The 107,120-nt window shown below is 48.2% G+C and overlaps 1 protein-coding gene across 2 annotated transcripts; it reads left to right on the top strand.

Annotated features, from left to right (window-relative positions):
• The first annotated feature begins 28,138 nt into the window (after window positions 1-28,138).
• On the top strand, window positions 28,139-95,938 carry RPS6KA1 (ribosomal protein S6 kinase A1). Of its 2 annotated transcripts, XM_020983203.1 has the most exons (23): window positions 28,139-28,295; window positions 35,710-35,754; window positions 55,319-55,372; window positions 59,847-59,963; window positions 60,306-60,387; window positions 62,795-62,875; window positions 63,490-63,569; window positions 63,989-64,095; window positions 66,529-66,566; window positions 66,683-66,825; window positions 68,433-68,503; window positions 69,900-69,988; window positions 71,923-71,987; window positions 72,985-73,087; window positions 74,541-74,671; window positions 75,753-75,878; window positions 76,141-76,230; window positions 78,817-78,975; window positions 85,193-85,354; window positions 86,462-86,538; window positions 92,350-92,467; window positions 93,029-93,166; window positions 94,860-95,938. In XM_020983203.1, exons 1-23 carry the CDS (start codon window positions 28,233-28,235, stop codon window positions 94,980-94,982), a joined length of 2,262 nt encoding a protein of 753 aa, XP_020838862.1. In that variant the 5' UTR covers window positions 28,139-28,232; the 3' UTR covers window positions 94,983-95,938. The 2 variants fall into 2 exon arrangements, with proteins under 2 accessions (XP_020838862.1, XP_020838863.1); XM_020983204.2 differs by lacking the exons at window positions 28,139-28,295; window positions 35,710-35,754; window positions 55,319-55,372 and adding an exon at window positions 57,321-57,635.
• Window positions 95,939-107,120: the final 11,182 nt, after the last annotated feature.

Raw genomic sequence — 107,120 nt, 5'->3', positions numbered from 1 at the left:
GGGGAAAGGCACATGGGGAAAGTAGAGTCTGGGAATCTTCCGTTCCATTGTTGCTGAATTCATCTTGGATGGCCTGAGTTATGTGCATGTCATTTGCAGATGTCATTGCATGCCATTATGTCATAAGTTCTTTGAGGGCAGGGACTGCGTTTGTCCTTCTTTGTCATCCCAGATTTTGACAGGATGCCTGGCACCAGGTAAATCCTTCTGAAATGACTGATAGGAAGAAGGTCAGGAAAGGGAAGTATAGCAGTAGGGCCACGAGTCAGAAAGAGGACTAAGGGGACACAACGAGGAAATAACTGAGCCTTGGCCACCCCTCACTAGTTATCTGCCCCCCAGCGAGCCGGCGATGCCCACGGCCTTCTTTCTGTTCCTACCTAGGCTGGGCCCCATCTTAGAACTCTCTCCATTATTGTTTCACCTCCTGGCTTTCCCTGGTTCCCTACAAGGCTCAGTTCAAAGCCCACCTTCTGTAGAAAACTTTCTGGTCCCCCCACTGCTAGAGCCTTCCCTCTGAAATGACCTTTCATAGACTCTGTATGAACTTGTATTTCCTTTGTTATTTGAATGTTTTCTTCCCCATTAGAATGTAAGCTTCTTGAGGGCAGAGAGCATGTTTTTGCCCCTCTGGTGTTTTTTTTTTAATTTGGTTAGGCAGTGGGGTTCAGCAACTTGCCCAGGGGTCACACCGATAGTAAGTGTTATGTGTCTGAGGTTGGATTTGAACTCAGGTTCTCCTGACTCCGGGGCCGGTGCTCTATCCACTGTGCCACCCAGCTGCCCTTTTGCCTCTCTTTGGATTCCTAGCACTTAGCACAGTGCCTGGCACATAGTGACCCCTTAATAAATGCTTGCTATTATTATCATTGCTGTTATTATTACTTGTATTATTAATAGCCAGCATTGGTATGTGTCTGCTATGTGCCAGGCGCTATGTTAAGCCCTTTACAATTATTCTCATGAGGTGATCCTCACAGCAACCTTGCAAGTTAGGTGCTATTATTATCTCCATTTTACAGTTGAGGAAACAGGGGCAAACTGAGGTCAACTGACTTGCCCAGGGTCACAAAGCTAAGGCAGAATTTGAACTCAAGCCTTCCTGATAACAGATTCAGCTCTCTAGTTATTGCGTGTAATTAACCAACACCCTCAGCTGGCCAAAGCTAACCCTTCCATCTGTGTCTTCCTATCTCCTCTGTGACCAATCATCTCTCTTACCTTCAACTTCTCCTTATCTACCAGCTCCCTACCATCAACCTACAAATTAGCTCTGAGCCCCCTGTCCTAAGGAGCCTTCTCTTTACTCTGAGATTCCCTCAGGTTATGGACCCATTTCTCTGCTCCCCTTTACAGCTAAACTTCTGGGAAGAACACCATCTATCTTGGCTCCCTCCACTTCCCCACCACCAATTCTCACTCCCGCTCATTCCTCCATTCTCTGCAATCCCACCCTTCTACCACTGTCTCCCGGGTAACTAGTGACTTGTTTTCCCAGGACCCCTTCTCTAGACTTCCTTGTCTAGTTAGATGCCGTGGGCTACTCCCAGGATCTTAATACTCTTTGTTTCCACAGTGATCATTAACATAATAGCTAGCGCTTTTATAGCATTTTAAAGTTTGCAAAGCCCTTTATAAATATATTATTCGATTCTCACAACAATCCTTGGAGGGTGGTGCTATATTGTTTCCCCATGCATAAAATAGGTTTGATAATATTGGTTGGAAATTACCAAGTTGCATGATATGATGATGATGATGATCTATTTCTCCTCTTGGTCAATGGAGTTAGATAGAAATGGTCCCAGGTAAGATGAGGAAACTGAGGCAGATACAGGTTAAGAGACTTGCCCAGGGACACACAGCTACTGAGTGATAAGACAGGATTTGAACTCAGATCTAAAAGGAAATGATAGTGAAGATTTCCGCAGCAGGATTATAGCTCTCCAGGTCTAACACTCTATACCTAGCTGCCAAGATAACTGTTCTATCATTTTCCAAGGCCCAATTCAGATCCCACTTCCTCCAAGAAGCCTTCCCTCATCTACCTCCCACCCAGCCAGTCCACTGTGAATGCTCTGACCTCTGAACTCTTGTAGCACTTCTATTCTGTGCCCCTGGCTGGGGAGTGAGCACCCATACCCTGGTATCGCCAGTTTAAAGAATCCTGGAATCTAAATCAGAAAGGACCGTAGAAGTCATGGGACAATTCTATCTCTACCTATCAGTTCTTTTGCCCTGACTCACCAGATCATAGGATAAATTATATGGACATAGATTTGGAACTGTGAAAGGGCCCTTAGACAGAAGTCACTGAGTCCAATGTCCTCATTTTACAGATGAGGAAACTGAGGCTCAGAGAAGGTTAGGGGACTTGCCCTAGGTCACAGAATTAGTAAGTATCTGAAGAGGAATTTGAACCTATGTTCAAATCCTGGTTCCTGGTTCCAACCCCAGCACTCTATATGCCCTGGCTGCCTCTACTCAATTGAGTTTCTCACTTAAGCAGTGCAAGATTTCTCCTACTGGGGTCTCCCCTAGCCCCTGATCCAAGGTGTCATTCCAATCTTGGCCACGAGGTGGGGACCCAAAGCCACACTACCCTGCCAGAGAAGGAAAGAGGTGAGGGCTGGTGATGTATCCAGAACCCAAGTGCCTATGTGTGGTTTCCATACAGCCCTTCAGGTACTAAAAACAGGACAGAGTTGAGTATACCCACCAACACCCAGTCTCACCCTTTCCCAAGAAGGCCCATTTCTAATATCTTCCTGGTTGTCTTTACTCCTCCTATTGTTTATGGGCTAGAAGGCAAAGGATTGGGGTCCAGTTTGATTTCTGCCACTATCTCACTTAGGGACTGTGGACAAGACATAACCTCTCTCTGGATTTCAGTTTCCCCATATGTAAAATGATCTCCAAGCTTCCTCCCATCCCTGACATCCTGTGTTCTAAGGTCCCTCCAAGCTCTGACATCCTGTGTTCTAAGGTCCCTCCCAACTCTGACATTCTGTGTTCTAAGGTCCCTCCCAGCTCTGACATCCTGTGTTCTAAGGTCCCTCCCAGCTCTGACATCCTATGTTCTAAGGTCCCTCCCAGCCCTGACATCCTGTGTTCTAAGGTTCCTTCCAGCTCTGACATTCTCTGTTCTAAGGTCCCTCCCAGCTCTGACATTTCACATTCTACAATCCTTTCCAATTCTTAACAATCCCCATTCTAACAAACCCTCGTTCTAAGGCCCCTGGGGCTCTGACATTGAATGAACCTTGTTTCTTTTCCCTGGGACTCTGGCCCTTCCCCCAGTGGCTGCCTTAGCCAGCCTCCTCCCAGGGCGAGGAGTCCTCACTGCCCTTCCCCCACCACGTGACTCACACCCCCAAGGGCTCAGACTGGCCAGAAGCCCCACCTATTGCCTTGCCAGTTTGGTCCTGACTGTACACCTGGAGCTCTGAGCCCAGCCTCGCCCAGGCCCCACCCCTGTTCTTATGTAACTCTTCCTGCACCCCAAGGCCTTTCCCTCAGAACTCTGAAGCACAGATACGCTAAAGGTCAGAGCAGGACTGGCACCTTAGAGCATCTCAGAAGGCACCTTAGAAACCATTTCTTCCAACCCCTTCATTTGCTAGAGATAGAAACAGACCCAGAGAGGGGAAGTGACTTACCCCACGCGGAGCAGCAAATTAGCGAGAGAGCCGGCCTGGACTCCAGGTCTTCTGATTCTCAGTCCGATTTCCCCAAGGGCATTTACACAGAAGACTATTTTTTCATTCTGAAGGCCAGAGCTGTGACCTCACCGCTGCCCTCTCTCCCACCCTGTGAAGATTGGGATGGGAGCTGCTCACTTCTCAGATACAGGAAGAGAGGGATAATTGGGAGCCATCTGCAGAAGAGGCAGAAACCCGTGAACAGCCAGGAGGCGATGATGGGATGCCTTTGCAAAAAGTGAGCTCTCTGTCACTGTAGGTCTGCAAGCACCGGCTGATTGACCATCAAAGCTGTTGAAGGATGTCAATTCAATTCAACAAACATGGCATTCAGTGCATACCGTGTGCAAGACCCTGTTTAGAGGATGTCTGAGGCACTATCTGTAGTGAAATTAATTTTCACTACCTCAGTAAGATAGTAGGAATAAATTCATCAGTTTAGTATAGCTGATCATTTATTGAGAATAAGTTATGTTACCATAATAAGATGGTTTATCAGCTTAGCAGAGGGCAGCTAGGTGTCAAAGCAGAGCAAGGGGCCTGGAGTCAGGAAGACTTGAGTTCAAATCCAGCCTCAGACATTTACTAACCGTGTGATCCAGGGCAAGTCACTTAACCATATTTGCCTCAGTTTCCTTGTCTGTAAAAATATAGAGTAGTATCCGTGCCAAGAAAACCGCAAATGGGGTCACAAAGAGTAGGACATGACTGAACAACAAATCAACTCAGTATCATAAATAACTCCATTTTTTAAGCCTGAACTGATTGTTTTTCAGTAGTAAAATAGGTACTTGCAGGGTATGACATCACAGCCACATGTGTGTATTCATAAACAACTATAAGTATATGTGAACTCTGGGATAAAACAGACTACCAATGGAAAAAAAATCACAAAACATCTTCATCAGTAAATTTGAAGCAAGTTGTCATTGACGTCACGTTCAACTCTTTGTGACCTCATTTGGGGTTTTCTTGGCAAAGATACCGGAGTAGTTTGCCATTTCCTTCTCCAGCTCATTTTACAGATGAGGAAACTGAGGCAAACAGGGTTAAGGGACTTGCCCTGATCACAGAGCCTGGAAGAATCTGAGGGCAGATTTGAACTCAGGTCCTCCAGATTCATTGTTCTATCCACTGCACCACCTCCCTGCCCAATTTTGGAGCAAACTCCTGATTAAATTAGGTAGTAAACAACTTATAGCTAAAAGCATAAAAAACCCCAGCAGAGACCCAGACCTCCCCTGTGGCTGGCTCTTGCATTTCCTCCCCACACATTTGTTGGCTCAAGGGCTGTGCTGATTGGTTGATAGAGATGGCGAAGACTTGCCAGGTGACCACTCCTGTCTGACTGAGCAGGGAGGGAACCTTGTTGAATCAGGTACAAATGGAACCTATTGGAACGTCAAGATGGTTTGTCTTCGAGGGCATTCTTTGTATACCTCAATTAATAAAGTTTTCTTGGCATTAAGTAGTGGAGTAGCGTTAAGTAGTGTTAACATCACACTAGTTGGCATATGTGAGAGCAAACTGGCAATTTACTACATACTGTACAATACGCTGCCCAGTTCAGACATTCTCAATGTACCTTCTTTCCTCTATAGGAAAATCTCCTCCCATCCCTTCACCACTGAGGTTTCAATGATGATGATGATGATTGTGATAAGCATTTATATGGCATTTTAAGGTTTACCAAGCACTTTACAAATACTGCCTCATTTTATCCTCACAATACCTCTGGAAGGTAATGGCTACTTTTACCCCCATTTTACAGATGAAAAAACTGAGGCAAGCAGAGATTAAACGACCGGCACAGGGTCACACAGCTAGTAAATTTCTGGTGCCAGATTTGAACTCAGGTCTTCCTGACTTCAGACCTAGAGTTCTATACACTATACCACCTACTTGCTTCCCATTGGCCTTCTGGAAGATGGGATGGAACAGGAGCCCCCAAATACTAGCTCTAGGTAAGGGACCCAAGTTTTCTCACTAAGCTACCCTCTCCCAACCTCATTCTTATTTCCCTAAGCTAGGGCTGTAACCAGGCATGGACCTTCTTTCAGGAACTGAAAAAGGAACTTCTTCTCTAAGACTTCAATACATCTGGGGCTGAGCTAGCAGCTTCTTGCCTCTCCTAAGGGTTTCTGCCTCTGGCAACCCTGGGGCAGTCTAACCCCAGAGAGAAGAGTGAGGTTCTTTTCATACCCTCCAGCTCACCATGAATTGTGCAGTCAAAGCCTATGATACAGCTTTCAGTTTGGCTCATGCCTAGAATCTCCCCCAAAAGGATTCATCGGCCCTTCTGGAAAGGTAATCAATGTACAGACTAGATCAGGCTTAGGTAGGTACATCTCAGGGCTGTTACAAGGCTCAAAGGAGATAGTGTTCATAAAGTGCTTCATGTAGTGCCTGGCTACTATAGGTAGGTACTATATTATGTGTTATTATTAGGTGAGATTTGAACCCAGGCCCTCCATCCCACAAGGCTGCATTGTGCTATTTCTCAGGGATAGATCCCCTCACCCTTGATCTTATTCACCCTAGTTATCTTCCCCACAACCTCCTTGGGCTTTTCTCTATTCCCCCATTCCCATCTTCAAGTCTGGGTGACTTCTTCAAGGCTCTGGGGGTACAGCCCCTTGGGACTGGGCTAGAAGCGGGTGCAGGAGGAGAGAGTAGCCCCAGTCTAGGAGTGAACTGATTTCAGCAGGGAGAATTCCTGTAAGAAATCTGATGGGCCCTGGGTGTGCTGGGGGGATGGGGAGCCGTGCTCAGGACCTAGCTGTCAGGGGGCTGAGTTCTGCCTTGGGTAGGGGTGGGAGTCCATCAGTGCTGGGAAGCGGCAAGGGCCAGATCAGGGTTAAGGGAGGTTCTGAGACACGCAGGAAAATGGCAGGTCACAACTTCAAGCAGGAAAAACAGCTAGCCCTGACCCTGATTTCACAGAAGCGGAAACTGAATCCCAGGTTCAGTGACAAGGTCATGCAGCTAGTTAAGTGGCAGTCAGGATTCAGCACCAAGTCTCCTGATTCCAAATCCAGTGACTTTTCTCCACTGCCCCACAAGGCAGGCCATGTTGTTTCCCCTCCCTCCACTCCTGTGAGGCCTCAGGTGGGCACAGGTACCTGAGGCACCCCCAGCCACAGGGTCCAGGAGACTCTGGGGCCAAAAGGGTCAAGAAGTCAGAAGCTAGGGGAAGAAGGACCTGCATACTGTGGGATCTGCACCTTCTTCCTCCCAGACCTGTTCCTCACACGCCCTGGGGGGGGGGGGTGTTCCTGGAAACAGCCAGGAAACCGCGTAGTGATCTAGGGGTAGATTGGAAGGGGAAAGAGGGTGATGGTTTCTATAGCAACCAGCTGATGGGGGGCCCTGTATGCCATACCCCACAGGCGGGGGACTAACTGCCTTCCTCTCTTCTCCCCTTGCTCCACCTCCACCAACATTCCAGAGACTGCCCAGGCCTGCCCAGGATGGAAGAACCATGGGACACTCAGCTCTGCACCCTTCCTTTGCGCCCCATAAGGCACAGGAAGGAAAAGAGGTAGGCCAAAAGAAACAGAGCAGTCACCATCCCCAACCCTCTGACCTGGGCCCTGCCCCTCCTGCCCTCTTTCCTTCAGGTAAGGTGAGGTCCAAGGGAAGGCTGAGGTTCTCCCAGGGAGCTCTATGCTGGGCCAGGACAGATAAACCTGGGCAAACCCCAAAGCCTAAGGACCTTCTCCTTTCTGGCTGCTGCTACAGGGAAACTTCATTTTCTCTTCCACCCCTCCCACCTCACCTGCCTTTGTAACCTTGTTATCAACTAGGAAGGCCTGGCTGAGGCTGGTAACCCTGGAGACACTGGTTCCTGTTCTCTGCTGGGCCCTGCCCTGACAAAGGAAGGGCCTATGGGGGAGGGGGAAGAAGGGGCCCAACCCAGCCGGCTTTCTCCCCTAACTGTCCTGGGCCTTGATTAAGAAGGTAAATGTGGGTGGGAGAGAGGGAGGGGAAGTTTGTAGTACGTGTGGCAGGTGGGGGGAGAGCAGACAGTTTTCAATCTAAGGCAGAAACCTATTGGTTAACTCCTTGCAATCCAAGAATTTAAGTCAATTTTTCTTTATATATCACTGCTTCTCAAAATTTTCTGAGGGGGATTTTGGGGATTTTTCTCATCCTCTCCCATCTCCCTCTCCCCTTATTTATTAAGTTAAGGAACAACTTAGAGAATCAAAATAAAAGTACATAGCACATCAGAGCTGGGAGGGCCCTTAGAACCCAGGGTGTCAGAGCTGGGAGGGCCCTTAGAACCCAGGGTGTCAGAGCTGGGAGGGCCCTTAGAACCCAGGGTGTCAGATCTGTGAGGGACCTTAGAACCCAGGGTGTCAGAGCTGGGAGGGCCCTTAGAACCCAGGGTGTCAGAGCTGGGAGGGTCCTTAGAACCCAGGGTGTCAGATCTGGGAGGGCCCTTAGAACACAGAATGTCAGAGCTGGGAGGGGCCTTAGAACCCAGGATGTCAGATCTGGGAGGGGCCTTAGAACCCAGGGTGTCAGAGCTGGGAGGGCCCTTAGAACCCAGGGTGTCAGAGCTGGGAGGGCCCTTAGAACCCAGGATGTCAGATCTGGGAGGGGCCTTAGAACCCAGGGTGTCAGAGCTGGGAGGGCCCTTAGAACCCAGGGTGTCAGAGCTGGGAGGGCCCTTAGAACCCAGGGTGTCAGATCTGGGAGGGGCCTTAGAACACAGAGTGTCAGAGCTTCATTTGGAGACCTCTCTACAAGATCCTCATCCATGTCTTGGGCCAATAACTGCCCAGCAGCACCTCATTGAGAGGACGCCTCTTTTGGGAGCTGCTCCTCTCCGGATCCCTAAAAGCAAGCTCACTAGCGTGCTCGCTGTCTTCGGGACTCACCCACCTTTTGCTTCAGCCTTTTTGCTGGAGGTATAGCAGAGTAGGACAGGGAATTCTTCTCTTCCCATCCCGCCTTTCCACTGCCCCCCTCCTCCAGTAGTGGCTGCCTTCGGTCTGGACCGCGGGCCAGTCCAATGCACAAGCCAGAGAGGGGACATCCCCATTCCGAGGGATGGCTGGAGTCAGAATACTTATTGATCAAGTTTCTGCAAAAGTACAGGCCAGAGGTACTCGGGCTTACTACGGTCTGAGAGAGGAAGTCCTGACGGGGCAACTTCTAGCTCAAAAGACGGTAGCAGCCAGAGCAGTGCAAGATTTCCTACTGAGGAATACTGCATCTAGCAGGAATGGAAACATGCAGGCCTGCTCAGCCCTAGACAAGAAGGCAACAGTCTTGGGAGCTGCCGTGTGCATAACCCGAAGCCCAGGAGCTCCTAAGTTTGAGTGTTTAGGTCCCAACCTTCTAGGGAGGGAAGACACCCAAAGCAGCATGCTTCCTGAGAAGAAAGAGGATCGCCAGTGTGGCCTCTAATGTTGAAGAGCCAAAGCCACAACATGGCTGTGGGGGCAATGTCTGAACCTTGTCACCATTACCCCCACAACTGAAAAAAAAAAGTCTGGACATGTTTTGTTTTTATATCACCTTCATTTATAGATATAATCCCCCCAACCACCTCAGAAAACGTGTAGTCCAACACACACCCATTTTACATATAGAGCAACTGAGACTGCAGGGGGTTATGTGACTTTCCTTGGGGTCAAAAGCAGGATCTGAACCCAGTTCCTCTGACTCCAAAAGACACAATCTTTCCACTATATCACACTGCCTTCACACAGATATCCTTCATACAAAGAATAAAAGAGCAAAACTAATCAACATATCAACCAGTCTGACAGTATACGCCGTCCCCATACCCATGGTACCCAACCTTTGCAAGGAAGTAGAGGTATTTGAATTCTCTCACTTCTCTGGTTGACCCATTGCTCAGTTTCCCTTTTTTGTTGTTCTTTCCCTTTCTATTGTTGTGAGCATCATGTCTATTGCTTTCTTGGTCCTACTTCCTTCATTTTCCATGAGTCCTTGTGTCTTCCATGGTTCTCTGTACTCATGTTCATAGCGTGTTACGATACAATTGATAATTCTTTGCATTCTCATACCATACAGTTGGGGCTGTGCCTCAGCTGGTCTACTTTTCTTCCAATTTTTTGCTGGACTTCTTTGCAGGATGAAAAATGCCTCTGTGAATTTTTTGGTGTATGTGGGATTTTCTTTTCGTCTTTGCCTTCCCTGGTTCTCTGGGTCAAAGTCACCCCACGCTACTCCTATGAGCTAATCAGTCAATGTGGGTCTGATGAGAAGGAGACCATTCAGCTATACACAAAGTATGCTTGCCTTCCAGGTCAACTCTAACCCACAGGGTGGTAGCATGTATTTTGGGGGGCAGGATTAAGTAGGACTCACTGGAGTACCAGAGGGTTGCCTCCCTTCTGGGGGGAGCTGATGGGTTATCTGAGAGCTCTAGGTGTTTCTACAGCTGTTCATGGGTTCTCATGAGTCTTTTTGTCTTTTTGCATTTTCTGTAGGATAAAAGTTGTCCTATGCCTAGTCTATGTGTATTACCTTTAATACTTATACAGGATCTGGGAACCCCCTTTACTCAACTTTGGTGAAACTGTTCATGAGCAGTATTTTGGAGATTCCTTGAAGTAACTCCTTGGGCAATGACCCAAAAAGGAATGATCTCTTGGGATAAATCCCCAAGAATGGATTCAGTTTATGTGAGTTCAGAGTTTTGGGCATTCCTGGGCCATGGATTCCAATAGAAAGTGAGAACATAAAATGTAGAGCCAGACCATGGCCATGCAGCAAAGAGCCAGGTGGACCCAAACCCCAGGTGTCTTGATCCTAAGCGCACTTTTCTACTCTCTGTAATTCTAGGGCATCACTTCCCCCCCCCCACTCAGGTGAATCTTCATAGGCTAATCACACATAGAGCACAGGGAGAGGTGACTGGGATTTGGCACACCATGGGATATCTGTTAACTGGTAGACCCAGGGACAGTGAACCCAATCCCCAAACCCAGGCCTTAGAGGTCCCCTTGTCTGAAATGTCTTTAAGGGAAAAGATACAACCTATTAGCCCAGGGCTAGAGTGTAGTTATAATGACCTCTGTAGAGCCCTGGTCACCTAGAGGCCCCTACATAGATGCAGGATGGACAATGTGAACACTCAGAATAAATCCTTCCTTGGGGGTACGTCCGCTTACTAGGCTGACAGGCTCCAGGCAAGAAGAGACCCAATCATTCCTGCCCTAGTTCTCTCTCACACTGACGTGATTATCACAGCTGAATATAGTGCCTTCCCCTAGGAGGTGTGCAATGCAGGGTAGGGTGAGGTGAGGTTGGCCCTAGCAGAAGGTGACTGAGGCTAAAGCAAAGCTCAGCAGGGAAAGCCGGTCTCCTCTACCATGAATAATAATAATTCAACTCAATAAATGTGTACTAGATGTCTGCTCTTCCAAAAGTATTGTAGTAGGTGCCTAGGTCCAGAGGAATCAGGAAAGGCTTCTGTTGGGAGGTGGGCACCTGACCAGAGCCTTGGATGAAGATAAGGATTCTAAGAGGCAGAGGTGAAAGGGAAGTGTACTCCAGGCAGGGATTACAGCCTATGCAAAGGTTTAGAGGCAGGAGATACCATGTCAAGTTAAGAACAACAATTTGTCTAAGATCAGAGCTTCTTAAATGTTTTCCACTCTTGACCCTTCAGTGCTTAAACTGTGGGCTGAAACCCCAACCCACAGTTTAAGAAGTGCTGGTCCAGGTGGCTAGAACTAGCAGATGTGAAGGAAGGTAATGGGAAATAATTCTGGAAAGATATATGAGAGACAGATTGTGGAGGGAGAGCTACGTGCCAGAATGAGATAGTGATGTTTTACCCTAGAAGAAGGGGGAGCCACTGAAGATTGTTAAGCAGGGGAGTGGCACATGTGTGCCTTAGTAATGGTCACCTGGCAGCTAGGTGGAGGATGGATTGAAGAGGGGAGAGACTCAAATCAGGCAAGCCTATGAGGAGGTTATTGAAGGGTCTGATATTGTGAACTGATTAGATATGGGGGAGAAGAGAAAAAAGTCAAAACTGACTCTGGGTGATTTGGCAGATGATAACGTCTTCAAGCAAAAATAGACAAGTTTGGAGGAGGGAGGCAATGATAGGTTCAGTTTGGGACATGTTTAGATACTAATAGGACAATGAGATAGAGGTGATATGCTACTGGAATTCAAGGGAGGAATGAGGGAGGGATGAATAGATAGGTAGATAGATAAATGTAGTAGTGGTAGTAGAGTAGTAACAATAACTAGCATTTATATATTACTTTAAGGTTTGCAAAGAACTTTACAAATATTGTCTCATTTTATCCTCACAACAACCCTAAGCTGTGGGTACTATTACTATCCCCATTTTACAGATAAGTAAACCGAGGCTGACAGAGGTTAAGTGATTTGCCCAGGGTCATAAATCTAGTGAATCTCTGAGACTGCAGTTGAACTTCGTCTTTCTTCTTCTGAGGCCAGCTGTTTATCTGCTACCTGGCTGCCTGAATATATAGACTTGGAAATTGTCCCTGAGAGGTGACAATTGAGCCCCTTGCAGCTGACGAGATCACTGAGAGAGAATGTAAAGAAAAAGGAGAAGAGGGTCCAGAAGGGACTTGGAGGATGACTGCCCTTGGTAACCAGGAGATGGCCAATGAGTGGTCAGGCTGATCAGAGGAGAACCAAGGGAGAGTTTAGTCATAGAAACCGAGGGAGGAGAGGCTATCCAGGAAGAGGGCTGGGCAAAGGTACCAGAAGCTGCAGAGAGGTCAGATGGGATGTGGCCTGAGAAGAAACTATTGCATTTACCAGTTAGGTGATGGTTTGTACCTTGGGGAGAACAGTTCCAGTTAGTGGTGGGGCTCAAAGTCGAAGAGTGGGAGGTGATGAAATGCAGGTGAGGAGCCCAATCTTTTTTTTCTTAGGAGGTTGGCTTTGAATGAGAAAACAGATTTAGGATGATATTTGGAGGAGATTTCAAGATCAAACGGTCACTTTTTAAAAACAGGAGAGACCTGAGCACATTTGGAGGAACCAGTAAATGAAGAAAGATTGAAGATATAAGTGAGAAAGAATGATTGCAAGGGAAGATTCCCACAAGGTTCAGGAGAGGATGAGATCAAAATCACAAAGACTTGGTTTTAGCAAGAAGAAGGGTCATTTCCTCATAAGGAACTGGAGCAAAGGAAGAAAGAATAGGCAAGGTCTAGAGATATGGAGAAGATAAGGGAGGGGACTCATGGCAGAGCTATCTGTTTTTCAATAAAATAGAAAGTGAGGTCTTCTGTGGAGAAGGAATGAATGGTGGAGGAGGACCATGAGGAGAGTAGAGAAGGCTGGGAGTAACTGTTACGGCAGGTGTGAGAGAGAGCCAATCAAAGACCAAAACAATGGCCGTACAGCAGTGAGGGCCCAGCTGAAGTAAGCAAATATAGATTTGTGACAAACTCATGGTTGTATGGTTTTCTTGAGAAGTATTCAACAACATTCCAATGGAAAAAGGAAAAAGGGTGCTGGGGGCACACCAAGGTTGGACTCTGGCAAGGTGTGAACTGTAATAGGACAAAAGAGGAAGAGGAAAGAGTATAGTTGAACTGGTCAACCATGAAGTGAGGCCAGAGCATGGGATGATGAATTAGAGTACAAGAAGAGATAAAGGGTCTGAAGGTTCTGGCAGAGGGAAATATGGAAGGACAGGAGGTTACCATCAGGATGAAGAATTTAAACATTAGAGATCATGGTGGAAACACAATTATGGGTGATATTGAAATCTAAGATCTATCTGAAGTGGATAAAGAACTAGGCCTGGAAATCCTCCTCAGACACTTACTAGCTATGTGACCCTGAGCAAGTCACTTAACTTGTTTGCCTCAGTTTCCTCATCTGTAAAATGAGTTGGAGAAGGAAATGGCAAGCCACTCCAGTATTTCTGCCAAGAAAACCCCAAATGGGGCCATGAAGAGTCAGACACAACTGAACAACCGTTCCCTCCCACCTCAGTCTCATGTTAATAAAAGTGTGAGCTATTCTTCTCCCATGAATAGTGTACACTTTCAGATCCAAAGGAATAAAGCTCTAAAGGTGGGATGTCAGGAATGGAATCTTTTCTAATCCAATAAGCATTTATTAAGCAACTGCTGTATTCCAGGCACTATGCTAGACACTGGATCTTCAAAGACAACATGAAATACTATCCTTGCCCTCAAAGAGCTTACATTCTACTTGCAGGGATGTAACATAGGTCAGTCACAGGTCATAGATTTAGAGCAGGAAGGGACCTTGGAGATCACTGAATCCAGCCCCCTCATTTTACAGATGAGGAAATTGAGGCAGACAGGGGTTAAGTGACTTGCCCAGGGTCATACAGCTAGTAAGAGTCTGAGGCTGGATTTGAACTCTGGTCTTCTAGACTCCAAGTCCAGAGTTCCAGTCATTCTGTCATAAATATATACATTCTAATTTGAAGAGAGAGTACAGAAGATTCTGCTGTAAGGCAACATACGTGTTTACCAGAAATCACCAAGTTATGCAAAATTGCATAACAAAAACCACAGGCCTCTCAAGGGGAATATGGGATTAAGGGTACAACATTCAGAACCTTCATTAATGATACATTTAAAAAAAAAAGATAGGAACCTAATAAAAAAGGGTAGCACAGCTTTTTGCACGTTAAATGGTAAAGAAATACATAAATCCTATACTAACCAGTGGCCCCATGGGCAGCCTTGGCGGCTGCTGCTTCAGCACCCTGGGCTCCATGAGCACCTGGAGCAGGCTTGGGAGAAGAGGGTGGGGTCGGGGTGGGGATGGTGCAGACTGGTCCTTCTCTGCTCACAGCTCCAACTGCGCCTGAAGATATACAATTCAGGTGGCATTCTATCTTGACAAAGAGCCAAAGTTTACTTGTAGAAGTGGCTGTGGGAATGTTTGCAGCTTATGATTTACTGCAAAGCGGTACTATTTTCTGCATTCTCGATGTTTCTGCAAGAAGAAATGAAGTTCTGGAACAAATTGGAGCTTTTGAAATGCCTTATAATGGAACTGACTACCAACGACCTTAAGAGGAAGGTAGCCCAGGAGCTGACCGTTGGAAGCCAGGGATCCCAAGAGGTAACACTGAGGAAGAAGTGACCCCCAGGCACGGGCAAGGGCAAGGAGGGAGAAGATGAACTGTCCAAAGCCAGGAACAACTAGCAGGATCATTTAGCCAGAGAAGCCTGGAAAGGGAGGTGGGAGCCCAATTCTGAGGGGCATTGAAAGCCAGGTCGAGGAGGAGGTTGCATTCTATCCTAGAGGGCAGATTCTTGAGCAAAGGAGTGATGTGATCAGGACTTTGCGTTAGGAAAGATTTAGATTTCAGGAGAGAGGATTCTGGGAAGATGGCAGAGTAGGTCAGAAAACTTTCTGCTCTCCAAATTTCCTACACACACACACACACACACACACACACACACACACACAGAGAACATTGCCTCAGAGCAGCAGAAACAAACATAGGATAAAGCAGCTGTCCTCCTAAGACAATTTGAGAAGATCCCAGGAAAGACCCGATCTCCGGGGCAGAGGTCGGCCCGAGAGAAGTGCAAACACCTCCAGGCTGACTGCAGAATCAACAAACAGAGGCAGCCTCAGCCTTAGAAACTTTCATTTTGCAGACCATGTGTGTTTGGGCGGGGGGAGGGGCTGGGGGGGACGTGGGGGAGGGGTGTCTACCGCTGAGTAGGAGAAGGACCTTCCACCGTCCAGGGATGCCAGCACAGCTGTATGGGCTAGGCGCTTCCAGGGCTGTGGCTGCAACAAGGAGCGAGCGCACACCTGGCACGTGCAGTATGGAGGGGGACCCTGCTGGCTGTGGGCACTCGCAGCAGAGCCGAGTCCCTGCTTTCAGTTCCAGGGCACAGAAGACAGCTGTAGTTTGCAGCCACTAGATGGACCACATGGAGCAAGACCATTTGTGGGACAGTGTGGCTGGGGCCCTAGCCATGGCTTAGGAGTGGGAAAGAGAGCCCAAGGTTGGGCCTCGAGACAGACCTCAGAGAATAACAGTAAGAAGGACCAGAGACTTGGGGGCATCATTCCACATACCTCGGGACTACATCTCAATTATACTAGTAGCTGCAAATAAATAAATAGATAGATAGATAAATGAATGAATGAATGAAAAAACAAGCAAATAAATAAAACAAAAGACAAATAAATAAATAAATAAATAAATAAATAAACATTAGTAAGCAAAGGAGAAAGAACCAACCATAGATAGTTACTACGGGGATAGAAAAGGTCTGGGTTCACATTCAGAGGAAGATAATGGAACTAAAAAAAGCCATTCCTTTTTCAATGAGAAACGTCAAATGGGCCCAAGCACAAAAAGAATTCTTGGAAGAACTTAAAAAGGACTTTAAAAATCAAATGAGAGTGAGTGAAGTAAAATTAGGAAAACAGACGAGAACCATCCAAGAAAATCAAGAAAATTATGAAAACTTGAAATAGAGAATCAAAAACTTAAGGAAGAAAATGATTCCTTGAAAACTAGAATTGGGCAAAGGGGAGGTAATGACATTCTAAGACACCAAGAAAACATAAAACAAAATCAAAAGAATGAAAAAATAGAAAGTGAAACCTCTCATCAGAAAAACAACCGATCTGGAGAACAGACCAATGAGAAGTAATGTAAGAATAGTAAGACTACCTGAAAATTACAATGAAAAAAAAAGAATCTTGATACAATATTACAAGAAATTATCAAGGAAAATTGCCCTGAAGTTCTGGAGCAAGAAGGCAAAGCAGAAATAGGAAAAGAAAAACCTACTGATCACCACCGGAAAGAGATCCCAGGAGGGAAACTTAGAGGAATGTCATAGCCAAGTTTCAAAGTTCCCAGGTTAAGGAGAAAATAAACAAGAAAAAAAAAGAAACAATTTAAATATCATGGAGCTATAATAAGGATTACACAAGACCTAGCAGTTACTATGTTGAAAGACTGTAGTAAAGTTTTAGAATACTATATTCCCTAGAGCAAAAGAGCTGGGGTTACAACCAAGAGTAATTTACCCAGCAAAGTTAATCCTGAATAAGAAAAAAAAAAGGACATTTAATAAACTGAAAAACTTTCCGTTTTTATGACAAAACTCCCAGAACTTAAGGGAAAAAATCAACTTAGAATATCTAGGAGAAATGTAAGATAAATATTAAAGACCAATTATAAGGCACCCAATTAGGCCAAACTGTGTACTTCATATATGTGAAAAAAAAAAGAGTATTATCAGTACTCTTACGATTGTCATCATTATTTAGTTAGTTTGAAAGAACATCTTGAGCTGAACTGAGTATGATGGCGTGATTCTAAAAGAAAAATAAAAAATCTGTATAGAGAGATATAAAAAGGAGTAATTATACAAATGAGGCATAAAAGGAAAAACTGATACAGAAGAAGCTAGACGAGGGAAGATCAGGTAGTGCTGGAACCCTATTCTCATTAGGAATGAGTTAAAGAGGAAACAATATATTTATTTGTAGAAGGGTATAAAATCTTCTAAATCCAAAAAGAAATGAGGGCAAGGGGATAGGGTAGGGGGAGAGGATAAGAGAGGGACTCTTAGAGGGGTAGGTAAGTTAAGGAATAGGAGGGCAAGGTAGTGGGTAGAAGTAAAGCAGAGGAGTGAAGAGAGATAGGGTAAATAGGATGAGAAGGATAGTGAGGAAAAATAGGAAGGAGGAAAACACATGGGTAATTGTAGCTCAGAGTGTGACTGGGATGACTTTACCCATAAAAGGGAAATGGATTGCAGGTTAAAAATTTGAATTCAAGAAACATTATAAAAAATGAGAGATATACACAAAGGTAAAATAAAGAGCAGGAGTAGAATTTATTATGTAAAAAAAAGCAGGTATAGTAATCATGATCTCAGACAAAGTTAAAATAGATTTAATCAAAAGTGAAAAATAGAGAAACTACATTATGTGTCAGCAATATTATTCAATATTGTCTTACACCATTTAAAATACCTAGACAGTATAAAATACCTAAACATATACCTGCCAAAAGAGACACAGGAGCTATATGAACATAAACATAAAATACTTTTTATACAAATAAACTCAGATCTAAATAATTGAGGTAATATTTATTGTTTACAGGTAGGTAAAGCCAATATAATTTTTAAAATGAGAATTTTACCTAAGCCATTTATTCAGTGTCATCCCAATTAAATTACTAAAAAATTATTTTACTGAGTTATAAAATGTAGTAACAAAGTTCATTTGGAAGAGCAAAAGGTCAGGAACTTCAAAGTAACCAGGAATAAAAGATGTAAAGGAAGTAGATTCAGTAGTATCAGACCTTAAACTATATTATAAGGGAGAGCATTGTTAGAGTGTGAAAAGGATAATTTCAATTATTTTAAATTAAAATTTTCTTGTATAAATAAAACCTATGTAGCCAAGGGTAGAAGGGATGCAGAAAACTGGAAAAAAAGTCTCTTAGACAATCTCTCAGATATGATGCGATTGGGTTTGAATACTGCTGTGGGGTAGTTAATGATGACCTGATTGACTTAGAACAACATCAAAAGACTTGGACCTACAAAAGAAGATGCTGCTACCTTCAGAAAAAACAGATGACAGGTGGAAATAAGCATATGTCTTACACATATAGGTAGGAGTGCATATGTGTATGTTTATAGAAATCTATGGATATGCATATATATATATATCCATGCTAATTGTAGCCTTCTTTAGGGTGGGGGTGGGAGTGGGGAGGGAGGGTAAAAATAAAGCAAAAAGTACCCAGCAGAGAACAAAAGAAAACCAATAAGGAAGCAAAGAAAAGCTGGGCATCTTTGAAAACAATGTGTAGTATTTATTACATAGGTTTTCTTGAAATGGGAATTTATTCTTTTACATTGAATCCTCTTTTATGGTCTGTGTACATGGCAATGTGGTTTTTTTTTTCTTTTCTCATTTTGTATTTAAGTTTAAAACAAAAACTTTTTTTTTTAAAAAAAAGGAAGATTATTTCAGCACCTGTGTAGACAGGAAGGGAGACAGAGTCCAGAGTCCAATCAGGAGGGTTATTGCAAGAGTTCAAGCAAGAGGTGGTGATAAACACCTGCACTGTCATGATGGCTAGGTTAGTGGAGAGAGAAGGGCACAGATGCAGGAGCTGCTGTGGAGGAAGAATTAACAAGACTCTGAGACGGATGGGGGAGGGAGAATGAGGGCGAGGCGAGGATCGAAGATGACGTCCAAGTTTCAAACCTGGGTGACTATAATAATAACTAGCATTTACCTTGCACTTTAAGGTTTGCGATGTTTTTTTGTTTGTTTGTTTACAAATATTAACTCATTTATTCTCACGACAACGCTGGCAAGTAGATATGATTATTATCCCCTTTTTTACAGATGAGGAAACTGAGGCAGACAGAAGTTAAGTGATCTTCCTAGGGTCACACAGTCAGTAAGTGTCTGAGGCTGGATTTGAACTCCTGACTCCAGGCCCAGCACTCTATTCACTGTGCCATGGTGTCCTTAATAGAAACAGGTAAGTTTGGAGAAGGTATGGGACTTGCGGGAGAAAATGAGGTATGATGTAGAGGGATTTTAAGGGGCAGAACTAACAATAGGGGGCCTGTATTTTCTTGGTAAAGTAGTAGGCAAAGTCCTCTGCTGAGAGGAAGGGGAGAAGGGGTGCTGGAATTGGCTTGAGGTGAGAAGAGAAGGCTTAGAACAGCCATTGTGGGGAGAACAAGAGGATTGCCATACAGGAGTGAGGGCCCAACTGAGGTGAGGTAATATAAACTACAGACTGTGAAGTGGTACCATTTTCTGCATTCTCGATGTTTCTGGAGGAAAAAAGCAAACTCATAATTGGAATCCCACTCAAAAGTGATCCTTAATGTATCAGTCACATGGGAACAAATTCGAGTTTTCAAAATGCATTATAATGGAACTAAGCACTCGGCCTGGAGTCAGGAAGACTCATCCTCCTGAGTTCAGATCCGGCCTCAGACACTTACTAACTGTGTGACCCTGGGCAAGTCACTTCACCCTGTTTGCCTCTGTTTCCTCATCTATAAAATGAGCTGGAGAAGGAAATGGCCAACCCCTCTAGTATCTCTGCCAAGAAAACCCCCAATGGGGTCACGAAGAGTCAGACGTGCCTGACAATGACTAAACAACAGCAAAAATCCCAGATCATATGTCGATGTTATTTATCTCTTAGAGAAGAGAACGTGAAATTGAAGCAAAGGTGTGGGTGGACTGGGGAAACAGGGAAGGACAGAGTGACTGGGCATCTCACTGAATGAGAAGAATAGATTTAGAAGGAGTGAAGCCTCAGGGAAAATGGAAGGATATGGGATTGTGAGAAGAGGAATTTGAGAGTTCCTGATCATAGAGGTAGAGCACTTGGGGTGAGACCAGGGCTAATAAGAGTAATATATAACATTTTATGGCACTTTAAGGTTTCCAAAGCACTTTGCAAATACTATTTGATCCTCTCAACAACCCTAGAGGGTAACTGCTCTTCTTATCCTTGTTTTACAGGTGTGGAAACTGAGGCAAACAAGTGACTTGCCCAGGGTCACACAGCTGGTGTCTGAAGTAGGATTTGAACTCAGGTCTTCCTGACTCCAAGCCCAGCATTGTATCCAGCTAGCTGCCTATGATATTATCTCCTTTGAGCCTGCAACAACCCTGGCAAATAGAGGCTATTATTGTCCCCATTTTACAAATGAGGCTGAAAGAAAAGCGTTAAGGGAGTTGGCTGCAATTACACAGCTGGTAAATGTCTGAGTCAGAATTTGAACTCAGGTCCTCCAAATTCCCACTCCAGCCTTCTATCCATTATCCCAACCAGCTGCTTCTAGGGCAGGGGTTCTTAACTTGTTTAAGCGTACTGGACCCCTCTGGCAGCAGTCCTGTGAAGCTTATGGACCCCTTCTCAGAATCATGTTTCTAAACACACAAAACAAAAACATTCCAAAGCAAATCAATTACATTGAAATACAGTTATCAAAATATTAAAAACAAAACAAGTTCATGGACTTTGGGTTAAGAACTGCTACTCTACCATATGAGGCTAAGGCAGAGTCAAAGTGAAAGCCATGGGAGCTGAGGAGGTTGATTAATTTCAACAGAGATTTTGAGGGGCCAGCAATTTGTCTATTGAAGTCTCAGGTATAAAAGTTGGGCTTGAAGTGGCAAGAAGACTGTGTGTCCTTGAGAACAAAGGAGAATGATCTAGGGGCCAGGATCTGGATGGGGTGATCCAGTTGGATGGAATCTATTTCAAAGAAGGAGTCTGGATGTTGAATGTGGAAGCTGAGGGAGGGGCTGGAGGAGGTGATGAGGGGCAAGGAATAGGCCTACTTCTCCCCCTAGCTTGGTGCACTGGGAGGCACAAACCCACTTTCCCAAACCCTAGAGGGAGAGGGTGCCATTTTGAGGCTGGGCCACATGTCATTCGGACCCTGCCATGTAGCTGGAGTCAGTCTCCCGATATATCCAATGTAGCTGAAGTCCTTCTCCTGGTATATCCAACCACCTGTCCTCTGCTAAGTTTCTCATTGTCATCTCCATCTTCTTCCTTCATAGGCTTATAGCATTCTTGGGGCAAAGGACCAGTTCTTGGCCTGTGAACAGAGATTTAGCACAATAGTATTCCATTACATTCATATACCACAACTTGTTCAGCCATTCCCCCCAAATTGAAGGGTATCCCTTCGATTTCCAGTTCTTTGCCACCACAAAAAGAGCTGCTGTGAATACTTTTGCATATGTAGGTCCTTTTCCCTTTTTTAAGGATCTCTTTGGGATACAGACCTAGTAGTAGTGTTGCTGGATCAAAGGGTATGCAGTTTGATTACCCTTTGGGCATAGCTCCAAATTGTTCTGCAGAAGGGTTGAATCAGTTAATAAGGAGGATGATTCAGAAATCACTTCATCCAATACCCTTCATTCTACAGAGGAAAGTGAATTGACTTGCCCGAGTAACTGAACAATTTGTTAAGCACCTACAATGTGCTAGGCCTGTGCTGAGGGCTGGGGATACAAAGACAAACTTCAAATAGTTCCTGACCTCAAAGAGCTTACACTCTATTGGGAGAAACAGTAAGTACATAAACCCAATCAATCAGCAAGCCTTTGTTACTTATCTACTATGTGCCTGGCACTGTGCTCAGCCCTTTGGATACAAATAATTAATCAATATGCAATTATTAAACACCTGAGTGACAGGCACTGTGCTAAATGCTGAGAGCACACATGGGGGGAAGGGGACACGAGGCTGGGGTTTGCTAAGGCATGAGTAGCATTAGGGGGCAAAGGGGACAAAAGGATTCAAGAGTAACAGACTGTGTAGTTGAACAAATTTTGTTGTTGCTCAGTCATTTCAGTTATGGTCCCATCTGGAGTTTTCTTGGCAAAGATAGTGGAGTAGTTTGCCTTCCTTCTCCTTATTTTACAGATGAGGAAACTGAGGCAAACAGGGTTAAGTGACTTGCCCAGGGTCACACAGCTAGTGTCTCAGGCCACATTTGAACTTGGGTCTTCCTGACCCCAGGGCCAGCACTCTATCTACTACACCACTTACCTGCCCCAGTTGAACAAATACAATGAATGAAATAATCCCTACTCCCAAGGACCTTACATTCGAACAAGGGAGACAACTGAAAACATAAAAAATGTGTGTTTGTGTACATATAGAATAATTAAGAAAAAAATTGTTATCCCTTCCGCATCATGGGAGTCAGAGACATGGTGTCCCCAAGATCTGGAAAATCTGAGTAAGATTTTTTTTATCTTCCCTACATACCAGAGAAGAAGTCTGAATTTTTTCTTTTATGGAGTGTTTACAGTACCTTATTGTAAAATTTGGGTAAAGTATTTGGTCATAGGCTCTGTGTCATCTACTGGCCTTCACAGGTCGTCTGTGGCTTCTGCAAAACTCCTCAAAAATTCCCATTTAATTTCTTACGCTGTCCCTCAATATATGGAAACCAGGATGGGGAAAGTGGAGATGTGGATGGGATAACTGTAAATACAAACTAGTTGAATACAAGGTGGTTTGGGAGGGTAGGCTCTAGTAAATAGTTAAGGGGATTAGGGAAGGCTTCAGGCAGAAGGTCAAAGCTGTATCTTGAAGGAAGATAGAGAGCAAGTCTATGAGGTCAAGGTGAGGATTGCGTTTCCAGGCATGGAGGACAGTCAGTGCCAAGGTGCAGAGCCTGGAGATGGGATGTCCTGGAAGAGAATCAGAGAAAAGGCCAGTCTGGCTAGCTTGCAGAGTGCTAGAGGGGGAAATCATGTTCATTAAGGTTGGAAAGATAGGTTGTGGCCAGACTGTGAAGGACTTTAAAAGCTAAACTGAAGAGCTTGCCAATCATTTTGGCAACAGCATGGATGATGGATGGGAGAGGGGAGAGGACTTCTGGCATCCATTGCAATAATCCAGGAATTCCTTCTACCCACGCAGGTTGGCCCTTCAGTGCAATATATAGTCTTCTCGCCTCTGATCCTGCCACCCCGATGGGGCAGGTCCTTATCACCCCATACCTGGACTATTGCAATAGTAATATTGAGGTCTGCCAGCCTCAGGTCTCCCCACTCCAATCCCGTCCTCCATTCAGCAACTAAAGTGATTTTCCTAAAGCTCTGTTCTGACCATGTCACACACATCCTCAGCCCCCTTCTCAATAAACTCCAGTGACTCCCTATCACCTGTAGGATCAAATACAAATCCTCTATCCAGAGATGTCTAGAATCCTTTCATAACCTCCTCCCACCTTCCTTTCCAAACTTCTCTAACACCTTATTTCCTGTCATGTACTTTTCAATCCAGTGACACTGGTCTCTGCTGTTCTATGAACAAGACACTCCATCTCTCGGCTCTGGACATGTTTTCTGACTGGCCCCCATTCCTGGAATGCTCTCCACCCTCAACTCTGCCTGTTGGTTTCACTGGCTTCCTTTAAATCTCAACTAAAATCTCTTTTTTTACCGGAAGCCTTTCCCAGCCCCTCTCAATTCTAGTGCCTTCTCTTTGTTAATTATTTCTTATCTATCCAGGGGCCCTCTTTAGTCATCCTGATCTATACCTGGCCACTGCACCCAGGTGGCTGTGGAGGAGAAAGTGAGGCGGGTGACTTGGCACAGCCCTCCCTCCCTCAAATCCGATTCACTTGCAAGTCACTGGCATCACCTTCCTGAAGTCAGGATCCTCTTTAAGAACAAAGGGGACAAACAATACCAATCTTATCTATTCTGTATACAGCTTGTCTTCCTCATTAGATTGTGGCCTACTGTCTTTCGCCTTTCTTTGTATCCCTAGCACTTAGCATACTGTCTGGCGCATAGTAGGTCCTTAAATGCTTATTGACTGACTTGCCCGGGATCACACAGGTGATATGTGTCAGAGACAGAATTTGAACCCAGGTCCTCCTGACTCTGAGGTCAGCTCTCTATCCACTATACCATGCTGCCTCTATACAAAACATTTGTGAGATAACTAAGGTGGGGGTGGGGTGGGGTGGGGAGTGAAGAGAGTAGAATGTTAGTACTTACTGCAGAGCAGAGCTAGTATTTTGAACCCACTTTGCTTCCAAGCCTAATGCTCCATCCACTACACTGTAGGATTCTGGTAACCTTTGGGCCAGATGGAGGGAAAAAAAATGGCAGCTTCTTCACCCCCTTTGTGGGATAGGAGTCCACTCATGTTCATCTGCCTCCCTGTCTGTTCATTTGTACTTTATATTCCAAAGACTGGCATTTGTCAGTTTCATCCATCAGCCTCTCCAGCAGCTTCTTCCATCAAAGATCTGCTCTTCAACAGGCAGCTAGGTGGTGCAGTGGATACAGCGCTGGCACTGAAGTCAAGAGGACCTGAGTTCAACTCTGCCCTCAGACCAAACACTTAACACTTACTAGACACTTACTAGCTGTGTGACACTGGGCAAGTCACTTAACCCCAATTATCTTAAAAAAAAAAAGATCTGCTCTTCTTTCTCCCTTTGAGGGGGTTGCTTAAATTCATATAGCTAGTAAGTAGCAAAGTCATAATTTGAATTCGTATCCTCTGATTCCAAACCCAGTGTTCCTTCTCCTGACTTGAGGAGAATGTATGTATGACAGGTTTGCAGGTAAATCTCTCCTCCTTTCCAATTCATTCATAGGGGATTCCCAGGAGCTGGTGCCAGATATAAAAGAGGGAATATGTGAGCCCTGCAGAAGGGAGCTAGAGATACTAGGGTTGCACGAAGGCCTGTAGAGAAGCCTGCACATCCAGGTGTCTCCTACAGACAGGCATGTGCCTTGAGGAGCCAGCATGAGACTGAGACCCTGATAGAGTCACATGGGAAGAGTGAGTGCATCTCTCAGACCCTGGAGAGATAGACCTTTGATGAAAGCAGCAGGGCAGGGAATCAGAGCAGAAAGAGTGGCACGGCCAAGAAATACATGTACTTGGGGAGCAATCCAGATCTATCCCAATAATCTGAACTATATAGATTTGGGGGTGGGTGGGAAGGAAGACTCCCCAGCATCCTCAAATTCTTTCCACTTGGGAAAGATGAGAACATTTTCTTGCTTATTTATGAGGGCAGGTATTAGCCATTTCTGTACTTTTATGTGAAAATAAAATCTTTCCAGTATTTGATGTCCTGTTAGCCTGAGTGCTTGCAGAGGAGCTGAGGGCCTTTACATGGGGGGGGGAGGCTGTGGAATCAAAATGAGCCAGAGACTGACTTTCAGGGTTTCTCTGAAGGGGGCACAAGCCAGAGAAATTGCATTTGGAAAACCCTTGGAAATAGTACTCATATCCTTAATCAGGGGAACTGCCTTGACACTAAGATTACATATGTCTGGTCCTGATTAGGGGATAAGTGACTGCTTCAAGACCACTTTAGGAGAAAGCCAGTACAGTCCCACAAAGAAGTTCCATCCTTCCTCTTTTCCTTGCCCCCAGCAACATGGCCTCTTCACTTAAAGTCAAGCCAAGAAAAATCTAATTAGGGACTTCCCAAAATGACTTGGTGTGCCATGGGCAGGAGCAATCATAATTCCAGATGCTTGGCAGAGACCAGCTAGCACAGAGATATTGCATGGGGAGCTGGCTGAAAGCACTGAAAGTCTCTCTTCTCCTCTTATCTCATGAACAAGGAAGAGGAGGAGGAGGAAGAGGAGGATGAAGAGGAGAATTCTAGAATGTCATACCTGACAGGGACTTTAGAACACAGGCTATGAGACCTGGAAGGGACCTTAGAACATAGAGTAATAAATTAGAAGCAATCATAGAACATGATAATAATAGCTGATATTTATATAGGGCTTTTAAAGCTTGCAGAATGCTTTGCAGACATTATCTGATCTGATCCTCAGATGAGGAAACTGACCTTTCCCAGGGTTGCCCAGTATCTGAGACAGGATTTGGATCCAGGGCTTCCAAAGTCCAGCACTCTAGTCATTATGCCTTAATGATTCTAGAATTAGAGGGGCCCTTAGAACAGAATGTCAACCCTGGAATGGATCTCAGAATATAGTATATCCAAGTTCACAGGGAATTTTGAACATAGACAGGAGAACATAGAATGTTAGTGCAGGGAAAGACCTTAGAACAGAATATCAGAACTAAAAGGAACCTTAGAGCATAGAATGTTAGAATATCAAAGCTAGAAGGGGCTTTAGAACCTAGAATGTCAGAGCTGAGAGAGGCTTTAGAAGAGAAAGTGTCAGAACTGGAGGGACACTTAGAACACAGAATGTCAGAATTGGAAAATGCTGTCAATTTGTTGCCAACCTAAGACCAGATTCCTCACTCTCCCCTGCTCAACCTTATCTTCTAAGTCACAAAGAGAAATCACAGCTTCCTGTAGCTTGAAAAAAAAAATGCATCTTAGGCAATCACTGTGAGAAGACAACACACCGTTTTGGGGAGGGGAGGAGGCTCCTGGGAAGATGACTGAGATCTAGCTTTTCTCTCTGGCTTTTGGAGCTGAGTGTGAAGTGATGTAGTGAGTGGTGAGGGCATTGGACAGGGAATCCAGAGATCTGGATTCCAGTCCCACCCTTTTCCTTGCCTTGCTATATGACCTTGATCAAATTCATTCCACTTTCTGGGCTTCAGTTTCTTCATCTTCAAGATGAGAGGGTTGAATCAGCTGGTTTCAAAGGCCTCTTCTGGCCCTGACATTCCAGATTTTAAGGTCTCTTTAATTCAGCTAGACGTTTACCAGTGGTGTTCTATGTGCAATATACAGGGCTAGAGGATAGCTTAGTGCTAATGCTGTCCTTTCTGACCTCTGTGGACATGCTAGAGTTCTAATTCTTGCTCTAACATTCCAGAGGGGAATAGGGTTGAGCTGGAAGGGGACACAAAGAGGGTCTGGTTCAACCCCCTTCATTTTGCAGATGAGGAAACTAAACTCCAAATGACTTGTCCAAAGTAGAGTTGCAGTTTGAACTTCATGCCTCTGACTTCAAATCCAGTACTCTGTCCACTTTAACTTTCAATTAAGGTCTCTTCCAGTTCAAACATTCTTTGTGCTAATTAATGACCCTTCCTGCTGTACTCTTCTGTGTTCTAAGGTTCTTTCCTGCTGGAATTTTCGGTATTCTAAGGTTCCTGACAGCTTGGATATTCTTTGTTCTAAGATCCCAGCCAGCTCTAACGAGCTATGTTTTAATGGTGGATGTTTTAAGACTTGGAATAAGGGACTACCTCTCTCCCACTCTCCACCTCCCCCAGTCTTGAGGAAAGATACAGGTCTTGCTAATTTTTTACCAGAGGAATGGGAAGAGGGTTGTCCCCCAGGAGAGGTTATATACCAGGACTAGAACTCAATGGGAAGTAGGGATGGTTGGGGCCAGGGGTGAGCCCTGGGCCCCTACTGCTCCTCTGCCACAGACTTCTATGAACAGGACAACTTGTGGACACCTCTCGGAGGAAAGGAGCCATTTCAGGGATAGGGATGAAGGGAAGGATGACACCTAAGATCCCAGTCTCAGACTCTCATCTGGGTCTCCCAACCCCACTCTTGGCCTGAGAGCCTCTTGATGGCTGTCACTTGGAGAAAAGCATCAATTCAACATCTGGAGCAGAAGCTCCCCAGATGCGCTGAGTGGGGGAGGGGAGAGAATGGCCCCAGAGGCAGGGCAGTGCAAGGGTTAATGGGGCTGCCGGGTGGGGGGTGGGGCGACTCGGGGACCCTCAAGGGAGCAGCGGCTAGGGCCCAGAAGGAACGGGAATGTGCATGGGGGTGGGGGGCAGGGGTGGGAGGGGAAGATTACTCCGGGAATTCGGCGCCCGGGTGGGGATGGGGGAAAGCAGCGGAGCGGGGAGGGGCGGGGGCGTGGCCCAACCTCCCCGCGGGCCGCAGGTAGCCAATGGAGCGGCGGGTCCGCCGGCGGCGGCGGCAGCGGCGGCGGGGCCCCACCCCCTGGGGCAGCGCGGACGGAGAGAGTAAGAAGTGCAGGAGCGGTGCGTGGGGTACTGGGCTCCGGGCGCGGGGCGCGGGAGCCGGAGCCTGAGCTGCGCCAGCCCCAGGGGCCGCCGGCACGATGCCGCTCGCCCAGCTCGGGGAGCCCTGGCCACTCACCGAGCTGCTGCCACTGGATCCCGAGGTGAGTGGGGCTGGGTGTCCAGGGCTATCGGGTCCCGGGGCTGCGGCGGGCGGGACCTCCTGGGATCCGGCCTGGGCTGGGCCCGGTACAATGGGAGCCCCCAGCCCGGGGGAGACAAAGACGGCGCTGCAGCTGGCGGCAGGGGGAGGAACAGCTGGATCTCCCGCTGACCCCCTCCCCAGTCAAGCAGCATCGCTCTTCCCTCCGCGCCTCACCCGCCACCACCCCCACCCCCGCCCCCGGGCTGCCCTCGGCTAGGAGAAACCCAGGGCTAGAGGGGAAAATCTGCCCCTAAGACACGCCCCTCCATCCCGTGTGGCTCCCGGGACAGAGCGTCCAAGGGAGAGTCGGTCCGGGCGGCTCCCTAGGGCCAGGTGAGGAAGGATAGGAGAAGGGGGAGCCCAGAGCCAGAGTTTTCTTTCCAGATGAGCCTTCTGTGTGTGTGAAGTGGGGAGGGCTGTGAGAGTGTTCCCCCTCCCTATACACACTTGTCCCGGGAGACCAGCCGCCCCACCCCTCATACTCACACACCTTGACTGGGGGCGGGGGGGGGGACGTCGCTCAGGCAGGAGCTCTCCTGAACTCCCCAGTACGACCAGGTAGGAGTAGGAATGCCCGGATGCCAGAGTGCTGGCATGAGCTATGGAACCGTCTGTCCAGTAGTTTTCCCCTTCTGGATTTAGCCTGTTCCCAAACAGGTCTCTATTCTTGCAGTCCCCGGTTGCGGCTGGCTGCCCGCGGGCTTGATCTTTCCCCATCCTGGAGAGGTGGCTGCTTTCTGCCATATCAGGCTACTGTGCTTGGCAAGGCTGGGCCAACTAAGTCCCCCCCACCAAAGGGGATGTCCTTATGGGTCCCAGGAACGATGCCAGTGCCTGTTTCCTGCCAATGGTTCCTATGATCCTCCCTGCAGGGGCTCGATTCAGAGACCTGTCGCCCCAGGGAGGAGGACACCTTGTTTCTGAGTTTTACCTCCAAATTACAGTATCTTCAGAAGTAGGGGAGATGAGGTCCCTGGGCCCCTTCAGGGTGATTTTTGAGAGCTCAATTTGGACAAGATCCTCTAGGGCTGGGGGGAGTGAGGGATGAGAATGCCCAGAGCTAGTAAAACATAAGAACATAGGTCTAGAGCTGGGAGTATAGCCTTTCCACCAACAGCACCACCACCCCTACCTGAGGGCACAGTATTGGCTCCTACCCCTTCCTCCTGTTTCTGGAAAAAAGGCAGTCTCTCCTGGGGTATCTCCACTTCCCTTTCCCAGCTTAAGAGGCAGCTTCTGTCCCAGTCCTTTTGCTAGATGTTAGCCCAACTTGGAGAGGGCTTGGGCACCAAAGCCTAAGTCCCCAGGTGCTGTTGCCTAGCTGGGCGCAGGCTAAGAACTGGATCACCACCAAGCTTGATGCTCTGGGGAAGCTGAGTGAGCCAGGCCCTGGGCCCTCATTTCCATCAGAGAGGAGCAGGAGATCTCCTTCTGGCTGCTGCCCTGGCACGCAGGGCCCCGGGGCCCAGATCACCTGCCCATCCCTGCATGTGCTTCCATGGGCACTTTAGTAGGCATGATCCCTAGTTCTTGGAGCTCAGGTCTAGGCCTAAGGGAGGTACTAAGGGGGACCTGCTCCTTGGGTCATGCAGAGGGGCCTCTCAGCCCCCAGTGTGGCTGGCTGCTGCTGGGCCTTTAAAGGGGGTGGCAGGAGATTTGGGGGTGGGCCCTGTGGGGGGATTAGGTAACAGCCCTGAAGGAGCAATTTGAAGTAAATTGTCCTGGGATTCTTGCCATGAAGTTTTACAGGCCCAGTATCACCATCCCGCTGACTCACCGGCTCCCTAGCTCACTCACTCACCCGAGGAGAGGTGAGGAGCTGAGGCTGGCCTTGTTTCTGCTCCTTTTCCCTCACCATGCTGGGGTGGGGGTGGGGGAGTAGGTCCTGGGGAGCAGAGGTGCCAGGGTGGGGCAGGCCAGGCCAAGGGAGATGGATAAGGCTTCTGCCTCTGATTGATCTTTGTACTTCTCCTAAGGGACCCAGGAGTCCTGGTGTCCTGGCTATAGGGAAGCCCTTTACATTCACTTTTAGGGAAAGGGGAGGGACAAGGACAGGCTAAGAGGGGGAGAGGACAGAGTGTCTAGCCCTGAGGTCATGCTGGCAGGGAAGGGTTCCTGGTCTCAGCAGGAGGCTCAGGCTTTCCATCCCCATCCCCTACTCTGACTCCTTTAAGGAATCTCGCTTAGAGATTCCAGGTTAGGATCCCAGCTTGGAGATGGCTTGGTCTGAAAGTGGAGGTATGGGCAAATGGGTAGAATGATAGCAGAGTTGGCCATCCCTTTGGGTGCAAGGACCTCCTTCCTGCATCCCCATACATTGAGTGGCGGTCATGTGGAATTGGGGTGGGGGAGACTTGGGTTCTAATGCCATCTCTGCCAATAGGTAGATTACCTTGCTGTTGAGAGGCAGTGGATGTAACACAGGACCTGGATTCAAATCCTACTTCCTTATCTATAAAATGAGGGCACTGGGCTAGGTGACTTCCAGGGCCTCTTGCAGCTCTCAGTCTATGATCCCACAGCCCCGTCATTTTTCTGGGCCTCAGTTTCCCCCAGTGTAGAATCAAGGGGTTGGGCCCTGCCAGTTTTCTTACAGCAGTTGTACAACTCAGGTTCTGTTTCTCACTTTCTCTTAAATGCACAAGGTAATCCCAAACCAGTCACTCTGCTTCTGTTTCTGTTTCTTTTGAGAGGACTGGGGCCTTATTGCCCAAGGCCAGGACCCCCCTTCTCTTCACCTCCTCTCAAGAGCTACAGAGATGGACATCCTAGTCAGCCGCCCCCCCCCCGATATGGGGCCAGCCTTGGGACAAAGGTACCCATCCTGGCCCTCCTTCCCCTAGCTCCCAGAGCCCCAGCCCACTGACTCCATAGAAGGTGCCAGAAGACTGAGTGCATGTTATTGTTTGGGTAACAGGAGCTGTGGGGCCGGGCGGGTGGCTGAAGCCAGCCCCAGAGGGCTGGGCTGTTCTCACAAGAGAACAGGGGCCTTGCTGTTCTCCCCGGAACACCGTGTCTGCTTTCAGCCCCCAGTGACATGTAACCGATAGTCAGCCTGACCTCCAGGTATAGGTGCTACTGCCACCAAGGCTCCTGGGCTGAATCAGCCTGGGTATTGTGGGGGAGGAGCACAGTGGGGCCACAGGGAGTTGGGCCTCCTGGAGCCCAGCAGAGCTGCTCCCCTTCACCCTACGCCTTCCTGCCTAAGATGGGCAAAGCCATGGCTGTTAGAGGGACATAGCAGGAGGCTTGGGCTGCTCCCAGCTGTGCTGCTGACTTGCTATGTATCTTAGGCAAGTCACGGCTCTCTTGACCTCAGTTTCCTCCTCTGTAAAATGGGGCAGATTATTTTCATAGGACTGTTGTGAAGAAAGTAAACCTCAAGGTGTCTGAGAAATGTGAGTTACTGCTTAGGGCCAGGGGCAGGTGGGGAGTGCAGCCAAGCCATAATCAGGCAGGGCTCTGTAAATCTTGGGTTCTACAAGGGAGAGGCTGGGGACCTGAGTTAGCTCTGCCAGACCCAGCTCTGTCCCTTACTAGCTCAGGGACCTTAATCAACTCATTTCCATCTAAGCCTCAGTTTCCTTGGCTGTAAGATAAGGAGGTTAGACCAGATAACCTCTAAGGTCCCTAAATCTATGATTCTCAGTGTCTCCTATATACCAGGGATACAAAGAAACAGTCCCTGTCTTCACACAACTTATATTCTACTTGGAAACCACATGTATACACATAAACAAGATAGATACAAAGTAATTTCTGGGAGGGTGGGCGCTGTCAACAAGGAGATCCAGTAGGCCTTGCTTAGGAAGTCGTGCTTGAGTCAATTGCGAAGAGAGCACTCCAGGTGTATGGACCTGCCTGTGCAAAGTCCCAGAGGTGGGAGATGGAAACAGATGGACCTTAAGGCAAACAGAAAGCAGTCCAGTTTGGCCCAACTGTAGCCCCCCATGAGGAAGAGTAATGTGCAGTGAACCTGGAAAGGTAGTGGGGAGGCACTGTGTGGAGGGCTTTCAATACCAAATAGAGGAGTCCCCAAGAAGGGAGTGTTCTGAACCAGGCAACAGTCCATGTCCGCACCTTCTTCCCCTCTTCCTGTGCCTAGGCCTCAGCCAAGGGGTAGGCATACTGATCAGCCCTGGCACGCAGCCCCAGGGTGACCAACAGGGATGATGCCAAGGCTGGCATCTGAACCTGGTGCCCGAGGCTGGCCGCTTCCTGTCTCTGTGGTAGCCAGTGTTTTCTTCCTCCATCTGCTCCTCAGTTTCACGGGAAGTCAAACCCTTGCCCCTCCCCCCTCCCCCAAACCAGTTCTTTTGCTTTGGTGGGGGAAGGAAGGGGTGGGACTGAGACACCCATCAGAAACCACTATGGAGTCCACCAAGCAGGCTGGGGCTCGCTCTGCCTACCCTGGGGGGGCTGCAGGACCTACTCCCCATCTTGCTCATCTTCACCAGACCCCTTTCCTTATTCTGTTCTCGGGGCTCCCTTTGGGCCAAGCCTGCTTCTGGGAGGAACTGAGAGGGTCACCAGTCCAGAATTCTGGGAGACCTCAGTCCAACCTCCTTATGTCACAGATGAGGGAACTGAGACTTAAAGAGCTTCAGTGACTTTTCCCAAAGTCACACGGGATATAAATATCGAAGGCAGGATTGAGACCCAAGTGGCCAGATTCTACATGTACCATGGCATCTCCTTAAGTCAGAGGAGACATGATTCACTTTGCTAGAAAAAGCTCCGGCTCAGACACAGACTGAGGGTCTCTTCCTCAGACAGCATGAGTGCCAGCAGGCAGGGATGCTGCCTGAGATATAAGGAGTCCGAGCTGGTCAGAGAGGCATCGTGGGCCCTTACGGAGAGGGAGGCAGGCGGAGTTTGACCCTGGGCTAATTAGATTGGACACAGGTGGAGTAAGGTTAGTTAAAAGATTTGCTAATTTCAATTCAGCCAGTTTATTTCAGGGGAATAGTTTTTGGATTATCCAAGTGGACATCTTTCTCGTGCCCCTCCTACCCCTTCCCTACATCCCTGGGCGAGCAAGTCACCTTAACCTTTGTTGCCTTTAGCTTGCTCATCTGTAGAATGGGGATAATAATGGCACCAACCTCACAGGGTTGCTGTGAGCATCAGATGAGATCATACTTGTTAACAGTTTGCAAACCTTAAAGCGTTATTATTATCATGTTATTATTATCATGTGCATGTCAGCCTGTCCTTTTTCCTACTGTGCAGTGCTCCAGAAGGAGAAGGCAGGCACGGGGAGGGGATATGGCCTGTGGCATGCTGGTTTCCAGCCTGGACAAGCTCTCTACTGGGCTTCAGCATAGGGTGTGAGGACTTGGACCAAGCCAGGGATTCAGAGGGGGAGGGGCTGGACAGTTGAACTCTGTTCTGGGGAGATTAAGGGGAATTAAAAGCTTGGAAGGAGGGATGTCCCAGGGGAAGAGAGGAAGGGAGGGGTTATGTAACAGGGCATGGCTCTGCTGGCTGCTGCCCGGATCTGGGGAGGAGGGCTGGTGGAGGAAGATACAGGCAAGGCCATTGAAGTGCCATGAACCCTGGTCTCTGCCTTACCCAGTCTTACCCCGCTTCCTGAGGCGGGGAACTTGGGCCCAAAGTTGGGGAAATCAGATCCCCTAAGTCACATAGTGGGTAGGTGAGACTGCGTTTGTTGTTCAGCCATGTCCAACTCTCTGTGACCACAGTGGGGGTTTTCTTGGCAAAGATACTGGAGTAGTTTGCCATTTCCTTCTCCAGCTCATTTTACGGATGAGGAAACTGAGGCAAAAGTGATGAAGTGACTTGCCCAGGGTCACACAGCTAGTAAGTACCTGAGGTCAGATTTGAACTCAGGAAGATGAGTCTTCCTGATTCCAGGCCCAGCACTCTATCCACTGTGCCACCTGTCTGCGTCTGAGTCTAAGTTTGGGGAATACTCTTTGAATCTAGGGAGAATATTGAGGACTCCCTGGCTTTTCCTCCTGAGAATGGCCCAGAGTCCTTGGGCTGAAAACAAAGCGGGGATGGATGAATTGGTACCCTTGGGTGAGGCTGGGCTGGGTGCTTTCCCTTGGGCTACTTACCTATCTATCTTTGGCTCAGTGTCAGTGATAGCTTGAGGCCTTCTGGAAAGGGCAGGGGGAGGGGGACAGATGCCTGAATTCTGGGGCTAAAGGAGGAACTGAAGTGACTGAGTCACGTTTCCCTCATGGCTCGGAATTGGCAGGGACCTTACAACAGAGAATGTCAGAGCCAGGAAAGGCCTTAGAACATGGAATGCTAGAGCTTGAAGGGCCCTTAGAACACAAAGTATTGGAATTGGAAGGAGATTTAGGGGCACAGAATGTTGGCACTGGAAGGGCCCTTAGAACATGGAATGTTGGAACCAGGAGGTGCCTCAGAACAGAAATTGTCAGAGCTGGGAGACCCTTAGAAACCATTTAGTCTAACCTCCCATCCCCAGCACACACCACCACCACGAAACAGAGAAGGCTATGGAAAGGCCCTGGCTCTGGGGTCAGAGGATCTGGGTTCAAATTCTGACTCTGATGCTTATGTGCTATGTGGTCGTAGGTAAATCACTTCAGTCTGAATGGCCTGTGAGGTTCCTTCCAGCTCTAGTTCTGTGACCCAAGGGAAAGAAAGTGATTTGTCTAGTACCTTATAGCTGCTCCACGGCATTGGCCAGACTAGAACCCACGTATGTGGCTTCCCAGGCAGGGTTCTTAGAAAGGATAACAGTTCTCATAATTGTTCATTTGTTTCCATAAGGCGTGAAAAGTACCTTCATTCCTGACAACAATCATGGGAGGTAGGCAGTGTTAGTACTATGCCCATTATATAGATAAGGAGACTGAGACTCAGAGTTAGATACTTGCCCATGGTCACTAGGACATGTTGGTGCTGGTATATGACCCAAGGTCTTCTGACTCTCATGGTCTTCTGCTTACTGGATCAATCAGCAGTATCATGGTGGATCCCTGGGTCAGGCCTGCCTCATCTTTCCCATATGGGTCAACCTAGAAGAAGATACGAGAGGCTCCTGCTCCCAAAACTCTCCGTCTTCTCCTGGACAGGCATGGCCTCTGCCACTCATTGACAGTGACCTGGGGAAAATTCCTTCCCTTCAGGGAGCCTCAGTTTCCTTGTTTGTCAAATGAAGGCAGCAGGTTAGATCAAAAAGCTGGGATTCCCCCTGCCATGGTGCCGATTCTCATCCTTGGTGTTCGGGGTCCCAGGGGGCCCACTTTGACGTCTCAGAAGAGACAGATTAACTCCCCAGGTTCCCCCTGTTCTGTCCTGGCATGCCTTTGTCATTAAGCTATACATCCCAGTCAGATCTGACAGGTCCTCCTCCATCTCTTTTTTTCTAGAATGGGCAAATTCCCGGAGAAGACCCCGGAAGACTTTCCTCCAAGGTGAGAATCAAGGGGACTGGTTTGGAGTGGTGGAGTAGGGGGGAGGGAAGACTTTAGGCTCAAGTGAGGAGGAGGAGGAGGGGCTCAAGCCTCCCAGGCAGAATCTGAGGCTGTGCTCATACCTCTCCCCCACCCTGAAAGTAGGATCTCTCCTAGAGAAGGAAGGAAGGAAGGAAAACAAAGAAGGAAGGAAAACAAAAGGAAGAGAAGGAAAGAAAGAAGGAAGGAAAACAGAGAAGGAAGGAAGAAGACAAGGAAAGAAGGAATGAAGGAAGCATTTATTAAGTGCCAGGGACTAATGCTTCACAAGTATTATCTCATTTGACCACAATCCTAGGAGTTAAGTACTATCATTATTCCTGTTTTACAGTGTGAGGGAAACTGAGGCAAACAGATTAAGTGACTTGGCCAGGGTCTAGTGAGTGTCTGAGTCTGGATTTGAACTTGGGTCTTCCTGAGTCCTGGTCCAGCAGTATGCCACCTAGCCACTTAGATGGGTGAGGTGAGTGGGGCAATAGACCATACAAGATCAGAACCGGGAGGTGTGTTAGGATACAGAATGTCAGCATTGGCAATGACCTTAGAACAGAGTGTGAGGTCTGGGCAAGCCCTTCATTTTACAGATCCAGCAGGAGAGAGGAAGTGGCCTATTTAAAGTCCTGTGCCTCATCAGTCAGGGTAGAGCCACTTTAGGAAACAGGCGCTCTGACAACTCCTCTCTGCCCCCAACCCCACCAGTCCAAGGTTCTTGTCCTTCTGTACTCCTCAGAGGGTTTGGATGTCCAGCTTTCCAGTCTGGATGGGGGCCTGTAGTCATTCTCCATGAGGGCATAGGGATAGGAGACTGTGCTCATTAGACAGATAGGGAAACTGAGGCCCAGAGAGGTGGAGGATGGGCTTCTGATCAGTCAGCGAGGCTGCTCTGAGGGCAGAGGATCAGGGCCTCTTCTGGGGTTTACTGAGCTCAGTGTTGTGGGCTCATGGAGACAGTATCCTTGCGGCAGGCTTGGACCTGATCTCACCAGGTTTTACAGCCTATTGTTCACTTGGGCACCCCGCTCATTTTACTCCCCTCAGAAAAACTGAGGCCCAGAGGAAGGGAAATGATTTGACCAAGGTCACGCGACTAGGTAGCATCATAGTCAGGACTCGAACCCAGGTGTTCCGCCTTTGAATCCATCTCTCTTCTGAGCCTCCAGAGCTGCACCTTCATGCCTCGCCCTCCCCTCCCCTCTGGGATTTGGGGGCCTGAGGTGACCCACTACCCCTCCTTCTTCTGTCCCCACAGGCTGGATCAGAATGGAAATCTTTGGGACCCAGGGTCTGGCCCCAGTCCCCCTGCTGTGATAACAGGTTGGGGCGGGATGATAGGGAGAGTTCCCTGGGAAAGGAGAGAGGCTCATTAGTGGTAATCACTGTGCGAGATGCGATGCTGTCCTAGGATGAGAATGGAGACCCCTGGGTCAGTGGCAGGCCCAACTCTTTCCAGAGGGACTGGTGGCTGCTGTATTAACTCCATGGTAGTAATTGAGGCCTGGAATGGGAATAGGGGGCAGCTGGGGAATACCAAACTGGGGCAGGAAACAGGAGAGGAAGGGGGCAAAGGAAATGATGCCTCTGCCCCCAGGGGAGGGGGGCATCCATGTCTCCTACTGGGCCCAGCTTTGGATGGGGGTGGGGTGACCCCAGTAGCCAGTGAACTGCCCACCACCATCTGGCTGGCAACTGAGAAACTGGAGGTGCTGGGCCAGGGTGAGGGAGATGGGGTCTGGACCCCAGGGCAGGTGGGGGACATAGCCTAGCACTGAATGCTTCCCCATCCCGGCAGAATGCCCTGTACAGAGCCAGCCTCATCCTGGGGAAACCAAGGCCCCTGAGCGATGAAGCATTGAGGTCCGCTGTGGACAGTTGTGAGGCCGGAGGCCCCTTGGCCCCAGCCTTTCACCCCTGATAGAGTGCCAGGCCTGCTCTGGCTGTGTATTCAGCACTCTGTCCAAGTCGTCCCCCACCTCCCTGCTATGGAGGATGGAGGTGGGGAGGGAGAGATGTGTCCTGATTTGGTCTCTGCTTACTCAGAGTTTAGCTTCCTTTTAGGGATCCTTTGTTTGCACTGTGGTTAGAGATCTTCCCATGTTTCCCAGAATTCCTCATATTTGTCTGTTTTTAACAGCACATCGATACCTCACCACACGCACGTCTCAGTCTCACCACTTGACCCACCATCCCTCCCATCGAAGGGCACCCACTTTGAGTGCAGTTCTTGGCTGCCATAGAATCCTGCCCCCATTTTACAGATGAGGAAACTGCCCTTGGTACAGTGGAAAGAGTCCTGGCTCTGAAGGCAGCGGCCCTGGGTTCAGATCCCACTCACGTTTATTACCTGTGGGACTCTGGGCACAATGCTTAATCTCCCTGTGCCTCAGTTTCCTTATTTCTAACATGAGGGGGTTGGACCGGATGGCTTCCCTTTTTTAATTTAAATTTTTTAAAGAGATAGTAGCTAACCTTAGTAAGCTTGTACTCTAATTGGGGAAGAGAACATATCCAGGAGAGCAGAAACTAGGGTAAGCCTTTTTGGTCTAGGAAGTCGCAGGGGTGGGGAATGAAACAATTTTTGCTGTTGAGTTGTTTCAGTCGTGTCTGACTCTCTGTGATCCCATGTGGGGTTTTCTTGGCAGAGATCCTGAAGTGGTTTGCCATTTCCTTCGCCAGCTCGTTTTACAGATGAGGAAACTGAGGCAAACAGGGTGAAGTGACTTGCCCAGATTTCTAGATTTAGGATACTGTGATGCTCACAATGGTGGAACCAATTCAGAGTCAGACTTCCTTTTTCTCAGAACTGGGAGGAACAGGTCCCCTTCTACAGGGAGGAAAGATTGGGACTGAAGACACCAAGTATTCTTCTACCTCGGTGCCCGCACCGCTAGGAGCAGGCCGGCCTCCTGCCTCCTCAGGAATGGTATATTCAGATTTCTCCTAGAGGGAAGATGACGAATTGCGGGGGCCAAACCTGGGAGAAATCTCCTAGGACCTAGCACAGCTAAGCACCCCTGGGCCGGGGTTGAGTCCCTTCCTTGGTTCTGAGCCTCGGTTTTCCTACCTGTAGAATGGGGATAATGATACTTCTAGGGATATGGAGAGGGAGGTGCTTTGTGAGTAGGTTCGTACTATGAAAACGTCACCTTTACTTTGGGTGGAGCCATACCCTTTAATCAGGAAGTCCAAGATGTCAGTTAGCACCTGTCTATACCCTCCTACCTGTCCCTGTGCCCAGCTGTCTGCTCTTGCCCAGCTCAGGGTTTTCACCCCAGTTCCGAGGATGGAGCTGCCCAGCTGTGTATGAGCAATTTCAGATGGACTTTGCTTCTCCTGTTACCCAGATGGGAGGCGAGGCCTGGGAGTGGCAGAAGGGCCCACAGAACTGTTTCTTGTCAGGCCTCTCCTGCTCAAGGTGTTTGGAGAGGGTGGAGGCACCCCTCGGTCTAGTCCGAGAAACATTTATCAAGTCCCTCCCATTGTGTGTGCAAGGCACCAGGGTACAGAGCTGCTCTCAAGGTGTCCCCAGTGTCTTGGGGAGCCACCAGACACCTGATTATTTGAGTAGGGAGAGAAAGCATTAGCAGCCACTTCCCACTCAGAGCAGAGAGGCTGTCTGGATTCAAAGTCAAAAGTCCTGGGTTCAAGTCGTGACTGATGCTGCCCAGCTGGGCCTTCTGGGCTTTCTCCTGGGCTGCTGAAGAGGACAGCATAACTGCTTGCTGAGAGCAGAATTTGTATATTCTCCTTTCCCTTGTAAATAAGTAAATGTCCATTTGATCTGTGATTTCACAGGATTTGGTACTCAGGGCTGGAAGGGCCCTCAGAGACCATGCAGGCCCAACCACCTCATTTTCCTCCGGGTGAGGGGACTGAGGCCTGGGAAATGAAATCATTTGTCCAAGGTGGTGGCTGAACCCAGGTCCTCCAACAATCAAATCCAAAGCTCTCTCCACCGTGCTGTGCTTCTGTAACACAGACATTCTATTGCTGAGGTAGCCAGTGACTCGAAGTATAGAATATTGGGCCTGGAGTCAGGAAGACCTGAGTTCAAATCTGGCCTGAGACATTTGCTAGCTGTGCGACCCTAGACAAATCACTTTACTTGTTTGCCTCTTTTCCTCATCTGTAAAATGGGCATCATAATAGCCCAGGGTCATTGTGAGGATCAAAGGAGATAATAATTGTTATGTGCTTAGCACAATGCCTGGCACATAGTAAGTGCTATATAAATGTCATTATCATTATTATTATTATTATTATTGTTACCATTATTATTATTATCATTATTATTTCCAATGATACAGATCCCCACCTATCCATGCCTGCCCATCCTATGTGATTTAAAGGCATCAATAAAATAAAATAAAACAATCAAGTGTAGTCCATGGGAGAGAAGTATAAAAAAGGCTACCCCCTCCCAGCTAGTCCCTGTAACTCTTTTTTTTTTTTTTGCTTAGTCAGTCAGGCTTAAGTGACTTGCCCAGGGTCACACAGCTAGTAAGTGTCAAGTGCCTGAGGTCAGATTTGAACTCAGGTCCTCCTGGCTCCAAGGCCGAAGCGCTATCTGCTGCGCCACCTAGCTGCCCCTATTTGGCTCTTTCCAGGCCTGATTTGGTCCATAATTCTCTTTGGGCTAGGTTATAGAGCTGGAGTTGGAAAATCTGAGTTTGAATCTTGCCTTAGATGCTTACAAGCTGTGTGACTCAGGGCAAGTCACTTAACCTCTGTCTGCCTCAGTTTCCTCATCTGTACAAAGGGGATAATAATAGCACCTGCCTCCCATGGAGGTTTCGAGGCTCAAATGAAATATGTTTGCAAAGCTCTTAGCATAGTGCTTGGCACGTAGTAAGCACTAAATAAATGTTAGCTCTTATTATTGTTGTTCATAAAGAGGCTTGTCAGCCCTAAAGTACTGTATAAAGCCTAGCTCACTGTCATCGTCGTTGTTGTTATTCTTTTACTGCCTTCCCATATCAGGATGGCATCTTTGTCCTTGAATACACCTGTCCGACCTCTCCCACCCAGCTCCAGTCAGCCTCTCAGGACGCTTCTGCCTGAGTTCATGGGTACATTCTAGAATCCTGGACTTTACTGGGCAGCTTCCTGAATGCAGGGTGGGATCGGGGGTGTTCTGCCCCTCCCAGAGTGGATCGGCGACCTTCTGGATGCAGGAACTCCCTGCAGAGGGTCCCAGGTCCCAGCCGCTCTCAGCCATTGCGACTCTAGTCTCTCTCCTCCCGTCACCTTCCCTCGGGATTAGACTACAGATCACACACCATAATGTCTGCCTTTTGGACTTGGAAGCAGGAAGACCCAGCTGCCAGGCCCCACCCAGATGCTTACGGGCTGGGTGACCAGCCAGCCTCTTGGCACCTGAAGTTTCCTTATCTCTGATATAGGACTAACAGTAGAATCTGCTCCTAGGACTACTGTAAGTTCAAATGAGATAACGTTTGTAACACTTAGCAAACTTTTGTTATTTCATCATTTTTCAGTTGTGTCTGACTCTTGGTGACCCCTTTTGGGGTTCTTGTGGCATAGATACTGCAGTGGTTTGCCATTTCCTTCTCCAGCTCATTTTACAGGTGAGGAAACTGAGGCAAAGAGGGTTAAGTGACTTGCCCAGGGTCGCACTGCTATTAAGTGTCTTTAACTCAGGAAAGATGAGTCTTCCAGACTGCAGGCCCAGTACTCTGTCCACTGTGCCAGACCTATATTAGGGGTTCTTGACTTGGGGTCCATTGATCCCTAAGACATCCTTGGATGGATTTCAGAGGACTCTATGAATTTTTTTCTTTTTAATATTTGGATAACTATGCTCCAACATAATTGATTTTCTTTGTAATCCTATATACAGGGCATCCCAAAAGTCTCAGTATAGTTTTAAGTTAGCTCAAAATTTATCTAAGACTTTTGGAACACTGTATTTTCTCTTTTAAAAAACGTAATTCTGAGAAGAGGTCCATAAGCTTCACCAGACTGCCCAAGGGGTCCACAAAACAAAAAAGTTAAGAACTCCTGATCTGTATGAATGTCAGTTATTATCCTCGTATGGATGTCTGTGTGGTATGCTGGAGGCCTTTGTTTGGCAGATGTATACATCCTGGGTTTATGCTTTCCTTTGTTTTGTGCCACCCTCGCTAGGGCACAGTGATAGAGCATTGGGCTTGGAATCAGGAGGCCTGTGTTCAAATCCAGCCTCAGATAGTTCCTAACTGTGTGACCTTGGCCAAGTCACTTAACCTCTATCTGCCCTAGTTTTCTCAATGGTAAAATGGGGATTATAATAGCACCCATCTCCCAAGATGGTTGTGAGGATCAAATGAGATAATATTTATAAGGTGCTTAGCACAGTGCCTAGCACACAGTAAGTGCTTAATAAATGCTTTTTTCCCCCTTCCTTATCATCAGTCACACAGTACCAAGAAACTTGGGCTGTTCATGAGTTGACCTTTGCTTGCGAATCTTGCCTAGCCTGCCACCTCTTCCAGTGCTCTATCTCCTAGATAATATTGTTGATGTCACTTCTTATAAATAAGTCATTGCTGGTGCCCTCTTACACGTCATTTTTTTCCCTTGGTGTCCTACAGCTTCGACTCTTCAGAAATGATGGAAGTGCCATGATTTGTAGCATCACCAGCAGAATGCTGAGATTACAAATACTGGGTTTTTTGTCTTGTTTTCAGGGAGCAGCTTGGGCTCACTGGAAGTGCTGGGCTTTTCCCCAAGTTGTATTTAGCTCCCTCTCCTCCTCCTGTTCATTTCTGTCTAAGAGGTGCTCCCAGTTGAGCCAGCCCAATGGACCATCGTCCATCCAGAGACATCATGCACTTGGTCGTTCCGTGGGGGGAATGTTGGACCACCCTCTTGCCCAAGTGGATGGTCATAGATCCCTCTGCAGGACTTCTATAGAAATGTCCTCCACAGATAGGAACACCTAGATGAGACCCCCCCATCTCCAGGGAATCTGTCTCTCATTCCCATCGCTTGCCAAACATTTCCCACATCGGGGCAGGCACCTTTGGCAGACGTAGACCTCCTTATTTCACGCTTCACTCAATATTATCAATCATTGAACAGTTATTTCTTCGGTGGCATCTCCCTCAGAGTCTCACACAATCTCAACATGTGCCTGGGGGCCACCCTGTTGGCAGAGAGCCTTTATGGCTGCATTTGCTATGACAGGTCAAATGTCTTTTTCATAACAAACAAACAGTAGTCAAAATAGATCTAATATTCTCTGCCGCCTTCAGACAGTTGTGACCATAAAGATGAGGCCTACCACAGAGTAGTGTTGGTGAAGGCCTGCTTGTTCCTGTCTCCTCTTTTTACCCCGGACATCTTTGCTCTACGGGTAGGTCTTTCTCATGAAGATTGCCTTGTGATAAGAGAGTGTTGTGTGAGTCAGAAGTTCCTGATGTCTTTTTCAAAAATTAGATTTTTTTTTCAATGAATTAAAAAGTTTTCTTTGGCTAGAGCACCTGCCCTGGAGTCAGGAGGACCTCAATTCAAATCCAGTTTCAGACACTTAACACTTACTAGCTGTGTGACCTTGGGCAAGTGACTTAACCCCATTGCCTAGCAAAAAAAAAGAAAGAAAAAGAGACAGCTTGGTGGTGCAATGATAGAGCTCTGGCCTTGGAGTCAAGAGGACCTGAGTTTAAATCCAGCTTCAGACACTTGACACATACTAGCTGTGTGACCCTGGGCAAATCACTTAACCCTGGTTGCCTCACCAAAAAGGAAAAAGGAAAAAAAAAAAGAAACAAACAGAAAAACAGTTTTCTTTCCCTCACACCTAAAGTTTCCTCATCTCTTAATTGGGAGTAATGGTAGCACCTATGTCCAAGGGCTATTGGAAGACTTAAATGAGATATCATTTGGTAGAATATTTTGCAGACTTTAATGCTCTGTGTTGGGGCTTCTTAAGAGGCCATTTTCTTTGGCTGTCCCCCAGGCCTGGAATTCTCTCCCTCTTCATCTTCACCTCTTGGCTTTGTTCAAGTCCCAGCTCAAATCTCACTTTCTGCCAGATCCCTCTTAATGCTAATCCTTCCCTCTGAGATTCTCCTCCACCTTTCTTGCATATATCTGGTTTGTACACAGTTGTTTGAATGTTGTTACTCATTAGGTTGTGAGCTCCTTAAGGGAGAGGACTATTTTTCCCTGGCATATAGTAGGTGCTTAATAAATGCTTGCTGACTTGTGACGTAATAGAGGATTTGAGGATCCCCCAGGGATATGTGGATAGATCTAAGGGGGTCCCCTGCCCATGAAGGGGGAAGAATCCTTGTAACAAACATGTTTTACCTAACAAATCAAATTCCCACATTGGCCAGGTCCAAAAATGTGTGTCTCGTCCTGCACCTTAAGTCCGCCACCTCTCTGTCAGGAGGTGGATAGTGTGCTCCATTGTTGGTTCTGTCATTGCATTGATCCGAGTTCTTGCGTCTTCTGAAGTTGTTTCTGTGATCAGGGTTGTTGTAGAAATTGTTCTTCTGGTGCTGTTCCCACATCACTCCGCGGTTAGGGATGTCTTCCTGAACATGCCTTTTGGGTAGTAATACCATCTGTGATTTTTTTCCCCCCAGTTGTTTCAGATATCTTGAGCCAGATGCTTTGATACCCTCAAATCTGTTGTTTCCAGCACAGATATTTGTCCTATCTCCACTTGATCTTATCTTCCGGTCTCCGTCTTCCTCGGTGCCGTTTTTTTAAATGTGTTTTCTCTCTCTGGGGATTCATCCCGTAAGGGTGTGTGCCTGACATTGTGCTAGGCATAGGAGATACGAGGACAAGACCACACCAGCCCCTGGCCATACGGAGCTTACCTTCTGGATATACATGCATAAATGCAGAGCAAATAGATACAAGGAAATCTGGGAAGGAATATGGGGGAAAGGGTGGTGTGGGGGTCAGAAAAGACCTCGTGTGAAAGGGGCTTGAGCTAAGCCTTCAAGGAAACTAGGAATTCTGCAAGGCAGAGGTGAAGAGGGGGGGCTTTCCAGGTGCAGGGGACAGCTGGTGCAAAGGCATGGAGGTGGGAGATAAAGTGTTATCTATGAGGAACAATTAACTGCTTGGCTACAGTGTAGTGTGTATGAAGGGGAGTAGCAGTGGTAACAGTAACAGTAGCAGTAGTAGAAGTAGTAGTAGAGGCAGCTAGGTGGCGCAGTGGAGAGAACACCGGCCCTGGATTCAGGAGGACCTGAGTTTAGATCCAGCCTCAGACACAAAACACTCACTAGCTGTGTGACCCTGGGCAAGTCACTCAACCCCATTGCCTAGACAAAAAAAAAGTAGTGGTAATTATTATAACCCATGTGCCAGGCAGGCAGCTGAGTGGTACAGTCAGAAAGACCTGAGTTCAAATTCAGCCTCAGATACTAACTGTGTGACCCTGGGCTTACTTCTGTTTGCCTTAATACGTTGGAGAAGGATATGGCAAGCCACTCCCATATCTTTGGCAAGAAAACCCTATTTGGGGTCATGAAGGTCAGACTGAATGACTGAATGACAACAATGTATGAGGTACTGTCCTAAGTGCTTTACAATTATCTCATTTGCTCTTCACCACAACCTCGCTAAGTAGGTTCTATTATTATCCCCATTTGACAGATGAGGAAACTGAGGCTAACAGGTGAAGTGACTTGCCCAGGGTCACACAGCTAGTAAGTATCTGAGGACAAATCTGAATTCAGGTCTTCCTGACTCCAGGCTCTGCGCTCTATCCGTAGCACCGCTTAGTGAATAATAAGTTTGGAAGGGTTGGTTGGGGGCAGGTAATGGAAGGTTTTTGTTATTTTGCCATTCTATAGGTAATGTGGAGACACTGAAATTTATTGGGTAGGGAGTGACGTAATCAAACCTGTGCTTTAGGAAAACACCCGAGCAGCTCAATGGGGATGGATTGGAGTTGAGAGAGGCTTGTGGCGGGGGCAGATTAGGAGTCCATTGCCGTGGTCCAGTGAGAGGGAATGGGGCCCTTCCCTGGGTGGTGGCCGTGGAGCTGCTGTAGGTGGAGACAGGAGTGACAGATGCATTAGAGTAGAGCACGCATTTAAACCCCTGGGAGAGGGAACGTGGAGCAGAGCAGAAGGCCACATGCTAGAGCTTTAGGGACCCTCACAGTGAGTGGGTGAGATGTGGAGATGAGGATGTGAGATGAGGAGGAGCAGTCAGATGGGAAGGAGAACCGAGAGGGAGCAGGGTCAGGAGAACCCTGGGAAGAGAGAATATTTAGGAGGAGAAGCCAGTCAGTGGTGTCAGATGCCAGAGGAGTCAAGAAGGAGGACTGAGAAAAGACCGCCCCAACATGGCGGCTCAGAGATCCCCAGTGCCTTTGGAGAAAACAGCTTCAAATGAGTGATGAGGTCAGAAAGAGAGCTGTGGGACTTTCAGGGAGAATGAGAAGAGGGAAGGGGAGGCACTGAGCAAGAAAAGTTGGAGAAACACCTTAGCCCAGGGTCTGCCATGTATTATTTCAGCTGTGTCCGACTCTCCATGACCTCATCTGGAGTTTTCTTGGCAGAGATACTGGAGTGGTTTGCCATTTCCTTCTCCAGGTCATTTTACAGATGTGGAAACTGAGGCGAACAGGTGAAGTGACTTGCCTAGGGTCACCCAGCCAGTAAGTGTCTGAGGCTGGATTTGAACTCAGGAAGATGAGTCTTCCTGACTCCAAGCCCAGTGCTCTGTGCACTGCCCCCCCAGCTGTCAGGTTTTGATGTACAGTAAGTGCTTAAAAAATGCTTGTCTGGCCGATTATTTATCTGTTGGTGAGAAAACTGAGGACTAGAAGAGAGAAGTAATTTGTCCAGGGGGGATATTGATTTTTTTTTTTGGTGAAGCAATTGGGGTTAATTACTTGCCCAGGGTCACACAGCTAGTAAGTGTCAAGTGTCTAAGGCTGGATTTGAACTCAGGTCTTCCTGACTGCAGGGCCAGTATTCCATCCACTGTGCCACCTCACTACCCTTGGGGATATTGATTGACTGGCAGAAGTAGGCCCCATTGCTTCTCTGTGGGCCTCAATCTCCTCATTTTACCAATGAAAGGATTGGAGCAGATGTTCTCCGAGAACCATTGGACCTCTAGCATTCTGGGTTGTAAGGCTCCCTCCAGCAGGAATGGTTTGTGTTCTGAGATGACAGTGAGCCCAGCCTGGAGACTGAATGGGCCTGCTTTGCAGGGGGTGGGGAGTGGAGAGGGCAGGGAAGAGAGCATTCTGGTTAGAGTGTATTTATTCCTCCTGGAGGAATAATGGGAAATAAGGTGGGGAGCTCTCCTGGGATCACATTGTAGGCAGGCCTTGAATGCCAGCCTAAAGAATATGATAGCCAGGAGCCTGGTTCCCCTGGGGATTTATTATTTTGAGAATGTTCTTAACTTATTTCCTGTGTGATTTTCCTCAGTTTAACAAGGGGTTTCCAAATGTGGGGGAGTACATCTCCTCCAAGTGGCCGAGAAGGTAGTATAATAGAATGGAAAGGACCTGGGTTCAAATGCTAGCTCTCCTGCTGAATAGCTATGTGACCTTAACTTACTTTACCCCAAAGCCTCACTTTCCTCATTTGTAAAATGGGGGGATTAGACCAGATCTATTTGTGTTCATTAGGCCTTCCCTGCGGAAAGGAAGCACCTGGTGAGGAACTCTCCTGTCAAGGCAAATTTGTACCTCATCTACAACGTGGGCTTAGAGAATTGCTTGGGGTGAGAGAAGGGGAGCCCAGGATCACACACACGGCCAATTAGTGTCAAAGGCAGGATTTGAACCTGGATCTTCCCATGTCCAAGGTCAGCTCTCTGTCCACTACATCACAGCATTCCAAATTATTTTCTACCTCTAACGTTTTGTTCTCATTGTGTCCATTTCAGCTTCAATGTTCTGTGTTCTAAGGCCTCTCTCTTCTGACGTTCTATGTTCTAAGGCCCTCCCACCTCTGACTTCCTGTGTTCTAAGGCACTCCCAACTCTGACATTCCTTTTTCTAATGCTATAGAAAGTGACTGGAAAGAGCCTAAACTCTAGAGTCCTGGAATAACAAATCTAGAACTGAAGGTAGTCCTAGAATAACAAATCTAGAATGGAAGGCAGTCCTGGAATAACAAATCTAGAACTGAAGGCAGAGGTGTCAAATTCATGGCCTGCAAAACTGTTGAGAAGGCCAGAACCAGCTTAAAATATAATTGGGAAATAATTAACAAAATAAATAAAGATCCAGTAGGATGTAGATAATTCTAATATGTGGTTTTCTAAGTCACTACATGACGGGCAGGGGTCTTTATGTTCAGGTTAGGCTCCATTTCTATTTGAGTTTGATGCAAGTGTTCTAAGAGACCTCAGAAGCAAGAATCTAGTCACAGGACACACATTCAAATCCCTCCTTACTCCATCAACTGATGAAACTTTGAGAAACTCCCTTTGCCTCTTCTGGCCTCAGTTTCCTACTCTGTAAAATTCCAGGGGGTAAAAGAGGTAGGGCTGGATTCAATATCACCTTGCTGGTCCCTTTGCCCCTTCTTCCCCATTGGTTAGTTCTGTACCCACTAGGGGGCATTCCCTTCCCATCTGGGGAAGGTGGGTGGGGGAGGACAGCTGTGAGGGGACCATGGGGGTGGCTCAGGAAGTCACAGTTCAGGTGGGCCTCATGTGGGCACTGGGATTCTCAGAAGGGGAACACCAGATGTTGGAGCTGCCTGCCCTTTGCCTCCCCTACCCCACCTCCTTCCTGCAGGGGTCTTCCCTAATCCCAGAGTCCGCATATTTCACTGTAATGTGGCTTCCTCTCTGCCAAGTTTTTCTTCCTCTTCTCTCGAGGGGGTGGTCAAGATGTGAGTAAAGATCTGAAACACAGGAACACTCATTCAGGCTACAGTCACTTCTGGAGCATCCCCTCTCCAGTGCTAGCTGAGATGCAGGAGGCCACCCTGGTCCCTGCCCTGCTAGGCTTAGAGGCTCCTGGGGGAGGGAATAGATGGGCAGAGAAAAGAAGGAATGAGTGCAAATCACTATCCAGGTAAAGTAGGATCAGACAAAGCCCCTATGAGGTGGAAAAGAAAGTAGTGAAGGCGATATACCATTGTACCCATTTTACAGATGAGGAAACAGGCTTTAAGAAGAAAATTGCCATGTTGTGTCCTACCAAACTGCCCCCTTATAGAGGAACAAATTCCTCCCCTTCGTCTCTCCTATACCTCCTCCCCACTTCTTTCTTTCTCCTTCTTCCCTTTTCCATTCTCTCCCTCCCCCCTCCCTTCCTCCATGTAACCCCTCTGGGAACACTTTGGTCCAGCCCAGCTAACCTGTGGCTCCTCATTCTTCCACTGACTGTCCTCCATGCCCAGAATGGACTCCCTCATTACCTCTTAGAATCCCTATTTTCCCTCAAAAGTCAACTCAAATGCCGCCCTCTCCAAGGCCCTTCCTGCTCATGCCCCTTCCCCACCCACCCTGAATGACCTTGCAGATCCTCATATACAGGACCCATACATCACAAGCTGTTGTCTTCCTCGTTAGAATGTCAGCTTCCTGAGGGCAGGCATCGGTTCCCTGGGGCTTGGCACATAGCAAATGTTTTTTATTAAATACTGATTGATTCACTCATAAGAGTCCAAGCAGGGGTTGGGTAAGTTCTTTGGGATCAGAGATGGAGAGCTGAAAGTGGCCTCAGAGGCCATCCAATCTGACTCCACTCATTTTACAGAAGAGACACTGAATTGTCTACCATCACACGAGCGTGACAGAGATAGGATCTGAACTCAGGTCTTGGGACTTTAAATCCAATCTTCTTTCCAATGCTGGAGTTCAGAGAAAGTTGTTCAGTCGTTTTCAGTCATCCCACTCCTTGTAAACCCATTTGGGATTTTCTTGGCAAAGGTACTGGAGTGGTTTGTTATTTCCTTTTCCAGCTCATTTTACAGATGAGGAAACTGAGGCAAGCAGGGTGAAGTGACTCGCCCAGGGTCACACAGCTAATAAGCATTTTGAGGGCAAATTTGAATTCAGGTCTTCTGGACTCCAGGGCTGGTGGCTCTGTGCACTATGGCGCCACCTAGTGCCCTCAGAGGGAGTAGAGATCCTTATTTTTGCCCAGGGTTCTGCTCAGGGGCCATTTCAATAAAGCCTTCTTAGATTTTGTTCTCCCATGACTCAAGTAGTTAGCGGTCTGTCCTTCTGTACATTGTCCTATATTTGCATGTATGTGTTCTCCCCCCAACCCCGACCACAGAAGGTAACCTCCCCGAGGTCAGGGGCTGTTGTTTTTGTCTTTGTATCTTCACTGCCCAGCACAGTGCCTGGCACCCAGGCCCTTGACCAATGTTCCAGGCTGATTGGTTACGGAAGGCATTAGCAAGAAGGCGGTATTGGAGCTGTGTATTGGAGGATGGATGGGGCTTTGATTGGCAGAGACAGGGAAAAGACCTTCTGGGCACAAAAAGGTGGGTCAGAAACCAAAGCTCCTTAGGTGACATTGACCACAGGAATTGGGGCAGGGGCTCCTTGCACACCTCTGGCCCTCCCTTAAAGCGAGACTGCCTTGGATGCAGCTGCATGTGAGCAGGAGGTATCAGGCCCCCTGGGTCAGGGGCCTGGAATGCCCTAGTCTCCTCTGGGATAGAGACATCTAACCCCAGGCAGGGGCCAACACATGGTTCCCTCCATCCCCTGACCTGATCCCTCTTTGAAGCCGGCTGCAGCTGTCTATTTTCAGACTCATTCTCTTCCCCCAACCCCCCACTCTTACTCTTCCTGTTTATGAAACCCTGATCCCTCCTATTCCCACTCTCAGCAGAATGTGACAGCAGGCGTCTCCTCTCAGGTGCTGGAGGGGCCCAGGGAGCTGGCCCGGTTGGCCCCATCCCTCCGAGCTGGGTCCTGGCAGAGTATCTGGGGTCTGCAGCTGTTCCCTCCCCTCCTCCGCCCTCCTCCCCTTCCTTGGGAAGGGCCAATGGGACTGGCTCTCCATAGGCACACATCCAGTCCCAGTGCCCTTGAGGAGGCCCCTCCTGCTGGCTGGCATCTCCAAGCCTCTTTCTGGGCTTGACATCGTAGGGGGAAGGAGGGCAGAGGTGGGAGCCTCCAGCGTCCCGCTGCTGGCTAGTGACATTCAGTGTATAGTGCAGGAGAGGGTAGTTATACTGAGGAGGCGGCTGACCCAATGTCCTGCATCAGAGGAGGCAAAAAATATGCCACTACTAAACTGAGGTCTCCTTTCCTCCAAACTGGATTAAGTCAGGGGAGCCATGTTCTAGTCTAGACTCTGCCACTAGCTTACTATGAATGATGTCGTGAATAAACCTCTGGACTGGGTTCAGATCCTGTTTCAGGCACTTACAAGCTGGCACTTACCATCAGACCTCTCCAAGCCTCAGTTTCCTCATCTGTAAAATGGGGAAAATAAAACCACCTCTCATGTGGAGTGGTTATGAGGATTGAATGAGAGATCTTGTAAAGCATTTTGCAAACCTTATATAGGAACAGCACAGGGACTGGGTCTGTGATTTCCTTGGTATAGGGAACATTCATGTAAGGAAACCCCCCTTGACCAATGTAGGTTAGCACTTTGCCTACAACTTGTATAGTCTTAGAGCACTGAGAGGTTAGGAGTTTTGCCAAGGTCATGTCACCTCAGAAGTGGGACTTGAACCCAGAGATTTGTGGTTTTGAGGCCTCTAACTCTCCTCCAACAGCCTCAGAGCCTTATAGGAATGTCAGCTGTGTTGTGGGCTGTGGAGTCAGTCACTTCATCTCTCTGGGCCTCGGTTTCCTTATTTGTAAAATGAGAACATTGCACCAAATGGTCCGCTAAGGCCAGGCACCGTGCCAGGCACTAGAGATACAGAGACCTGCCCTCCAGGAGATTACATGTTGTAGAAGTCGGGAGAGATGGGAAACAGCCTAGAAATTAAAGCATAAATACATATATATATGTATGTATGTATGTATGTATGTATAAAATTTCCAAGAGGAGGGCACCAGAGCTGAGGTTTGAAGGAAACCAGGGATTCAGTCAGTGAATCGGTTAACAAGCACTTAACACGTACCCACTGTGTGCCAGGCACCTGGGATACGAAAACAAAAGTGAGGCAATGCCTCCCCTCCAGGAACTTACATCTTATGAAGTGAAGATGAAGAGGGAGAGCACTCCAGGCATGGGAACAGCCTGTGCAAAGACTCGGAGATGAGAGATGACTTCTTGTGTGTGGGTGGATTTGGCTGGGACATAGTGTTGGGCCTGAGCCTGAGGCTGGAGCCAGACTGGGAAGGGCCTTCAGAGCCCAGCAAAGGACTTTGTGTTTTAGCCCCAGGGTAAGAGGGCAGCCCTGGAGGTTCTGGAGCTGGCCAGTGACTTGGTTGCACAGGAATCCTTCAGGGATTGATCTCTCCTACCCTCAGTTCTGGGTCTTGTGAAGGCCCCTGGGGTTCATCCTCTGGGCAGTGTGATAAAGTGAAGAGGGTGCTGAGCTTGGATCCAGGAAAATCAGGGTATCAGTCCTGCCTCAGACACTTACTGGCTGTGTGACCCTAGGCAAGTCATTTCAACTCTCTGGGCCTCAGTTTCTCCATCTGTTAGACTTAGTGGTTAGACCCAGTGATCTCTAAAATCCTTTCAAACTCTCTGACTGTGATTCAGTGGTCCAGGCAGAAGATGGCTCCAGCTAGGATGGCTCTTCTGGCTATGGTGGGATTGGGGAAGATCCAGGGACAATCTGTCCGATGGGGAAGAGCTGTTACCTCCCCCAGGATTGGGGTGGGGGTCTGGTGACAGCAGGTTGAAGTGGTTGGTACTTCTCCCAGGGTCCTGCCTTCCTCCCTCTGGTCAGTGGTTCAATCGAGGCACCTGTGGGCATCCCTCTGTCTAGCCTCAGCTCCTGCTGAAGCCCGTTAGAGTTGGGTTGGTGTGGGGAGGGATTGGGGTGTGGATATGTCTCCAGTTTTCAGAATTCCTTAGGCCAAGACTTGTTGACCAGCAGAGCTTTCAAGGCATGTGGCACATAGGTCTCGTCAAGATTCAGCCCCAAAGCCAGTGGTTGCTGACTTACACATGAACATCCAGCCAGGTCCTTTCCACCCCAGGCCCTGACCAGGTCCCTTCTGGCTCAGTCCTTTGATTGTAACAATGTCTCACTTTACCTTGCCTGTATTTACTTTGCATATCTTTCAGGTATATTTAATGATGTACGTGTTGTTTCCGTAGATGGAATGTAAGCTCTTTGAGGGCAGGGGATTCTTTTCTCTTTTCCTTGGTACCCCACCCCCACCCCCAGCGCAGTGCTCAACACACAGTAGGAGCCTAATAAAGGCTCTTTGGTTTACTGATAAACAATGTTTCCCTCATGGTATCCCTGAGAGGTAGTGTACTGCCATATTATCCTCATTTTACAGAAGATAAACCTGAGGTTCAGAGAAGTTTAAAGTGACGTCATCATCAACAAGCATTTAAGTGCCTGCTGTGTGCTAAGCACTGGGGAAAAGGCAGAAACACAGTTGCTGCCCTCAAGTTGCTTCTAATATAATAGGAGAGAGAACACCTAGACAACTCTGTACATACAAGAGAGATTCAGTGTAGATGGGAGGTAATCTCAGAGGGAACTGGGAAAATTTGCTCAGCATCACAGCTAATAAGTGTCAGAGTTCAGACTGGTTGTATTTTTTACTGTGTCACCTGTGGGTCTCTGGTGCCCAGCGATGGCTGAAGCTAGATGGCAGTGAGGGGGTAGGGAAGCTCATTCCTCCCCTTTGGAATTCCTTGGGCCTAGTAAGGTGGACAAGCAGAGGCTTTTCTCCAGGGCCCAGAGTTCCTCCAAGCTCCCCTTCTCTCTCCCCTGGCCTCTTACTTAGTGAATAGAGATCGGTTCATTTTTGTTGTATCCCCAACACTCAGCATAGTGCCTCGTACATAGTAGGTGCTTAATCAATGCTTATTGATTGACTGATCCTTGCCAAAAGGCCCACTAGGGCCTGCAGCCACTACACCACCTCTCTTGGAAGCTCGGGCCCCAGAGTTATACTTTTGGTGTATCTGGGTGGGTTTTCTAATTGGGTCTCACCAACCAAGTGAACTTGGGTCCAGAGCTGCCCCTTTTCCTGGGCTACCCTTCTGTGGGGAAAAGAGCAGCTGAACCCCTAGGCCCAGTCGCGTGCCCCATGCCCAGACCCTCACCTGATGTTTGGCTGGGTCATCCTCATGAGGAGGCAGCAGAGTGTGGTAGATGGAGGGCTGGATTTAAAGACAGGAACACCTAGGTTCAAATCCCACTTCTGTTGCCTAATAGTTGTGGGACCTTGGACAACACACTTAACCTGCCAGTCCTCTCGTCTGTAAAATGAGGTAATTAGCCTAGATAGGCAACCTCTTGAGGCCCTTCCAGATTCAGGTGGACCATCCCTGCCCAGCCCCTTCCCCCTGCCCCCATAGGCGGGAGGGTGTCATAAGAAGCTGTGCTTCTCGTTGCTTCCAGGACGGGGTGCTGCTAGCTCTCCTGGGACTGCTTTCCTAGTGCATGATAAGAGTGCTCTAGGCTTTGGGGAAGTATGTAGATCAGCAAGATTCTGGTGTTCGCTCTCCTGAAAAGCTTTGTATGACCTTAGACTAGTCAGTCTATTCTATGCTCCTATTTCTAAGGCACAGAGAAGGGGCCATAAGTGAGAACGTTCACTCTTTCTTCTCCTGTTGCATGGACCAGACAGTATGGGGCCATTTTTCTCTCCTTTTCCCAGCCTTGGCCTTTGGGAAACAGAATATGTTCAGAGGATCATAGGATGTTAGATCTAGAAGGGCCTTAGAACACAGAATGTTAGAACTATAAGGGACTTTAGAATATCTAATGCTAGAGCTGAGAGGACCCTTAGGACACAGAATATCAGAGCTAGGAGGGCCCTTAGAACTCAGAATGTCAGAGCTGGGAGGGCCCTTAGGACACAGAATGTCAGAGCTAGGAGGGCCCTTAGAACACAGGATGTCAGAGCTGGGAGGGTCCTTAGGACACAGAGTCTCAGAGCTGGGAGGGCCCTTAGAACATAGGATATCAGGACTGTAAGGGACCTTAGAATATCTAATGCCAGAACTGGGAGGGCCCTTAGAACACAGAATCTCAGAGCTGGGAGGAGCCTTGGAACACAGAAGGTCAGAGCTGGGAGGGCCCTCAGGACACAGAATGTCAGAGCTAGGAGGGCCCTTAGAACTCAGAATGTCAGAGCTGGGAGGGACCCTGAAACAGAATGTTGGGGCTGGAAGATCTTAGGCCTTAGAGATCATCATCCCAACCCTCTCACTTTACAAGAAGAGAAAGCAGACTTAGAGAGGTTAATGACTTATCCAAAGTCACACAGCTAGATATAGTCCCAGGATTCTACTCCCTTTCCCTTCTCCCTCCCAAAGGGGGAAGTGCGAAAGGTGGGGAGGGACCCAAGACCCCATGCTACACCCCCCCTTCCTTCCTCAAGCTGAGGAGTCTGAAAAAGCAGAAGTAAGTGGGGCCCTCCAACTCCCTCTGCACTGACACACTCCTCCACTATGCAGGCCTCCACAGATGTCCCCTGGACAGAGAGAGACTTGGTGTCCTGCACCCAAAAGGTAAGAGCCCAGCAGGGGAGTGGCTGGTATTTCGGCAGGGAGGCTGGTGTCCCCTGGGAGAGCTGGGGGCTGGGCCATCTCCCTCATCTGCATCCTGGCGGTGGATCCCCAGGGGAACAGGGTAAGTGGCATTGGCAGCAGGCATTTCCTCAAGTCACTGCTTGCTATGAACCCCACTGCCTGTCCTAAGCTGAGCACTGGGGGCTGAGGGTCGCCTTTGCCCCGTGCTTGACAGGGGAGGAGCTGGGCTACCAGAGTGGGAAGCCCCTAACCCTGCCCCGGGGGAGAGAGGCAGTGCCATGAGCTGGACGGGAGGTGGCTCCCAGCATCAGCCTCTAATCTTTCCCCCACCTGCTTCCCCCAGAGCCCACAGCCCAGGCTCTGTCTTCCTGGCACCTGGAGCCCTGTTTCCCTGCCCCCAAGCCAGCCTCGACGTTGGCCCCCAGAAGCCTGGGTCATGACTGGTTGTTTGCCCCTGGCCTCAGACCAAGATTGTCCCCACCCCCCGCCCCAGATCCCAGTCTCACCCTAAGCAAACCATTCCACCAGTCAGCAGTGAGGAAGAGAAAAGAACAGGCTTGGAGACCCTGGAAGCTAAGTTTGGAAAGCCGAGCTGGGTGAGAGAATTGTGCTGCTGAGCATCTCGGGGGCTGAGCTGAAAGGGCCCTTAGAGGTCATCAGGTCCAGCCCCTTCATTGTACACAGAAGGAAACTGAGGCCCCCGAGGTTAAGTGACTTGCTTAAGGTCACACAGGCAGTAAGCTGTGGAGTTGAGATTTGAACCCAGGTCCTCTGATTCCAGGTGTACTCTGCTTGACCCCATCTATTCTGATAGTAGCGGGTCCCTGCCCATGGGAGCCCACATTTCTCACCATTGAGGCAGCTATGTAGCCAGCCAGGCTGGGCATCCCCAGGGCTGTGGAGGCATCAGAAGGAAAGCAGAGACCCAGGCTGGAGGCAGACACAGGAGAGGCCTGCATCACTGTGAAGAGCTCATCTTGTTCCCAAGGGAAGGAATCAGTGGCTGGCCCAGCTCCAGGGAGAAGCCCAGTATGAGGCACTGTCTGGGCATCAGCCTCAACAGACACGCTGGAACTGGCTCAGAACCCCCCAGACTCTTCAATTCCCTTCCATCCTCACTCTTCCCTTATGTTCTGACCAATTTCACATCAGGGTAATAGATAGGGGCGTCAGAGGCCATCCAGTCCAACCTTCTCATGTTCTGAAGAAGGAAACTGAGGCTGAAAAATGGAGAAGATAAGAAACTCCCCAAGGGCACACAGGTAGTGATTAAGTAGCCAGAATTTGTGGGCAGGTACCTTTTTCTCCTTGTGGTCTACTTGAGTTACCTATGGAGACGATAATAGCTAATATTAATAGTCATCATTTACATAATGCTTTATTTAAGGTTTGTAAAGCCCTTTACAAATATTATCCCTTTTGATTCTTTTAACAACCCTGGGAAGTATGTGCTGTTATTGTCCCCAATGTAGAGATGAGAAAACTGAGGCTGAGTGAGGTTAACTGATTTGCTCAAGGTCACACCTCTAGTAAGTCTCTGAGGTAGAATATGAACTCAGATCTTCCTGACTCCATGTCCAGCACTCTCCAGCACTGTCCACAGTAGGACACTCAGACAGCCAGAGGTACAGGAACTTGCAGTAAGGGGATATGAACCCAGCTCCTTGGGCTCCCAACCCCATGGATTTGGAGCAGCTCCAGGGCTGCAAGCATCCTGACTCCCAGTTCTGGGGTGGTTCCCTCAGGCAGTTCAGCCTGCCTCTCCTGGCTAGCCTTTTCCTAGGGTTGGCATGGAGCTTCCCTTCGATCTGTGTGAGGCGACATCAGCTTTGGCCCATGGGGAGGGGCATGAATCAGGCAGGCAGCGCTTCCTGTATTTCGAAGGGTTACTGAGGCGATTGAGTGAAGGAAGGGTGCGAGCTAAGAGTGGGGAAACCACAGGCCATGAGTGATTGGTGCTGGGCTCAGCTTGGGCTGGTCCGGCCCCCACTCTGACATCCGCCCGCCAGCCGGGCCTGCCCAAGAGCAGCGGCCTGCTGGGCCCAGCACCTGCCATGGTGCCGGGGCAGTGGGCAGCCCCAGTAGGTGGATGGAGCAGAGCCTATGGGATGGGAGGATGGACCGGCATCTGAAGCCGCCCCGCTTCCGGGCCTTATTCAGCCTCTGGCTGCCCAGGAAACAGCGGGCAAGGCCTGGTGGGGCACCAGTGCCTACCCTGGGCCCCAGCCTGAGCCAAGACACGGTTAGTGATGGCTAGGAGGGAGAGGATAGAGGGACAAATGCAGGAGCAGCCAGGAGGAAGGAGGAGAGGCCCAGTGAAGGGTAGGGGTGGGGGGAGATGGTTGGGAAGGGAAGCTTGGGGTGGGGAGAAGAGGTCAGGAGGAAGGACTTCCTTTCTTTTTGGACTTTGGCTCGTCATCCCTCTTCTAGAGCAGGTGTTCTTAAGACAACTCTGCGTGTGTGTGTGTGTGTGTGTGTGTGTGGTGTGTGTGTGTGTGTGTGTGGTGTGCGTGGGGGAGGGGGCAGGGCATGGGGGAAGTGGCCTATTCCCATCCTCAGTGCATCTCATTGTGACTTGGATCCGGCCCCAGCAAGGTCTGTAGGAGCATTCGAGCTCCTCAGGTCTCCTGCTCCAGCCAGGATCTTATCCAGGGATGATGCTTGCGGTTGATATCCCAGGGACCCATGGAGCCACCCAGTGTCAGGTGTGAATAACAGAGAGGCTAGGACAAGTGGCCTGGATACAGATAGGGACACAGGGGGGAGACTGACCGTATGTGTACATGAGGGGACTTACAGGAGCTGCAGGGGAGTCTGGGAGATCTTTGGCCTTGGAAGGGGTAGTGAAGCACACTGTGGGTAGAAACTCTAAGAAAGTGTGGTAGGGGATGGGCGTGCCCAGGCAGTCCCCCACTGAAGTAAAGGCCCTGGGTTGTTGGCACTTACACCAAGGGCTCTCTGAGTGCTTCCTTCCCGTGTGCAAGCTGGTAGCATGTTAAGTGTACCCCCCTTTTCAGGGGAACCCCCAGTGCTGTCAGCACTGCCCCTGAGAGCTCTCTGGACTCCTGGGCCGGGCAAGACTGGGGAGAGTGGCTCTGAACACGGCCAATTCTTGGGGCTCTTGGCGGAGAGGCAAACAGAGGCCTCTCAAGGCAGATAGAGTGGGTGTGAGGGAAGGAGGACAGAGAGAAGGAACCTCACTTCCTATTGTGGCCAAAACAAAAGTTGTCCTGCACCTTCCTCTCCCCATCCCCCCTCTGAGCCCTTCTAGGGAGAGGGGAGGAGCAAAGCAGCTCGGGCAGGGTGATCACATGTGTGATCCAGCAGAGGTGTCCCTGCCCCACCTTGGATCCCCCCTCCCTAAGCTCCAGCTGGGGAGTTGAATCTATGCCAGAGCTCTGAAGCTTTGGGGACTGGTACTGGCGTGCACGAGGGGCCCAGGCGGCTTGGCAGATGGGTGATGCCCATGTTGGCCAGTAGCCTCCCCTTGTTGTGCCAATGAAACAAGGGCGCCCAACTGTTACCTTTGCTGGTGCCCAAGTTTGGTGGGGGGAAGAGGTAGGGAAAGATGCTAACACCCCCTCTTTAGCTTCTTTTCCTTCTGGCAGTTAGCACTGTTGAACAGGAGTGCTCTGCCAGGCAGCCACCTGGCAGTGCCTACCTGAACTCCTGGGAGTGGCCCTGGGCATGTTATAATGGAAAAAACTGCCCTGGGAGTCAGAATTGGCTCTGCCACTGAAATAATGTGTAACCTTGGGGAGGTCACTGCCCTTCTCTGGGCCTCAGTTTCCTTATCTGTAAAATTAGGGAGTTGGACTAGATGGTCTCTGAATTCCCTTCCAGCTCTAAATCTGTAATTCCATGATCCTGAGTAGTTATCCCTCCCGGCTCTTACATTCTCTGTTCTAAAGGCCCTCCCAGCTCCCAACTCTGACATCCTGTGTTCTAAGGGCCCTCCCAGCTCTGACATTCTGTGTTCTAAGGGCCTCCAGGCTCTGACACTCTGTGTTCTAAAGGCCCTCCTGGCTCTGACACTCTGTGTTCTAAGGGCCCTCCGGGCTCTGACATCCTGTGTCCTAAGGGCCCTCCCGGCTCTGACGCTCTGTGTCCTAAGGGCCCTCCTGGCTCTGACGCTCTGTGTCCTAAGGGCCCTCCCGGCTCTGACACTCTGTGTCCTAAGGGCCCTCCCTGCTCTGACACTCTGTGTCCTAAGGGCCCTCCCGGCTCTGATATTCTGCGTTCTAAGGGCCCTCCAGGCTCTGACATCCTGTTTTCCAAGGGCTCTCCTAAGTGTGGCATTCTGGAGTTCTGTGGGGATACCTGGTCTGCCTAAGGATTGGACCTCATGGAAATGGGCTTAGAATGAGGGATCATGTTAGCTCAGTCTATGACAGAATCCTGCCCGCTATACCAGCTCCATTCAGCAGCGACCACTGTGTTCTCTCTCCACCAGGATGAAGGCATTGTCAAAGAGATCTCTATTACGCACCATGTCAAGGAGGGCTCAGAAAAGGCTGACCCATCCCAGTTTGAGCTCCTGAAGGTCCTGGGCCAGGGTTCCTTTGGCAAAGTGAGTATTCTGGCTGTTGGCAGGAGCTGGCATTGCTGCCGGCTCAGTGGCTTGGGAGCTGTGGCCAGGCAATTGCTCATGGTGTCTGAGTGCTGAAGTTGGGGGCTGAGAGGGAGGAAGGCCACACCAGACTCCTACTTTGGCAAAGGTCGAATTCTCAAATTGCTCTAGGCCTCACTTTGGTCCTTCCAGCCCCTCCCCCCACCAGTCCCCCAAAACCTCCTGGCTCCAATGTCTCCCCTTCATGATGGACCCTCTGGTTTCTCTCTCTCCTTTACCCCCAGTCTGCGTTTTCCCCCTTCCTTTCCTGTCCTTGAGACTCTCTTCTCCCACGTTTCATAGGTCTTTCTGGTGAGGAAGATCACCCACCCAGACAATGGGCACCTCTATGCCATGAAGGTGCTAAAGAAAGCAACCTTGAAAGGTAAGGGGGCTGGCGGGCAGGCTGCTAGCTCTGGATGACCAGGGCAAAAGCCCTTGGGAAACCCTGGTTCTGGTGAGAGAGACAAAGCCTCACCCTGGAGGAGTCTTCAGTCTGAAGAGATAGGGCCCATCTCTAGAGGCAGACTTAAGTACACTCTAGAGTAGTATGTGAGTGAGCAGAGGGAGATAAGGCTGAATAGCGTAGGGTGGGGCCTTGAATGCCAGGACCAGAAATTGGACCTTCATCAAATAGGCAGCAAGCAGCTATCTCAGGTTCTTGATAAGAAGAGCAACACAGGATCCCAAAGTGGTAGAGCTGAAAGAGGTATTTTTTAAATTAACTAATTACGGGATAGGTAGGTGGCACAGTGGACAGAGCACCAGCCCTGGATTCAGGAGGACCTGAGTTCAAATCTGGCCTCAGACACATAACACTTACTAGCTGTGTGACCCTGGGCAAGTCACTTAACACCATTGCCTGGCCAAAACCAAAAAAACCCAATAAATTAACTGATTAGTTAATTGTCTTGTCAGTTCTGCTTTGACATCCCTTCACGTCCATCCACTTCTCTCTGGTCACAGCCCAACCATCCTAATTCAGCTCCTCACTGCCTCTTGCCTGGACTGTTGTAACACCCTCCTCATTTGTCTCCCTGCATCCAGTCTCTCTCTTCCACAAACTACCTTCCTCACAGGGGCTAACCTGGCATCTCTGCCGCTCGCATCTGATAAGCCAGCCACGACCTTAGCTCAGGAGGAGCACGTTTTTCTGAGCTTATTACACACTGTCTCTCATGAACTCCAGGCTTCAACCAAACCGGCCTGTTTGCCACTCCTTCTGCAGTGACCATCAGGCCACCTCTCATCTCAGCACCTTTCCAGAGGCTCGTCCTCATTCCCAGAATCCTCATCTCCCCCTCCCTGTCTCTTGCAACCCTTGGCTTCCTTCAAGGCTCAGCTCACAGACCATCTCCTAAAGGGGACTTTTCCCCAATTCCCCAGTTATTAGCACCCCACAGCCCTGAAATTTGTAATTATTTTGTATATATCCTGTATTTATTTTTCTGCAGACATATTGTATCTTCCCTTCTATTGCTCCGGTAGACTGACTGTAAGTTCCCTGAGGGCAGGGACTATCTGGCTTACTTTTTGTCTCTGTATCCTAGTGTCTAGCACAAAGCCTGGAAGCAATTGATACTTACTAAATACTTACTGAGTGATTGATAGCATGTTAGAAGGTGGAATGTCAGAGCAGGAAGAGATCTTAGAACACAGAATGTCACAACACAGAAGGTTAGAGCTAGGAAGAACATTAGAACATAGAATGTCAGAACTAGAAGAGACTTTAAAGCACAGAATGTCAGAGCTGAGAGAGCCCTTAGAACAGGGATGGGGAACCTGCAACCTCGAAGCCATGTAGCCCTCTAGGTCCTCAAGTGTGGCCCTTTCACTTAATCCAAACTTCACAGAACAAATCCCCTTAATAAAATAATGTGTTCTGTAAAACTTGGACACAGTCAGAAGACCACACCCAAGGATCTAGAAGGCCATAGGTTCCCTACCCCTGCTTAGAACCTGGGATGTTGAAACTAGGAGGGAACTTAGAACACAGATGTCAGAGCTGTAAGGGACCTTAGAACTTGAGATTCCTGAGGTGGGAAGGACCCTAGGACAGAGACTGTCAGGACCAGGGGAGTCCTTAAAACATCAAGTGTCTGATATGGGAGGAACTTGACAACATAGAATACAAGAGCATACACACAGTGTTCCAGCTGAAGGGACTGTAGACATAGTTTAATCCAGTCCCTTCATTCTGTGTTCTGAGCTGTGTATTAAAAGGATGAGTCCAATGGTCTGTGAGAACGGATGAGGGAAGAGTCCCGAGAGTCAGGGAGAGCAGGTCTGGCTCATTGTGTTGTTCAAGGGAGATGTGATGAGGTCCTGATGGAGGCTGATGGCTGTAGGACCAGGAAGAAGGATGAATGGGAGAGATTCCAGGGGGCATAGGTAGATTTCAGGGGTGCCAAGAAGCAGGATGAGAAAAAATGGCAGCTTTGTTTTCACAAACGTCTAACCAAAATTTAGTATTCCCTTCAATCATTTGCGAATATGATGAAGGGTCCCTAGGCTTCAGCGGGCTGCTAGGGAGCTCCGTAGCATACAAAAAGTTAAGAACCATTGCTCTGGGGAGGCTGGAGGTCTGCAGGATGGCTCTGGGTTTCAAACCTAAGTCAAATGGAGTGGTTTTGTAGACAGGAAAATTGGGAAGGGCACTGGGTAGGTCAGAGGGGAAAGGATGGGGCAGATGGTGTATAAGGCTGGAAGAGAGGCTGCCCTGAGCCTCAATCTTCCGGCCCCTGGAAAGGGAACACCCAGTGACTTGGCCTCTCTTTACCCACGCCTGAAAGTTCGGGATCGAGTCAGGACCAAGGTGGAGAGAGACATTCTGGCTGACGTCAACCACCCGTTTGTGGTGAAGCTTCACTATGGTGAGCAGCCCCCACCCCTTCTCTACCTCCACTGTAGACAAAGAGCCCCTCCAGGAGCCTCTGGTGGACCAGGGCCTCTCCCAGGACAAACTCGTGCGCCTGCGCACACTCACCTCCGTGTTTGATCAGCCCTTGACTGCCCTGGGGAGTAGGGGTGGGGAATGGGAGAGTTCAGTCTCTACCCCAACCAGGGATGCAGTGGCTTATTGTCCTCCTACGTGTATCTCTCTCTGCCTCAGGGGGCCAGGCAGCCACCTCCCCCTAATAGGAAAAAATTAATCACCCCCCCTCCACTGCCTCATTAAATTGTAAGTTCCTTGACTTTTGCCTGGACTGGCTTTTGCCTCTTTTTGTATCCCCAGAGCTTAGCACAGTGCCTGGCACACAGTAGGTGCTTCATAAATGTTTGTTGCCTGCCTGCCTCCATGGCGGTTTTCTTGGTTGTCACAACATCCAGTCTGGCTTAGTGGGCACTGCCCATTCTTCCTAGCCCCCCAGGCCCCTAGCTCCACTGGCTAGAGGGAGGCTCTGTATGCCCATCTCCGGGTCCTCCCAAGCTGTCCGCCCCAGGGGCAGTGGCATGCAGCCCATGACCGCTGTTCCCTCTGCCTCAGCCTTCCAGACAGAGGGGAAGCTCTATCTCATCCTGGACTTTCTCCGGGGAGGAGACCTCTTCACACGCCTCTCCAAAGAGGTGAGTACCTTCTTGTCTGGCCCTGGTGCTCCTGGCAGTTTTGCCAGTCTGAGAGCCTGTGCCTTGTACAGGTGCATGAAGAGGGAAGAAGAGGGGGATTCAGGGAACCCCAGGGGAGCCTCGGCTGGAGGCCTAAATGGCCAGGCCTTTAGGGGGCCAAGACGGGTTGGGGAATGCAGAAGCACTCTAGAAGAGGGGCCTGAAGTCCCCCTGAGAAGCCACTGCCTCTCCCAAGAATGATGGTGTCCCAGAGTCCAGGGCGGCTAAGGAGGGAAGTGACCCTCCTGATGGAGAGGTGGCTTGGCTCAGTCTTCTGCCCCTGGAGCTCGCCCAACCTTGCTCTTGGGCTTGGGGGTAGGCGGGCTCAGAGAAGCTGAGCATTGTGGGTAGCGGAGCCTACTGACCCTGTCCATCCCCAGGTCATGTTCACAGAAGAAGATGTGAAGTTCTACTTGGCTGAACTGGCTCTGGGCCTGGATCACCTGCACAAACTAGGGATCATCTACCGAGACCTCAAGCCCGAGAAGTATGTGTGGGGTGGCTGAGGAGGGGGGATGGCGCCTTCTGTGAGCAGATCAGCCCCAGACTTGAGCCAGAGTTCAGTCTTAGCGTTTCCAGAATGGCCCCCAAAGAGTCACTTCCTCAGCTTGTCACCAGCACAGTGCCTGAGATGCCACCGTTAATGAGCCATTCCTTTGGGCTAAGCATTGCCCTCTCCAGACTCCTTTTTTTTTTTTAATTTTTTTCCCTTTTTTTTATATGGGAAAAGTCAGTGTGAGGTTATGAAAAGAGCCTGGGACAAGGGCCTGAATTCTTCTTTAGCTCTGTCACTAATTTACTGTGGGACCTCAAGCAAGTGTCATAACCTTTCTGGATCTAAGTTTTCTCCTTGTTAAAATTAAAGTGGACCGGACTCTAAGGTCTGGCTTAGTTCTAACCTTTGTCATAATATTCTGTGTTCCTTAATTATTTAATGTGTTCAGATGTACCTCTGGGAGGGGTATATCATGGAACACTTTAGCCACTTAATAAATGCTTGTTGATGATAATGATAATGATTAAGGAATTTAATTAATTAATGATTAAGTCATTAACACTTCAGTTTGAATTAGTGTATCTTCTAAGTTAAGTGGGCAAAAAAGCCCCAGGGGAGTATAGAGTGATAACTGGAAAGGATCTCCAAGGCTGTCTAGTCTAATTTTACAGGTGAGGAAACTGAGTCTTAGATAAAATGATTTGCCCAGGGTCACACAGGTAGTAAAAGAGAGAGGTGAGATTTGAACCTGAATCTTGTGTCCAACTGTTCACGACCCCATTTGGGGTTTTCTTGGCAGAGATGCTGGAGTGCTTTGCCATTTTCTCCTCCTGATCATTTTACAGATGAGGAAACTGAGGCAAGCAGGGTTAAGTGACTTGCCCAAGGTTAGCCAGCTAAGAAGTGTCTAGTAAGGCAAGATTGGAACTCATGTCTTCTGGTCTCCAGGCCCAGAGCTCTATCCACTGTGCCACCTAGTTGTCCCTGAACCTGAGTCTATACCATGCTAAATCCTTCAGAGGAAGATATCTGACTTGAGAAGTAAAGAGGAAAGGTAGCTTTGGATACAGAGAGACTGGCTGAGGAGGGCAGGAAGCCAAGGGGAGCCTAGCAGCTAGCAAATTCCCATTGGGAGGTCAGAGCAGAGGAGACGAGAGTGGGAAGTGACTGATGCCCCTCCTCCCCCATTCATCCCTCAAGGGACCACTGTGGTTCTAGAGTGAATTCTGAAGATGGTTCAGTGTGCTCCTCATCTCTTTGAGTCTTAAGGATCTCAAGGCACATTATACTTAATTTTCATCTTTATGCTGGATCTGAGCAAGCTTCTTCTCCCTTTTTCCCTCCCCCTGCCTTCATAGAGCTTACTAGTGAAATAAGCTATGTCATAGTCATTATGAACATTAACCAGTAGAGAAGCTACAGGCAAAGTGTTTGATGAAATCCAGGGTGGGAAGGACCTGGTGCCTCCTGAAGGGATCAGGGCAGCTTCCTGGAGGAGGTGGCAGTTGGGTTGGGCTGTTAAGGACGGGTAGAGAGGGAGTAGGAGGGGTAAGGGCACTTTGGCTCAGGGAGCAGCTTGAGCAAAATCCTCTGGATGGGAAGCCTTGAATGGTCCAGTCCAGCTGGAGCACAAAGATCGAGAAGCCTTGTGTGAGACACAGAAGGATCATTGATGCTTGAGTCAGAGCACCTGTCTTCCAGTCCCACTGCTGATGCTTACGGTGGGCTTCTGCAGCTCCCCTCATCTCCCGTGGCCTCAGTTTCCTTATCTGTAAAAGGAGGGGGATGACTAATGCAGATGTTTGTTTTGTGTGGCTATATGTATTCATCATGGGTTTTTTCTGCCTTCTCAGTGAGTAGGGGAAGGAGAGATTTAGGAACTGAAAATATAATAGAACCTGGAAAAAAAATTAAAGTAACATAAAAACAAAAACTTTCAATAGAACTAATTTTTTGGGAGGAGCGATGAGGGTTAAGTGACTTGCCCAGGGTCACACAGCTAGTAAGTATCTGAGGTCATATTTGAACTCAGGTCCTCCTTGCCTCCAGGGCTGATGCTCTATCTACTGCACCACCTAGCTGCCCCCAAAATAACATTTTTAAAAAATCAGGAGCAGCTAGGTGGCTCTGTGGATAGAGCACCAGCCCTGAAGTCAGGAGGACCTGAGTTCAAATGCAGCCTCAGACCAAACACTTGACACTTACTAGCTGTGTGACCCTGGGCAAGTCACTTAACCCCAATTGCCTCACCCCCCCTAAAAAAAAAATCAGAATGACTTGATGGCTGAGATCTCTTCTAGCTGGAGATCTGTAATCTTAGGCGATATAGCTGGGAGTTGGGGCCAGCACAGCTGGCAGAATTCAAGGTTGCTGCCTCTTCCAGTACTGACTTGTCCTCCTCCTCCTCTCCCCCATCCCCTGCAGCATCCTTCTGGATGAAGAAGGGCATATCAAGCTCACAGGTAAGGGGCCCCAGTCTTGGCCACGTTCGGGGATGCCTCTGCGGTTTGGTGGGAAGGTTTCCCTGAGTCTCGGGGCAGTGATGCTAACTCAGCTGTCCTGCCTCTCCTGGCTGCAGATTTTGGCCTGAGCAAGGAGGCCATCGACCATGAGAAGAAAGCCTATTCCTTCTGTGGGACCGTGGAATACATGGCGCCTGAAGTCGTCAACCGCCAGGGCCACACCCACAGCGCCGACTGGTGGTCCTACGGGGTGCTGATGGTGAGAGCACCAGGCAGGGGGATGCCTTAATAATGTGGGGCTGGAAAGGGCCACTGAGCATCAGCTGGTGGAGCTGCCGGGACCCTAAATGTAATCACCTGGCCCCCGGCGCCCAACCCGGGCCACCTCCCCAAGGGCAGAGGGGATGTTTTGATTTGATGTTTTTGAATCACAGAATTCTGTTTAAATTGATTTATACAACCTCATCCTGCTATGGATGTTTAAACAAGAATCCAGTTAATCGCTTCATTTTATTTCTTACGTGCAGAATAAACTCTAGGATTTATTTCCACCGTTCCCCTATTGACTAGGAGGCATAGGAGGGATTACTGAAAGCCAAGGGGCATGGGGGAACAGAAAAAAAAAAAGGTCAGGAAGTTCTGAACTTATCTTACTTTTTAAGCAATAATGACAATAACCAGCATTTATGTAGTACATTGAAGTTTACAACATGTGTTAACTCATTTGATTCTCACAACATCCTTTGGGAGATAGGTGCTATTTGGATAGAGTGTCAGGCCCGGAGTCAAGGAAGGCTTGAGTTCAAATGTCGTTTCAGACACTTACTAGCTGTGTGATCTTGGGCAGGTCACTCCAGCTCTGTTTGCCTCAGTTTCTTCATCTGTAAAATGGAGATGATAGCACCTACCTCCCAGGGTTATTGTGAGGATTAAATGAGATGATAACTGTAAAGTGCCTAAGACAGCACTTGGTAAGCTCTAAGTGTTGGTGATTGTAACCCCATTTTACAAATGAGAAAGCTGAGGCCCAAAGAAGTTGTGACTAGCGCACGGTCACACACTTAGTGGCTGAGTCAGAACTTGTCTTCAGTGCTCAGCCCACTGGGCCACCCAGCCTTAGTTTGTTTTGCAATCTTTTGGCTTATTTTTTTAACACCATCTCCATTTCTAAATCTGTCCTTCTTTTCTCCCCTGCCCAATGAGCCATCTCTTCTAACAAAAATTAAGCAGAAAGAGAACGATGAAGCAGAAAGCAAACAATGAAACAATTCAGCAAATCAACCGCGTTTTGCATCCAGACCCCCAGCCCTCCCACCCCCCACTCCCCATCATAAATGAAAAGAGATGCATCTTCTCATCTCAAGACCTCCTCATTTTAAAAAGGAGAAAAATGAGGTTCAGGCAGCAGGGATGACCTTCCCAAGGTCAAACAATAAGTGGGAGGCAAAGAGAGACTTGTGACCATTGCTGTCCGGGGGGCAGCCCCGCGGGGCAGCGCGGATGCTGCCACCTGGTGGTCTCCGAGGGGCCTCAGAAGTCAGAAAGCTGGGGGCGGGGTTGGTAAGCATAGGCGTTGCCAGCTGCGGGCAGGAGGTCCCTGCAGTGGTTGGGACCTATTTCAGCGGCCACCCGGAATGGGGGGAGGGTGTGTGTGGAAGGACAGGAGGTGTCGAGAAGCAGAAACTGAGCCCTCCCTGGACACTGAGTCCAGAGGCCTAGCCTGGAGGGGGTGGTGGTGGGCTCTGGGGGAGGACCACCAAGGAGGGAAAGAATGTCTTGAATCCAGGGAATGACCGGGGTGGGTGGATATGAAGGCGGGAACCCAGGGTCTGGCACCAGTCTGAATGTGTCCCTTGTTTTCTGCAGTTTGAGATGCTAACAGGCTCCCTGCCCTTCCAGGGGAAAGACCGGAAGGAGACCATGACACTGATTCTCAAGTGAGCATCCCCCAGGAGATATGGACTGTCCAAGCTAGGAGCAGCTTTAGGACACAGGATGTCAGAGCTGAAAGGGCATTAAAACATGGAATGTCAGCACTGGGAGGACCTTAGAACACAGGATGTCAGAGCTGGGAGGGCCCTTAGAACACAGGATGTCGGAGCTGGGAGGGCCCTTAGAACACAGGATGTCAGAGCTGGGAGGGCCCTTAGGACACAGGATGTCAGAGCTGGGAGGACCCTTAGAACACAGAATGTCAGAGCTGGGAGGACCCTTAGAAGATGGAATATGAGATCACAGAATGCCAGAACTGGGAGGTCCTTAGAACACAGAATGTCAGAGCTGGGCGGGCCCTTACAACAGGGAATGTCAGAGCTGGGAAGGACCTTAGGACAGGGAATATCAAAGCTGGGAGGGCCCTTAGAACACAGGATGTCAGAGCTGGGAGGGCCCTTAGGACACAGGATGTCAGAGCTGGGAGGACCCTTAGAACACAGAATATGAAAGCACAGAATGTCAGAGCTGAGAGGGCCCTTAGAACACAGAATGTCAGAGCTGGGAGGACCCTTAGAAGATGGAATATGAGATCACAGAATGCCAGAACTGGGAGGTCCTTAGAACACAGAATGTCAGAGCTGGGAGGACCCTTAGAACACAGAATATGAAAGCACAGAATGTCAGAGCTGAGAGGGCCCTTAGAACACAGAATGTCAGAGCTGAGAGGGCCCTTAGAACACAGGATGTCAGAGCTGGGAGGTCCTTAGAACACAGAATGTCAGAGGTGGGAGGGCCCTTACAACAGGGAATGTCAGAGCTGGGAAGGACCTTAGGACAGGGAATGTCAAAGCTGGGAGGGCCCTTAGAACACAGGATGTCAGAGCTGGGAGGTCCTTAGAACACAGAATGTCAGAGCTGGGAGGGCCCTTAGAGCAGGAAATGTCAGAGCTGGGAAGGACCTTAGGACAGGGAATGTCAAAGCTGGAAGGGCCCTTAGAACACAGAATGTCACAGCGTGCTAGAACGCAGAATGTTAGACCTGGAAGGGAATTTTACAGGTTCCTTAGTCCAACTCCTTTTCTTTATGGATAAGGAAACAGAAGATAAATAGCTTCTGCCAGGTCACATGATGAGCTAATGACTGAGCCTCCAGATTCCCTGTCCGGGCTCCATCCCTAGCAGCCCTTCCCTTCCACCTCTCCCCTGTCTTGCTCCTCATGACTCCCAGTGGCCTTCCCACACACCTCCTGGTGGTCTAGACATAGCCACACAGAGAGCGACATGGTACCAGCCCAGACAGATGAAGGGCCAAAGGCACAGGAAGCCCGGGCTAGCCAGGCCAGGGAGTGGGGACACCTCCTGCCCCAGCCCTAACGATGCCCTGTCATTGTTTTTCAGGGCAAAGCTGGGCATGCCCCAGTTTCTGAGCACGGAAGCACAAAGCCTCCTTCGAGCCCTGTTCAAGAGGAATCCTGCCAACAGGCTGGGTAACATCCTGTCCCTGAGGGGCAGCAGAGAGGAGGGTGTTTTGCAGCTGTGGAGAGATGGGTCCTATGAAGGCCAGGCCAGGTCAGGGCCCCGCCCCTCCCTCCCCTCCTGGCTGAGCCTGAAAGAAGGGCATTGTCCTTTGTGCCAGAAGAAGACAACGGCTGCCCGCTGCCCAAAGGCGGTTACGATTCCTGGATGCCCATTTACAGCCTGGGCTCAGTTCGCCCGCAGTGGGGATTGTGATGCAGCAGCATCCACACTCCCTGTGTCCTAGATAGAGCCCCCAAGACTGAGGACTTTGGTCCCTGCAGTAGCTCAGCCAGTTCAAGGGTCACAGCATGTCAGACCTTTGAAATAATAGTAATAATAATAAGACTGGGCCCAGGACCATTTCAATCTGAACTCCATCAGAAAAGATGAGAATGAGATGAATCACACTTTACATGGCATTTTAGGGTTTGCAAAGCACTTTGCATACACAGCCCCAAGATGGGGGAAGATGGTGCTATCGTTGTCCCCATTTTATAGATAAGAAAACTGAGGGTCAGATGTTAAAATTGACTTGCACAGGGTCATACAACTAGCCAGTGTATGAGGTGAAATTTAAACTCAGATTTTCCTGATTCCAAGTGCAGCATTCTGTCCATGACGTCACACTCCCTAGTCTGGCCCTCTTATTTGCTGGCTGAGTCAGAAGAAGCCACAGTAAAGGGAAATGACTTGCTCAAGGTCACTTTGTTAGAATGGGACTTAAACCCAGATCTTTTGATTGCCAAATCCAGTGGTTTTTTTTACTCCACCAAATTCAGCTCTTGTCTGGGCTCGGGGGTGGCTGTAAAAGATGCTGTCTCACCAGGGCCAGGGAATAGTACCCAGGGTGATAGGAGCAGAGAGGAGAGGCCTCTGGACAGTGAGCCTGAGGACCCCTGGAGGCTGAGGGAAGGAGGTCACAGCCGCTTACCTCTGCTGTGCAATTTGGAGCCAGCCACTTAACCTCTCTGGTCCTCAGCTTCCTTCTTTAAAAAAGTCTGAAAGGGGCAGCTAGGTGGCACGGTGGATAGAGCACCAGCCCTGAAGTCAGGAGGACCTGAGTTCAAATCTGGCCGCAGACCAAGGCCTCAGACACTTACTAGCTGTAAGTCACTTAACCCCAATTGCCTAAAAAAATTAAAAAAAATTAAAAAATCTGAGATGATAAATCCCACCTGCTCTCCACCAGTCCTAGAGAGCCAAAGAGGACCATACTTCAGGACTCCCTTTTATCCACTGTTCTGTCCATCCCCATGGCTTATCCAATCTAGTAAGTACTTATTAAGTGCTCTGAGCACATAAAGGCAAGATGAAAAACAGTTCCTACTCTTGAATTGGGGTTGACAGGAAGTGGATTTAACAGAGAAACAGATAGGTATAGATGTGAAAATTTAAGGAGGCAAGAGATAGGGCCACCAACCAAGGGGACCTTGGAAGGCTTCCCGTAGGAGGTGGCCCATGAGCTAAGCCTTGTAAGATGTGAAGAGATAGCAACAAGGACGGAGTGCGTTTTGGGCGTGGGGGACCGCCAGTTAAAGGTGCAGAGGCAGGAGACCAAGTGCTGTGCTCAGGGAACCCTGAGAAGGCCAGCTTGTTTGAAGTAGAGAGCTTAAGTAAAGTGTAATCAGCCTGGAAGAGACCAGAGCCAGACTGCAAAGGGCATTGAATACCAGCCTTCTGGCCATGACTCGAACTCAGCTCTGCTGGTCCCCAGAGAGCAGAGCTGGGGGCCCGTCACTGGGTGGGTTCTTGCCAGAAGCTCCAACAGCTCCGTGGAACTCACCAGAACTCATGTAGCCTTGGGGGGTCAGGCTTACCTCCATGCCACAGCAAAGACACCGGTCTAGGAGTAAGAAGATAAAATGCTCACGGGCACAGCAGAGTAATGTTGTTAATATTTCAGGCTCTGGTACTGATGGTGCCGAAGAGATTAAGAGGCATGTCTTCTATTCTACCATAGACTGGAATGTGAGTTGTCCTTCCCCACCCCCAGCTGCTTTCCCTCTCTCCTTTCCCCATGGTACACTCCTCCATCCCTGACTTCACCTTCCCTGGACTGCCCTGGGAAAATTTGAGGGTGGGAGGTAGGGCAGGGAAGAAGAAAGATTTCTATCCAGTAAAGTCCCTGGCTCTGAGTGCCTCCCCAAATGCCTTCCCCCATTCCTCGCCCTCCCACAATCGATAGATTTAAAGCTGTTTCCTCTTAGGCTACTTCCTTCCCTCTTTATCCAAGAATCTGGGGGCCCTTGGTGGGGAGGCTCTGGAGAAGAACTTCACATCACAAACAGCAACCCCAAGCTGGGCCTAGGACTTCCTCTTGTGACAGGGGCCCTGGAACTTGGGGGAAGAGCTAGGACTGGAGATGGGGGAGGGTCTCAGCAGCCCCTGAGATCCTGCCTTGCTGTGGGGCAGTGTGAAGATGGGCCTGGAGATCTCTGGCCCTTGGCAGCCCAGAGGCTGGGGATTTGGCATCCACATGGTCAGAGCAAGGTGCCACAGTTGGCTGGCCTCTGTGACCTCTCTGAGCCACAGATTCACAGCCCTGTTATAGGATGGCAGGAAGAAATCTGTCAGGCTTTGAACCGCATGACCACAGATTTTAAAGTGGAGGCCATCTAGTCTAACTCTCTCATTTTACAGAACAGGAAACTGAGGCCCAGAGAGGTAGCTTGCTTATGACCCCAGAGGTTAGAAGGGGCAAGAGCCAAGATTTGAGCCCAGCTTCTCTTTCCACTGCCCTGCAGAGCCCCTCCCCCTTTCTGGCCCTAGGGCATCAAGGTTAGGGAGAAGAGGTAGTGCCTCCGGGTCCATCTGGGAGTGGCAGATACCTCCCAGGTTCCCAGACCTCCCTGTGGCCATGGAGCAACTCCCCCCCGCCCTGGGGGGACGGAGCAGCTGTCCCTTCCTCTGCTTTAGGCTTTGGGGGTGTCTAAGGCCACCTGGGAGACTGGGACTGTGTTTCCAGAAACTGTTTCGTCGTGAGATCAAACCCCCCTTCAAGCCTGCAGTCGCCCAACCCGATGACACCTTCTACTTTGACACGGAGTTCACTTCCCGAACACCCAAGGGTAGGTAAATTAATATGTTGTCAGTCAGGCAGTAAGTAGTTACTAGGAGCCTCCTGTGTGCCTAGCACAGAGTGACCCAAAGACAGCCCCTGCACTCAAGGAAATGACGTTCTGTTGGATGAGAATGGAGCATATGGACGACAGACACAAATGAGGTGATCTGAGTGGGGATGGTGCTAGCCGTAGATCAAGAAGGGCTTCATGTCGAAGGTGGCCCTTGGACCGAGTTTCTTCTCCTCCATAGGTCCTGGGCCACAGGGCTGGGAGGGAGAAGGAAGGGGAAGGAGGTGAGAGCCTCTGGAACTTCTGGAACCCCTGAGAAGGCCATGTAGTATATGTTACACTCTGTTTTGGGAGATGAAGACCGTGAGGCCTAGAGAGGGGAGAGGACGCCAGTCCCTGGAGCCGGCCATTTATTAGGTGTGTGACCAGGGTCAAGTCACTGAGGGCCTCAGTTTCCTCATTTGTAAAAGGAAGAGGTTGGACCAGGTGGTCTCTAAGGTTCCTCATCACTCTAAATCTATGATTCTGGCGCTTACTGCTCTGTGATCCTGGGCAAATCATTTCATCTCTCTGTGACTCAGTTTCCTTGTCTGTAAAATGATCGTAGATTTAGATCTGGGAGGGGCCTTCAAGATCATATAGATCAGGAATCCGTAACCTCGTTGTGTGTCTCCTGGATCCCTTTGATCATCTGAGGAAGCCCCTTCTCAGAATCGTGTTTCAAAATGCATAAAATACAATAGCCAGGAGAACAAAGAAAACCAATTCAGTTGACATCGTTATTGAAATATGTATTTTGGGGGGGCGCTAGGCAATGGGGTTAAGTGACTTGCCTAGAGTCACAGAGCTAGTAAGAACATATTTTTTTAAATACCAAGTTTGTGGACCCCAGGTGAAGAACTCCTGATCTAGGCCAACACTCACCCCATTTTACAGATGAGGAAACAGGCCCGGGGGAAGTGACTTGCCCAGAGTCACACAGCTAACACATAGAAGAGCCAAAGTCCAGCTTTTTTCCTTCCTCTCTATTGCATATCACAGCTTCATTCAGCTCCCAGCCTGTGCTCTGAGATCCCCACCCACCTACCCTCAACCCCTGATTCCATGATTCAGAGCCCGCATCGGGCTGTCTGAATGGGGCTGCCTGAGGGGCTTTGCAGGTACAAAGCACTTCCCCACATTCCCACATTTAATCCTCACAATTATCTTGTGACAAATATTACCTCCATTTTCTAGTTAAGGAAACAGGCTCAAAGATCTTAAGTAATTTGCCTAAGGTCACACAGCTCATAAATGATAAAGCTGGCTCTTCTGTTACTCGGTGTTGCCTCTATGGGTCTAGGGGACCAGAGTCAGAGTGTTTGGCCCCACCAGGGAGAGGGAAGGAGGCAGCTGGGCCCTACCTGCTCTGTAGCTTTGGGTGTTCAACATTCCCTTCTTTCTCTCCTAGACTCCCCGGGCATCCCCCCTAGTGCCGGGGCCCACCAGCTCTTCCGGGGCTTCAGCTTTGTGGCTACAGGTTTGATGGATGACGATGGCAAAGTCCGGGCCCCACAGGCCCCACTGCACTCAGTGGTCCAGGTATGAGGCCTGAGGCTAGTCCTAGTAAGGACTTTCTACCCAGCCTCTGAAGACTAGGGCTGGACCAGAACGGTCGCCTGGTCCTCAGGGGAGTTTGGCCAGAACAAGGCCAAAGCTTGTTGCTAGGGGCATACCTAGAATGTAAGAGGCATCAGGGCCTCCCAGGGCAAGGACCATGAGTGGTGGGCCTAATTATAGCCCCAGAGCCAGTGAAGACCCAAGAGGTCGTCAAGTGAACAGGAAAGTGTAGTAGCTGGACAGCTGGCCTTGGAGGCTGACCACCTCTGACCTGTTAGATGCTCCACTTTGGGCAAGTCAGCCTCTCAAGTCGTAGAGAAGATGCCAACCTGCATGGGTGAAGGGAGTTCCCCTCACTAACAACATCCCAGTGAACTCTGTGACCAGGAGACCCAACGGGGGGTCATCCAGTCTTTCCTTAAATACTTCCACTGATGGAGAACTCACTCCCCCTACAGAGGCAGCCCAGTCTGCTTTCAGACCATCCTAGGTATTAGTTCTTCCTTTATGCTGATAGTAATAATACTTGTTATCGTGTCCGCGTAGAACTTTGTGTTATTCAGAGTTGTTTCATATCTATCTAGTGTTTCAGAGGCTCATGACATTCCTCTGAGGTAGGAGGGCAAGGATTCTCGTCCCCATTGGACAGATGAGGGAACTTAGGTCACATAGGGAATGAGCAGTAGAGCCAAGGACCAAGCCTATGTCTCATGATTCCTGGTTCATTGATCTTTCTGCTCTTCACTTGGATAACGGAGTCTCGCTCCTAGATGAGAAGGCACCAACTGTGCTGATGAAAGCCTCTATTGCTCGGCACGTGCCCTGAACACTTAGATCCCTGATGCTCCCACCCAGCAACTGACTTAGCACTTTCTTCTCTGGGGATGGATCCATGTTCTTGCATGTGAATCCTTCGTGGCACCATTGATGGTTCTAGGCTCCCCACCTCTTCCTGCCAAGGCTGTGAGAGAGAACCACCTGAGGGTTGGGACTGGAAGGGGAGAGAGTAAGGGGGCCACTCTCTGAAACTTCTCTCCTTATCTCCTCCCCACCCACTCCCCAGCAACTTCATGGGAAGAGCTTGGTTTTCAGTGATGGCTATGTCGTGAAGGAGACCATTGGAGTTGGCTCTTACTCTGTGTGTAAGCGCTGTATCCACAAGGCCACCAACATGGAGTATGCGGTCAAGGTGGGGATCACCCCATAGCACCCCCCCCCAGTATTCCTGCACTGAGGATGGATGTGGCCAGGGAGGCTACAGCTGGGAGGGGGGAGGTGGTTAGTTAACCCTGGGATTAACTCCTCCATTAAACACCAGCCTCCAGGGTATAGGCTCAGCACTCCAGGGGATACATGAACTTTGAACCTTTGGCATGTCCCATTACCCCTCTCCTAGTGGCCTGGCTTCCATCCTCATCTCCTCCCAATCTCCCTTCTTTCTTCTCTCCCAGGTCATCGACAAGAGCAAGAGGGACCCCTCAGAGGAGATAGAAATCCTTCTGCGCTATGGCCAACACCCCAATATTATCACCCTGAAAGATGTGAGTAGGGGGGAAAGGAAGCAGGGAAATTCAAGGAGAAGAGGCCCCAGAGCAAAGGAGGGTGGTTGTGGGCAGAACTGCAGTGGTGTCCAAGCTCCCACGCTGGCTTGGTTAAGGGTTTCTCTTAAGTCATGGCCTCTATTTTACAGATGAGGAAATAGAGGCTCTAAGAGGCTGTGCTATGTCCAAGGTTACACCGTCACAGTGATAAAAGGTGGATAAGAACCCAGGTCACCAGGCTACCAACCTAGAGCCCTTTGCCTGCCTTTGCCTGTTGTCTAAATCTACCCATCCCCCTTCCTAGGCCCCCCAAAATCTCAATCAACATTGACTCCTCCCTTTCTTTCAACTTCCCGAACCATCTCTGAGTATCCAAATAGGTACTATGTATCTATTTGCCTGCCTGGTTTTCCCCCCATTAAACTGTGAGCTCCTTGACCGCAGGGACTGGCTTTTGCCTCTTTCTACATCCCCAGCACTTAGCACAGTGCCTGGCACACAGTAGGCATTTAATAAATGTTCATCAAATGCCACACGCAAATGAGGGATCTGCAAGACCTCAAATGTGGCTGCGTACAGTAGAGTCTCATATTTGTAGATAACTTTGCAAAGGATTTTCTGTTTGATTAACTCAATTATATTTTAATAGGCTGGAGATGCCGGGATACAAAGATGAAAAAAGAAGCAGCAATTCCCTCTCCCCCCAATGAGCTTACAGTCCTCATTGCATCTAAGACAGAATACAACCTTACGATCTCTTCAGCCTGGCATTTTAAAAAATTAATCTGATTTTTTACAAAATTTGTTTGTTTATTTAAAATTCTAACTACTTTCTTTAAACAATAAGAAAAAAAAGCCATACCTGTGAAGTTAACTTTAGCCCACAGGAAAGTTTTGCACAGGGGATTTGTAATCATAATATTTCTGCCATTCAGGCTCCATGGGCCATGATCTGATTTTTACTGCTAGAATAGAGATAGGGATCGGATTGTTATCTCATGGGTAAAGGGAATTTCTGGATGAGGATCTCCCCTCTCCCAATGCAAGTCAACACCCCTCTAACTGGGAATCTTAGAGAATGGCCTAGAACGCTTGGAAAGGCAGCGTATCTCAGAGCAGATCTTCCTGGTGGTGTGGCTCTCTATCCACTAGGCCACACTCCCTCTCATTTTTATTGGCACTCTATTGTTTTTATATTAATTTGTTTCTAAATCTAACCCTCTCCAACCCACCTGTGAGGCCAACCCACATAATCAAGATTATAAAGGAAAAAACAAACAATTTGGCAAAACCAGCCGAGCACAGACTGTGTCTAATGGTATCTGCAGTATTTCATAAGCATGGTCCCCCATCCCCCGCCAGAGGGAGGGAGGTTCATTTCCTCAGCTCCTCCTGGGAGCCAGGTGTGATCACTGTAGTTACGCGGGTTCTGTCTGGGACCTCTTGTTCTCTCTGTTTGCATTGTTGTGGTCGGGTATGTTTTCTTGGTTCTGCCTGCTTCACTCTGCTTCAGTTCATAGAACTCTTCCCAGGCTTCCCAGAATTCCTCATCATTGTTTCTTACGGCACAATATCATGCCATCACATCTCCATCGTTTCCAATTTTCTACCCAAGAAAGTTGAGCTTGACATTTAAGGCCCATTGTAGTGTGACTCCTTCTTCCCTTTCCAGCCAGGCTTTCCAAGACTCCTCTACACACTATAGCTCAGCCCAGCTGGCTGCTTCTTGGTTTCCTGATCTTGTCCTGCCCTTCCCCCTCCTTCTGCATTTTGCTGCGTGCCAGGAGCACACTCCTTTCTCACCTGTTGCTGCTGACATCCTGCTCCTCATTCAAGTTTTGTGGCCCCTGCTCCATGAAGCTTCCCCAATCTCTCCTCCCTCCCCCTGTGAAAGCAGCCCCTCCCCTTTGTCTGAACCTCTCCTGTGCTCCTACCGTGTTCTACCTTGTAGTCATACTTAATTGTGTGTTGGCTACATCACTTCTGTTTGTCCTTGCGGCCAGGAACCATGTTGTCTTTCATCTTTTTATCCCCAGTTCAAAGCACTGGGCCTTGCAATAATAGATGGGATCTTTCTAGATCCAGAAGAATTTTCAGAGACCTGCTAGTCCAATCCACTCATTTTACAGGGGAAACTGAGGCCTAGGCCTAGTTTGAGGGCCAAACAGGCCTAACGGAGGCTCAAAGTCACGTAGGTGATACAAGCCTTGGAGGTGGGGCATCTGCTGCCTCCCTCCCAACTTGGAGAAGAGTGAGGTTCACCCAACAGAGAGCTACCTGGATGTTAACTTCCCCGTGCCTCAGTTTCTTCCTTTAAAAAAAGGGGGGGGGGGATTGGGCTAGATGGCCCCTAGGGTCCCTTCAAGCTCCAAATCTGTGCTCTGGTGTTCTACAGGGTTGTATAGTTCAAATCTGAGCTCCGCCCTTCTTATCTATGTGATCTTTGGTTACTAAACCCCCCTGGGTGGCAGCTTCCTCAGTGACCTTGGAGGACCAGCTTTAGCTCTGTGATCCGGTGACACCGGGGAGGTTCGTAGGTGGGTTCACAGGCAGCCGCACATACATCTTCCTCTTCTGCCTCCTTAGGTGTATGATGATGGCAAGCACGTGTACCTGGTGACGGAGCTGATGCGAGGCGGGGAGCTCCTGGACAAGATTCTTCGGCAGAAGTTCTTCTCAGAACGTGAGGCCAGCTCTGTCCTGCACACACTCTGCCGGACCATGGAGTACCTGCACTCCCAGGGGGTGAGTCATCCCCAAGGGGCTGGTGAAGGAGGTGGGGGTGGGGGGGCCTTAGCACGTCTTGGCCATGAGGGATGTATGGTACGCAGAGTCTGGTAGACCTGAGCTCAGTTCCTGCCCGTGTGACTTAATCTCTCTGGGCCTCAGTTTCCTCATTTGTAAAATGAGGTTGTACTAAGTGTCTTCTAAGGTGCTGTCTAGCACTGGGTCTTTTGAACCTGTTGTATACATCATTCCCCCCGACTTGGAATGCCCTCTTCCCTACACTATGAAATCCTCTTCCCTCCTTCAAGGCCCAGCTCAAGTCTGCCGTCCTTCCAGAGGCCTCCTTTGATCACACCAGCCCACACTCATCTCTCTTTCCTTCAGACTCTTAGAATACTCCTTCTTGGGCCCGTGGGGTGTATATGTTAGTTCTGTCCATCCTGTCTCCCTAGCCCCTTAGAAATCTTGAAGGCTACAACAATGATTTACCTCTTTTTATATCCCCAGGAGCTGCCACTTAGCCCTGCTCATAGCAGGCTCTCAATAAATGTCAGGGAAATGATTTCGTTGTTGTTTTATTCCAGTCGTGTCTGCTTCTTTGTGACCCTTATTGGGGGTTTTTTGGCAGAGATACTGGAGTGGTTTGCCATTCCCTTCTCCAGCTCATTTTACAGATGAGGAAACTGAGGCAAACAGGGTGAAGTGATTTGCACAGGGTCACACAGCTAGTAAGGGTCTGAGGCTGGATTTGAACTCGGGGAAAATGAGTCTTCCTGACTGCAGGCCTGACACTCTGTGCACTATGGCGCCACCTAGCTGCCTTAGTAGGATGATAGCTCAGAGAAAATGGCAGTCAGTGAAGGGGGGGGACAAATGGTGTGACTGACCCAGGCCTTTACTACCTGTGTTACCTTGGACGGATCATTTAATTTCTCATGGACCTCAATTTCATTTCTGTCACTGAGGGAAGCAGATTTCCTTAAGCTCTTTCCAGCTGTAGATTCTGCATCTGAAAGAAATTGAAATATAATGGGAAGGAACAAGGTGGGAGAGGAAGCCGAGGCTTGGAAGCAGGAGTGATCTTGGGAGATTAACCAGGCTGGCCTGGAAGGCTCTGAATAAGAGAGTAGTTAAAGCTAAGGGCAGATCGTCAAAACGGGGTCCCAGGGATCACTCAGACATCATTCAGAGATCATAGGTTTAAAGGGAGCATGGAGGCCATTTAGACCAACCTCCTCCTTTTACAGATGAGAAAACGGAGGCTTTGGAAGTTAAATGACTTGTCCAAGATGGTACAGCTAGTAAGTGGTGGAGCAGGATTTGATCTTAGGGCCCTGTGACTCCAAATGCCACATGCTTTCCTCTTTCTCATGAACCTCTGCAGGCAGTAGGGAGCCATCAAAGGTTTCTGAGCAGGAGTGTGAGGTGATCCCAGTGGTGTGTTAGGCCCCTGGACTGGTCTTTCTATGCAGGGGGCAGTTGGAGGCTGCCAGATGCTGGGGGAAGAATGATCATCTACATTAAATGCATGAGTAGGCAGGGGTTGGGTCAAGTAGTCACCAAGCACCATGACCTCAGCTCTCTGGAGTCCCTTTGTGCCCCGGGCAGCTTAGAGCCTCCAAAGCCAAGGGAGGCCAGCAGAGGACACACTAGGACTGAGCTTTAAAGCAAATCGTAGAGACCAGCGTGGATGGTGGATGTCGGAGAATAAGAAGGGGCCGCGGAATCAGTCCTTTCAGGGAGGGCAGCGCCAGGCTGAGTGAGCCCTCCTGGGGTTGTGTCAAACCCAGCTGTGTTAGTGTGTCGGGCATTGATCTTCTGAAAGCAGCCTGCAAGAGGGGCTAATGTATCAGAGGACAGAATCGAGGTCCAGAAAGATCTCCCTACGTTGGAGCCAGCGGATATTAGGAGTTAGAGCTGGGTAGGACCGCTGGGGATCTAGATGACCACCACCCACCAACCCCTCATGTTACAAAAGAGAAAACTGAGGCCTGGAAAAAAAAAAAGTAAAGTGACTTCTCAGAGGTCATGGAGTGATCGGCAGAGACCGGGGCCAGAATAGGGTGAAGGTACTGCAAATGTTTAATCTGAAGCAGAGAACACTTAGGCATTACTGAGCTTCAGTATTTGAAAGGCTGGCTTGTTGGAAAGGATTTGTTCTATCTCAAGAAAGCAATGAGAGATAAGGCAGGATAGTCAGGAGGGGGCCCTGAATTCCATTCTAAGTGGTTAGTTTTGTTGATGGAAAACTTGCTTTCTGTCACCCCAAAGGGCAGAGTGAGGAGCAGTGGGGTAGAATTTTGCAGAAAGAGGTGGCAGCTAGGTGGCTCAGTGGATAGAGTACCTGCCCTGGAGTCAGGAGGACCTGAGTTCAAATCTGGCCTCAGACACATAAAAACACTCACTAGCTGTGTGACTCTGGGCAAGTCACTTAACCCCAATTGCCCTTACCCCCCCCAAAAAAAAATAGAATTTGCAGAAAGAGGCAAATTTGGGGCTTGTATGAGGACACATTATTTAATGTATGTACCTTTCCAAAATTAGCATGGGCTGCCTCAGGAGGTAGTGATTTCTGTCTCTAGAGGCAACTAGGTGGCTCAGTGGATAGAGCCTTGGATCTAGCCTCAGACACTTACCAGCTATGTGAACCTTGGCATCACTTAACCTCTGTCTGCCTCAATTTCCTCAACTGAAATGGGGATAATAATAGCACCTACCTCCTAGGGTTGTTACGGGGATGAAATGAGACAATATTTGTAAAGGGCTTTTCAGAATGCCTGACACAGAGTAGGCACCCTCCCTTCCTCACTTCCTTCCTCCCTCCCTCCTTTTCCTCTTTCCTTCCTTCCTTCCTTCCTTCCTTCCTTCCTTCCTTCCTTCCTTCCTTCCTTCCTTCCTTCCTTCCTTCCTTCCTTCCTTCCTTCCTTCCTTTCCTTCCTCTATAAGCAAAGACTAGATAACCACTTGTTACAGATGTTACAGATACGGAAATTCCTATATTAGGAAGAGGTCAGGCTAAATGACCTTGGAGGTTCCTCCTAGGTCTGAGATGATGTGATGTGATGAATATCTATTCATCTTAGAGTAGACACTTCTCAAATTTAGCCTCTCTTTCCCCTACTCATCTATTATATTCCCCCCTTCTCAAGGGAGATGAAAAGGTGGTCACTTGGAAGACCCTCCCAGCTCTATGGACGCACAGGTTTATTGTTGCTAAATAAATCTGGTGGTGGCTTCCTTTGATCCTGGCAGTAGTCAGGCATGGTTTATAGGGTCATAGAATTCAGAAGTGGGAATTTAGACCTTAGAGAGCTATCCTATAAACAGATACTATAACCCAGAGTCTGCCCAAGGTCAGACAGATAGCATGTAACTGAAACTAAGACTGAAAAGGTGGGTGGGACCCAAATTGTGAAGGACTTTAAATGCCAGGCTAAGAATTCTGTATTTTATCCTAGAGACAATAGGAAGCAATTGAAGATGTTTGCATAGTGGAGTGATGTGATCAGATCTGTTTTAGGAAAACCAGTTGACCAGGGATTGGCCGGGGGGAAAAGGATCTGCTGAGATTCCTTAAAAAAAAAAAATTGAGCTATGTGACCCCGGGCAAGTCACTTAACCCCAATTGCCTAAAAAAAAAAAATTTATTTTATTTTAAGTTTCAAATTCTATCTCCCCCTCCCTTCCCCACCCATCGAGAAGGCAGGAAAAATAAAACCCATTGCAAATATGTAAAGACTTCTGCATTAGCCATATCCCCTCCCCAAAAACACAAAAGTAAGAAAAACAAAAAAATTGAAGAAAATATGCTTCATCCTGTACTCTAAAGCTATCAGCTATTTCTTTTTTTTATTATTATTATTAAATTTATTTATTTATTTTTAGTTTTCAATGTTCACTTCCATAAGATTTTGAGTTCCAAGTTTTCTCCCCTTCTCTCCCCTCCCCCCCACCCCAAGACAGTGAGCCATGGAGAGCAATTAGCTCTCCACATACATTCATATTGAACCTATTTTCACAATAGTCATGTTGTGAAGAAGAATTAGAACCAATGGAAGACACCACAAGAAAGAAGAAACAAACCAACCAAAGAAAAGAAAAGATCTGCACTCAGACTCCGTGGTTCTTTTTCTGGCTGCAGACAGCATTTTCCGTCAAGAATCCTTTGGTCAGCTCTGTTTCAATCCGAGTTCTTTGGAATTGTGGTTGGGCACTGTGTTGATCAGTTACTAAGTCTTTCACAGTTGCTTATCTTTGTGGTATTGCTGTTACCTTATGAATTGTTCCCTTGGTTCTGCTCACTTCACTTTGTATCAGTTCATACCCATCTTTCCGGGGTTTTTCTGAAACTCTCCCCTTCGTCATCTCTTACAGCACAACAGTAGTCCGCCATAGCTTTTTCAGCCATTCCCCTATTGATGGGCGTTTCAATGTCAATTCTTTGCACAAGAGCTGCTGTAAATATTTTGGTACATGTGGACCCTTCTCCTCTTTCTTTGATCTCTTTTGGGGGATAGCTCCAGCAGCCGTATCTGTATCTATACACAGTCTAATAGCTTTGGGAGCCCATCCCTCTGGGTATTTCTCCTATGCCCTTCAGTTTCTCCTTCTCAGTTACTTAACACATATTTACTTGGCACATGTAGTGGGTGTGCTAGGTTCCCTAAAGAGGAGACACAGGTATCAGGCACAGCCCTTGTCCTCGCTGAACCCACAGGTGCGTGAAACAGAGACCAGTGAATTGCTAAATCGTGTGGTGCAGACAGTGTGGGATGGGAGGCCTCAGCCGCACCCTCACTTTTCCCTCTCCCTGGCCCTGCCCATGGCCCCATGGGGCCCTCCAGACCAAAGGGGTTATGGAGCCCTGATCTAGCTTTAAATTCTCTTTTTAAAAATTTTATTTTATTATTTTTAGATTTTTTTCTTTTTTAAAAATTTATTTATTTTTAGTTTTCAACATTCACTTCCACAAGATTTTGAGTTCCAAATTTTCACCCATCTTGCCCCTCCCCCCACCCCAAGATGGCATGCATTCTGAATACCCCTTTCCCCTAGTCTGCCCTCCTTCTATCTCTCCTCTCCTTCTCTTATCCCCCCCTCCCCTTCTATTTTACTGTAGAGCAGGTCAATTCTCTTTTTAATGTAGTATTCATTTTGACGGCCCTTTTAAAGAAAACTTCCCAGTGACTGCCTCCTCTGCCTTCTTCCCACCCTTCACCCTATAGGTTCTCCTCTGTGTGAGCCACAATCCAAGAGTCAACAGCAAGCATGGCCAGGCCTGAGCAGCATTCCTGGCACCTAGGAGGCCCTTAATAAATGTTTATTGACTCATTGGTCAAGCAACATGCATTTGAGCACCTACTATATGCCAGGCACTATGATAGTCACGGGGGATAATAACAACAGCTAGCATTTATATAGTGCTTTAAGATTTACAAAACACTGTACAAATATGACACCATTTTTCCTGGGAGGTAGGTTCTATTATTATCCCCATTTTATGGATGGGGAAACCAAAGCAGACAGAAGTTACATGACTTATTTAGGGTCACACAACTTATAAGTGTCTACAGTTGAATTTGAACTCAGGTCTTCCTGACGCTCAGTCCTACACTATATCCACTGTGCCGCCTAGCTACCTCCTAAGAGAAAAGTGGAAACGGTCCCTTCCCTCTAGGGCCTTACATTCTATCCAGTTAAAAGACCAAGGAGGTGTCTTTGTCCTTCTCCTTGTCAGTGGCTGCCCCTCTGGCATGCTGCCCCTGCCCCCTTGACCTGCCCTCCAGTGGCCTCCCCCCTTCCCGCACAACTGACCCCGGAACATTCATCTACCCTCTGCCTCTCCCTACCGGGTACTATTCTCCCTTCGGCGTGTCGTTGAGTAGCCCTGATCCTATCTTCCTCCCCTTCCTCCCTCCAGAGCCTAAGATGCATTTTCCTCTCCATTCCCACTCTCCTTCTAATGCTGCTGACCCTCTGGCCCCAGGATGGACTTTCCTGTGCCTCTTCATTAGCTCGCCTATCTTGTGTTCTCCCTGTCCAGCACACAGTACGCGCTTAATAAATGTCTGTTGATTGCTTCATTGCCTGCCCTCCCAGTATCTGGACTTCCCCATTCTCAGACCCCTGTGGGTTCTTGCTAGCCCCCTCAGTGAGCTGGCACCAGGATGCTTTGACCCTCTTCCCCATCCCCCCTCCCCAGGGGCTGACCTCAGGGACCTTGTTTTTCTCCCAGGTGGTGCACAGGGACCTGAAACCCAGCAACATCCTTTATGTAGACGAGTCCGGGAACCCTGAGAGCATCCGAATCTGTGACTTCGGCTTTGCCAAGCAGCTTCGAGCGGAGAATGGGCTCCTCATGACCCCCTGCTATACCGCCAACTTTGTGGCCCCAGAGGTGAGCAGAGTCCCCGTGCCCTTCCCGTTCCACCCTGGGGCTCCTGGGATTGAGGCCCGGTCTGGCCCCTACCCCTCCTAGGACCTGCTCCTGAGCATCCTGCTCAGTTTAAATGGACGAGGAGCTTCCATTGAGCATCCCCGTGGAGCCCCCCAGGTCAGTCCACCCCTCCTGTGTCCCCATCCCATCCTTCCTGTCCCTTCCATGGTGTCATCTGGAACTCTTCTGTGGTTAACAGATGGTTATAGAGATTTTGCATTGGCTTTTTACTTCTTTCAGGCGGCTATTTTTATTAAGCCAGTCAGGTAACCTGGTGAGTCACCTGGACTTAGTCGTCTGTGTCAGTGTTTGCCCGGATAGAACAGAAGCTCCTTGAAAACGGGCTGGTTAACTTTGTCTCTGCATTGCTAGCATCTAGCGCAGCACTTGATAAATGCTTGTTAAACTGAATGGAATTGAACTTGGTTTCCCCTTCTGTAAAATGAGGGGGTTAGACGGGTTGGCCTCTGAGGCCCTGAATCTATGATCCTGTGACTTTGGACAAGGCCCTTTTCCTCTCTAAGCCTCAATTTCCCCTTCTGTAAAATGAGGGGATTGGACTGGATGGTCTCTAAGGTTCCTTCTAGCTCCAAGTCTGATCCCATGACCTGGGTTCAAGTTATGTCTCAGACACTGCCTAGCCGTGTGACCTTGGGCAAGTCCTTTAGCCACTTGGCCCAATTTCCTCTCTGTGGAATGAGGGGGTTGGGCTTCATGGGTGCTAAGGCCCTTTCTGGCTCTAAATCTATGATACTGTGAATTGAACCCAGGAAAAGGCAGGCTGGTGCCCCTGCTTGTACCTGGCATCCCCCAAAGAGGGAATCCTTCCTCCCCCACCATGCACTGGGCCACTTGTCTTGTGGCACCAGGAGGCTAGAGCCCCATGTCAGTTGGAGGCAAACACGGTGGCATGGGGCGATGCATCCTAGGCTCTGAGAGGCCTCCTATCGCTTCCTCACAGGGTTGTAGTGAGAAGCAAATGAAATAATGCATAGAAACTGCTTCATACACCTCCTAGTGCTGCGTAGATGCCAGTAATCATTTGTGCATATTGCTCTTCTCGTCCAGGTCCTGAGGCGCCAGGGGTATGATGAAGGCTGTGACATCTGGAGCCTGGGTATCCTTCTCTATACCATGCTGGCTGGGTAAGTGGCCTGCCCCACCCTCAGAGGATGAGATCTCTTCTGAATTCCCTCCTCCCATGACCCCTGAGAGGCTGAACTCCCAGCTTCTCCTCCCCTCCTCCTCCCCCAGAATGGCACATGAACCTTTCAAGTGTTTATTTACTGCCAGGGAAAGGGAGGTAATGGAAAGGGGCAGGTTCTTAGATCGCTGGAGAGGTGGCAAGGTGGGCAACACCCAGGATCAGGAGCCAGAAGGGCAAGGCTGAAGTTCCCTCCCTGCCAGTTACAACTCATGGGACCTTGGGGCAGGTTGTGTTATCTCTCTGGGCCTCGGTTTACTCATCTGTAAAATGGGGGTAGAAATCCTTGCAACAGCCCCGTGAGTTTGGTAGGAACAGAAACTCTTTGTGAACTCAAAAGCCCCACATAAAAGCCTCCAAAAGAGAGGCTTAGTGCACTTTAGAAACCTTAGAGCATTATATATATTGTATGTGGGTATGTGTATGTATGTGTATATGTATTATGTTGTATGTGTATATATAGTGTGCATGTGTGTATAATGTATATATGTGTGTATATATATATGTGTGTGTGTATATTTATATAGTGTGTGTGTGTGTGTGTGTGTGTGTGTGTGTTCAGTAGTGTCTGGCTTTTCATGGCCCTGTGGACCATACTGTCCATGGGGTTTTCTTTGGAAAGATACTGGAGTAGTGTGGCATTTCCTTCTCTGGTAGATTAAGGCAAACAGGATTAAGTGACTTGTCCAAGGTCACACAAGTAGTTTATGTCTGAGGTCAGATTTGAACTGAAGTCTTCCTGACTCCAGGCTCAGTGCTTTATCCACTGAGCCACCTAGCTGCCATATATATCATACATATATATGTATACATATGCACACATACATATATGTATATGCATGTATACATGTACATATGTATAAATATATGTTCAATTATTAGCTATCACTATTTCTGTTATCTTTACGAAGATGGCAAGAATAAGAAAACCTATGTGGCCCCAACACGTAGGATGCGTTTGAGGGAACAGAGAATGGAGACAGGACAATTTGTTGGAATGTTGAAATGGTCCAGGCAAGAGGGGAGTGAGGAGCCCTGGATTTGGTGTCAGGGGAAGCGAGGGCAGCTCTCAGCTCTGGCACTTAGCACTTGGGCAAGCCATCTCCCAATTCTCAGCCTCAGTTTCCTCATCTATAAAATGAGGGGGTTGGACCAAACAATGTCTTTCAGCTCTAAAAGTCTCTGGCCTTCACTTAACTTAATCCTGGCCTTCAGCCCATTGTTCCAGGCTTCTTCTGGCCTAACCATCGACCTGGGCCTGCCCTTCATATTCACTCAGTTCTCTTGCTATGGACAGGCTCTTGTCTCCACCCTTGGGGAAAATTTGCTGCTTCAGCTCAGTCTCCTGTTATGGCTGTAGGAGCCTGTCTTTTTTTTTTCAAAAATTTTTAAAAATTCATCTTGAACTTAAATATGTTATGATTTTTAAAAAATAATTAATTTATTTATTTTTAGTTTTCAACATTCACTTCCATAAGATTTTGAGTTTTAAATTTTCTCCCCCTCCCTCTCCTCCCCCTTCCCTAAGATGGCATGCAATCTGATATAGGCTCTACTTATACATTCATATTAAGCATATTTTTCACATTAGTCATGATTTAAAGAAGGATTAGAACTAATGGGAGGAAACACAAGAAAGAAGAAAAAAAACAAAACACTAACAAGGAGAGCAAATAGTCTGCTTCGATCTGCATTCAGACTCCATAGTTCTTTCTCTGGATGTGAATAGCATTTTCCATCATGAGTCTTTTGGAGATGTCTTAGATCCTTGCATTGCTGTGAAAAGCCAAGTCTATTAAAATCAGTCATTGCACACCGTGGCTGTTGCTGTGTACAACATTCTCCTGGTTCTGCTCACTTCACTCAGCATCAGTCCATACAAGTCTTTCCAGGTTTTTCTGAAGTCTGCCTGCTCATCATTTCTTATAGCACAATAGTATATTCCATTATATTCATATACCACAGCTTGTTCAGCCATTCCCCAACTAATGGGCATCCCCTCAATTTCCAATTCTTTGCCAATATGTGATGATTAAAAAGGTTCAAGAGACATAGTTTCTGATAAGGCCAGCGAGTTATTAATAAAAGGATGGTCATTAGGCCATCTCTCTTAGATGGAAGACCGTCATGGAGGCAGGGCTCACAGTTTATGTAGTAGGGTTCAGTAAGGGGCCCGAAGGTGACATCAGTCAACCTTATACAGAGCAATTCTGTCTATACTCAAACCACCCGCAGCCTTGAGCTATCTAGACCAAAGGATCTGTCTTCTGGAGTAGAACAAAATGGGCTTCCCCACCTTAGATTAAATTCCTGGTAAAGTTGGGTGGGATCTGACCAAGACCCAGAATTAATTCAGTCTCATTATCAGTAATGTCCTTCAAGAAACGTAACTTTTTAAAATCGGTAATTTGGAAGAAGGGGACAGCTCTGAATCTCCCCAAGATATTGGTTATTAATAATCACTTCTCACAAATACGTAGACAAAAAAATAACATTTCCATTGCACAGCGCAGCCCAAAAAGAGGATTTACTATAAAACCATGAATTTGCATTTCACACTATTTACTTTTTTTTAAAAACTATATAAGTATTGCTTCTCATTTTCAAAGCTACTCTGCTTTCCATGCTTCCTTCTACATTTTCTTTTATTCTCTGCTGTGCACTTTTTATATTTTTCCCCTCCCTCCCCCCATCCCCTACCCTAGAGATGGCTACCATTAGAAATATGTATGTGTGTGTGTGTATATATGTGTATGTGTATATAGGTATATATATATATATATATATATATATATATATATATATATACACACATATATATGTATGTATATATATAAATATAAATATATGTATGAAAAACCATACTATGCATACTTCTATTTATCAGTTCTCTTTCTGGAGGCAGATAGGTCCTTTGTAATTAATTTGGGTTATTTATAACACTCAAAATGAGTTAGTCACTCAAAGTTGTTCTTAAAATAATATTGCTATTACTGTATACAGCATTTTCTTGGTTCTGCTCATTTCACTCATTGTTTCATACAAGTCTTTCCATGTTTTTCTAAAATCACCCTGCTCATCATTTCTTACAGCACAGTAGCATTCCGTTACAATCATATACCACAGCTTATTCAGCCATTCCCCGATTGATGGGCATCCCTTCAATTTCCAGTTCTTTGCCACCACAAAGAGAGCTGCTATAAATATTTTAGAACATATAGGTTCTTTACCTTTTTCCCTAATCATCTTGGGAAACAGACCTAATAGAGGTATTGCTAGATCAAGGGGTATACGCACTTTAATAACACTTTGGGCATAGTTCCAGATTGCTTTTCAAAATGGTTGGATTAGTTCATAGTTCCCCCAATGGTGAATGAATGTTCCAATTTATCCACATTTCTTCCAACATTTGCTGTTTCCCCTTGCTATCATTTTAGCCAGTCTGAGAGGTGTAAAGTGACACCTCAAAGCTCTTTTAATTTGCATTTTTGTAATCAATGATTTAGAGCGTTTTTTTTTCATATGAGTATAAATTGTTTTGATTTCTTCATTGGAAAACTGTTCATATCCTCTGACCATTTGTCAATTGGGCAATGAATCATATGCTTATAGATTTGACAAAGTTTTTTTTATATGTTTGAGATACGAAAACTTTAGCTGAGAAGTTGTCTACAACATTTCCCCCCCAATTTCCTGCTTTCCTTTTGATATTGGCTACGTTGTTTTTATACAAAAACTTCTTAATTTAATGTAATCAAAATTATCCATTTTGGACCTCATAATGTTCTCTCTCTTGTTTATTCACAAATTGTTCATCTGTCCATAAGTCTGATAGGTAAATATGTTCCATGTTTTTCTGATTTTCTCGTAATATCTCCTTTTATATCGAAGTCATGTGCCTGTTTTGACCTTCTCTTAGTAAATGGTGTAAAATATTGGTCTGTGCCCACTTTCTGCCAGACTGCTTTCCTGCTTTCCCAACAATTTTTACCAAGTAATGAATTCTTATCTTTACACTTGTCAAACACAAGGTTACTAGTAATTATATGCTGCTGTATATCATGTGTCTGCTCTGTTCCACTAATCTGCCTTTCTATTTCTTAGCCAATGCCAGACAGTTTTGATAATTACTGTTTCACGACATAGTTGAAGGTCTGGTGCTGAGAAACCTCTTTCCTTTACATTGTTTATGAGTTCCTTTGACGTTCTTGACGTTTTGTTCTTCCAAATGCATTTTATTATTTTTTCTAACTCAATAAAATAATTTTTGGCAATTTAATTGGGATGGCATTGAATAAATATGTCAATTTAGTTAAGATTGTCATTTTTATTATATTAGCCCTGCCTACTCTTGAACAATTCATATTTCTCCAATTATTTAGATCTGATTTCATTTGTATAATTTTGTTCATGTAGTTCCTGGGTTTGTTTTGGCAGGTGTACTCCCAGGTATTTTATACTGTCTAGACTGGTGTTATTTTAAATAGGGGTGTCTCTTCTTACCAGGTTTTGTTGGTGATATATAGGCATGCTGATGATCTGCTTTGCTAAAATGATTGTTTCAACTAACTTTTTAGTTGAATCTTTAGTATTTTCCAAAATATCATCATATCATCTGCAAAAAGAGATAGTTTTATAACCTCATTGCCTATTCTGATTCCTTCTAATTCTTTTTCTTCTCTTACTGCTATTGCTATGATTCCATTACAATACTGAATAATATTGGTGACAGTGAGCATCCTTGTTTCACTCATAATCTTACTGGGAAGGCTTTTAGCTTATGCCCATTCCAAATAGTGCCTGTGGATGATTTTAGGTAAATGCTTTATATCAATTCAAGGAAAAATCCATTTATGTCTATTCTGTGAGAGCCCAAGTCTTAATCGATCAACCATTTATGAAGCTCCTACTGTGTGCAGGCAAAGGTAGAATAGAACCTGCCCCCTAAGGAGCTTACATTCTAACATAAGACACATATTTATGTGTGTATGTATATAACAACAACACACACATACACACACAGTCTCAAAAGTCTTAGTGCAGTTTTAAGTTTTAAAAGCTTAAATATTAATATTTAATAGCTTAGACCATATATATTAATATTACACGTGCACATTAAGCTTTAATATCTTAAAATTACACTAAGGCTTTTGAGATACCGTAAGTATATGTGTGTGTGTGTACACACTGGGACACAATATATACAAAATGATTACAAGGTAGTTGGAAGTCCTTCCATCCTCAAAATCCTGCCCCCTCCCTCCCTCTCCTGAGATTATTCTCAAGATAGCTCCCCTGCGCCCCTGCCTCTGACACGGACAGCTGTATGACCCTGGAGAAGTCACTTACGCTCAGTGCCATGGACACTTCTTTTAGACTAAACTGCAGATGACTTCATGTGTATAATCGATATCTTATTGCTTGCTTTCCGAAGGGAATATATATGCTGGTCCCATCAGTACCTAGCTGGTGCCCAGAGTTCTTGTCTCTGGGATTTCAGGCCTTGGCTTCCCCCACCCCTTCTCTGGACATCCTTGTGCTCTGAGCTACCCTTCCCTCCCCTCTCCCCTTGAGTCACCCCTCAGGTCTGCCTCGGCCTCTTGGAACCAAGTCCAGTGGCCGGATCTTCCCAGCGGGTCTGGCCCTTGGTGTACGAGGGCCTTTTCTACCCAGACCCAGCAGGTCTCAGGACCTTCCGTCTTAGAAACAAGAGACAGAATGATGAGAAGTATACTGACTTTTTTCCCTCCAGATACACTCCCTTCGCAAATGGTCCTAGTGATACCCCAGAGGAGATCCTGACGCGGATCGGGGGAGGAAAATTCACTCTCAGTGGTGGAAACTGGAACATGATTTCAGAAACTGCCAAGGTGAGGCTGTGGGGCCCAAAGCAGCATTCGCTGTGGCCTAGGGGAGATACGGTGCTGGTCAATCAGGCATCAGCTGAAAAGCCTGTAATTAGCCTTCCTTGGACCAGGCATAGTGCCACTCCCTGGAGATACACAGAAAGGTGAAGCAGGTCCCTTCACTCAGAGTCCCCATTCTAGTGGTTGAAACAACACATAAATAATTAGGTTCAAACAAAATATATTCCGAGTAGAAGGAAGGTGGTCTCAGAGGGGAAGGCATTAGCAGCAGGGTCTTTTCAGGAAAAGAAAAGCAAGCCTTCCCCTGCCTTATTTCTCCCGTTGTGATGACAAACCAGACATCCCATGTGTGCCCCCCCCTTCCTTCCAGGGCAGCCCTGCTGAAATTGTGGCTGTGTGGCAGCAGCCACCCCTTGGATGGAGGGAGTTTCCAAGTCATTGCCCCTGGACTGCTTGGTCCCTGACCCTGACTCCCTTGGGGGAGCCGGTCCTGGGTGTGACCCTGGGTGTGGGCACTGGGCTTTCCCTGCTCACACTGGCTCTTTCTCCTTCTGCCCCCTCCAGGATCTGGTGTCTAAGATGCTCCACGTGGACCCTCACCGGCGCCTGACAGCCAACCAGGTTCTCCAGCACCCATGGGTCATGCAGAAGGACAAGCTCCCTCAGAGCCAGCTGTCCCATCAGGACGTGACGCTTGTAAAGGTGAGGGGGCCCTCCGAGACTCTCCTGCATTCATATGCTCCTCCCCTGACCTTGGACACCAGAGAGCCTGGGGGCAGGGGCAGAAACCACATCATCCCCAGTGCCTGCTCTGTACAAAGGCCTGGGCATTGTGGGCAAGCATTGGAGCAGAGCTGAGCTTCTGCTACTGTCCACTTTTCCATTCAATCCTGGTTCCCCACAGTACCCCTGGCCTGTATGGGAGCAAACACTTTTCAACATGGGGAACTGCCTTCCACCAACCAGGCCAGCTCTCCGTCCTCCCAGGGAAAATCCCTCAGCCAGTACAGTTTGACATTTCCTCTCCAACTTACATCTTTTTTAAAACATATATTTTTATTTACTTTGTTAAACTATTTCCCAATTATGTATAAAAAATTCTCAACATTCATGTTTTAAAATTCTGAGTTCTAAATTCTCTCTCCTCCTTTCTTTGAGAAGGAAGCAATATGCTCTCAGTTTTACAAGTGAAATCAGCTGCAGCTTAGTCTGAAAGAGCTGCCTAGGGCACTGAGAGTGTAAGTGACTTCCCCAGGGTCACACAGCCAGTCGGAGTCAGAGGCAGGGCTTGATCCCAGGCCTTCCAGATGATGAGGCTAACTCCGTATCTCTACGCCAGCCCCTGGGTAGCACACAGGAGAAATGGAAGATTACCACTTTCATCTTTGAGAGCTTCCCAGCAAAATGGATGTGTGGTCCCTGCCTGTGGGGAGCGCCTCATCTAAGGCTATAGACAAGACGGAAAAGGAATGATTTATTAAGTGCCTACTTCATGGCAATTGCTGTGCTAAGCACTTTACAAATTTTATTTTATTTATTTTATTATTGCACTCGGGTCTTCCTAACTCCAGACCCAGCGCTCTGTGCACTATGGTGCCACTAGCTGCCTCTGAAGTGCTGTGTGAAGTATAGCCAGAAAACATGTGGTCAGGACACGCTCGATCTCTGAGGTTGCCTGGTCTGATTCCTTCATTTTGTAGGTGAGGAAGGAGCTCGCTGTAAGTGGCTGAGCCAGCATTTGAACCCGGGGCCTTGGTGACTCCAAGTGTTTCTCACTCCTTCTCCTGCCTCCGGAGGGTGTGGATGTAGACGTGTGCTTATGACAGCCCAGGTGTGCCAGGGGCCCAGCTCTGCGGCCCAGGCACAAGAAGGCAGCACTGATTAGGGCAGAAGAGGGGGCCAGTGGGAGTTCACCTCTCTCAGCAGGGGCAGTGTAGTGTGTCAAGGCTAGTCGAGGCCAGGAAGACCTGAGTTCAAATCCAGTCTCTGACCCTGCCCGTGTGACTCTGGGCATGTCTTCCTATGGTGCCTCAGGTGACTCCCTGGCACCGGCTCCTCGATGCCCTGGGGACATCTGGGCCCCAGACACTGTCACTGTCCGGAGGCCAGGGAGCTGGCCTTCCCAGGCCGACAGTCACAGCCTCCTCCAGGCCGGGGGCCCCAGAGGAAGCATGACTGCATGGAGCCCCTGGCTCATCTACAGACTCAGCTGAGAAGCCCTCGTCTTGAGGAATTTGAGCCACCCTTGATAGAATGTAAGCCCCTTGAGGGCAGGCACAGTTTCCTTGCTGTCCTTGTATCCCCAGTGCCCGACACATACTAGGTGCTTGATAGTTGCTTTTTAATTGATTGGTGAATCGGGGTTAACCTTGTCTCCTGCTCTTTCCCTGCGCAGGGCGCCATGGCCGCCACCTACTCGGCACTGAGCAGTTCCAAGGCCACCCCGCAGCTCAAGCCTATCGAGACTTCCATCCTGGCCCAGCGACGCGTGAAGAAGCTACCTTCCACCACGCTGTGAAGGGGTCGGAGAGCACGTCGCCGGCCGCGGAGCTGCCCCGTCACCATCGACTGCACGTTTTCCCGAGGAAATCTGCACTTAATCTGCCTGGGCAGGGCCCTGGGAGCCAGCCAGGTGGGAGCTCCCGGCACGTAGCCAGCGTGGATGGGCTCCCCTGGAGGATGGGGGAGGGAGGAGTGCAAAGTGCCTTTCTGCTCCCACAGCACGGACCATTCTTGGCAGGGACTCTCCTGACTGGAATCAATCACTGTACAAACTCTTTTTTACAAAAGAAAGATGGGGGTGGGGGGGTGATCAGTTCTTTTTTCCAGGATGTGTTTGTTGGAAAGAGGAATATTAACTATACACAGAAGGAGGGCCACAAAGCAAGGAGTGAAGGGACCCTCCACCTCTGGGGAAGGGGTCCCTTGGACCCGTCAGACTAGGTTGGGGCATGGACGTCTGTCTTTGGTGCTTCTGAGATTTGAGGGTCCCTGCTTCCTGGACACCCTCTCTGGACTCCCTCTGCCTTCCAGCTGCCCATCTTCACTTCAGTGCCCTTGGCCTTGCAATAAAAGGATTCTTTCCCCAGGATCCTCTTGGGCCCAGCTTCAAGAGAGGTGGCTGTGCTGCTTTCTGTGGCCAGTGGAGCCAGAAGCAGCCCGGCTTATGGCTGGCTTTATTCCAGCTGAACAATTAAAATGCAGGCTTAAGCCCTCCACCCGCCCCGCCCCACCACCTGCCAGACCAGGGGTGCCAGGGTCACAAAAGCACTTTTTGAATGACTTGAGATTCACCACTGGACACAACTCCCTAGAGCCAAACGTAATTTTGAGGATATGTTGGGCTTACGGGAGGGGAGAGAGAGAGTTTGGGGTCTGTTTTTGTCTTCATTTTTTAAGTTTGTTCCTTGGCTGGTTACTCAGGGTTTATCTGTCTGTAAACTTTCTAATAAACTTATTTCTGAGTTGAGAGAATCTCTCCAACACTTCCTCCCGTGACTCCACCACCAAGTCCTTCTTCTGTGCCAGTCAACAACTTCATTCTCCCAACAAACATCGTTAGAGTTTGAACTCTCTGTGCCAGTGATGCTTTTAGAAACGAGCCTGAGATGTGGCATCTAAAGTAGCTGCGGCTCTCTGGTGGTGCCTTCTTAAAGTTATTTCTCTTTTGACAATTGGGTGAAAGGGGGAAGAGTAAAAGAAGGCACAATTGATAAAGAGTATTGGACTTGAAGTCAGGAAGACTGCCACAGACAGTCAGTGTGTGACCCTGGGCCAGTCACTTAACTTCTCTCTCCCTCAGTTTTCTCAACTGTAAAATGGGGATAATAGCCTATACTTCCCAGGGTTGTTGTGAGGGTCAGTTGAGAGAACACATATAAGAGACTTTTCAAACCTTAAAGTACTATTACTACAAAGAAGCAGAGAGCCTGGAATACGGTATTCTAGAAGGCAAGGGATGTAGGCTTATGGCCGAGAATAACTTACCCAGAAAAACTGAGTATGATCCTGCAGGGGGAAAAGATGGGTCTTTAATGAAATAGAAGACTTCCTGATGAAAAGACCAGAGCTAAATAGAAACTTTAAAGTTCAAACACAGGAATTAAGAGAAACATAACAGGGTAAAGATGACTAAACAATTACTGAGGAGTAAACAGGAATGAACTGTTCAATAGCAAAAGCTGGAAGTGCTGGGGGAAAGCAGGTAAACTGATGCATTGTTGGTGGAGTTGTGAACTGATCCAACCATTCCAGAAATTTGGAATTATGCCCCCAAAACAATTAAACTGTGGACACCCTTTGACCCAATGATACTGCTATTGTGTCTACTCCCCAAAAGACCAAAGACAGAGGGAAAGGACACGTGTATGAAAATATTTGTAGCGTGTTTTCATGGTGACAACGAACTGGAAATTGAAAGAGTATACATCGTTGAATGATGGTTTAAAAAGTTAAAGGCATATGAATGTGATGGAATACTTTTGTAATAAAGGGAACAGTTTCAGAGAAACCTGGGAAGACTTGTATAAACTGATGCAAAGTGAAGTGAGCAGAACAAGGAGAACAATTTAAAAAACAGCAATAATATTTTGAAGACAAACAACTTTGAAAGACTTAGGAACTCTGATCAACACAGTGACCAGCCACCATTCTAGAGGATCCGTAATAAAAAGTACAGCTAGGTGGTGCCATCGGGCATAGAGAGCTGGGCCTGGAGTCAGGAAGACTCACCTTCCTGAGTTCAAATCTGACCTCAAGACACTCACTAGCTGTGTGACCCTGGGCAAGTCACTTTACCCTGTTTGCCTCAGTTTCCTTATCTGTAAAATGAGCTGGAGAAGGAAATGGCAAATCACTCCAGTATCTTTGCCAGGAAAACATTAAATGGGGTCACAAAGAGCTGGACACAGCTGAAAAATGACTAAACTGAACATGATAAAACATTCTGCTCACCTTTAGACAGAGAGGTAAAGGACTCAGTGCAGACTGATGTATATATTTTTTGGACATGGTCGATGTGGGAATTCGTTTCACTTGACTATACATGTTTATAATGGGAGTTTATTTTTTTTCCCCTTGCTTTCTCAGTGGGGAGAGGGGACGTGGAAGGGAGAGAATATTGACCTGAAAATAAAAATAAAACTTAATTATTTAGTTTTTACCCATTACAAACATATGTAGTCAATCGTAACAAATTCCCACATTGGCCATGTTAGCCGCCTCTAACATAAAACAAGCCCCCATGGCAGTGGAAAGGTGGGGATCTGAACTTGTGGGTAGAGAGGAGCTCACTTGTAGAAGGGAGGAAGGAAGATAAAGTAGCTTCCTACTCAACTCATTATTTTTGCTAAGCAGGTATACTGATAAAGGACAGTGAATGTTCACATTCTAAGACATAATCCCAGATGCCCCATCCTAGTTATGGCTCTGTTCCCAATAATCACTTCTGGAGCTCTTCACAACAAACCTGTGGGGGACATAGGACAAGTATCATGATTATTCCCTTTTTACAGATGAGGAAACTGCAAGGGCACTGACCACAAGGTTAAATCAATCAATCAATCAATCGATCAATAAGCATTTAGGGGCAGCTAGGTGGCACAGTGGATAGAGCACCGGCCCTGGAGTGAGGAGGACTGGAGTTCAAATCTGGCCTCAGACACTTAACACACTGTGTGACCTTGGGCAAGTCACTTAACCCTGATTGCCTCCCATTTATTAAGTGCTTCCTGTATGCCAGGGGAGCTTCCATCCTATTGGCAGAGACCTCATGTACATAAACAAGTTATGTGCAAAATAAATATGAGATAAATTCAGGGAGAAGGGAAGACCCTAATAGCTTCATATAGAAGGGATCATTTGAGCAGAGTTCTTCTTAAGAGCCAGAGGCAGAGGTTAGAGGTTCTGGGCATGGGACACAGCCAGCTGAAAAGCCCAGAGTTGGGAAGGTGGAGGGTTTTGTATGACTGATGATGATGATGATGATGATGATGATATGATACTAATTATGAGAACAGTTTGGCCATAAATAGGGTGCAGGCAGAGGATTAATGTAAAGGGTATCCCCAATGTCTTAATACAGTTTTATTCCTTAATAGTTTAAAACCTTGTATAATTGAGATGGAAAGGCAGTCCAGGGACAAGTTGTGAAGGGCTTTAAAAGCTAAAAAGAGTAGCTCATATTTGATCCTGGAGCCCATAAGGAGCCATTGGAGTTTATTAAATGGTCACTTAGTCAGTCCATAAACATTTATTAAATGCCTACCATGGATCAGGAGACAGAGAGAGCTGGAGAGACAGACAAAGGCAAAAGACTTTCCCCACACCCCCAAGGAGCTCACAATCTAATGGGGGGACGCGTGCAAACAAGTAGGTACAAATGTGCTACAGTAGACAGGAGGAACTAGAAATAGCAGAAAGAAGGCTGGAATCAGGACAGACTGGGGAAGGGCTGCCTGTAGGAGGTGGGAGGCAGAGGCAGGAGGGAGAGCATTCCAGGCATAGGAGGAAGCCAGGGAGAATGCCTGGAGTCAGGAGATGGAGGATCTTGTTTGTGGAATAGCCAAGAGGCGGGGGTCACTGAGCTGGAGAATAAGGAAGGGCATGAGGTATAAGACTAAAAAGATGGGGAGGAAGGGAGGTTAGGAAGGGCTTTCAATGCAAACCAGGGTTTTAGAAATGATCCTGAAGGTAGGAAGGAACCACGGAAGTTTATTGAGTAGGGGGATGACGTGGTCAGACCTGTGCTTTAGGAAATGACTTGTCCATGGTCACATGACCAATAAGTCTCATAGGATTTAGACTGGAAGTCAGTCAGTCAGCAAGCATTTATTAGATGCGTTGTTGTTCAGTCATTTTTCAGATAAGGAAACTGAGGCAAACAGGGTGAAGTGACTTCCCCAGGGCCACACAGCTAGTACGTGTACATGGCTAGATTTGAACCCAAGATGCGCTCTATGCACTATGGCACCACCCAGCTGCCTTTCTCCCTCCTCCTCCCCTCCCTGTCCTCCATAAAATACAATTCCATTTCTGTAGTCATTTCTGGAGGAAAAGCATCCAGTGAAGATTTGCAGAGCTGATGGAGGGCCCCACTTCCTGCAGGGAAGGAGAGAGCTGTCCCATGTCCTCTTCCTTCCCTCACCCCAAAAAACCACTCCTATTTTAGAGCTCCTGGAGTATATGGTTCAAAGTGTGTCTGTTTCTTCATTGGTGAAATGGAGAGAAAATATCAGCCTTGAGTCCCTCCCAGGGTAACTGAAGAGGGCCTTGAGTTGGAGAAAGCAGTGCACCGATGTAGGAAGGAGCTGGAGATGTTTGCAAGCGTGCGGCTTCAGGGTCTCAGTTTCCCCATCTGTCAAAGGAGGATAATATACCTGTCGTTGTGAGGACTGAAAGCCGGACTAAGTGTGGAAGTGCTTTCATGGGAGGTAACCCAGGAAATTCCCACCCAAGATACTAGACCTAGAAAATTCTCTTTTCAGTCTTACTCCAGCTTTTTGTTTTGTTTTGTTTTGTTTTGACCATGGGAAAACAAGCAAGTAAGATACGGACTGGTCCCAAACCTTCATCAAGAGTCAAAGTGATTTGGCAGAAAGAAAGAGCAGCGCCCTGGAGTCAGGGGAGCATCCACTCCACCACTCACTAGCTCTGGGACCAGACATGTCACAGCCTCTGAGTTTCAGGTCCCTTATCTCCAAAATGGTGATGAAAACATCGGCACCATCTGCCTCTGCGCACTGGTACGAGGATCAGGGAAGATAGCGGAGGCGCGCTTTGCAACCACAGAGGGAGCAGCATGATGTGATAATAATCATTGTTGTGGTTTGTCCTTAGTTTTCAAAAAGGACGAATGACATCATGGGGTGATGTCTTGACTTGCTTGTGAATCGGATTGAAGTGAGGCAGAGCTGTGCAAAGTCGTCAGCCTCGCCCTCTCTTCCAGAGCCACGGAAGTCCAGTGGCAGGACAAGAGTCAGGATGACCGGATGGCCTGGGATGCAGCGGACAGCCTCGGCGTCTTCTGTGTCTGACCAAGCCCAGAGCGCTCCACGGCGCCTGCTTTGGCTGCCTTTGTGGCCGCTGGAACGAGTTGTTCTCATCCACTCATTCTACCTCGGAAAGTCTCTGCATGCTTGGGGTAGGCATCCCCCTAACTCACCGACAGGCTTGAGGCCTGTAGGTTGCCCATCTGCCCAGATGGTTTATTGGGCTGTGGCCACTGTACATGCTACAGCTTCCAACTCCAGTAGTAATAATATCCAGCATTTATATAGCAAATTAAAGCTTGCAGAGCACTTTATATATCATGTCACTTGATTCTCACAGCTCTGTGATATAGGTGCAACTGTAGACTCCATTTTACAGAGGAGGAAACTGAGGCTGAGAAGTGAAGTGACCTGCCCCGGGTCACAGAGCTAATAAGTATCACCATCCTGTCTCCCAGTCTAGCACTCTATCCACCGTGCCACCTGGCTGTGGAGGATAGCGTGTCAGCCTCAAAGCCAAGAAGACCTGGGCTCTGGTGCTACCTCCAGCCTCTGGCGGTTGTGTGACGTTGGGCAAGTCACAACTTCTGAAGGCATCCCAACAAACCTCCAAGACTCCAAACCCCAGAGATGTCCCTTTGTGCCCAGGGAGAAAGGATTTCCTCACACGGGACCTCCCTACACTAGTGCATCACAGGCCCAGCCCAGACCATACAAGTCTGCAGACATGCGTGAGTTGTCGTCACTTGGCAGGAGTCACAGGGTTTTGCCATGCAAACAATAAGCAAAGATTTTCTTTACTCTCCCAGCCGTCCTAACCATATGTCCTCCATGCAGTACTGGAGTGTGAGGACTACATGGGTGACTTGGACTATTTAGAAGGGGGCTGAGGGGCCGTGGAGAGTCTGCTGCACTGTGAGTATGAAAAGCTGGAGTTGAGTTTTGGTACTCCCACAAACTGGTTCCATGCCTTCAAACAAGCCACTTCTCCCAGGCTCAGTTTCCATTTCTATGACATGAAGGGCTTGGACAATATGACCTTTCAGGTCCCTTCCAGTTCAGTCCATCAAGAAACTTTTATCAAGTGTATTACTGTGTGCCAAGGATGCAAACAGAAGCCAGAAGAAAGGCAGTCAAGGAGCTTATGTTCTATTGAATGAAGATGACTTGCAAACAGAAGCCAGAAGAGGAGGGAAGAGCAAGGATGTGGTGGACAAAGAAGTCTGGAGACATAGCATGGTCCTCATGTTCGGTGTTCTCACATGCCCCCCAATTCTGATTGTGGTGGGGAAGAACACGCATGACTGGGGGGGAGTCAGGAGAGGCTTCCTGGAGGAGGTAGCACTTGAGCCAAGCCTTGAAAGAAGCTAGGGGCTCTAAGGGGCAGAGATCTGAGGGTCTCTAATGCTCACAAGAATGTACAGGAGAGGCTACTAGGAGACACCACCCCTATGCTTTAAGGTTGCTCCCAGCTCCGACATTCTCTGTCCTAGGCCCCTTCCGACCTCAACATTCCATATTCTAAGCTTTCTCCAGACTCTGACATTCTCTGTTCTAAGCTACGTAACCCGGGCTTCAAACACAAGGCTTTTCCCATTAATGGAGAGAACCATGACTCTGTGCCTGAATGCGTGAGAGGAGGAGCTGGTGCTTTGGAGAGAAAAGCCACTCCTCATTCCTGTTTCCAGAGACACACGTGGTTCCATGCTTTCTTCAGGGAGAGAGATACCTATGGAAATTGGGGGGGAAAAAAGACTTTGGGAAGTGGCAGACATGGAGGGGAGCTGGTACCTTGTCATGTTTCCCGAGAGACGCTGGAGAACTTCTCCTTGGGTGAGATCAGGGCGTATCTCGTGTTGAGCTGAGACAGTGCATTTCCAGTGGGAGGGCTCATTCACTTGGTGTATTTTCTGGTATATTCTAATCTTTGTAATTTTTCTTATTTCTGTTTGCTATCATCTTGGATAAATAGATTTGCTGGTTGTTTATCATGTGGTGTCTTTTGTAAGGGCAGCTAGGTGGTACAGTAGATAGAGTGCAGGTCCTGGCGTCAGGAAGACCTGAGTTCAAATCCAGCCTCAGACACTTAAGTCTGTTTGCCTCAGTTTCTTCAACTGTAAAATGAGCTAGAGAAGAAAATGGCAAACCACTCCCAGGATCTTTGCCAAGAAAACGCCAAATGGGGTCATGAAGAATTGGACGTGACTGAACAACAAATCTTTTGTGTAACTAGCATTTGGTAGGAAGGAGTACTTATTCAGGGTCACCCCTTTTCCCTCTAAGGGATATTAATCAGGAAAATAATATGAATCTAAAAAAATCCCATGCCTCTAAATCAGCAATAGGGGGAGGAGGGTCTGAGAGATATACTTCTTGTCCTGAATCCTCTCTCTAGGAGAAGAACAGAGTAACCAGGAATTAAAGTTTTCCTTGGAGAGGGGTGGGCAAGATTACAGAGATATTCGTGCCTGCCTCAAATTGAATTTAGATGTCCCATGTCAACATACAAAATATATCTAAGCGACAAACACCAGATAGACAGATAGATAGATAGATAGATAGATAGATAGATAGATAGATAGATAGATGAAATGAGATGGATTGGATAGAGGGATGGAGGGATGGATAGATAAGACAGGTAGATAGACAGATCAGGAATTTATTAAGTGCTTCCTGTGTGCCCTCAAGAAACTCACATTCTAATGGGGAAAGACAACAGATAAAGGGGAATTGAATAAGGGACTGGGGGTAAAAATGGCCTGGAAATGGCATGAAGAGGTGGATCTCAGATCACCTATCAGACCTAGTAGATCTAGGACCTGACTCCTAGGTTTCAGAGATGGAGAGATTAAGATGATGACCAGAGCTGAGGCAGGAGATAGGCAGGCCCCTAAGGCCCCTTTCTGAAATTTTATAGCCTAAGGGCCCTCCCAGCCCTGACATTCTGTGTTCTAAGGGCCCTCCCAGCTCTGCCATCCTGTGTTCTAAGGCCCCTCTATCTCTGCCATCCTGTGTTCTAAGGCCCCTCCCAGCTCTGCCATCCTGTGTTCTAAGGCCCCTCTATCTCTGCCATTCTGTGTTCTAAGGTCCCTCCCAGCTCTGTCATCCTGTGTTCTAATACTGCACATCCTGACATTCCTCCTACCTCTAACAGATAGGGCTTTCTGACTGCCCTACCCAGGAGGGCACACAGGGCTTATTACTAGGACAGGAGACTTGTTTAGTTGGGTCAGGGGTCCTGCTCTCTTGCCAACAGCATGGGCCCAGACAGCAGAGACTCGGGGAGTTTCCATGGAAGGCTTTGTTTCCCACCAGGGAGGGAGGATTCCTACCAGCTTCTCCCGATGCCTCCCCATCATGAGTCAGTTTCCTGAAAATCTCTGTTGGAACACGAACGTTCGCTCCCCTCGTCTCAGGTCCCCCATTTCAGAGGTGCGGTCCTGTCTTTGTTCCCAACACACAATAAGAGGCCCAGCTCCGCGAAGTAACTTTACCCTCACGTGGAGGAGAAGTCTACACTTGTCCAGAGGGGTTGTATCTTTGTATACCCAGGTCCCAGCACACAGGACATGCTTAATAAATGCTTGTTTGTTGACTGATTGATTGAACATCAGGTCCATTTCCTTCTCATTCAAGAGTCAGCCTGCTCTGATGGAAAGAATCCTAGGTATTGTGCCTGACACTTTCCACCTGTGTGACCTTGAGCAAATCACTTAAACACTCTGTGACTCAGCTTCCTCACCTGTGAAATGAAGAGGTTGGTCTAGAAGCCTCATCCAGGACCTCTAAGGACCCCTCCAACTCTCAGTCTATATCTAATGATCATTCCTGCCCCTCCTTCCCCGCAACCTCTGGAGTGAAGAGATGGGGGCTAAATGACTAATCAATCCACCTGGTCTTTGCCCGGCCCACATGTTCAAACACGCCTGATAGTCTGTTCTCATTTCAGACAATTATAGAATCTGCGAGCTGATGGGGGCCCAGAGGGCCCCCTCCAAACATCCTCCCTGGTCCAGCCTCCAAACATCGCCTCCCTGGCCCCACAGCCAGCTGAACCCTGCTGAAACACTTCCAGGGAAGGAGCAGCTCGCGGCCGGCTGTAGTGAACTGCTCTGTGGTTGACGATCCTGCCGCTCAGAAAACTCTTCTCTTAGGTTGAGCTGAAATCTACCTCCCCTGTAACTAACTCCCCTGTTGTTGGGAGTTCCCCCTGACTCAGAGGAATCAGAAGAAAGTGCTTGAGTATTCCAGGAGGCAGCAGCAAGTAAGAACAAGAAATAAGACCTGGGGGAGTTTAAAAAAAAAAAGGCTGTGTGACTCTACTTGGCCTCTCTGTCTTAACCTAAAGGTTTGAAGACCACAGTACAGGGAGACTCTGAATGAGGCTGTCCTCGTCTCCCCCTCCAGAAATAGAAATACCATTGATATAACACAGAACTAAAGGTCCCTCCCACTCACTCGGGTCTGCTGTCTCTCACTCAGCAAATGTCACTGAGTTTCTGCCCGGTGTCTGTGGCTTGTGGGTGCGTGCGTGCGTGTTCCTGTGCACGTAGGTTCTCTTGCCAGGTGCAAAGAGAACATGGAGGCATGGTTGCTGACTTCTTGGAGCTCACAGTCTGATCCTGGGCCTGCTTCTTAGATCACTGTTCCCCATCTTTTTCTTCACATTCCTCCCTCCTTGACTCTTCCCTGGGTCCATCCCTAAAGGTCCTGTTCCCTTTTGGCTTCTTGGCCTTTTTCCTCTGAACCCAGGCCCCGAGGATACCACATCCAAAGCCTTGAGAGATGTCTCTCACCAGGGCATTTGACTGTGAGCTCTTTTCAAGTAGAGATTATTTCCTTCTGTGTACTTGTACCCACAGTGACTCACCTGGCACATAGTAGGCACTTATTATTTGCTGATTGATTGAATAATAGATTGAAGGCAGTATCCCATTTTTTACCAAGCACTTTTGTAAGGCAAAATGGCTATGGGGAGTGAGGGATGGGAGGGTGGGTGTGGGAGTGAGATCAAAGAAGGGGAAGAAGACTAGTGAAGACACTAAGGGATTTCCATGAACTAAAAAATGGGGATGTCTTGGTCTTCCCCAACACCTACTTATTGGGTTACTTTTCATGTTTACGATTCAATCTGAAACTCTGAAACAAAAGGAGGGGTTTTCCCCTTCTACCACCCTTCCACTTGCCTCCCACAGGTCTGTGGTTTATGTTCACACCAAGTTCAGATGCCCTGAGGAGGAGGAGGAAGGAGGTGGGCATTGGGGAGAGGCATGGGGTCCACTACCTACAGGTGGTTCATTAGACAGCAACCTGTGTGATGTGATTGCAGGGAACCTCTAAGGATCCCCTGCCTTCAAAAAATTCCCATGTCTGAAAATCCACCATTAGGGATTATTATTTTTTTTTTTTGTATTACACATTGACCCTTCCAGGCTTCTCTTCCAAGTGTATAAGGGGAATTTTGATAATCCTCTAGAAGGAGCCAGAAACCCTGGTAAGAAGTGGGTTAAGGGTTGGAGGAACAGACAAAAACCCAGGCTTCAGCTGGCATTCCAGCCTTCACCATAAAGCCCTATTATATCTTACAAATGCCTATTATATCTTACAAATCCCCCTCACCTGCCCCCATGCTATCCCTTGCCCCCCCCAGGGAAGTCCCCAATTCCATGCTATGAATTAACTAGGCAATAATTAGCTCACACTTCTCTGAAGCTGTTCTCCTAATACTCTTGAGAGGGAGGTAGTCCAGTGCTTAGTACGTTGCCTGGCACACAGGAGGTACTTAATAACAGCTTATTTTTCCCCAGGAATCTGAGCCTCAGAGAGTTAAGGTCCCACCAAAAAGTCACACCTTCAGTGGTGAAGAGGAATAGTTCTGGACTGGAAGTGAGAGGTGCTGGGTTTAAATTTTGCCACTTACTTTCCTGTGAGACCCTTGGGCAAGTCCCTTTGTCTCTAGGGGCCTCGGTTTTGCCATCTGTAAAACTGAGCATCGAACGGGATGATCTCTGTGGTCCCTTCCTGATCTAAATTCTCAGACCTTGTGAATGGGGCATGTTGAATCTTGAGAAAAGAAGGCTAAAGGGAAGGTCTTTAAATGCATGAAGGGCTGCTATGATCAGCGAAGGCAGAATCGGGAGCGAGGACTGGAAACAGATGAAGTTGGATCGTTAGCTTTTAAATATTTATCTCCACCTACTGCCAACATAGGGGCAGCTAGGTGGTGCAGTGGATAGAGGGCTGGGCCTGGAGACCAGAAGACCTGAGTTCAAATTTGGCCTCAGACACTCACTAGCTGTATGACCCTGGGCAAGTCACTTGTAGATAATAATAAATATATCTCTGTAAAATGAGCCGCAGAAGGAAATGACAAACACTCCAGTATCTCTGCCAAGAGAACACCAAATGGGGTCACAAAGAGTTGGACTGGCCTGAAATGATTCAACAACAACCACCCAAGTGGGCGGTGGCAGGGAAGATGTAAAGCTGAGATAAGCCAGGTCCCTGCCCTGTCAGTGTGGAAGGAGGCTAAGACACCAGCACAGAAGCTGTAATAACACTGAGTGCTTTAGGAAGCCTGGGAAGTAACCGACATGTCGTATGATTAGGGCAGGCTTCCTGGAAGAGACGGCCTGTAAGTTCTATTTTAAAGGGTGGGGAGAGACTTG

The sequence above is a fragment of the Phascolarctos cinereus genome, unplaced genomic scaffold (genome assembly GCF_003287225.1).
Source record: "Phascolarctos cinereus isolate Bilbo 61053 unplaced genomic scaffold, phaCin_HiC Scaffold_726;HRSCAF=1367, whole genome shotgun sequence".
NCBI lineage: Eukaryota > Metazoa > Chordata > Mammalia > Diprotodontia > Phascolarctidae > Phascolarctos > Phascolarctos cinereus.
The sequence above is the reverse complement of the archived record's forward strand: the minus strand, read 5'-3'. Positions and strand labels throughout refer to the sequence as shown.

Coding starts and splice junctions, on each gene's coding strand:
- RPS6KA1 (XM_020983203.1), top strand. CDS start 28,233: ATGCCGCTCGCCCAGCTCGGGGAGCCCTGGCCACTCACCGAGCTGCTG. Junction 71,988..72,984: donor ATTCTACCATAGACTGGAAT/GTGAGTTGTCCT, acceptor CTGTGTTTCCAG/AAACTGTTTCGTCGTGAGAT. Junction 93,167..94,859: donor AGGACGTGACGCTTGTAAAG/GTGAGGGGGCCC, acceptor TTCCCTGCGCAG/GGCGCCATGGCCGCCACCTA.